The 121,896-nt window shown below is 43.3% G+C and overlaps 1 protein-coding gene and 1 long non-coding RNA gene across 2 annotated transcripts; both read right to left on the bottom strand.

Moving 5' to 3' along the window:
• Positions 1-1,601: 1,601 nt before the first annotated feature.
• On the bottom strand, positions 1,602-77,957 carry C6H14orf132 (chromosome 6 C14orf132 homolog). Its single transcript, XM_038406242.2, has 2 exons — positions 77,592-77,957; positions 1,602-3,202 (listed from the first exon to the last, which is right to left on the bottom strand). The coding sequence occupies exons 1-2, from the start codon at positions 77,616-77,618 to the stop codon at positions 2,978-2,980; spliced, it is 252 nt and encodes an 83-aa protein (XP_038262170.1). The 5' UTR covers positions 77,619-77,957; the 3' UTR covers positions 1,602-2,977.
• A 21,547-nt stretch (positions 77,958-99,504) lies between these two features.
• LOC122460649 lies at positions 99,505-107,007 on the bottom strand. The gene is made up of 4 exons (XR_006282093.1): positions 106,894-107,007; positions 103,827-103,922; positions 100,672-100,729; positions 99,505-99,577 (listed from the first exon to the last, which is right to left on the bottom strand). It is a non-coding gene; the product is annotated as an uncharacterized LOC122460649 (long non-coding RNA).
• Positions 107,008-121,896: the final 14,889 nt, after the last annotated feature.

Here is a 121,896-nt window from a genome sequence, read left to right as displayed (position 1 = left end):
AGTATTTTTTTCATGGTTGACTGTACCTTTTCAATTTGGTCCAATACTTTGGGAGATTAAAGATAAACTTTGCTAATTGCATTTAGATTAAAATTAAAAGTTTAGGCAAAGCATTCTACTGGCAGATTCACTGAGCAGCAAAAGCTTCCCATTGGGTAAATACAATATTGTCTAACTGGTTTTAATCAGGGTGAAAATGCTTTACTATCAACCATGCAAAAATAGTTTTACTGCATGAGGTAGCATCACTACAGGGCCTTATTGAGGCACCGAAAAATCCAATTAATAACTAATTGATGCAATTATGATGTTAGTGACACACCTGAAATAGCTGAGGGCATGAAATTAAACTGTTCTACCATATATTAGTGTGTTAAAACGGAAAGCCCAGGAGGCACAAACACACTTAGGACCAAATCTTTTCCCCTGCCCAAAGCCTGATTAGATGGGCCTTGCACTAAGGACTTCATTTGACAGTTGCTATTGGTGGTGGGGTGGGAGGTTGAAGTCTCCTTCACCAGGCTGCTCCAAGGAGGGCTGTGCTCTTCCACTACATACACATGTGCATGGGGGCAGGGAGAGGGGACTACAAATGCACAGCTGACATAACTCATCCTACCCCCAAATGCCTCCTCTTTGAGTCTACTTTAGAGGCCCTTCTGCACCTGCCACACTAATTTCACTGCATTCAGGGCCTTTCTTGGGCTACAGGATTTGGCACTTAATGGCTTATTCTCTTACCAGAATGTAGGGAATTTATGTATGTAACTCACATGAGCATTAATAGATGTTCCCCCTGCTAAATCCTCTGTCTATAAAGGAGAGAGTAGACATTATAGGATGCCAATCATCTAAAATACCAGCTTCACAGGTGTCTGTCACAGATATTCTGTGACCGATCATCCATATAGTCTAACCAGGAGTCAGGTTCCAGAGGTTCAGTGGTGTGGAATGGTACTGCACCTCCCTCCTGAAGTGGTAGTCATACAGAGTATGGTATGGTCCCTAGAAAAAGGCGTTGGGAATCCTTTCCTGTGATTTCATGGATCAAGGATCTTTGCAGTTGACTGACAGTGAGCCAGCTGCAAAAGAACTAGGGCAGCTTTACAGGCCAATACTTTAACTAACAATAAATAAATGCAAAAGCTGAAATGCTCATTTAGGACATATTGCTCTGGATTGAGTGACTATCCACCAAACCTGCAGGAAAAATGGTTTAGAGAGAAAAATAAAAGCAAAACCTCTCCATACGTTTACCAGCTCTTACTCCAGCCTTGAGCTGAGTGACAGAGAAGTGTCAAAAATATTCACCATGCCTGCAGACAGGCCTTCTGGAATCAGGGTAATAGCTGTAGGGGACAAGAGTAGAGGGAGAACTGTCCAATACACAGAGGTTTTATGTAAAGTATTTATCTGCTGCCATTTCTCTATGCTTACATCCATCACTTTTTTTTAAAAGAGAAGAAGAAATGGGGCAGACTTTTACAGCTCAGATGAGCTTTGGCTGAAGATTATGTATATATGTATATGTATAATCTCTAGCCTTCCTTGGCAAAGGAAGGGTGTGTGTGTATATGTATATATATTATATATATAATACATATATACACACACCCTTCCTTTGCCAAGGAAGGCCACAGATTATTTTGGATGGATACAGCCCTTAAAAATCATTGCTCACAAGATTAATACAACAAAGACATTATCCATTAATAGAACACTGAATACAAATATTTTTATAAAATTGCTAGCACAATTGATTTTACATTTCCCCCTCATTATCCAGCCATAGAAACATATTAGTGCCTAAATGTAAACATTTGTCAAGGTCTGTCAGCAACTTCCCTTAAGCTACTGCCCTCCAATGCTCCATATATCCCACCACTGTATGTAACTCATGTACCCAATTCACCATGGGAGGTTATGTATGTGCACTGTAGGGCTATCTGGTAAACCTTGTGATTCATTTATTCCCTAGATGAATCATTGGCAGTTAATTAAGCTGCAGAATTACTGCACTTTAAGTCATTTCTTTCATTCATAAATAAAGCTTATTTGACCACATGGCTTTTGTGGGAAATTTGGATTTCAGCATAATGAACCAAAAAGATCCACGGTCTTTATTTTCTAGAAGGGGTCAATCCAATGAACTATAATCATTATCATTTCTGGCTGTCAATAGTCTAATGGAAATTGGAGCTTTTGCCTCTCCCATTTAAAACTCACTTGCCAGCACTTCATCCTCTGGAGTACAGGTTCTGGAAATATCAAGCAGATTCAGTATTAACACTCAGATTATCATCTCTGCTCGCTGTCTTTAGAATGAGAGTCCTAGTTAAACCAGCCATGCATCCACCTGCATGCCCACTGCTTTAAGATTAATAATATCTACACTTTAAACATAGCCAACTGATCATGTGTATTTTAGTTCAACACACAAGAATCCTGAAAATCCGTTAATTACAATTGAGCCAATGCCCACCATCCAATGCATCTGGACATCTAGATAACTAGATTTCCATGGAGAATAAGATACAGAGCATTTTTCATATAATGTTGTGATAGAAATATCAATCCCAAAAGCAGATTAAAAACTCAACAAAAGGAACAAACAAAAAACAGAAGAGCTACTAGAAAATCCAACCAATAGGAAATAAGCATTTTTTACATAAAACCTGCTTTCATTCTGTATTTCACATATCAACATTGGCCTTTCACATCAAATTTATATATGACATGTATTGGCTGTTCTTGATTAAAGCTTTCACTGCCACAAAATTTGCCAATGCATCCAAACTTTGCAACTGAAGTTCAAGTTTAATAACTTGCACTTCATTTCTAGTACTGTCACAGCTTACAATTAACAAAATGTGTCTACCTATATATATTTATATAGCTATACATGTATATATACACAAACACACAACAAACACACTTGTAGCCGTCCACTCCTGCAGTATTCCAGTCTCCGGTCTTCTTAGAATGTGAAGGCATACACCACTCCCACAACCACAATGTTTCCAATTGTTGCTATGATCGCAATCCATAACAATATGGCATCGTTTGAGGAGCGGGATGTCTCTTCCGGCTGGTTCTGCATTGAAGCAGCTGCATGGACATTGGCCGATGAATTAAACAAGGAGTATTCTGTACCAAAGTCCTCATTGGGTGAGTCCATGAAGGCTCCTCCCATAACAGGAATCTGCGAAGAAGGATTTGCCAACATTAGATTAAAGTCCAGGGTCAACTTTTTTTTTTTGGTCTTAATATGTTATTTATCTTTTCATACAAAGCAGTAACTACCACTCATTCTGGCAAAACTGCAAAGCTCTCACATGCATGATGTTGGGATGCAATGATCATATATGGAAGAATGTCCTTTGCCAGGCACATTCCTTGCTTTAAACGTTAGACAATGGATCTGTCCATGCCTTGCATCATCTTCATGGGATCTTTGCACTTTGATAGTATAGGCAGATTTTAAATGTGCACATCATAATGTTTCCATCAGCACTATTAACTTCATTTCAGGGGACCTGTGATATTATACGTGCGTCTGAGAAAAAACATTTTCTTTCTGTACACCTGGGTACTTATATGACTCCCATCAACATAATTTCTGAGTGGAGGTGGCTGGAGTTTAAATTCAGTCTCTCACTGGGGAATCAGGCACTTTTAAAACCAAGCCTGTATTTTTACTTCTCTCAAGCAGGATAATCCTATGTTGTAAAGTAGCTGCTCAGCTCCTTTCTTTGCTAATTAACTTTGCTCCTCTCTTTGGTGAATCATCCACAATGGGAGGACTGGAAGAGGGGAGCAGCTGAAGAACCACCCTTCCCTGCACAAACAAGCCCCCTTTAAGGGCTAGAGGGCTGGGGCCAGCCAGCCCTTGTTACTGAGTAGGTACTTCTGAGCCGGGGTCGGGTGATTCCACTCTAAGAGCAGCAGGAAGCTGTAGAGCAGTGGTTCTCAAATGTCTGTACTTGTGACCCCTTTCACATAGCAAGCCTCTGAATGTGATCCCCCTTATAAATTAAAAACACTTTTTTATATTTAACATCATTATTAACGCTAGAGGCAAAGCGGGGTTTGCCTCTAGCAACTCGCGACCCCCCATGTAATAACCTCGTGACCCCCAAAGGGGGCCCAACCCCCAGTTTGAGAACCCCTGCAGTAGAAAGAGGGGGGACACCAAGGAGAGACAATGAGAAGAAGCTGTGGCAGAGGCTGCAGTCAGAAGAGCTGCAGTGGGCAGGAGGCTTTTGCCAGATACCCTAGACCGGGGGGAAGGGTTTGGTCCTGGAAGCCAGAGGTCTGAAGAAGTTTGGGGGCCAGGGAGAACAAACTCCATGGGAGTAGAAAAAGACTCCAGCCAGACAGGGCTGAGAGAGGCCTGCCAAGGCAGGGAAAAGCTGTGGAGATCAGACTCAGGGGGAGAAGAGAAGCCCTAGTAGTGAGTTTTGTATTGTGTCTTATGTCAATACATTAGACCTTGGGAGAGCGGGCACTGTTGGACAAAAAAATGCCTGTGTGGAATTTATTGAAGAAGTACCTGGAAGGGGGAAACACAGGCAGGTTGCCTGCAGAGCAACCATAGGCCATAAGCTGGCACTCAGGAGGTGGCCAGCTCATTCACACACCCCTACAGTGGGGTTGTGCAGTGAAAGGCCTTGCTAGGGTATCCCAAGCATAGGAGCTAAGGGCAATGCAAAAGGAGTGGAGAAGTCCAGAGAATCTGGTTCAGTGAGGCAGCACTAGAAACATAACTGAAGAGATCTGGCACCCACTCCCATGTTCTAAATAAAAGATAACATTTCCTTCCTATAGAGATAGAGATTATAGACAAATATGTTCACTGGCATTATTGATATAACATGTAGGTAACAGTGTATTCAACTCTTTGGACAATTCATAACACAAAAAATCTCAGTCAAGGCAAAATTGTGTGCATGAAACCCACATGATCTTGACGATCAACTATTTTAAAGACCTCTCACAGCTGAACAAACTTTATCAAAAAGCTAAAATTAAAGTTATACAGACTTTTAAAGGAAGGCAAATGACCTTTCTAGTAGGGCTGTATATGCCCTTCAGCCACCCAGATGTCAAAATGTAGGCAGGGGCTTACAGAATGGCTGTCACCTCATGACTAGAGTAAAAACTATCAACGCCGAGAAACCTAGCAGAATTGTGCTGCTTAGAGGAATTAAACAAGTAGATTGCAGAAATAATGCACAAGAAAATGATATATGGTGTTCTTCCCCCACATGATGTATAATCAGACAGTGACCAGATAAATCTCACATAATAAATGAGAACACAAAAGGCCCTACACATTCACAATTCATCTTCCTTTGCCAGGATAGCTATTAACCGAAGTTCAATATTTTGTCCTCCTGTGAAAGAAACCTACAAAAGCTTATTCAGATATGCCCCCTGGAATTGGAACATACCCTTGTGGAGAAAGAGGATTCATAAACCCCAACAAGTATGCTGAAAATTCACTGAACAAGCTGCAGAAGACTTAATTGATGATAAAGCGCCAAAGGCGTCAGGTGGTGTGAATCTGAGTAATTAATGGAGTTATTTTGACATTCTGGCCCAATATGTTCAGAAACCAAACAAGACTACAGCACTGTCTTCTGAAAATACAAAGTGGCGGATTTCATGCTCCACCTTTCCTTCCCACCATATAGACATCCCCGGTGCAAAAGACTCAGATTCCATGCATCTAAAGAAGTGACGTTTTTACCCACGAAAGCTTATGCTCAAATAAATCTGTTAGTCTTTAAGGTGCCACCAGACTCCTTGTTGTTTTTTCAGATTCCCTTGCTACACGTAATGGAGGTATCAACATTGTACATGGAACTAAACAAAAGCACTCAGTAAAAAGGCAATTATTCAATGCATGATTCAAAATCTAAGGATATGGATGTTTCAAGGCATGCCAACAGTCTGGTAGTGAAGTTTAAAAGGCGGATTCATTCACTGTCTCCTTAAGAACAATGTAAATCATGCTCCCAAGCTTGTTTTAGGTCATAGATAAAAAGAAATACAGCCAATCACCATCTCTTCCAACAAATTTCTTGACTCCTCATCCATTTAAGGATCAAGTCACTGCTGTCCTAGGGCCAAATTCTGAAGGCTTTGGGACAAAAATACCAGCAGAAAATCAAAAATGCTAGACAAAATCAAAATCTTCGTGCAGAAAATTTCTATTTTGTGGAAACCACATTTTTCATCAAAAAATATTTAAGTGAAAAATTCCAGACCAGATCTAATCTCAACTAAATGCACTTGCATTCTGAAAGATATTCATTCCTGTAATCATCGGCCACAGGAAAAGCTTAAGGCAAATTCAGTTTCCTTGTCTGTGGCTTCAGAGCACCCCCTTGGCACTCATGCAAGGGGACAGGCAGAACCTGGGGAGTTCCTTCAAGAAGCAAATGCTTTTATAGCATGGGTATGTTGCACAGGGGGACGAGATATGGATGGGACAGGGCAGAAAGCCTGCTACTTATAGGGATCCTCCCCCACAGGGGAATGGGGCACATACAGAGGCTTCTCTTGCTATTGTCTGTCTCCAACCCCTCAGACAGAGACAAACACCTACAAGATCTCTAACAAGCATTCTTACAACTACAATACCCACCTGCTGAAGTGAAGAAACAGATTGACAGAGCCAGAAGAGTACCCAGAAGTCACCTACTACAGGACAGGCCCAACAAAGAAAATAACAGAACGCCACTAGCCATCACCTTCAGCCCCCAACTAAAACCTCTCCAACACATCTTCAAGGATCTACAACCTATCCTGAAGGACGACCCATCGCTCTCACAGATCTTGGGAGACAGGCCAGTCCTTGCTTACAGACAGCCCGCCAACCAGAAGCAAATACTCACCAGCAACCTCACACCACACAACAGAACCACTAACCCTGGAACCTATCCTTGCAACAAAGCCCGTTGCCAACTCTGTCCACATATCTATTCAGGGGACACCATCATAGGGCCTAATCACATCAGCCACACCATCAGAGGCTCGTTCACCTGCACATCTAGCAATGTGATATATGCCATCATGTGCCAGCAATGCCCCTCTGCCATGTACATTGGTCAAACTGGACAGTCTCTACGTAAAAGAATAAATGGACACAAATCAGACGTCAAGAATTATAACATTCAAAAACCAGTTGGAGAACTCTTCAATCTCTCTGGTCACTCAATTACAGACCTAAAAGTGGTAATACTTCAACAAAAAAACTTCAAAAACAGATTCCAAAGAGAGATGCTGAATTGGAATTAATTTGCAAACTGGATACAATTAACTTAGGCTTAAATAGAGACTGGGAGTGGATGGGTCATTACACAAAGTAAAACTATTTCCCCATGTTTATTCCTCCCCCCCCCCACACACACTGTTTCGCAGACGTTCTTGTCAACTGCTGGAAATGGCCCACCTTGATTATCACTACAAAAGGTTTTTTTTCCCCTCCGCTCTCCTGCTGGTAATAGCTTACCTTAAGTGATCACTCTGGTTACAGTATGTATGGTAATACCCATTGTTTCATGTTCTCTGTGTATATAAATCTCCCCACTGTATTTTCCACTGAATGCATCCGATGAAGTGAGCTGTAGCTCACGAAAGCTTATGCTCAAATAAATTTGTTAGTCTCTAAGGTGCCACCAGTACTCCTTCAAATTAAACACATGCTTAAGACTGAATAGGACAGTGGCCTTAGAGAGAGTGACAATTTGGGTGGAATATTTTCCACATGATAGAATGTTTGAGTAGATTGGGTTGGCTAATGGATGGAGGAGAGCCATACCAGTGAGAGGATAAGCTTATTCTATGTTAATTAGTACCTAGCTATTAACAATGAGACCAAATGCACCCCTGGTGTAACTACAAGGACTGCAAAGTAACTATTAGACCAGCAAAAAATTTAATTTAGTTTCTCTGAACTAGGAGGTGGCATTATTGACAACTTCTCTCCTGAAGCAGCATGAACCTTATGTATGGGATAAGGCTGAAAAACACATTGAAACATATGCTTCTTCTTCCTGACTTGGAGAAGTGAGATGATCAGTTATAGCCTTTTTATATCTGAGTACTTTAAATAATATTACCATAAATGAATTAACTCTCAGGGCACCACTATGAGGAGGTCAGTGTGGTTATCTCCATTTTACATCTGTCTGGCCAAATCAAGGCAAAGACAGGTGTGATGCTGGCAGACCAGGTGCCCCTAAGCCTCACTGAACACTGACAAATGCACAACTGGAAACCAGACTGGCTGAACTGTGTGTTAGTAATATTAAAACAGATATAAGAGTTCTCAGAATGTGTTTTAGTGTTTAGACTTTATGGAATGCTTGCAGGAGGTGTTGAGCAGGGGCTTGGACTAGATGACCTCCTGAGGTCTCTTCCAATCCTAATCTTCTCTGATTTTATGATGTTGCATGTTTTAATCCTATTTATAACATCTGTATCCCATGTTACAAGGGAATGTTTAAATGTCTGCTCTGTAACTACAAAATGTTTGCTTAGGCTATGTCTACACTACAGACCTTACAGTGGCACAGCTGTAGGGTCTGCAGCTGCGCCACTGTAAGGTCTCCGATGTAACCGCTCTATGCCAATGGGAGAGCTTTCTCCCGTCAGCATAATTAAACCAGCCCCAACGAGCAGCCATAGCTATGTCAGCAGGAAAGCATCGTCTGCCGACAGAGTGCTGTCCATACCAGCACTTTTGTCGGTGAAACTTATGTCTGTCAGGGTGTGTTTTTTCACTTCCCTGACCAACAAAAGTTTTACCGACAAAAGTGCTAGTGTATACATAGCCTAAGGCCTTGTCTACACTACAGAGTTTTGTTGACAAAAGGCAGCTTTTGTTGACAAAAGAGTGAATGCGTACACACTGCGATGCGACTTTTGGTGGCAAAAGTGTTTTGGCAACAAAATAAAACTACCCTGACAAGAGACATAAGGCTTTTTGGGCAAAAAATGTGTCAACAATGTTCCAGTGTAGACACCACGCTTGATTTTATCACTTTAATTGGCCTCCAGGAAGTGTTCCACAATGCCCATCCTGACTTCTCTGGTCAGCAGTCCGAACTCCACTGCCCTGCAGCCAGGTAAACAACCATCTGCCCTCCGCCTTAAAAGCCCCGGGAATTTTTGAAATTCCATTTCCTGTTGCCTCGGTGTGGAGAGGTCTCATTGCATCTTCCCAGGTGGCTAGGGTGGCTTATCTCAGCAAACGCCCTCCCGTTTGGACCACTGTGGAGCTGCTGGGCTCTGTGAAAACACATTGCTGTTTAGGTAACTAATGTCAGGATACAATATCTTGAAATGATATATGCCTGAATATTGTGCCTTGATCCACAGATCAAGGAGGTTATTAAACGTTAACCTGCTTCATCATAGGTGGTCCTTTTCTTCCTTTATAGGAATGAAAAGGAAAGAGTAGATTTATTCTGAGAAGGAAACAAGAATGGATAGTTATCTCACTGTACTTACATCCCATCATACCATCTCCTCCATGAATTTATCAAGCTTAATCTTGAAGCCAGCTAGGTCTTTTGCCCCCCCTGCTTCCCTTGGAAGGCTGTTCGAGAACTTCACTCCTCTGATGGTTAGGAACCTTCATCTAATTTCAAGTCTAAACTTCCTGATGGCCAGTTTATATCCATTTGTTCTTGTGTCCACATTGGTTCTGAGCTTAAATAATTCCTCTCTCTCCCTGATATTTATCCCTCTGATATATTTATAGAGACCAATCATATCTCCCCTCAGCCTTCTTTTGGTTAGGCTAAACAAGCCAAGCTCTTTGACTCTCCTTTCATAAGACAGGTTTTCCATTCCTCAGAGCATCCTAGTAGCCCTTCTCTGTACCTGTTCCATTTTGAATTCATCCTTCTTAAATATGGTAGATCAGAACTGCACACAGTATTCCAGATGAGGTCTCACCAGTGCCTTGTATAACGGTACTAACACCTCCTTATCTCTCCTGGAAATACCTTGCCTAATGCATCCCAAGACCGCATTAGCTTTTTTCACGGCCATATCACATTGGCAGCTCATAGTCATCCTGTAGTCAACCAATACTACAAGGTCCTTCTCCTCCTCTGTTACTTCCAATTGATGTGTCCCCAGCTTATAACTAAAATTCTTATTAATCCCTAAATGCATGACCTTGCACTTTTCAATATTAAATTTCATCCTATTACTATTACTCCAGTTTACAAGGTCATCCAGATCTTCCTGTATGATATCCCGATCCTTCTCTGAATTGACAATACCTCCCAGCTTTGTGTCATCCACAAACTTTATTAGCACACTCCCACTTTTTGTGCTGAGGTCAGTAATAAAAAGATTAAATAAGATTGGTCCCAAAACCGATCCCTCAGGAACTCCACTGGTAATCTCCCACCAGCCTGACAGTTCACCTTTCAGTATGACCTGCTGTAGTCTCCCCTTTAACCAGTTCCTTATCCACCTTTCAATTGTCATATTGATCCCTGTCTTTTCCAATTTAACTAATAATTCCCCATGTGGCACTGTATCAAATGCCTTACTGAAATCAAGGTAAATTAGATCCACTGCGTTTCCTTTGTCTAAAAAATCTGTTACTTTCTCAAAGAAGGAGATCAGGTTGGTTTGGCTTGATCTACCTTTTGTAAAACCATGTTGTATTTTGTTTCAATTATCATTGACTTAAATGTCCTTAACTACTTTCTCCTTCAAAAAATTTTCCAAGACCTACGGATCCCCCAGGGCTCCATGTCCCCTGGGGAAGCCCATTCTTGGAACCCCTTCTCCCACAGGAACCTCTCCTGGCAACCTCTCCCCATGGTCTGTACTGCACTGAGGTCAGCCAGGTCCCTTAGCTTCCGCAAGGAGGGATCACAGGTGCGGGATAGCTCAGTGGTTTGAGCATTGGCCTGCTAAACCCAGGATTGTGAGTTCAATTCTTGAGGGGTCCATTTAGGGATCTGGGGCAAAAATTTGGGATTGGTCTTGCTTTGAGCAAGGGGCTGGACTAGATGATCTCCTTAGGTCCCTTCCAACCCTGATATTCTATGATATGATTCTATGATCCTACTTCTTTAAGGAGATTACCATTACCGTCAAACAGTCTGATCCTGCAAGGTGCTGAGCCTTTCCCACTATCCACAGCTCCTGATGGTGTCATTAGGAGTCGAGGGTGCTCAGCACGTTGTAAGACTGGCCACGCAAAATACAACTCTTTCACCAAGGGAGAATGGACTACAGCAAGGAAACTTAGTAAAAGACACTTTGCAAAAATATCTGTAATGAACTGAGTATTCCAGGGACAGAAAAAAATTTTTATTACGAAAACGGTACCTAAAACCGATCACCAGGCATCCTCTGATCCTAAAATAAATGATTCACAAAATTCCAAATCAAGAAGCAGACATTTACAAAAGGCCTTATTATATTATCACGCCACAGTCTGATTTTCTTTCAAGAATGTAGGGGTAAGATCATTACTTGCTTTCCTAAACATTTCCCGAGCATAATTCCATCACCAATTAAACTTACAAAACAGCCCAAAAAGATTCACAAAAGGAACAACACTTTAAAAACTAGGCACCTAAAGGTCACCTTGTTGTAAGGAGACTGTTTAGACAAAATAGAACTGCAAAATGTTTGTTTCACAGGGACAATTTGAAAATCAGATACACAAAGTTTTAGATTTTAGTGGGATGGAAAACTTTATCAGATGAAAAACATTTACAATCGCCTCCAGCTGAGATAATAGCCCAAGGAACTGCATCACATTTGAAGCGTATGGTGTCTCTTCTATGAAGTTTTTGGGGGAAATTATTCATATAACTGGGTGATGTGCTAGCCATAGAAAAGACACAGGAGATACTATCTTTCCATTTCAATTGCACAGAACATATTTTACATTTCCTCAGGTTTGTTAGAAATCTCAAGAAATCAGTGTTACACTCTTCACAATAATCATAGTTTCTCGGGGTTAGGGTATAATGTTTGAAAAAGCCCTTGGAAAAAAATCTTTGGTCAACAAATGAATTCTTACTTATGTGGGTGAAAATTATGTTTACCACAAACACCACACATCGTTTGCAGGGGGAACTGGTGCTTGCTGTTCAACAAGCTCTCCAGGGCCTGATCCAGTCCTCTTTAACGTCAATGGAAAACACCTATTAACATCAAAGGGAGATGGATCAAGTTTCACTAGCATGTCTGCTGCACCTTCCACCTTTTGGTTTTCAGTAGTAAATGATCATTTAAATCTGAATCAAGAACCTATTTCTCAGTTATTAGAGGGGGGATGATGGGTGCATTATCCATCTTCAAAAGATGAAATGTGGAGTGAAGCCAAAGCTTTGAACAATCTTGTTATTCTCATATTAATCTTTACTCAAGCCTGATCTTACACAGACAGATTTCTCAAAATATCCCCATGGGAGCATTAGTAAATGATGCTATAAGTATCAAATGGGCCTTGAAATGGGGAGAGTGACCAGCTGAACAACCACATTTGCAGTCTCAGGTTGGGATTATATTTTAAAAACCTATTTCATTCAAGGCACTTGAGAGTCAATTTTTCAGAAAACAAAACCATAGTGTTTTTTAATGAGAAAGGACCTGAGCATTAGAGCCTGCACTAAGAATTTGGAGCAAACACAGCTCTAAGCTCTGCACATCCCAGGGAAAGAAAAGGTTAGCAACTTCTCAAAGGATCCCACAGTTTTTGTGGGAAAACCATCTTTAAAATCAGTTCTCTTCTAAAAATGATTTAGTTTCCTTTGCTCCAAGGAATACAAGGGCATGTGTGGTTTAACAGGCTCTCTTCTGGGTGGTTGAACAGCATTGTGGGCCAGTGAAGAGTGGGAGGAGTGAAATCATGGCCCCAAATGCTTCTGGAGCAGGGCATTATTAATCGGTTGCCATGTTTCACTTGGAAGGTGGGTGCATTGTACTTGAGTAGTGCGCTAGTGATTCCTATATACCAGGGGTGGGCAAACTTTTTGGCCTGAGGGTCACATTGGGGTTCTGAAAGTGCATGGAGAGCTGGTGTAGTATATTAAATTGCTCCGTATAGGAACGTGCTACTTATGGTGTACTACTTACAGCTGCCAGTCCTGGTGCTCTGAGCGGCATGGTAAGGGGGTAGGGAGCGATGGCGTTGGATAAGGGGCAGGGGGTCCCGGGGGGCAGTCAGGGGACAGGGAGCAGTTAGATAGGTATGGGAGTCCTGGGGGGCCAGTCAGGGGGAGGGGGATGTGGATAGGGGTTGGGGCAGTCGGGACAGGGAGCAGGGGGGGTTGGATTGGGGTGGGGTCCTGGGGGGGGTGGTTAGGGGTGGGTGGTCCTGGGAGGGGGCAGTCAGGGGACAAGGAGTGGGGGGGTTGGATGGGTCGGCAGTTCTGAGGGGGGCAGTCAGGGGGTGGGAAGCGGGAAGGGGCAGATAGGGGGCAGGGGCCTGGCTGTTCGGAGAGGCACAGCCTTCCCTACCTGTGTGTAGTGTATTAAATTGCTCCCCATAGGAATGTGCTACTTACAGCTGCCAGTCCTGGTGCTCCATAAGCAGCACACTCCTATGGGGAGCAATTTAATACACTACACCTGGCAGCTCTTGCACCCGTGCTGCCTGGCAGGAGCTGGCAGCCCCGCCACCCAGAACGCTGGTGGCACGGCAAGCTGAGGCTGCAGGGGAGGGGACGGGGGCTAGCTTCCCCGGCCAGGAGCTCAAGGTCCGGGCAGGACGGTCCCATGGGCCAAATGTGGCCTGCAGGCCGTAGTTTACCCACCTCTGCTATATACGGTACCAACAGTTTATAGACTGAGGATAAGATTGTCTCCTTCCCCACACCATAAAAGACCTAGAAGGGCAGGGCAGGCTTACATGTCCTGTTGCCCGTTCAACCATATCATCGCTTGTGGGAGGTGAGACTTGCAGTATAGTTGTCTTGACATAGGGAGTGACCATCAAGAGGTGAAGAAGCTGAGATGCAGGGGAGATCTAGTGGATCTCTGGCCTTCCATGTAGCAGGGATCTGTCTCTGGGAGTCTCCTGGCCCCCATTTCTGCTCTGCAGCATTGCCATATGGTGCCCTTGCCCTTCACTATGCACATACTCCCACTACTGTTCCATAGAAGGTTATTGCTTCTAGCAGCATTAACTTGCATTGCCTCAAATATCAAGTCCCACTTAACTGCAAGGGGAACAAGATAACTCTTCCCCCTTACCTCCTATTTATGTGGATTTGAGTCCTCACCAGCACACCTACCCACACCCCTCTTAGTCATGTATAGCTGAGCTCCGGAGAAGCAGCTTAGTGTGGAGGATAACAGAGCATAGCCACTTTTCCCCATGACAGGACCTCTACTCACCTCTGCTTTGCACAATTTGGGCCATCATTTGTAAAGCATGTGGGGGACCTTCTGGTATGAAATGTGTTTGATATGGGTAAACTGTTATCAATAGCACTCAAAGCTGTAAAAGGCAGACCCTCTTTCCGTGTGGCCTACTCTACAGGCTTCAAGTGGAATGTGAAACATATTTCATTTTTAATGGAAAATAACCAGTGTAACATTTATACTACATCTCAAAATGTGGGTTGTGACCAATGTTCCCTCTAATTCTTTTCACCCATGTGCAGAATAAATTTTATTATGTGGATGTGCGCCACCAGTAGAAACAAAAAATCCTGTATATAATATATATTTTTTAAAAAGTGACCAATAGGGATAATTTTTCCAACCAGGACAAATTAGGCATTTTAGAACACACTACTCAAAAGAATTAAATTTAAGTGTAAGAGAGAAATAAAATTATGAAATGCATAGACCAGTCAAAAAAATTAAAATAACACACTTTGAAAGAATAAAATTACAGGGAATATATGTGCATTGCAGGAAGTACCAAGAAGTAACAACAACAACAACAACAGTGTTGGGAGGTGTCTGACACACAGTGTGTGTGCGTGTGTGTGTGTGTGTGTGTGTGTGAAAGAGAGACATACACCAGACTGTGTGTGAGTGTGAGACACACTGTGTGTGTGTGTGTGTGTGTGTGTGTGTGTGTGTGTGTGTGTGTGTGTGTGTGTGTGTGACACAGAGCATGTGTGATGGCTGCAAGGGAAGTTTCTTAGAGTGCCCATCTGCTGTCTCTTTAAGGCACTAACTGAAAGCTTTCCTCCTCCTTAACCTTGTCCCCCCTCCCCTGCTCTGCGGAGATGGGGTAGATGGACAGGGGAGAAAGGAAGAGACAGAGAGTTTGTGTGTGTGTGTGTGTGTGTGTGTGTGTGTGTAAGAAACCGTGCACTATCTCTTTAAGGCACTCACTCACCTGAAGGCTTGTTCAGACCTCAGAGCTGCTGCAAGTCCTGAGCCCTGTCCCCCTCTACTCTGCTCTGTGGAGATGGGGTACAGGGGCTGGGAGAGAGGAAAGGAGACACCCTGACATCAGCACCATCTTTTCCCCCTCCCCCGCCATCCTCTGCTCAGCAAGCAGGAGGGTCCCAGGAATAGCTGCAGGAGCAAGGTGGCTACAAAGCAGCAGGGCGGGGGAGGAGGGGCAGAACATATCATAGAATCATAGAATCATAGAATATCAGGGTTGGAAGGGACCCCAGAAGGTCATCTAGTCCAACCCCCTGCTCAAAGCAGGACCAAGTCCCAGTTAAATCATCCCAGCCAGGGCTTTGTCAAGCCTGACCTTAAAAACCTCTAAGGAAGGAGATTCTACCACCTCCCTAGGTAACGCATTCCAGTGTTTCACCACCCTCTTAGTGAAAAAGTTTTTCCTAATATCCAATCTAAACCTCCCCCATTGCAACTTGAGACCATTACTCCTCGTTCTGTCATCTGCTACCATTGAGAACAGTCTAGAGCCATCCTCTTTGAAACCCCCTTTCAGGTAGTTGAAAGCAGCTATCAAATCCCCCCTCATTCTTCTCTTCTGCAGACTAAACAATCCCAGCTCCCTCAGCCTCTCCTCATAAGTCATGTGCTCTAGACCCCTAATCATTTTTGTTGCCCTTCGCTGTACTCTTTCCAATTTATCCACATCCTTCTTGTAGTGTGGGGCCCAAAACTGGACACAGTACTCCAGATGAGGCCTCACCAGTGTCGAATAGAGGGGAACGATCACGTCCCTCGATCTGCTCGCTATGCCCCTACTTATACATCCCAAAATGCCATTGGCCTTCTTGGCAACAAGGGCACACTGCTGACTCATATCCAGCTTCTCGTCCACTGTCACCCCTAGGTCCTTTTCCGCAGAACTGCTGCCGAGCCATTCGGTCCCTAGTCTGTAGCGGTGCATTGGATTCTTCCATCCTAAGTGCAGGGTCCTGCACTTATCCTTATTGAACCTCATTAGATTTCTTTTGGCCCAATCTTCCAATTTGTCTAGGTCCTTCTGTATCCTATCCCTCCCCTCCAGCGTATCTACCACTCCTCCCAGTTTAGTATCATCCGCAAATTTGCTGAGAGTGCAATCCACACCATCCTCCAGATCATTTATGAAGATATTGAACAAAACGGGCCCCAGGACCGACCCCTGGGGCACTCCACTTGACACCGGCTGCCAACTAGACATGGAGCCATTGATCACTACCCGTTGAGCCCGACAATCTAGCCAGCTTTCTACCCACCTTATAGTGCATTCATCCAGCCCATACTTCCTTAACTTGCTGACAAGAATGCTGTGGGAGACCGTGTCAAAAGCTTTGCTAAAGTCAAGAAACAATACATCCACTGCTTTCCCTTCATCCACAGAACCAGTAATCTCATCATAAAAGGCGATTAGATTAGTCAGGCATGACCTTCCCTTGGTGAATCCATGCTGACTGTTCCTGATCACTTTCCTCTCCTCTAAGTGCTTCAGGATTGATTCTTTGAGGACCTGCTCCATGATTTTTCCAGGGACTGAGGTGAGGCTGACCGGCCTGTAGTTCCCAGGATCCTCCTTCTTCCCTTTTTTAAAGATGGGCACTACATTAGCCTTTTCCCAGTCATCCGGGACTTCCCCCGTTCGCCACGAGTTTTCAAAGATAATGGCCAAGGGCTCTGCAATCACAGCCGCCAATTCCTTCAGCACTCTCGGATGCAATTCGTCCGGCCCCATGAACTTGTGCACGTCCAGCTTTTCTAAATAGTCCCTAACCACCTCTATCTCTACAGAGGGCTGGCCATCTCTTCCCCATTTTGTGTTGCCCAGCACAGCAGTCTGGGAGCTGACCTTGTTAGTGAAAACAGAGGCAAAAAAAGCATTGAGTACATTAGCTTTTTCCACATCCTCTGTCACTAGCTTGCCTCCCTCATTCAGTAAGGGGCCCACACTTTCCTTGGCTTTCTTCTTGTTGCCAACATACCTGAAGAAACCCTTCTTGTTACTCTTGACATCTCTTGCTAGCTGCAGCTCCAGGTGCGATTTGGCCCTCCTGATATCTTTCCTACATGCCCGAGCAATATTTTTATACTCTTCCCTGGTCATATGTCCAACCTTCCACTTCTTGTAAGCTTCTTTTTTATGTTTAAGATCCGCTAGGATTTCACCATTAAGCCAAGCTGGTCGCCTGCCATATTTACTATTCTTTCGACTCATCGGGATGGTTTGTCCCTGTAACCTCAACAGGGATTCCTTGAAATACAGCCAGCTCTCCTGGACTCCCTTCCCTTTCATGTTAGTCCCCCAGGGGATCCTAGCCATCTGTTCCCTGAGGGAGTCAAAGTCTGCTTTCCTGAAGTCCAGGGTCCGTATCCTGCTGCTTACCTTTCTTCCCTGCGTCAGGATCCTGAACTCAACCAACTCATGGTCACTGCCTCCCAGATTCCCATCCACTTTTGCTTCCCCCACTAATTCTACCCGGTTTGTGAGCAGCAGGTCAAGAAAAGCGCTCCCCCTAGTTGGCTCCCCTAGCACTTGCACCAGGAAATTGTCCCCTACGCTTTCCAAAAACTTCCTGGATTGTCTATGCACCGCTGTATTGCTCTCCCAGCAGATATCAGGAAAATTAAAGTCACCCATGAGAATCAGGGCATGCGATCTAGTAGCTTCCGTGAGTTGCCGGAAGAAAGCCTCATCCACCTCATCCCCCTGGTCCGGTGGTCTATAGCAGACTCCCACCATGACATCACTCTTGTTGCACACACTTCTAAACTTAATCCAGATATGCTGCCATCTGGATGTGTGTGGCTCTGCTATTCAACTGCGTGGCTCTTGAATCTCTCCTGGGTGGCCGCCCAAGCGCACAGCTTACAGGGAACACAGGTCAAGACACCAAAGTGGGTTGCGACCCCCTTTAAATGGGGTCACCATGGCTGGTGTTAGATTTGCTGGGGACCGGGGCCAAAGCCCGAGCCCAAGCCTGAGCTCTGGGCAGCAGGGCTCAGGCTTGGGCTTCAGCACTGGGCTCAGGTTACAGCCCCCACCCCACCTGGGGCTGAAGCCCTTGGGATTCGACTTTGGTCCTCCTCTGGCCCAGGGCAGTGGGGCTTGAGCAGGCTCAGGCTTCGGTCTCCCCTCCTGGAGTCGTGTCGTAATTTTTATTGTCAGAAGGGGGACATGGTGAAATGAATTTTGAGAACCCCTGTACTTCATAATGTAAAGAGAGAGATGTTCTGTGAGTGTGCATTTGTAATGCTATCAGTAGAACGCTTCATTTGAAGGGCACGCCTCTTCAACAAATCATTTTACTAGACTTAGATTATTCATTATTTGAATCCAAGAAGCTATAAGAACTTTAGGACACATGGTGCTGTCACTTCTGTGTACGTACCATTCAGAGTACATGGACAGTGTGGACATGCACAGCATTGCAAGTAATGTCAAGTCGAACCCTGCAATACCACACACAATGCAAATGAATTGTTTTCAACATCTGAGAGTAGCACATGGCGAAAAAGCTCAGCCGACTTTTTGAAGGACTTGCAGGGACCCATTATGAAGTGTTAACTTTCAGCAGCTGGTACAGACATATTCTATAACATTGAGTCTCTCTATTTATAGGTTCACTCTTCATCACAGATTGGAAGACGTTTAGTCTCTAGTAGTTGCCTTCTGAATAAAATCACATCTCCCTTAGGACAAAACACTTTGCTAAAATTGCCTTTCTCTGAGTTTGGTATCTCCTTGCCATACAACAGTAAGAGAGGAAAAACAGTCCATTGGTGAGAGCTCTAGAATAGGATTTGGAAGAGCTGTGTTCAAGTCCCAATTCTGCCATAGACTTCCTGTGCACCTTTGGGCAAGTCATTTAGTCTTTCTGTGCCACAGTTCCCCATTTCTAAAATAAGGATAACAGCACAGCCCTATCTCACAGGGGTCTTATGGGGAGAACTCAAAGACTTTGAGGTACTCACATACTACAGTGATGGGGCCCTATAACCTACCTAAGATAGACAGATTCACCTAGTAGGTCTTAAGGATGGAAAGCAGGCAATACAGACAAGATGCTCAGCTGTTGTAATTTAGTGTAGCTCCATTGAAATAATTGAAGATGCATTGATTTACAGCAGCTGAGGATCTTGCCCATGTCATCCTACCATGGCAGACTGGCATCCTCGCTGTGTAAGCTCTGACTCCTTTTGCAGTCCATGGAGTGGGACCCCAAAGTGGGTTGCGTTGAGAGACTTGGGTAGCCTTCCCTCACCAGGTCTGTACTCATGCTGACATCCTCTGGTTTTCCTGAAAGCTGCTGTAAATGACATCTCCTTTATTTGGTCAAGGTGTCCTGCTGCTAGCCATATCTGTTGTGATCTGCTGGTCTTCATGAATAAAGGGTGTGGATTGAGAGGAGTAATACTACTTTGTTTCAGAACACTTTTATCTTTATATTCCCCCCCCCCCCCCCCGATGTATTTTTATGTTTACAAAAGTGATTGGGCCAAATATATTTCTAGATCTTGATCTGGGCACTGGGAAAGAGAGAGACTGTGCTCATATAAAAAAAGAGCTTAAGTAAAAGACTATAGAATACACATCACATGTCCTCATCTCCTACATCATGTCCCTCTTTGATTCTGAAATATCTAATGCAACATAATGAGGGAAAGGAAGAAAATAAATAGAGAAAGAAAATGCTGAACAAAAATGTTATAATTCTTATGAAAACCAATACATCATTAGCAGTATTCTCACTCCTCAGTTCTTGCAGCGGGTCTGAAAACATGTGGTTTTAAGGAAAATATTCATTAAGGAAAAAGCTGAGGCTGTAATACTATTTAATTTCCCTTTGAAGCATTCTCTTTGAAAGCCAGATATTTTCTTCCACTCCTGCATGTGTTTTCCCATGAGGGAACTAATATTTAGAATGATTTAATATAATGTTGTTATCAGTAGGGTTACACCATGATGAGGGCACTTCCCTGGCTCTCTCTCTGGGTATATTTGAGGATATAACCCTTATGGCTGTATCAGAGTTGTTGACAATGAAGCAGTTATTTTGTATCATTACTTACAGTAGTGCTGCTGTGATAGCAATTACTCCCCTCAGTAGGCAAATGTATCCCAGCCTGCCTTTGTACTACAACCAACACTACATAAAATGCATCAGGCAGATAGTTTGATAGATCTTCAATCTGCATGGAATAGCTATATGTTTCTTTGATGAAATAGAGCTAAGCTGTGTTAGCTTGTTAGTGTGGCATAGCTGAGGCTCTGCTGGTTAATGTTTTATGGGCAATGCAACTGAGTTTGAACTAAGCCTACAAGATATTATTATTCCTAGTACAAGCTGGTTCATACAATGGTCAACATAGGCTACATGTGGATTTAAAAAAAATTCTTCATGTTTTAGGCCCGTTAAGATTTACCCTCACATAATGGGTCCCTCTAGATTCAGCCCCTCCAACACTTGCCCTCTGAAATTCTTCCAGCTTTTGTCAGAAGCACCAAAACCACCTAAATCAGCATCAAACTGAGCCATTTGAAGTGGACAGATTTTTATTTTTTATGAACTCTCTAAGCCAAATCAGTAATGTGTTCTAGTCATTTAATAATAATTAGTTTTGAACTCAACCTGTGTTGAGATATGCACATCCACTTCCATCTCTGCTAATGATAGCCAAACACCCTCATACCCTATGCAGAGATACAGCAATAGACTAAACATCCTGTTAGGCAGATAACAATATATAGGGGAGAAAAAATACAAAGCTTTGATCCAAAGCCCATTGAAGTCAATGGTAAGAATCCCATTAAGGTCAACAAGCATTGGATCAGGCCCCAAAGGCACATAGGTGACAAATTCACTAGCTAATTGAAAAAATCATCTTCAGTGATTTGAGGAGGCAGTTGATGTAGCATCAGAAAGAGCTATGTTCTATTCCTGGCTCTGCCAGTAATTTGCTATGTGACTTTGGACAATTAACATGATATGTCTATGACTCAGTTTCCCATTCCCTAAAAAAGGCTAATTATACTTATCTCCCCTTGTCAAATACTTTGAGATCTGTTCATGAAAAACAGCCTGTAATTGCTAGTTTTATACTATTTAATTATAATCAAGAGAATGAGACAGTTGACCTCCTCTCCACAAGTGTTTTACACCAGTACCACATCCAAAGCCAAGAGAGGTAGCTATGAAACATTGGGGCTTTTACTTGGTAGAGAATTCCATTTAGCATCCTTACCTGATTTATTTTTAAGATAAGAATTTTTTTTAAAATGTAAGGTGTGGCATTATGAGCTGTGTGCATGTGGACTTTTTTCATGTGACAGATAAACCTCTTCTTAGTTTTTGCACAGCATCTATTGAAACATGCCACTAATACAATGTAGATGGTATTACTAATTGCATTTAGTACATTTCCATGTGTCTGAAATGAAATGCCCTCCCACAAGGCATTGTGCATTGGGCTGTGTTGCTTTTTTCAGAAAAAATACAACATTGGAATATAGAAAAAGAGGAATTGCCTCCCCTGGATACAACCCAAGGTCCATCTAAACTAAAATCCTATATCTGATGGTGGCTGATACCAGAAACATCATGGGATGGTGCAAAAATAAGAAATCCTGTAGTTGGCAGATGTGGGATAACATCCCCCTACTCCCTATTAAGGGCTCTTCCTAATCCCTAATAGTTAGGAGTGATTTAAACTCTGACACTTGACTAACCAAGATTGGTTATTCCTTGTGCACCATGACATTCCTTCATAAGCAGGCATGGTTCTGTCAAATGAAGTTATGGTTAGTGGGAATAGGGCTTTGATACGTACACAGAATGAGTACCTGGAAAGTGTAATGGTTGAAGGAGCTTAAGGGCACCTTTTGCATTCTGTATTGGTGGCACTGAACAACTGGGATGCCAATTCAGTGAACTGCCAGTCAGGAAGTACTCTAATGGCACAGTCAGGGCTAGCCATTGCTGTTGGGAGCTGTCATAAATATAAAGGGAAGGGTAAACACCTTTAAATCCCTCCTGGCCAGAGGAAAAACCCTTTCACCTGTAAAGGGTTAAGAAGCTAAGATAACCTCACTGGCACCTGACCAAAATGACCAATGAGGAGACAAGATACTTTCAAAAGTTGGAGGGAGGGAGAAACAAAGCCTCTCTCTCTGTCTGTGTGATGCTTTTGTTGGAATCAGCAGGAATGCAGGTCAGACTTCTGAAAAGGGTTAATAAGCAATCTAGTTAGATATGCGTTAGATTCTGTTTTGTTTAAATGGCTGATAAAATAAGTTGTGCTGAATGGAATGTATATTCTGGTTTTTGTGTCTTTTTGTAACTTAAGGTTTTGCCTAGAGGGATTCTCTATGTTTTGAATCTGATTACCCTGTAAGGTATTTACCATCCTGAGTTTACAGAGGTGATTCTTTTACTTTTTCTTCAATTAAAATTTTTTTTAAAGAACCTGATTGCTTTTTCCCTTGTTCTTAAGATCCAAGGGTTTGGGTCTGTGTTCACCTATGAAATTGGTGAGGATTTTTATCAAGCCTTCCCCAGGAAAGGGGGTGTAGGACTTGGAGGGAGTTTGGGGGGAAAGACATTTCCAAGTGGGCTCTTTCCCAGTTATATTTTGTTAGATGCTTGGTGGTGGCAGCAATAAAGTCCAGGGACAAAAGGTAAATAGTTTGTACCTTGGGGAAGTTTTAACCTAAGCTGGTAAAAATAAGCTTAGGGGGTTTTTCGTGCAGGTCCCCACATCTATACTCTATGAGTTCAGAGTAGGGAAGGAACCTTGACATGGTGGCGGAGCGGTGGGATTAACTTAAAATCATTTTGAGATTTTTTTGAACCAGAAGCACAGATTTTAAAAGGAAACTTTTTTTTTCTTTCTTTGGGCTGCTGGAAAGCAGGTTTTAAGCTGAAAGCAGTTAGAGGTTTTTTTGTCTCTGCTTGGGGGCCAGATCAGAGACAAAAGGGATTTGTCTTTTGTGAGCTGGAGTTTTCTCTACCTAAAGGCAGGGTAGTTAACCTCCTGCAGGGAAATTCACAAGTCTTCACAGACTTGAAGTTGTTTTTTAGCTAAGAGCAACTAGAGGGGTTTTCTGTCTATTTGCCTTGAGACAAAGGTGTTAGTAGTTTTTTTTTTTTTTTTAAGGATTTTTCTGTAGGCTGACAATCACTATCAGAGAACATAGGTATCCGGTTACAGCACAACCTATATATATATATATATATATATATATATATATATATATATATATATATATTTTACAAGCCAAGTTTTTTGTTTGTTTTGTTGTTTTCTTTCTAACTCTCGGGTGTAAAGTTAGTTAAAAACAGAGAGGCTAACATGACAGAAACCAAGGCACAACACGAATTGGAGTTAACCAGACTGGAGGCAGGAAAAGAGGCAGAAAAAGCCCTAGAGGCTGCCCACAGGAGAGCTATGGAGGCAAAGGACAATGAAATAGAGGAGAAGGAAAAAGAGAGGAAGCATGCACTGGAAATGCAGAAGGTAAGGGCTGAGCTGAATCTACTGGATAACCCTAACCATCCTTCCCCAACAATCCACAAATGGGAGCGACTATGTCCACAGTATGATGAATCCAGTGATATTGCTGAATATTTTCTCAGCTTTGAGAGACTGTGCACTCTCCATAAAATTCATGAAGCTCACAAAATGACCATATTGGTCGCAAAATTGACTGGAAGAGCTCTGGACATATTCAATAAGATGCCTATTGATGACTATAATAAGTTCAAGGATTTGGTTTTGAAGCAATTTCAAATTACATCAGAAACGTACAGAGTAAAATTTCAAACCCTTAAGAGAGGGCCTGGACTAAGTAATGTGGCTTATCTAAACCAGATGAAGGATCTGTTAGATAAGTGGGTCCAAGGAAGGGGTGTCACTAGCTTTGATGGAATGTGTGATTTGCCTGCTTTGAGCAGGGGGTTGGACTAGATGATCTCCTGAGGTCCCTTCCAACCCTGATATTCTATGATAGCTCAAGAGCAATTCCTGACTATGTCCAAGGAGGAAATAAAACAGTGTTTATGGGATAAGGAAATGGACTCAGCAGAAAGTCTTGCTTCTTATGCCGATTGATACAAGCAGTCCCAGACCGCCAGAGAGGCAGGGCAAGCCGGAACAAAACGGGTGGAGGGAAGAGGGAGAGAACCCTTTGTTCCGCCCCCGCCCCAGCTTTGAAAGTATCTTTTCTCCTCATTGGTCATTTTGGTCAAGTGCCAGCGAGGTTGTCTTAGCTTCTTAACCCTTTACAGGTGAAAGGGTTTTTTCCTCTGGCCAGGAGGGATTTAAAGGTGTTTACCCTTCCCTTTATATTTATGACAGGAGCTAATGTGTACTCATGTGCTTGGGCCAGGATGAGATCCTCACCAGCCATGGTTTGTGACTGGCAAGCAGGTACTACAGACTGTATAGCAGTTGGTCTGGTTGTGACAGTGAGGTGCCTATTCTGCAGTAGCCAATTGGATAGTGTCACGGAAAAAAGTGAGGGGAGGATGGGGGAAAGGAGGAGAGTGCCTAGAAGATGGTGCCTGGAACTGGGATGATGGAAAATTTTAGTTTATTTTAATTTTATTTACTCATTTTCTGAGGGGGAAATCAAACAGCAGGATCATTACTGGCCTTATGAGGGGGAAAGGTTTAAAAGAGGGAGAAATAAGGAAGAGGAAATCCTTTTTCTCATGATCAGATAGTCCCTTCTGGCCTTAAAGTCTATGAAGGAATCAGGGACACAAAAGACTGTCTGAAAAAAAAAATGTTGATTTCAACCCCACTGTCAACACAAGAAATGAAATCAGTGTTTGCTAAATGGAAAAGGGTAAGGGTGAGATTTTCAAAAAACCTATGGAAATTAGGGGCAATATTTTCAGAAGTGTCTAAGTAAGTTAGGAGCCATGCACCATTGATTTTTGATGGGATGCAGGCTTCAGGGTAACATTGGTGATTTTGAAAAATTTACCTAAGTCCAACTGAAAATCAATTAGACTTGTGCTCCTAACTCCCTTACAGTGCTTTTAAAGATTACACTTGAAGGGCAGAAGAGGAAAATTAAGAGATTTAAGTTTCACAAATAAGAAAGATACAAAATGTAATGCAGTCATATCAATGCAGGTATAAGTGGGCATAACTTAACTGAACCCAATGGTTATACTTGCTTACAGCAGGACTGAATTTGATCTATAAGGCAGAAAAAAATTCCTCTTATAAATATCAAAATAGGCTTCACTTTCAAATAATTGTACTTTGTTTCTTTCTCTCCAGCTATCTTTTTCAGTACATGGAAAGGTGCAATTCCATGGGCCCCCAAGGAAAGAACTTCTATGAATATGACATGCAATGAATTCTAAAAGTGAACAACACGGCTTCTGAACTGCTCCAAAGTCCTTTGCTATAAGGAATGTTAAGATGCCAATAGCACAGGAAGCCTGATCATTTGCTTCTCCTCGTAGCTTTCATGAGATGGAAGCAATTGTTGTAGCAAGCCAACAGGGGCCTTTACCCATACTGAGTAGTCCCTTACTCCTTGATTTAAGTAGGACAGTTTGGGATGATACAATCTGGCCCAAGGACTCGCCTTATAGTTGCACTGAATTAGGCACTTACAGGGATCAATTACAGAAGACACATAAAACCAGATCAGTGTGCCATGCTGACAAGCTTCTCAAATAAAGGGGGGTATAAATTACTTGCACATACAATTACCCATATTGCACATGGAACTGCTGTTTTATTTTCAAAAATGCATGTGTTGGCAGGTACCCTATTTCTGTGGTTGTAGCTCCTTTGGAAATATGGCCTTACACGACCAATCTTACATCCCAAACAACCTGTGCATCACAAGAATCTGTGGGAAAGCATCTCTTAAGTGATCCTAATGATGAAGTTTAAATACTGTTATTGGATATTTGAAAGCTAGGTTACAATATTAATTAGTTCTGCTGTATCAGAATCTGCCCTTCAGGGGTCTTAGTAAAATCCCAATCAAAGTTGGCTGACAGAAGTGTGGTTCACTGTGCCACAAGACAGAGCAGGGTGTGAAAGGTGCCTCTGGGTTTCCCACTTTCAGAGCCAGACAGATGCGTTGCTGAGTTCACTTGTCTAGGGCTTGGCTTGCATGTTCACAAAAAGAATAAATGCTTTCTTTGGGCTAGATTATACTACTTTACTCATGTTGAGTATTCATGAACAGTCCCACTGAAGTCAACTTAACTTGAGTAAAGGTGTCACGATCTGGCCCTTTGTGATGGTTTTAAAGTGAATGTGAGACAAAAGGGGCAAATGGCTGGTGACTGGAATAAAAAAGTAAGACGATCAAACTCTGATGGACTGGTCTTTAGTTCAGGCCGATGTGCAGTTCAGGAAAACCTAACACCTAAACGCCTGTCAGGTATCACTACAGAAAGTCTATGTGCCAAATCCCATGTCATCACTGAGTCCTGCCTCTGATGGGATGCCATATACATTTATTTAATTAGAGAGTCATAGACTGTAAAGCCAGAAGAGATCATTATGATCATCTAGTCTGACCTCCTGTATAACTTCCCCAACATAATTCCTAGAGCAAATCATTTAGAAAAACATCCCATCTTGATTTAAAAATGGTGAGTAATAGAGAATCCACCACCACACTTGGTAAATTGTTCAAATGGTTAAATACTCTCACTGTTAAAAATGTATGCTTTATTTCCAGTCTGAATTTGTCTAGCTTAAATTTCCAGCGTTGAATCGTGTAATACTTTTTTCTGCTAGATTGAAGAGCCCCATTATCAAATATTTGTTCCTCGTGTAGGTACTTATAGATGTAATCAAGTCACCCCTTAGCCTTCTCTTTGTTAAGCTAAATAGATTGAGCTCCTTGAGTCTATCATTGTAAGGCATATTTTCCAATGTTTTAATCACACTTTTGGCTCTTCTCTGAAACCTCTCACATTTCTCAACATCCTTCTTGAATTGTGGACACCAGAACTTGACATAGTGTTCCAGCAACAGTAACACCAGTGCCAAATACAGAAGTAAAACAACTCGGGATTCCACTCTTTATGCATCCCAGAATTGCGTTTGCCCTTTCGGCCACATCACACTGGGAGCTCATGCTCAGCTGATTACACCCTATGACCCCCCAAATCTTTTTAAGAGTCACTGCTTCCCAGGATGCAGTCCCCCTCATGTAAATATGGCCTACATTCTTGGTTCCTAGATGTATACATTTACATTAAGCCGTATTAAAACACGTTTGCTTGAGCCCCATTTACAAAGCGATTCAGATCACTCTGAATCAGTGACCTGTACTCTTCATTTTTTTACCATGCCCCCAATTTTTGTGTCATCCACAAACTGTATCAGTGATGATTTTATGTTTTTTCTAGGTCATTGATAAAAATATTAAATAATGTAGGGCCAAGAACCAATACCTGTGAGACCCTACTAGAAATAGACCTACTCAATGACAATTCCCCATTAAGGAGGAATTAAGGAGTCACCTTGGAGAAATGTGAAGACCAAAAGAGGTTGGTTGGTGAGCGGTCTCTAATATTTCCTAGGCACTGTGGTGATGTTGAGGATAGGTCCCTCAATGGCTGTTAGCCAAGCTGGTCAGGGATGCAACCCCATACTCGAGATGTCCCTAAGCCTCTGACTGCAGAAACTGGGACTGGACGACAGTGTATGGATCATTTCATAATCACCCTGTTCTGTTCATTCCCTCTGAAGATCTGGCACTGGCCACTGTCGGAAGACAAAGATACTGAGCTAGATGGACCATGGGTCTGACCCAGTATGGCTGTCCTTACATTCTTATATACTTTGAATTTAAGGCTTTGGCTTTCTATGGAAGAAGGTGCATTTTCACACCCCATTAATACTACATAGACAAAGGGCCTGATTCTCCTCTGAGATCACTGGACTTACACTGTGTTTAACCAGCGTAAGTCAGAGGAAATTCAAGTCCACATACAAATTAAAGCCATTTTCAAGCCTGTGTGCCCCTAGTTACATGTCAAAGGCCATAGTTAGGCATCTAAATAAGTGGCTGCAAGAGGTTCTGTGCCGCAGGTGTTTGGCAGTTTATGTAACTCAGATCACTGATGTTTCTTTTTAGCCATCAAGGTTTGAAAATGTTACAGTAAGGTCTCCATTTAAGGAGTATCCTGAGGGCACAACACGGCTCACGATGCAGCTGGTTTGGGTTTACTTTCCACTTGCTCTCCAGGCAATCTCATAAGCACATACATAAGATAACAATGAAGCATTTAGAATAAAGGAAGTCAAGCTACAGAGGTCAGGATCAGGACAGATCCTCTGGGAGGCATGCATAGCCATTTCTCACAACAAAGATTATTCCCTATGCCCATCCATTTTTAAGATACCTTTTTTTTTACTATAAGTCTAACCAGAGAGAAATACATCTAAAAATTAGGATCTGCCTGTACCTATCTCAAATGTAATTCAAAGACCACTATTCTTCAGGAAGATAAAGAGGCTAGGAAGGAATTGTTAAGTAAATAACAATTAGTCATATTATTATTTCTTTTAAGCAACTGTACATTTCTCAGATATTTGGAAAGCATCGAGCATATTATGGGCTCTGCTGAAATCTAAATGATAATATTGTCTGCATATGCTGAAATGGATATTTTAATGAGACATAAAAAGACTGAGAGGAACTGAGCCCAGATTAGCTAACACTGGGCTCAAGTTCAGTCAAAAGTGTACCCTCTACTTAGCAGGGAAGGAGAGCTAATAGCGGATGATATCAAGAAGGCTGAGGTGTTTAATGCCTATTTTGCTTCAGTCTTGACTAAAAAGGTAAATGGTTACAAGATACGCAACACAATATTAATACAGGGAAGGAACGCAAGTCAAAATAGGGAAAAGAACAGGTTAAAGACTATTTAGATAGGTTACATGTATTCAAGTCAGCAGAGCCTGATGAAATTCATTCTAGGGTACTTAAGGAACTAGCTGAAGCAATCTCTGAACTGTTGAAGTGAGGGCCTTCAAGAATTCATGAAGGATAAGTGAGGTCCTAGAGGGCTGGAGAACGGCAAACACTACCTATCTTTTAAAGGGGAACAAAAACGACTCAGGAAATTATAGGCCAATAGGTTTAACTTCAATACCTGAAAAGATAGTGGAAGAAATTATTAAACAATTTGTAAGCACCTAGAGGATAAACAGGGTTATAAGGAATAGTCATCATGGATTTATCAAAAACAAACCATGCTAAACCGAACTAATTCCTTATTTGACAGGGTTACTGGCCCAGTGGGTGCGGGGGGGAGCACTAGGCATTATATATTTTTATTTTAGTAAGATTTTTGACAGTTCCACGTGACATTCTCATAAATAGATGAAATGACTATAAAATGGGTGCACAACTGATTGAAAGACTGTACTCAAAGAATAGGAGTACTTGTGGCACCTTAGAGACTAACAAATTTATTTGAGCATAAGCTTTCGTGAGCTACAGCTCACTTCATCGGATGCATTTGGAGGAAAATACAGTGGGGAGATTTATATACACACACAGAGAGCATGAAACAATGGGTTTTATCATACACACTGTAAGGAGAGTGATCACTTAAGATGAGCCATCACCAGCAGCAGGGGGGCGAAAGGAGGAAAACCTTTCATGGTGACAAGCAAGGTAGGCCATTTCCAGCAGTTAACAAGAACATCTGAGAAACAGTGGGGGGTGGGGGAGAAATAACATGGGGAAATAGTTTTATCTTGTAGCCAGAAGAGAACCCAAAAGTCACCTACTACAGGACAGGCCCAACAAAGAAAATAACAGAACGCCACTAGCCATCACCTTCAGCCCCCAACTAAAACCTCTCCAACGCATCATCAAGGATCTACAACCTATCCTGAAAGGCGACCCATCACTCTCACAGATCATGGGAGACAGGCCAGTCCTTGCTTACAGACAGCTGCCCAACCTGAAGCAAATACTCACCAGCAATCACACACCACACAACAGAACCACTAACCCAGGAACCTATCCTTGCAACAAAGCCCGTTGCCAACTCTGTCCACATATCTATTCAGGGGACACCATCATAGGGCCTAATCACATCAGCCACACCATCAGAGGCTCGTTCACCTGCACATCTACCAATGTGATATATGCCATCATGTGCCAGCAATGCCCCTCTGCCACGTACATTGGTCAAACTGGACAGTCTCTACGTAAAAGAATAAATGGACACAAATCAGACGTCAAGAATTATAACATTCAAAAACCAGTTGGAGAACACTTCAATCTCTCCGGTCACTCGATTACAGACCTGAGAGTGGCTATCCTTCAACAAAAAAGCTTCAAAAACAGACTCCAACGAGAGACTGCTGAATTGGAATTAATTTGCAAACTGGATACAATTAACTTAGGCTTGAATAGAGACTGGGAATGGATGAGTCATTACACAAAGTAAAACTATTTCCCCATGTTATTTCTCCCCCCCACTCCACTCCCCCTCCCCCCCCACTGTTCCTCAGATGTTCTTGTTAAGTGCTGGAAATAGCCTACCTTGCTTGTCACCATGAAAGGTTTTCCTCCCCCCCCGCCTGCTGCTGGTGAAGGCTCATCTTAAGTGATCACTCTCCTTACAGTGTGTATGATAAAACCCATTGTTTCATGTTCTCTGTGTGTGTATATAAATCTCCCCACTGTATTTTCCACCAAATGCATCCGATGAAGTGAGCTGTAGCTCACGAAAGCTTATGCTCAAATAAATTTGTTAGTTTCTAACGTGCCACAAGTACTCCTTTTCTTTTTGCAAATACAGACTAACACGGCTGCTACTCTGAAACCTACTCAAAGAATAGTTATCAATGGTTCACTGTCAAATCTAGTGGGGTCCCCCAGAGATCAGTCCCAGGTCTGGAACTATTGAATATTTTCATTACTGTCTTGGATAACAGAGTAGAGCGTATGCTTATATAATTTGAGGATGACACCAAGATGAAGACATTGCAAGCACTTTAGAGGAAGGGATTATAATTCAAATTGATCTTGACACATTTGAGAATTGGTCTGAAATCAGTAAGAAATTCAGCAAAGACAAATGCAAAGAACTATGCTTAGGAAGAAAAATATCAAACGTACAACTACAAAATAGGGAATAACTGGTTAGGTAGTAATACCGCAGAAAAGGATCAGGGGATTACAGTGGATCAAACTTTGAATATGAGTCAACAATGTGATGCTATTGTGAAAAAGAATAATATCATTCTGGAGTGTAATAGCAGTAGTGTTATAAGACCTGGGAGGTAATTGTCCCGCTCTACTTGGCACTGGTGTGGACTCAGCTGGAGTATTTTGTCCAATTCTTGGTGCCACACTTTAGGAAAGATGTGGATAAATTGGAGAGAGTGAAGAGGAGTGCAACAAAAGTGATAAAAGGTTTAGAAAACCTGACCTATTAGGATAGGTTTAAAAAAACTGGGCATGTTTGTCTTGAGAAAAGAAGACAGGGGGACCTGATAATCACATTAAGAGCTGTTATAAAGAGGATGGTGATCAATTGTTCTCCATGTCCACTGAAGGTAGGAAAAAGAAGTAATGGGCTTAATCTGCAGCAAGGGAGATTTAAGTTAGATATTAGGAATATCTATAAGGGTAGCTAAATTCTGAAATAGGTTTCAAGGGAGACTGTGGAATCCCCATCAATGGAAGATTTTTAAGAACATGTTGGACAAACATGTCAGGGATGGGTCTAGATTTACTTGGTCCTGCCTCAACGCAGTGGGCTGGTCTTGATGACCTCTAAAGGTGCATTCCAGTCCTATGATTCTATGAAAAGTTTCACACACTCATAGAGGGTCCCAAAACAAGGTAACGTGTTTCATGTCTTCAGATTTCCTTGCAAACATTTTGCACATCAATGGTTTCTAGCCCATAACACAAGAGAATGCAAGAGCAAGCATTTCATGAAGGTTTCTTTGACATCTAGATATCATCTTTTCAGTCTCAGAAAGCACTGATGCTGCTCTGAATGGTTCTCTACATATGTGACTGAACTCCTTGGGGGAGAATTATATGTCTCCTGTTCTGTTTTACCCACATGTTGCCATATATTTCATGTTTCAGAGTAGCAGCCGTGTTAGTCTGTATTCGCAAAAAGAAAAGGAGTACTTGTGGCACCTTAGAGACTAACAAATTTATTTGAGCATAAGCTTTCGTGAGCTACAGCTCACTTCATCGGATGCATTTGGTGGAAAAAACAGAGGAGAGATTTATATACACACACACAGAGAACATGAAACAATGGGTTTATCATACACACTGTAAGGAGAGTGATCACTTAAGATAAGCCATCACCAGCAGTGTGTGTATATAAATCTCTCCTCTGTTTTTTCCACCAAATGCATCCGATGAAGTGAGCTGTAGCTCACGAAAGCTTATGCTCTAATAAATTTGTTAGTCTCTAAGGTGCCACAAGTAATCCTTTTCTTTTTGCATATATTTCATGTTATAGCAGTCTCATATGATGACCCAGCACATGTTGGTCATTTCAGAACATTTTCAGATTTGACAAAATGCAAAGAAGGTACCAATGTGAGATTTCTAAAGATAGCTACAGCACTTGACCCAAGGTTTAAGAATCTGAAGTGCCTTCCAAAAGCTGAGAGGGATGAGGTTTGGAGCATACATTCAGAAGTCTTAAAAGCGCAACACTCCGATGCGAACACTTCAGAACCCGAATCAGCAATGAAGAAAATCAACCTTCTGCTGGTGGCATCTGACTCAGATGATGAAAATGAACATGCATCGGTCCGCACTGCTTTGGATCATTCTCAAGCAGAACCCATCATCAGCATGGACACATGTCCTCTGGAATAGTGGTTGAAGCATGAAGGGACATATGAACCTTTTGTGCATCTAGCATACAAATATTTTGTAACACCAGCTACCACAGTGCCATGCAAATGCCTGTTCTTACTTTCAGGTGACATCGTAAACAAGAAGCAGGCAGCATTATCTCCTGCAATTGTAAACACACTTATTTTCTGAGAGATTGGCTGATAAAGAAGTAGGACTAAGTGGACTTGTAGGCTCTAAAGTTTTACATTGCTTTATTTTTGAATGCAGATGTTTTTGGTACATAATTCTACATTTGTAAGTTCAACTTTCATGATAAGGAGATTGCACTACAGTACTTGTATTAAGTGAACTGAAAAATTTATTTTGTTTTTTACAGTGCAAATATTTGTAATAAAAATAAATATAAAGTGAGCACTGTACACTTTGTATTCTGTATTGTAATTGAAATCAATATATTTGAAAATGTAGAAAACATCAAAAATATTTAAATAAATGGTATTCTGTTATTGTTTAAATGTATGATTAATCGTGAGACTAATTGCAATTTTTTAAATTGCATGATTAATGACAATGAATTTTTTAAATCGCTTGACACCTGTGGATCTTATGAATCTCATCAGTGGAAAGATACTGTCTAGCATAATGGCTTCTGTCATAAATATAAAGGGAAGGGTAAACACCTTTAAAATTCCTCCTGGCCAGAGGAAAAATCCTTTCACCTGTAAAGGTTTAAGAAGATAGGATAACCTCGCTGGCACCTGACCACAATGACCAATGAGGAGACAAGATACTTTCAAAGCTGGAGGGAGAGAGAAACAAAGGGTCTGTCTGGGTGATGCTTTTGCCGCGGACAGAACAGGAATGGAGTCTTAGAACTTAGTAAGTAATCTAGCTAGATATGCATTAGATTATGATTTCTTTAAATGGCTGAGAAATTAGACTGTGCTGAATAGAATGAATATTCTTGTCTTTGTGTCTTTCTTGTAACTTAAGGTTTTAGTCTGGCTGTGGGTGACCATTCCCATCCTTTTGGCTGACTTCACATGATTGGCCAAGTCTTCCCCCAACAGCATGGGGATGGGATAATCATCATAAACTGCAAAAGTCCACATTCCTGACCACGTTCCCTTGTACTGGACAGGCAACTTGGCTGTAGGCAAATTGAAAGAGTTGGACTTGAAAGGTTGAATCGTTATTTGGATCTCTGGGTTGATTAAATTGGGGTCCACTAAGGAAGCATAGATAGCTGACACTTGTGGTCCGGTGTCCCTCCACGCAGTGATCTTCCCACCCACACTCACAGTTTCCCTCCGCTCCAAGGGTATCTGGGAGGTATCTGGGCCTGAGGACCTTTGGGGTGATTCAGGGGCAATGAACTGTAATCTGTTGGGGTTCTTGGGGCAGGTGGCCTTTACATGCCCTGGCTCGTTACATTTAAAACATCGTCCAGCTGACGGGTCACTGGGGCGAGGTGGGTTGCTGGAGAATGGTGTGGCGGGACGATAAGGTGGCTGGAGGGTTCCTTGGGAAGTAGGTGGGGCCTTGGGCGGGCCCCAGTAGTAGGGTGTGGTCTGAGGTTGTCCCTTCTGGTATCCGCTCCAACTGCGACCAGTTTTTTTCCTCTCTGCCACCTCCACTTTTGGCTCCAATCTCCCCCGCCTCGATTACAGTTTGGGGCTTCCCATCTAGGATGTATCTTTCTATTTCCTCAGGAACACCCTCTAAAAATTGCTCCATTTGCATTAGGAAGTGCAAATCTTCCGAGATTTATCACTTGCTCCTGATATCCAGGTGTCCCAATGTTTCACAATGTGGTAGGCATGTCGGGTAAATGACACGTCTGGTTTCCACCCTAGGGTTCTGAACCGCCGACAGGAATGCTCGGGGGTTAGACCCATTCTGACTCTTGCCTTGGTTTTAACAGTTCATACTGGTTCATGCGTTCCTTAGGCATTTCAGCCGCCACCTCAGCTAAGGGTCCACTGAGCTGTGGCCTCAGCTATACCATGTATTGGTCTGTAGAGATGCTGTACCCAAGGCAGGTCCTTTTGAAGTTTTCTAAGAAGGCCTCAGTATCATTGCCTGCCTTGTAGGTGGGGAACTTTCTGGGATGGGAAGTGGTACCTGGAGAAGGATTGCTAGGGTTTATTGGTACATTCTGCTGAGCCTTTGCCTTCTCCATCTCCAGTGCATGTGTCCTCTCTTTTTCCTTCTCCTCCTCCTCCTCCACATGCTTCTTCTCTCTTTCCTTTTCCTCCAGTTCTTTGGCCCTTGCCTCCATTGCTGTTCTGTGGGCAGCCGCTTGGTGTTATTCTGCCTCTTTCGCTGCCTCCCTGTCTTTGTCCTTTGCCTCCATTTCTCTCCTGTGGGCAGCTTCTCGAGCTTTTCTGCTTCTTTCACTGCCTCCAGTTTGGCTAACTCCAATTTGTGTAGTGTCTTGGTTTCTGTCATCTTTACCTCTCTGTTTTTAACTAACTTTACACCCAAGGTTTAAAAAAAAAAAACCAAACAAAACTTGGCTTGTAAAATTTTGCTGTGCTATAATAGGATACCTATTTTCTGATAATGATTGTCAGCCTACAGAAAAATAAAAAAAACAAAAACAAAAAAAAAAACCTAACACCTTTGGCTCCAGACAAATAGGCAGAAAACCACTCTAGTTGTTCTTAGGAAAAAAACTTCAGGTCTGTGAAGACTGGTGAATTTCCCTGCAGGAGGTTAACTATCCTGCCTTTAGGTAGAGAGAACTCCAGCTCACAAATGACAATTCCCTTTTGTCTCTGCTCTGGCACCAAAGCAAAAAACAAAACTAGCTGCTTTCAGCCAAAACCCTGCTTTTCAGCAGCCCAAAGGAAAAGAAAAATCCTTTTCAAATCAGTGCTCCTTGTTCAAAAAATCAAAATCCTAAAAAACCAAAAACTAACACCTTTGTCTCCAGGCAAATAGGCAGAAAACCCCTCTAGTTGCTCTTAGGTAAAAAAAACCTTCAGGTCTGTGAAGACTTGTAAATTTCCCTGCAGGAGGTTAACTATCCTGCCTTTAGGTAGAGAAAACTCCAGCTCACAAAAGGCAATTCCCTTTTGTCTCTGTTCTGGTCCCAAAACAGAGAAAAAAAACCTCTACTTGTTTTCAGTTTAACCTGCTTTCCAGCAGCCCAAAGGAAAAAAAATATTTCTTTTTCAAATCTGTGCTTCTGGTTCAAAAAAATCTCAAAATGATTTCAAGTTGATCCCACTGCTCTGCCACCATGTCAAGGTTCGTTCCCCACTCTGAACTCTAGGGTACAGATGTGGGGACCTGCATGAAAACCTCCTAAGCTTACTTTTACCATCTTAGGTTAAAACTTCCCCAAGGTACAAACTATTTTACCCTTTGCCCTTGGACTTCCACTGCCACCACCAAACGTCCGGGTTTATTTTTTGAGAAAGAGTTGTTTGGAAATGTTTTTCCCCCCAAAATCCTCCCCAAAACCTTGCACCCCCCTGCCTGGGGAAGGCTTGATAAAAATCCTCAGCAATTTGCATAGGTGACCACAGACCCTTGGATCTTAAGAACAATGAAAAAAGCATTCAATTTCTTACAAGAAGAATTTTAATATAAGAAAAGGTAAAAAGAATCACCTCTGTAAAATCAGGATGGTAAATACATTACAGGGTAATTAGATTCAAAACATAGAGAATCCCTCTAGCAAAACCTTAAGTTACAAGAAAGACACAAAGACAAGAATATTCATTCTATTCAGCACAGCCTAATTTCTCAACCATTTAAAGAAATCATAATCTAACGCATATCTAGCTAGATTACTTACTAAGTTCTAAAACTCCATTCCTGTTCTGTCCCCAGCAAAAGCATCACCCAGACAGACCCTTTGTTTCTCCCTCCCTCCAACTTTGAAAGTATCTTGTCTCCTCATTGGTCATTGTGGTCAGGTGCCAGCGAGGTTATCCTAGCTTCTTAACCCTTTACAGGTGAAAGGATTTTTCCTCTGGCCAGGAGGGATTTTAAAGGTGTTTACCCTTCCCTTTATATTTATGACAGTTTCACTTTCAAATTACCAGAGATGATAGAAGTAGTGAAACTTTAGTTTATTGAGAATATGGGACATACAAAGATGCAGAGTTTATAATAGGCTGCTTGGGAGAAAAGTACCATCTTTTGCAGACTGGGTACTCGGGAGATTGGCAATACTCTGTACAACATCTCACTTACTGTTTGCTGATATAAATCGGAACCAAGTCAGTAGAAAATGAAAACTCTTATCATTTGAAGGCTGTTTTGTGGCCTATGACAAATGAATTTGGTGATCTCAGTCCAATTCAAAAGCCCACATCACTTAGCCCTGATCCAAACCACACTGAAGTAAACAGAAAGGCTCCTATTAAATTACATGGATTTTGGATCAAGCTTTTATTTACATTCTCTTCATAGGCACCAAGATCTGGAAAAACATGAAGATTGACCTATTCTTTCTCTCCTGGAGGTGGTCAGTTCTGGTCAGGGCTGAGGGGATGAGGGGCACTATGGTCCAATGGAGAGGGCATTGGCGTGGTTACTCATGAAACCTGGCTTCTACTTCTGGCTCTGCCACTGACCTGCTCTATGACTTGAATGAGTCACTTCACGTTCCTTTGCTTCTCTTTGCTCTCCACTTTTATATCAATTCTTTATTTATATTTTAGCTCTTCATGGCAGGGACTGTTTCTTATTATGTTTTTTATACAGCGCCTAGCACAATGAGGCCCCTATCTTGATTGAGGAGTCTAGTCACTTGTGTAATATAAATAATAACACAATTGTTTGTATTACTGTAGTTCTCAGAAACCTCAATCAAGATTGGGTCTTTATTGTCCTGTACATTGAACCAACATACATGAAAACATGATCTCTGCTCTGAAGTGGCTTAAAGAATCACTTCTGGTTCTATTAATGGTGGACATTTATATCAGATGACTATCAGAATATTTCAGAACCCTGATCCATCCCTTGTGTTTTCATTTCTGTTTTAAATGGTGATGAGTTACACTCAGAAACTTTCTACGGCATCACAGGACAACAGCCCATTTTTTAATTGTTACCCATATTAAAAGAAATAAAGAAATTACTTTACCTAAGATCATAATCAACTGCACATCACAGTTACCAGTGTTGCTTTATACCAACACCTATATTGACGCGTGGCATAGATGAGTGGGAGACACCAGTTTCTGGCAAGTATCCACTCCGGATACCTGATCTACCTATGAGATTTCAAGTCATTGGATACAGAACATCCAATTCTCCTCTAACACTGATTTTTCACTGGTATAACGACATTGACTTCAATGGCTTGACACCTGATTTACAGATGTGTAAGTGAGAGGAGATTCAGTCCCCCTCACTTTTCCCCCACTCATGCTATTATTTCAGGAAGTACATCATCTGGAAATGTTTCTAGGAATGGCAGCCATTCAGAACAAGCTGAAGCTATAGATCCAAGCAAGTGGAGTCCACTTATTCTGCAATAGCAACAACATGTGAGCTCTAAGTATCCTGGGTTATTTAGTCCCTGTTTGACCCACACATGATATGAAATGTGCTTGTAGATTGCTTGCAGATTATACATTTCATTCATGATTGCATGAAATAGTAGGCCAAACTCTCAACTACTCAGGAAGTCCACATGAAATGTGCATGTGACCCTAAAGAAAAAGGACCTATGACTTGTGAAGTAGTTGTACTGTCTAATTAGCATGGTAATTTAACTTCCAAACATAGTATGGTTAAACTTTAATAATGTTGGAATCTCTTAAAACAGATGCTCTCAGACAGATTTCTGTTTTATCCACTAATGACTGTCGTACACAATTATGTCTCTGCTTTCAAAGGGTTACGGGGTTTACTTGCTGGTAGGCAAATGCTGATAAGTCACAGCAAACAAATATACTTAAGCCAACACCCTAGTGAGTCCAACAGAGATAGTTGGGGTACTATTGTGGAGGTAAGAGAACTAGATTGTGATGCAGTTATAATAATTCAAAGAGGAGGACAGTGTAATCACCAGCATTTGCAGTGTCTGCATTAGCTTCTCTGTAGAACACTGTCCTACTATGATCCCTGAAAAGTTGTGCTCTGAAAGTTGTGATCCCTGAAAAGTAGGTCCTCCTCTAGGCTTCTTGGGTCAGCAAGGAGTGTTGTCTGAACTCCATAAACTAGTTGAGGAAAAAGGGAAATTGCCACAGCCTAGAGTGTCACAGACAGGCAGGAGGCAGCTACAGTGGAAGAGGGACATCATGCGTATATGAAGGTTAGGAATGATCCGTTGGGGCCCTGCATACTTCATGTTGGGCCTGATCCAAAATCCACTGAAGTCAGTGGAAAGACTCATTGACTTCAGTGGACTTTGGATCAGGCCCAGAGGACTGTACAAACCCTACAACAAGCCCTGGACTTTGGCAATGTGACTGGAAGGCTTGCGGCAGGAAATACATGTTTATTCCCATACCAAGGAAATACCATACGTGTATAGTTACTAACTTAGTTATGAACACATGAAAATAGGAGTGCATGCTGGAAATGCTAACAAGATGCTAACAATTACAAAGCACTGCTGTCACAAGTGGATCAGAGTGGAAAGTGGTTTTCCTGTCCCATGAGAATTCTCGAGATTTTAAAAACATTTCCTGTAAAAAATTGAAATCTTGAAAATTTTCACAAATCAAAAAGGCAAAAATAAAAAAATTGGCTAGTCACTCAGAATGTTTTGCTTTAATAATTTTGCAACATTTCAGTTGTGACTTCTTACATTCTTTAAAACTTTGTTTTACAATAAACTAACTAAAAGTCATTTTGAAATAAAAAAACAGAATTATGCATGTTGAAAATTTTTGCCAATGTGAAAACTCCTCTGCCCCGAAGACAGAAAATTTCTAGAAAGCACATAAGAGGATGATTCATTACCAAGGGAGTGTCTCTGTATCCTATCTTAGAACTGAACTGTCATGTTTCAAAACAGAAACAATGCCCCCCCCAAAAAAAATCTAATCGAGGTATTTATTGGAACCTTTACAGCACAGGATCAAATGAGATGGATTTTGAGTATGACACTACTTACAAAACATAGAAAAAACAAGACCCAAGAGCAAAAGAATTGTCACATTTTGATTTGTTTCTCTCATGCAGGAGGAACATTGTGGAAATAAGCAAACTTTGCTTCTCTGTTATATCCCTTACTTCTATCTGGGCCAGTCTTTTCTATTTAGATTAGTGGTTTTTAAACTGTGGTCTGCAGATCCCTAGGGTTCCGCACATTATGTCTAAGTGGTCCATGAAAGGTTATCATTACCATAGAACAGTGTTTTTTAACCTGTCGTCTGCAGACCAAAGGGGGTCCATAGACTATGTCTGAGATTTCCAAAGAGTTCTGCATCTCCATTTGAACATGTTTAGGGATCCTGTAAATGAAAAGTTGAAAACCACTGATATAGATTGTGAGCCCTGCAATACAGGGACAGTCTATTACTCTATGTTTGTGCATTGCCCAGTACAATGGAACCCCATTCAGGATCGGGCCCCAGGCATTACCAAGATAGAAATATATAAATATGACTGATGCATCAGGAACAAAATAACCCACCAGCCAAGGTCTTCCATTCACATATTCCTCATTTACCCACCATAATTTGCCCACTGGCAAATCAAGTGCTGACAGCAGTAAGGGAAGCCATGTTTTTATATCATTCCTCTTCCTGGTATGGGATAATTCCAGAAATGGCTGGCCAATCAGGGCCATCAATGCTATGATGGGATTATGCCATATAGATACATAGAGGCAAAATTGTTATAAGTTAACTAGTGATGTTAGGAGCCTCAGGTTTGTGGGTAGCTGATTTGAAACCCCTTAGTGCTGCTTGATTTTCAGAAAGAGCTGAGCAACCACCTCTGAAAGTGAAGCCACTTTAGCGTGTCTCAAACCAAAAGAGGTACCCGCTATCACTAGTCACTTTTGACTACCTTGGACCGCGGATCTCAGAAAATCCTCCACGTAGTAGGTTGCTGTTGTTCAGTCGAACTCTAATAAAAGATGCTGTCTCACTGTAACTATTTTTATTGTGATCGTTATTCTCATTAGTTTATAGAGCACCTTCTTGGTGAGGCAGTACCTTCATAACATTAAACAAGCTAAATATATAGCAAATATATTCCACAAATTCAGTCAAAATAATAAATAAATAAATAAATAAATAAATAAGTTCTTCTGTGTAGATTAATGAATGAAGGTTGGGTCCAATTGCTTGGGGAGGAGCATACCTGACGCTCTGTTGTATATCAGTGTTGTATATCTTCATATGGAAAGGATGGGTTTAAGATCAGCTATTAAGCAATGTAGCAATGTAAATTCACAGGGATAAATTAGGGGAAGAAATTCCAGGGAGGAGATGCCAGCCCAAAGGAATGGATACCAGCAGAAGCAGACACAGAGAGACCAGTGGACACTGATGATGTAATCAGAATCCTTTATACTGGTTTGGCTGGACACTCTCTCCCCAGTGCTCACTTACTGTTTGCTCCAACTCCCTCCCTCACATTCTCTGCACCCAAGCCTCACTCCACCAACCCTGCACACCCTTCTCCTTTCTCACCCTACTATTTCTCCCCTGCCCTGTCCCCCTACCCGCTCTCCCTTCTCTTGTCTTTCCATCTAGCTATTCCCCTCCTAACTAATATATATACTAATATAACCATATAATTTTTTTAAATTGTGATACTCAAATGGTGTTTGCAGACTCACTCTACTTCCTCTATTTGTATATTATATCCCTTCCCTTACCCTTTGTTTTGTCTATTAGATTGTAAGCTCTTTGGGACAAGTACAGTCTCTTACTCTGTGTCTGAACAATGCCTAGCCAATAGGATCCCAAACTCCGTTGATCCCTAGTTGTTACAATATTAATGTATTCATTATTATTAATTATTATTATTTATTATTAATATTAAAATCCTGGCACTGCACCAGTAAGGAGATTGGAAATCCATTATTGCTACATATACTGGATCTGTATGGACCTGGCCAACAGAGAAAGATTAACCCAATGCAATATGTTTGCATAAACACAACCTATATTCATTCTGAGATGTCAGTTTTAGACAGTCATGAGCCTATTGGTTAATGTGGCCTTGCTAACTGATCCAGAGGGGAGCTGGCTCAGTTCAGAAAAGAAGGGGGACAGAAGGGGTCTGAACACATAGCCTGTATTCAAGGTAGATGAAACTGCTGGCAGAGGATTGTGAAAATGAACTCCTTGCTCCACACCCTGAACTCACCTTTGTTTATCCTGCTTCCTCTCTTCCCCACTTGCAGCTGCAGCGTCCAGGATAGAGCCATAAAGTCAAACCAAACCAAATGGTACCTTGAGCCACAACTCCAATCCTTGACACAGCTCTGGTCTGGATCTGTCAGCTAGGAGTGCCATATTAAGGAGGCATATTCCATTCATGGTTCCACCCAGCTGTTGGTCAGCTGTGCACGTGCTCCATCCCCTCAACATATCCTCCCAATGCCTAGGTAAGACAGAATCTATGACTATCCCATGCAGAAGTTGTGCATCCTGAAAAATCTAGTCAGACACCAAGATATCCAGAATATGTTTCCCAATAGGAAGGATCATGCCTGATCTCTAATTTTTTGGTGCTCCTTGAAATGCCATGGCAATGCTTACTTACAAAGATGTTTTATTCTTTGATAGATCAGAAGAATAGATGAACATTAGAAAGCCTGATTTCCAACAGTGCTCTAGGTTCCACATCTTTTGTGCCTATTAGGAAATGGTTGCATTTAAGTTATTGAGCTCAACATAATTAAAATGTATCCAACTGCTTTAAAACTTTTGAAAATGTACCATGTTAGCAACAGAGCTGTGCAGGAACCAGAATTTCCTTTCTGCAAAAAATTTTCAATTTTCTGTAAAACATAATTATCTAAAAAAATCATTTAGGGTTGATCAGAGCATTCTGTTTTGATCAAATCTAAATGTTTTATTCTGATTTCAATATTTTAATTAAAAATAAGCAAAATTCAGGTCAAAATGCCATTTTGAAAAAAATTGAATGTTTTTTCTGATAATGAATTTTTTTAAAGTTGAAAATATTACAAAATGGAAAATCAGAACATTTGACCTTCTCAAAATCCTTTCCCCCATTTTTTAAAATAAAATTTTGTTGTAATTGACACGTTCCTTTAGACAATATAGCATTTTCCAATGGAAATATGTTTTGTCTGAAAAAATGTGACAACCTCTAGTTAGCATGTGAGATGAAAGAGTGGATCTTTTAGCACTCGCTATTAAATGACTGTTGAGATGTCTCTGTTATGCAAAAATAAACTATAGCAGAGAGATAAAAAGAACTCATTCTTCCAGAGACAGCTCTTGCTAACAAGCTTGTGCATGTAACCAAAATGGAGAACTTCCTTAATATTCTTCATGAGACCATTTCAAACTGGAGTAAATCAAAACACTGAGTTTCAAACATCCCTCAAATTTCAAGGATGTTTGAAATACATCCTGAAGCTTCCATGTTCCTTGCCCCCCAGTCCCTTGTCTGTCTTTTACGTTTTAGATTGCAAGCTCTTTAGGACAGTGACCTGTCTTAATATACAGACCCTGGCACATTTTTGGGTGCTATATAACTAGTAGTAATACTCTGAATCTGAACTTTGCAAATGTGCCACATCTAAGGTTGGCAGCTTTCTAATTGCTGAAAACCAGACACCTCTGCCCCACCCCTTCCCCCAGGCCCTGCCCCCATTCACTCCTCTCCCCACCTCCCCCCCATTGCTCACTCCCCCCTGTCCCGGGACTCACTTGCGTCCTGCAGAGCTGGGTTGACCTGCCTGCCTGCCCAATCAGGGCACAGTGGGGTCAAGGAGGGGGTTGGTCCCTGGAGGGGTCAGGGCAGGAGCACAGCAAGGTTGGGGGTAGGGGTCAGTCCCCTGAGCGAGAGGCTGGAGTGGGAGCACAGCAGGGCGGGGACAGAGAGGATCCCCCCTCACGGGTGGTGGCAGCTCTGGTACCTACCTCTCTGCTGGATTGGCTGGAGCTGGGTCCAGGAGCCAGCTTACCACTTCCCTCCCTCAGCAGCTGAGCGGAGAGCAGCTCCTCCAGGCTCCAGCAGTAGTTGCTGCTCTTCCTGACTCTCAGCAGAGAGCCTGATTGTGGTTACTCTGGTAACCGGACTTTTAGTGTGTGGTCAGCACTGCTGACCGGATGCTGTCAGGTCCCCTTTTCAACCAGACTTTCCGGTCAAAAACCAAACACCTGGCAACCCTAGTCCCATCTTTGTCATGAGCCAATCCAGAAACCCAGATCAGAACATCCTGTATTTTGGTGGTGTTTGAAATCCTATCTGAAAGCAGACTCAGATCCTTTGGCATGAAGCCATCTTTACCTTCAATACACAATCATTACAAATTTATTGTGCTTTTGCAGCATGGATAGCTAGACAAAACTGAAAAAAGGCAGGCAGTAATGCGGTAGTTGATGTGTGCTTGGTTGATATAGTGATATATGCATGTGGTGCCAGTGGATAATTCAGGACTGATAAGAGAAAAGCTAGCATTTTCTCACTGCTCCATGAAGGATGCAATGATGTGAGCATTCATAAGAGTCTGGCAGTGATTGTTCTCTGTGCTGCCAGCAAGTTGGATGAAGAATTACTGAAACTCAGACTGTTTCAGGGGAAAGAAATCTCACACAAATAAATAAAGCTACGAAAGAATTACTCTCCTAATGCAACTTTATTGACTGGATAATTCTCTGGCATTGTTGTTGAGACAAGGTGATTAAAACTAAAGAGGTAACTGGATTTGCCAGTCTGGTTAACTGCTTTGAGGGTTGTTACTTGGCTAACCTAGATTAGGAAAAAAGGGATGAGCATGAGGAAACTGGAATGACAAAAAGAGACTGAGCTCAATTAGTATAACTGATCTTTTTCTATTGCATGTTGTTTGTCTCTTTAGCTTTGCCCCAACAACTAATAGTTTGAACAAACCTCTTTTCTTGAACAAGAAGTGAGAGACATCAAAACAAATGTGCTTGGGATATATATGAAAAAACACTATGTGATCCAACTTGTCTAGTAAAATATGGTCAATCCATACAACATGTAGCAGGACTATGATAAGCAGCTACGGAGCACTGAACATTTTGAGGTCATTTTGAGAGGTTGCACAGGAGGTCAACAGCTTTTGGAAGCATTTGGATATATGCATGGGAACATACTAGTCACTAGCTTTCAGCATTTCTGCTAAAGGGATAACATTTCATGAAGATTACATTTAACAAGCTGAATCCTTTGCAGTTAGATGGGCTACAAATTGAATTTTTTTTTATTATTCACTATTATTTGTATGATCATAGCACTTAGGAGTTAGTCAAGGATCTGGAACCCCTTGTACTAAGTGCTATACACATGCAGAACAAAAAGGTAGTTCTTGCCCCCAAAGAGTTTACAATCTAAGTACAAGGCAAGAGACAACAGATGGAGAGAGAACGACAAGAGAGGAAACAAAGAGACAATATTGGTCAACATGACAGGAAGTGGTCTCGGCACACCAACAGCCAACTGTCAAGTTTTTTGTAGGCCTCATGACAGAGGAGAGTTTTAAAGAGTGATTTGAAGGAGGAAAATGAGGTAGCTTTGTGGATGTTTACAGGGAGCTCTTCCCAAGCACGAGACGCAGCATGGGAGAAAACACTAAGGTGTTTGTTTGAAGATTTAACAGTGGACAATGGAGGCTGGCATTAGTGGACAATCAGAGGAGGAAGTCGCCATGTCCATACAGAATGAAAGAGGTTAGGTCGGATGGAAATAAGCTGTGAAGGGCTTTGAAAGTGAAGAAAAGCAGTTTATGTTTGTGGTGATAGAAAAGGGGAGGCCACTGGAGGCATGTGAAGGGGGGGGCGTGATATGATCCAAGTGATGAGCTAGGAAAATGATTTCTGCAGCAGCATTCAGAGTGGATACGAGCAGGGCAAGATTGCATTTGTCAAGGCCAGAGAAAAGGTTACGCAGACAAAATCTTCATGATTTAAACATAGCCTGGATGTGAGGACCTAGAGAGAGATTCAAGTAGAAAATGATGCCCAGGTTAGGGGCCCGAGCAACAGGTAGGATGATGATGTTGTCCACAGTGACTGAGAAAGAAGGTGGAAGGGAACATTTGGGAGGAAAGATTAAGAACTCTGTTTTAGCTATGTTGAGCTTGAGCTGATGGCTAGACATCCAGGAGAAGATGTCAGAATGATAGACCGAGATTTTAGTTTGGACAGGATCCAGTCTGGAGTAGAAAGGTAGATCTGTGAGTTGTCAACATATAGAGATGGCAGTTGAATTTGTGTTTGCAGATGAGATTAACCAACAATGAGGTTCTGTGGAACCCACACAGAAAGTTGGGGGTAGAGGATGATGAGGATTCTCCAAAGGACACACCGATGGAGCAATTAGAGAAGTAGGAGGAGAACCAGAAGATGACAGTGATAGAAGCCAAAGTAAGTCTTAGCGTATGTCTTCACTGCAGAGTAGTTCAAGGTATCTCTTCTTGTGTTAGTCTAGCTTGAGTGTCAGTAGCCACACTGCAAAATAATACTGGAGCAGCACAGAGTGTTTTTATTGGCAGCATCCCCACTGCATTACTAGCTGGAGCCTCAGACTCACTCAAGCTTCAACCCACAGCCCCTGACCAGCTAGAGTTTTTAGAGCTAGAGATTGTTTTGTATGGCTAGGAACTGGGTTATGGGCAGCATTTGAGTTATTGGCAGCTTACACGCCAGTGAAATCAAGACCTTAGCGGCAAAAATTACTGAATTTCAAGAAAGTGCTGTGCAGAAATAGATTGGGCTCAAGAACTGATTATCCCTAATATTATTTTCATAACTGGATACAATTAACTTAGGCTTGAATAAAGACTGGGAGTGGATGTGTCATTACACAAAGTAAAACTATTTCCCCTTGTTTATTTCCCCTCCTACTGTTCTTGTCAACTGCTGGAAATGGCCCACCTTGATTATCACTACAAAAGGTCGTCCCCCCTCCTCCTCCCGTGCTCTCCTGCTGGTAATAGCTCACCTTTCCTGATCACTCTTGTTACAGTTTGTATGGTAACATCCATTGTTTCATGTTCTCTGTGTATATAAAGTCTCCCCACTGTATTTTCCACGGTATGCATCCGATGAAGTTAGCTATAGCTCACGAAAGCTTATGCTCAAATAAATTCGTTAGTCTCTAAGGTGCCACAAGTACTCCTTTTCTTTTTATGGAGACAAACTAACATGGCTGCTATTCTGAAACCTGTCATTATTTTCATCACGCATGTTCCCTGGTTTCTAATATATTCACACTATATTAAAAAGAAACAACCAAAATAGCCACCAACAGCATATCTCTGGATATCTGCGGACCATGTTTGCGGATTGGATGCAGATACAAATTTTGTATCTGCGCAGGGCCCTAATAATATGTTTCCCTTCCTTGTCTACAGCAAACACTTATCCACATACATTATTTATTGACCTCTGCAAATCAATGCTGGCATCACCAAAAAGTGCAAAAATAATAAAAATATTGATCTGATTTTTACTAGGTGGATTCAACTTATAGATAAGCAAATTTGCACCCCCTCCCATGCACTGTTTTTCTGCCCAAAATTGCTTGTGTGCCCAGGTGATCAAATCTGTGCAGATGGGTTCAAAAGCAGAATACGTTAAAGGACTGTGCCCTTCCAGAATTAGCTTTTTTATCAATGTAATGTGAGGAGTCAGAGAATAATTAATTAGAAGGCACACAGACTGTAAGCACAAATAATTAACTTTTTAAAGTATGAAATTCTTTGCCTGATGGTTACAATGTTCTGGAGTCCTTTGTAACTGTATTCTGCAATTACAGTGTTTTGCATATTTCTTGAGCTGTGTGAAACCACTTTATCAGTTTTCATTTTCATGCATACACTGTAATTAAACCTCAAAAACTCCATTTGAATAAGGTAGGGAAATGTTATCCTCATTTTACAGCTGCAAAAAGAAACTCAGCTCCTAGGGATCACATTCGGCCGACACATAAACCCAAAGAAATCAATGGAGTTTAACAATTAACAAGAGATTAACTTGGTTCACAGAAATTAAATAAAATTGAATGACTTGTCCAAAGTCACATAGCAAGACAGCAGCAGAAACAGGAGTATGGGAATAGAAAAACCCAGATCTTCTTACTCTTGGTCTTAACCTCTAGATTTGATAAGAAGTGAAATTTAGCCATATATATCAGCAAATACTCCCCTCCCCACCCCGAAAACATGAAGTTTCACCATGAGTTAAATCAGAAATGCTCCCACCTCTGCAAATCTTTATGTTCAAAGGGCAAGATTTTTGCCTCCAAATAAACCACTTTTTGTTTTTATCATCAGAAATCATCAAAATAATTGAGCTGCAATCACTCTTCCCTTTTTGGAAAATGCAGAACCATGATTAGTTTTGCATACAGCAGAATTTATTTCATTCAAGGCTAGTTTCTCAATTGCAAATTAAATACTATTGCAAACCACAGTTCTCGCTGAGTTAAAATTCAGAAAATTAAACAATCTAAGTCAGAGGTGGATTCAAATGAACCGTGGCCTTGATCATCTGTAAAATTTGGGGCCTTGGTTACGGAATCATGAGATAGGGTTTATGGGGGAGGGACAAGGTGTCTAGACATACATATGTATGGAGTGGGATATGTTTGCTGGAAATGTGATATTAATTCATACTTAGAAATGTGGATGCCCATTCAGAGCACTGGGCCTTGACTGGCCTTTACATTGGCTGCTATAAAGAGAATAGCGATCAGTTGTTCTCCATGTCCACTGAAGGTTAGACAGGAAGTAATCAGATTAATCTACAGCAAAGGAGATTTTGGTCAGATAATAGGAAAAAGTTTGTAACTATAGGGACAGTTAAGTATTGGAATAGGCTTCCAAGGGAGGTTGTGGAATCCCCGTCTTTGGAGGTTTTTAAGGACAGGTTAGATAAACACCTGTCAGGGATGGTCTAGGTATATTTGGTCCTGCCTCAGCATGGGGAGCTGGACTAGATGACCCCTCAAGCACTACATATCTATGGATTATACTTTAATCCTCCATAGTTTCAAACCGACAGATATGAGCTTTGCACGCATCCTTTTCAAATGTCATTTTTGGAGAAATTTGCTATACAGTCTCACTTTGCAAAGTCTCACTTTGGAAAAAATTAATAGATGTCTGCCTATAAAATTTTTAATATTTTGGCATGTAAGCTCTAAAATGCTCACTATTGTGGTCTTACAGACACAACATTGTCTGGACAAATAGAATCAAAAGAAATTTGGGATGCAAGGAGTCAGACTCTATTAAGTGGAAAGAAGAACAAAATGAAATTGAAAGATTACTGATAATGAAAAATACATTCCTAGTAAAAGATTTCAGAGTAGCAGCCGTGTTAGTCTGTATTCACAAAAAAGAAAAGGAGTACTTGTGGCACCTTAGAGACTAACAAATTTATTTGAGCATAAGCTTTCATGAGCTACAGCTCACTTCATCGGATGCAGTGAGCTGTAGCTCACAAAAGCTTATGCTCAAATAAATTTGTTAGTCTCTAAGGTGCCACAAGTACTCCTTTTCTTTTTTGCGAATCCTAGTAAAAATGAGGCCAAAGTTCAAAACAGTAATAGCAAATGCGAGAGAAACAAATCCCTAATCTTGAGACTACATACGCTGTATTGCTGTGTGAAAGTCAGAACTTCCATCTAGGGTTGCCAACTTTCTCATTGCTGAAAACTGAACACCCTTTCCCCATCCTCTGCCCTGCTTCTTCCCCAGATGCCCCGCCCTGACCTGCCTCTTACCCCCAAGCTTCCCCCCAATAACTCCTCTCCCCTCCTCTCTCTGTCGCTTACTCTCCACCCCACCCCACCCACTCCCCTCTCTCCCAGGACTCACCTGCTGCCTACAGAGCCAAACTGGGAGGAGCTGACGTGGAGCCGGCCCACCTGCCCAATCCGGGCACAGCGGTCGGGCTCTGGCTCAGAAAAGGAGCATAGTTAGCACACTCACAGCCCTTTTAACACTCCCCTTTCCATTCTTTCTCTTTCAATGTACAACTGTATTGAGCTTTCACTGATTTCAATTAATCTTCTTGCTGACTTATAATTAAATTAGAGCCTGGTAACATAGTGTGGTAAATACTTCTGACTGCACAGGTCCCCTTAAATCTGGACTTTGTGAATTAATTATATTAATTAATTAATTAATATTATGTTATATTATATATTATCCTCTATAATTTGTCATAAGCTATTTTTCTGTCTTCAGTGGAGCCATAGTTAACATAGGTATTTTGACCAGCTTGTGTAACATCTAATTCTGCAGGGACATTTCTGTATATTTGCATCAGTTCAATTATCACCACCCTGGGAACAGCACTAACTGCTGTAACTAGTACATCAAACTTGCATGCTTACAGATTCACCATTTTTCATGTTTGGTAGAGTATTATTAAGCCATGACAAAATTATGTGAAAACTATAAGATAATATAATTTACATTGGATAAGAGCTATTCTCAAGATTAACAAAACAAGGCACTAACATGTTAATATATTAAGTCAACTGTATTAAGAGAATATATTCTGAATTTGGTTTAACATTTAAGACAATAAAAAAGCCCACCCAGAAGAGAGTAGGTAGAGAATTTAGTTCATAATCCAACACCACATCCCCATCACAGAAAATGGTTATATTTACATACCAGTCATTCCTTAGAATACACAGTTCTGTATTTTCAAGTGATGGAGAGGTTGTAATTGCAAGGTGTTTCTCAGGATAATATTCATTTTTCTGTACTACATTGACTCTTACAACATGGTATCTGTTGTTAAACCTTTGCTGAGTGTTGTGTAGGAGAACTAGGGGCAACTGGGGCACAGCTGGGCGGAGGGGGGGGGGTCAGTCCCCAGAGCGAGGGGCCAGGGCCAGGGCAATCAGGGTACAGCAGGGGTCGGTCCTCAGAGCAAGGGGCTGGAGTGGGGAGGGGTTGGTCCCTGTAGCAAGGGACCAGGGCATGGCGAGACAGAAGTGGGGGGGGGCCTGCCCCACAGTTCCCGGCCAATGGGAGCTGTGGAGTTGGCACTTGGGGCAGGGGCAGCATGCGGAGACCGCCTGTCCCATCCCCAGGGGCTGCAGGGATGTGCCAGCGACTTTTGGAAGCAGCACGGAGCCAGGGCAGGCAGGGAGCCTGCCTTAGCCCCACTGCGCCGCCAGACTTTTAACGGCCTAAAATCTCCCATTTTGGCTTCAGTAGCCTCCGGGAGATAGAGCCTGATTCTGGGAGACTCCTGATGAAACCAGGAGGGTTGGCAACCTTAGCAGCAGCACCTACCTCTTGGAGCCTGGTCCAAAAGCCAGCCACTGCTCTCTGTCAGGTGTCAGCAGCTAAGCAGAGAGCAGCTCCTCCATGTGGCTCCAGCCGCAGCTCCTGCTCTTCCTGCCCCCCAGGTTGTGGAGGCCGTTTACTGCAGCCACCTGGACTTTTAACGTCTGGTGAGCTGACCAGAAGCTGCCAGGTTCCGTTTTTGACCAGGCGAAAACCAGATACCTGGCAATCCTATTTCCATCCAGGGAAATTCTAATATTTCAATATTTATTTTCATCTTGAATCAGGACAAAAGGTTGAAATATTAACATTTTTAGCAGAACAAAAAGTTCTGGAAAATTTCAAACCTGAAATGGCAAAACATTTTGTTTTGACATTTTCTATCAAAATGAAATGAAATATTTAATATTCCTAAATTAAAACATTTCATTTCAAGTCTGTTCAACATTAAACTGCATCTCCCTATGGTGCCACAGTGCCACATGGAAGTTATGCAGGTGCCTGATGCCCCCATCCTCTCCTGAGGGCTGGGCTCCCTGGTAGGACTACACCTCTCATGATGCACAAAGTGGTTCAGTCAGAAGAGAGACCATGTTGCATCACAGGAAGTGTAGTCCAGACAAGAGGTCTGGTTCATAGGAAAAAAAGGGGGCATCAGACATCTGCATTAACAACACCCATAAGGCAATCAGCATTATAGGGAGATGTAGTTTAGTGTTGAACTGACGGGAAAAGAAGCATTTCAGATCAGTTCCACAAACTGAAATATTTGATTCAAATCAAACCGACCCCAACTGAAATATTTCATTTAGTTTTCCCAACAGAAAATTGATAAAAATTGACAAAAACCAAAAAAATTTCTACAGAAAATTTCACTATTGTCAAAATTCTTTTTTCCATTGAAAAATCATTCAGATGGAAAATTCCCAACAAGTTCTAATAGCAGTTTCTAAAATGATCCATCATTTAATGAGGAGAGAATTTTTAAGGAGAAATATGTAGTGCTGTAGCCTTTCTTTTCATGCCTGCAAAAAGGCACACACACAGGTGGCTGTCCCCAGAAGGTGTCATGTGTCATTGCAAACAGATGTTTGCATGAAATGTTCAGAATTCAAAGTTTGGTGTGTTGCAGTCTGACATTTGGGTCTATTACATCCATGAGGAAAAAATAAAAAGGATGATCATTAGTTCTTCTGTTTAATAATTTCAATTTTCCAATTCATCATATATCATCCAGCATTCATGACTGGGTATGCTACCAGCTGAGTGCTGATTACTTTCTTTATTAAACTTCTAGTTTTAAAACATCTGTGTACAAATGATTCATCATATTTACTGATTATTCAGGTGCAGAGCTGTGAGAGGACACTACATTCAGCTGAAAAACAGTAATGCCAAAGAAAATAAAATAATTGAGTGCTGAAGGCAAAGTGTGTGTGACCGAAGCTGGTGATTAGCAGCAATGTGAATGTTCAGAATACCTCCTCATGATCTCTGAATATTTTACAAACCCTGATGTATGTTTTATGCATGTGACAATTATAACATGTCTCACTGGACTCTTTTTTCTTTGGAACGGGTAACTAGCTCTGTGCATGTACTATCTGTTCCTGCTCCCACTAAAAGCCTAAGGCTAATTTGTTTTAAAGCACTTAGCTTGCAGTTAGGGGTGGCATGGAGCTGGGAAAGTCCAGGGGCAGCCTGAGGAGCCTGGTGCATCAGTGAGACACAATTCCTCTGGTACTCCCCTATTGCTCTTGGAAAGAGGGGGCACTTATTTCACTGCAGCTTTGTTGGCTGCTATGTGGGGGGGAGAAGGGTGGGGAGGCAGCGCTAAAGCTCCACCAACCATCCATCCCTGACTGCCTGCTTGCTCCTTAAGGTAAGTCTACACTGCACACCAGTGGTGGCAGCATGTAGGGCATGTGTAGCTATATGCTGCAGCAAAAAGCAGGCTGCGCCCACACTGTGGTGTGTAGCAAGAGATGGCAGTGAAAGGCTTTTGCAGAGGGGAGGCAACAAGAAAAATTCTGGCAGGTCAGCAGCTGCTGGAGCCTCCACCTATCAGAGCCTGTCCCTGTTGCAGGGATCTGACGGACCTTTCCTCACTGCCGGAGTCTATCCCTAGAGCAGGAAAAGGCTCTGGCAGCTCCCTGTGGTGGGGAAGGGCTCTGGCAGTGGGACACTACACTGCTAAAACAGCTGTACCCGGTCGGGGAGGCATTGCTTGGGTGTGTAGAGAACTATGTAGGGTACACACTTTAAGCCTATGTCTCCACTGCAGACCTCTTGTGGCGATCATGTGCAGGGCATGTGTAGCTACATGCCACAGTGAAAAGCAGGCTGAATCCACATTGTAGTATGTAGCTTTGTTTGTCAGGGAAAAGCTCTGGCAGTGGGGAGCAAGCAGGGAAAGGCCTGGCAGTGGGGATCTGCCAGACCCTTTTCCTGCTGCTGGAGCCCTTCACTGCTCCTGAAGGTCATAGAATCATAGAATCATAGAATATCAGGGTTGGAAGGGACCCCAGAAGGTCATCTAGTCCAACCCCCTGCTCAAAGCAGGACCAAGTCCCAGTTAAATCATCCCAGCTAGGGCTTTGTCAAGCCTGACCTTAAAAACCTCTAAGGAAGGAGATTCTACCACCTCCCTAGGTAACGCATTCCAGTGTTTCACCACCCTCTTAGTGAAAAAGTTTTTCCTAATATCCAATCTAAACCTCCCCCATTGCAACTTGAGACCATTACTCCTCGTTCTGTCATCTGCTACCATTGAGAACAGTCTAGAGCCATCCTCTTTGAAACCCCCTTTCAGGTAGTTGAAAGCAGCTATCAAATCCCCCCTCATTCTTCTCTTCTGCAGACTAAACAATCCCAGCTCCCTCAGCCTCTCCTCATAAGTCATGTGCTCTAGACCCCTAATCATTTTCGTTGCCCTTCGTTGTACTCTTTCCAATTTATCCACATCCTTCCTGTAGTGTGGGGCCCAAAACTGGACACAGTACTCCAGATGAGGCCTCACCAGTGTCGAATAGAGGGGAACGATCACGTCCCTCGATCTGCTCGCTATGCCCCTACTTATACAACCCAAAATGCCATTGGCCTTCTTGGCAACAAGGGCACACTGCTGACTCATATCCAGCTTCTCGTCCACTGTCACCCCTAGGTCCTTTTCCGCAGAACTGCTGCCGAGCCATTCGGTCCCTAGTCTGTAGCGGTGCATTGGATTCTTCCATCCTAAGTGCAGGACCCTGCATTTATCCTTATTGAACCTCATTAGATTTCTTTTGGCCCAATCCTCCAATTTGTCTAGGTCCTTCTGTATCCTATCCCTCCCCTCCAGCGTATCTACCACTCCTCCCAGTTTAGTATCATCCGCAAATTTGCTGAGAGTGCAATCCACACCATCCTCCAGATCATTTATGAAGATATTGAACAAAACGGGCCCCAGGACCGACCCCTGGGGCACTCCACTTGACACCGGCTGCCAACTAGACATGGAGCCATTGATCACTACCCGTTGAGCCCGACAATCTAGCCAGCTTTCTACCCACCTTATAGTGCATTCATCCAGCCCATACTTCCTTAACTTGCTGACAAGAATGCTGTGGGAGACCGTGTCAAAAGCTTTGCTAAAGTCAAGAAACAATACATCCACTGCTTTCCCTTCATCCACAGAACCAGTAATCTCATCATAAAAGGCGATTAGATTAGTCAGGCATGACCTTCCCTTGGTGAATCCATGCTGACTGTTCCTGATCACTTTCCTCTCCTCTAAGTGCTTCAGGATTGATTCTTTGAGGACCTGCTCCATGATTTTTCCAGGGACTGAGGTGAGGCTGACCGGCCTGTAGTTCCCAGGATCCTCCTTCTTCCCTTTTTTAAAGATGGGCACTACATTAGCCTTTTTCCAGTCATCCGGGACTTCCCCCGTTCGCCACGAGTTTTCAAAGATAATGGCCAAGGGCTCTGCAATCACAGCCGCCAATTCCTTCAGCACTCTCGGATGCAATTCGTCCGGCCCCATGAACTTGTGCACGTCCAGCTTTTCTAAATAGTCCCTAACCACCTCTATCTCTACAGAGGGCTGGCCATCTCTTCCCCATTTTGTGTTGCCCAGCACAGCAGTCTGGGAGCTGACCTTGTTAGTGAAAACAGAGGCAAAAAAAGCATTGAGTACATTAGCTTTTTCCACATCCTCTGTCACTAGCTTGCCTCCCTCATTCAGTAAGGGGCCCACACTTTCCTTGGCTTTCTTCTTGTTGCCAACATACCTGAAGAAACCCTTCTTGTTACTCTTGACATCTCTTGCTAGCTGCAGCTCCAGGTGCGATTTGGCCCTCCTGATATCTTTCCTACATGCCCTGTGAGGGGAAAGACTCTGGCAGCTGGGAGACAGCTGCAGGATACTACACTGCTAAAAACAGCAGTGTGGAGACGGGCACTTCTTTGGTGTGTAGAAAGCCACACAGAGTATGTACTTGAGTACATACCCTAAGGGTCTGGCATGGCTTTTTGCACCTAATCAGAGCCTCACTGTCTACACTGCTATTAATACCCATACTAGGGGGAGAAGGGTGTTGTGTCTATACTCTACACATTACTGTATGCAGCATGCAGTGTAGATGTACCTTTAGTGTAGCATCAGGTAAACAGCTTCCGTGTTTGATCCCTAACATGGTGGCTTATAGGGGCAGTGAAAGGTTTGAGGAGACTTATTCCCCTGCACAATGACATTAGGGCTGGTACAGCCTAGCCCCTAAATGGCAACAATATGAGGTGACTTCCTATCACCTCTGAGGTTTTCTGATAATAAGAACAGACACACTGCATCACATTGGGATTGGTAGACAGGTTTGCGATATAGAAATACACATATGCCATTACTAATGCTTTGGCCCATCTCTTTGCACAGCAGTTGTGCCCATCAACCTGGCTGTCTGGAGAGTTTGGAAAATTAACAAAAGGTTACCATGGTGTAAATCTGGAGTCATTCTAATAGGTTTTATGGAGTTACACTGTATTTGTGCATTGTAACAGAGTAAAATTTGTTCCTAAGGGAATAATTTAAGATGTGTTTTTAAGTAAATGCTCCCAGGCAATATCAAATTTAAGAAAGGATGGGGAACTGTATTACTAGGAGGGTTGATTACAGTGATATGAGCCTTGTACAAAAAGTCTGGTTTACTGTCATTTAGAAAACTGCAAGAGAAATTTAAATTGAAAAATATTCAAGAACCTTGATTTTGTCAGTTGAAGGATTGTTCCACTTAGTCACTCCTGATGCCTTCTGGGAGGTGCCCTATTTGCAAGAGTAGAGGTAGAATTCAAAATGTTATTAAAGGGAAGGCTCAGGAACAGGCAAACAGAATCCTACACAGGATTATGCTTTTAACATCTGTAATGGGGAATGCATTTAACAACCCTAAAAGATATGGGCTGAATTAATTTGACACTAGCTGGAGTTATGGATGGGAAAGGAATAGTTAATTGTGTCACATATCTCCTAATTCACACTAATAACTGGGTGACCTATTGTGGCTTACTGAGTACACAAACAAACAATTATAAAGGCAAATATATTGTATCCCATGTATTCTCTTAATTTATTTTTAATGATTTATGATAATACTTTAAGGCACTAGCCACTATACTATAGCATCGAGCCAGCAGACAAGGGAGAATGGACAATCACCTTCACTGGAAATAGTCAGATGCCCATCTATCAGGAATAGGTCAGGGATAATTAACTCAATCTAATGTAGCGGGGTGGACTAGGTGGCCCTTTTAACCTGATCTTTGGCAGGAGTAATTAGTCGGCATCTATTCATTTCATGAATCTGTCCATTCTATCGGAGGTGGTGTGAGTGAAGTCCTGCAAACTGGGTGGGATTTTCATGTAACACAAACCTCCTAGGCTGATGACCCTGTGGCAAGGAACTTGTTCAGGTGAGCTCAGAAAGATCTTATTCTAAATGAAGTTTGTCAATGTGTAGAAAACAAATATTGTAGACAATGGTCCTGATCTTGAGGTGCTGGGTATACTCAAGTCCCATTGACTTTAATGGGAGTTGCAGGTGCTCACCACCTCCTAGGATCAGACCCTTTGGTTGCTTCCTGAGGAGGTGAAGTTTTACGATCTCTGCTATATTCTTTTATTTTGTTTAACTGTGACCCCCCTATACCAGGCATCGATTCAACAAAGTATATAAACACATGTTTAACTTTAAGCTTCGCTGAATTGGGACTTACTGCGTTATTTAGAAAAGAATGTGAACTATCAACAATTTTGTTTGAATTTAAAAAATATCTAGTGACTAAATGAGCTGTTATAAAATTGGTCTTGTGACCATGTTTTTGGGGAGGCTGAGTTGGAAGGTGTGAGGCTAAGTATTTGTTTTTTGGTTACAAGGGAGAAAGCATTAATTGTTTCAAATGTTTTTTCCCCCACCACTGTTTTCAAAAAACAAACAAAGGAAATCTTTAATTTGATTTTATAGTCACACAACTATGAATCCTCTCAGCCTTTTTACAGTAAATATTTTTTGGCCTTGTGCTGAATATTTTTTCATTTTAGTAGATTTGGTAAGCCTGAGATAACATGCCCACTGAATCTAAGAATAAAATCTTTACTTTAAGGGCCAGATCCTCAGCTGGTATAAATTTAATCAATAGAGCTTTGCCAACTTAAATCAGCTAAGGATCAGGCATTAAATGCTTGGATCTCCTACTAAATTAGTATAGGAAGTAGAAGAAATTCAATTATTCAGCATGTTGTCAATATTGTCTTAGCAACTAGCAGGGATATTACATTTTTACTTGTGATTTAGTTTTTTAATGGTCTACTTTAAAAATAATTAGAAAATATTTTCATTCTACTGAGTGAATACTAAATCCATTTACTCCTGTATTTTTAGAACTTTCTGTGCCAAAGATAGGTGCATGCTGGCTGATATGGAACAACAAGGTCTAAATATGACAGACCGCTGGAGTATTATCTCTTTTGTCACCATCTTGTAACTTCTTTGAGAGAAGGTAAGGAACTTGCAGCTACCATAACTGAGCTGAACACAGGATAACCCTCAATAAGTACCCTACATAAACTAAAAGAGGGTTCTCCTCCCCCAACCCTGCATTTGTTGCCTCTGAGCAAATCAACAATCACTGAGATTTCACCTAGTTCCTGGGATGTGTAAATGTAGAGCCTGATCCTGCCAGCCTGCCCTGGCTTTACTGAAAGATTTGCCCTCAGAGAGGTTGCAAGATTGGGCCTGAAAAGATTGCTTTTGCTTTCACAGTACAGCGATGATACTTACTGAGGTCACATCGAATGAAAGGGGGCCTAATAATTGATTGTGTATGAGTTTGATTGTGGTGAGTGCAGTGTGGAAGGGCAAGACTTGCTTAAGATGGGGAAGGAGATTAGACTTCATCAAGTTCAAAGAGAATCAGACAGACAGAAGTTGACTTTGAAATACTGGTTATGCTGGATGGGGCCGGGGCGGGCATATGCAGTAGTATAAATTCCTCATGCATGGGGAGAGAGGTGAACAGTGGAATAGGACACATGTGCACATCACCACGCCAGTCCAGCTGTGCATGACATAAGAAGTAGGAGAAACCTTCCTGCCCCAATGTAGGACTAATCTCAACTTGACCTACAGGAGAGGCAGTGTGTTCTACTGGGCAGAGCACCAAACTGGGAGTCAGGCAGGCCTGATTATGTTACTAATTTACTCCTTGACATTTTAAGTGAGTCACATCACCTTTCTGCCTCAGGTGCCCTGTCTGTAAATGATACTTACCTTCCTCTGGAAAGTGGCTTGAAGTCAATGGGACTTAAGCACATAACTGAAGTTAAATCAGGGCCTAAAAATGGCAAGCATCTGTAGTGTATAGGAATTGTGTAATATCCTTTTAAATAGTGTGTGAGTTTCCCACTGGCCCCAACCATCTTCTGTTTTAGAAGCCACCAGACCTCTGAGAGAGCAGCAGTGTATATATGTAGCTAGGCCTCGCATGCTATATATGTTTAGTAAATATGGTTACTTAGGCTTTAAGTGTGGTTCCTTCATGTGACATTTGTTGTGCAAGAGCAATATGCAGAACGGTATCACTATTAAAATGGAAATTAGAGAGGGAAGAAATATTTAATTAAATCAATTTGTCTGGCCGGACAAAGCAGGATTGCTATTTATTCACTAAATATAGTTTCTTAATATATTAATAATACTTTATTTATATAATTTTGCATTGTTTTTATTTTATTACGTTTCTTAAATAACACAGGTTAAGCAGTATGACAGGACTGATTTCATTTCACAGGAGACCTCGATAAATCCATAGCCTCTCCTCTAGCATTGAATTCAAATTTCATAACCTAGATGCAGTTTCCTAATCCAACACTGCTGGAAATAATGAGCTGGCATTCAGAAATGGCAAATGTATTCCAAATCAATTCAAACCATTCTATATTGTATACCCAATAAGGCAGACAGTAATCAGTGCCATTTTATCATGAAAGGCACATCCAGTTCTTATCATTCCAGAGAGCATGCACTGATGTATTATTACACTGAGTATATAACATAATAGAGAGAAAGAGAGGGACAGATCTCTCCCTCTCCACACACACAAACACACACATGCGTGTGCACACGCACACACACACTTGCGCACACACATATACACACGGCTGAAAGTTCCAACTTTCAAATGGCAGAATTTGGCCACTGCCTTTCTTCCATTTCCCATGTTCTCCTCACCCCCATTCCTTTTGGTTTGCTGAACAGAAATGGTTTGTTGACTTGGGGCCCTCAAAGGCAGCTTCTTTAGCATATTACCTTTTGCTGGCAGATCACTAAATTCTCTTTTTATGGCTGATCCATATTCCAGGGAACAGATATCACTGGGCAAATCTTATGGAAATGGGACTAAATATGTATTCACAACATTTGAAAAATACTTGCATTTCAAATTTTGTTAAGAATATATCATACCTCGTCATGCTGAGTAAAGAAGATAATATCAAAACAAAGTGTATTCTATTCTAAATCCTCTCTGCACGTTCAGGGATGCTTGCGTAAAGATGAGGGCCACGTGGAAAGCCTAAAGCACAATTGTAAAAGAAGTTTTCAAAGAGGGCCCAGTTCTGTTCATTCTCCATGACATTACATGGATAATGATTTGCAAAGCTACACAGGAATGCAAGGCATCTGGAAGAAAAAAACTTTTAATTTTCTGCTCTTTCTATCCCATCTACGTGTTGAGCGCCAAAGAACACACCAGGAGAATAAACCGACTGTCGCACTTTGACAATGAATCTATTCAGGATTTCACTGACGTAGCCATCTGTGCATTTTCACAGCACTCCTGGTCAAGTGGTGTGAGGTCTAGAATTGTGAAAAGGTAGCACATTTGGCAAAGACTAGCACAGAAGGGTCTGCCAGTAATACCAAACGATGCTCATTAAAGTTAGGACATGACAAATAAGCATTTTTATGTTGATAACGTCCACCCACAATGTTGGTAAGGAAGGGAGAAAATTTGAGGACAGGTGAACAGGAAAAAAGGAGGCATCTGAACTCACTCCCTTTCCCTCAATTGTTTTATTTTTATGTTTTAAACATTTTTCTCCAAGTGACTGGGTGGCACCATGTACTGAAAATGGGATTTAGAGCCATTCAGATCTGAGTTGCTGGATCAATCAGCCCAGATTGAGAGTGACCACAAGATTTTACCATCCGATATTTTGATGACCTCTAAGAAATCAGTGTGGTTGTTTTCATGCCAGATGCATTAGATTCTATATCACAATTGACACTAAGTGGCACTCTGGTTCTAAGACTTGGCAGAGAAGAATGAACATAAAGACAGAAATACCTTTTCTCCTGTAAAAGTCAAAGGCACACTAGTACGGAGCAGCATGGGAAAGCTTATGCTGCTGCTGCCTGTATTCTATGTATTCAGTGAACACAGGAGTTCAGTCTGCAGGGCTGCTAATCCAGCACATTTCACAAGCACTACGTTCGTATGGGAAAACTATGTAAAAATATTATAAAAATCCTCCACTTAAATAATAAAATATAGCACATTTAATCCAAAGTGCTTTGCAAGGTAGTGTTTATTACCCCTATTTTACAGATGGGGAAATTGAGGCACAGGAGATGAAGTTATTTGCCCAAGTTCACACGATGAACCAGTGTCACTATCACGATAAGAATTCATGTCTGTTGGCTCTGAGTCCCATAGGCCAATAATGATGCCCTCCTAATCTGTGCTACTAGTCACGTTGGCCAACCTGAACTTTGCAGCTCTGCCACAAAGCGATAGCTCTTTTTAGTCCTTCCAAAAGGGCTGTGAGAGAACTGGTTACAGACGATTGTAGTAGTGGCAATAGTGCAGACATTTGCAAGTTTTGGGGTCCCTTTTAGCAGAGGGCCAGCACACCCACTTAATCCCTGTTTTATAGTGCCCTCTCCACAAGAACGAATTTCACCTTTTGGACCAAATCTTATAAAGACCCAAGCAACGGTATGAATGTAAGACTTTGAAGATCGGGGCTTTAGTTTGTTGCATGCAGTAGACCAGTGGTTCCCAACTTGTTCCGCTGCTTGTGCAGGGAAAGCCCCTGGCAGGCCAGACCAGTTTACCTGCTGCTTCCGCAGGTTCAGCTGATCGCGGCTCCCAGTGGCCGCGGTTCGCTACTCCAGGCCAATGGGAGCTGCTGGAAGCAGCACGGGCTGAGGGATGTGCTGGCCGCCACTTCCAGCAGCTCCCACTGGCCTGGAGCAGCGAACCGCGGCCACTGGGAGCTGCAATCAGCCGAACCTGCGGACGCGGCAGATAAACAAACTGGCCCGGCCTGCCAGGGGCTTTCTCTGCACAAGCGGCGGAACAAGTTTGGGAACCATGGCACTAGACCAGTGGTTCTCAATCAGGAGTCTGGGGTTCCCTAGGGGGCCGCGAGCAGGTTTAAGAGGGGCTGCCAAGCAGGGCCAGCATTAGATTTGCTGGTACCCAGAGCAGAAAGCCGAAGCCCCACCACACAGGGCTGAAGCCCAGGGCCCTGAGCCCCGGCATCCTGGCTGAAGCTGAAGCCTGAGCAATGTAGTTTCACAGGGACCCCTGTGGCATAGGACCCCAAGAAATTGTCTTGCTTGCTACCCCCTAACACCAGCCCTGGCCTTCATATGTAGAAAACCAGTTATTTTGGCACAGGTGGGCCGTGGAGCTATTATAGCATGTTGGTGGGGGGAGGGAAAGGGGCCTCAGAAAGAAAAAGGTTGAGAATCCCTGTACTAGAGCACAAAAGCTGAGTTAGGAAATGAGAGTGGAAAGTCCAAGAAGCACCAGGCAGATCTGTAGGACTCCATTCTCAAAGAAAATTTTCACACAAAGTCTGAAGACACAGGGGTAGAAAGGAAGGTCATGGACAGGTTTAGCAAATGCTAACAGTGTGATAATGGAGGCCTGGCTCTGGAAAATGACCTTTCTCCCTCTGGTCCGAGTGTCCAGATATCCTACATCCCCTTGAAGAACAGCAATGACATGTAGCCCCAAAGTTGTGAGCCAGGGACCCCAAATCAGCAAGGCACTTAAGCACGTGCCTCACTTTAATCACAAGAGAAGTCCATGGGATTGCTCAGAAGCTCAAAGTCAGGCACATGCTTAAGTATCTCACTCAAATGGAGCCACAAATCAGCTGCAGAGAATCAGCCCCTCTGAGTCTTCAGCATCAGATGCTCTGTCTTGGAAACCCTTTTATTTGGGGAGACTTTTTGATCTGCCTCATTCTCCTGTTACTCTTCTCTGCTCCAAGTACGCGCATGCTGCAGCGCCCTCCAGAGGAGGTGGCTTTAGTTTTCTCTTATGTTCTTCCTTCTCCCGAGGGACTGAATATGCTGCTTCTACAGTGCCCAAACCCTGATGCCCAGCAGGGGAGCATGTGCCTTACTGATGCTTGACTGGTGGGTTTGGCAGAGGATAAATAATGTTGCACGTATTATTGTTTAAAAAGCTAAACATCATTTCGGAGGTGTTTCCCCTTTTTATAACATTATAACCACTTCTCAGAAATAAGCAGAACAACAGCAGTAGCAGCAAAAAAGCCAGTTTTGGTGTCAAAAATGTACTATTTGATCATTCAACAGAGAGGACTCAGCTTGTCATATAACAAAAGAACTGGCACTTGGTCTGCCTCTGCCTCCCAACGTCTGTTTCTAACAGGCTTCCAGCTCATCTGAAGTGACTGGAATACTAATTTTTTCCAGTTAGTTGGTTCTTGGCAGATTCTGGACCTGACAGCTAATATGAGTGCAGAATTCAACACTGAATGGGAGCGATGAGAGGTTCAGCCGAGGAACAGGAATAATTGTGGTTTCAAACTTGCTTTGCTGGGAGACATACATAAAAGGAGCTGCACATGGGTGTGAGCCTGTATGTGTGGGCGTACAGAAGCTGCAAGTAATACACCAAATTCTGGCTGCCATGCACCCAGAGACTCATGTCAGAACATTTGCAGGCAGAGAGGTATCACAATGGGGAATCAGAGTAGCAGCCGTGTTAGTCTGTATTCGCAAAAAGAAAAGGAGTACTTGTGGCACCTTAGAGACTAACAAATTTATTAGAGCATAAGCTTTCGTGAGCTACAGCTCACTTCATCGGATGCATTTGGTGGAAAATGCATTTTTTTTCCACCAAATGCATCCGATGAAGTGAGCTGTAGCTCACGAAAGCTTATGCTCTAATAAATTTGTTAGTCTCTAAGGTGCCACAAGTACTCCTTTTCTTTTTACAATGGGGAATGTTTTCCTCTGCTCCTGGTTTTCCCCCAGAGCTGTGGAGAGGACATTCACCAAGCATTCAGCACTAGACATCTTCAAACCATGTACTGGGATTGGAGGGAAAGGGCATTAACCATTTGTAGGTTAAATTTGCTCTTCCGCAGGTGAGGGCCGTGCAAGGTTTGTGCATCACTTAACTTTTCAAAATGCACCCCTGAGTGCATCTGGCCCCTGGCCCTACAATGGGAATTACAGACACCCCAGATAATCAAGCTATTTGTGCTTCTGGCATGAACAATATGCAGGCCAGATTCTCCTTTCACTTCTATTGGTTTCACACTGGTGTTACTCCATTGATGCCGATGGAATTAGTCCTGATTTAGCCCTGAGAGGAGAATCAGGCCCTTCGTGGATGGCACAAATGTTTCCGATCCACTGCTGCTCTGGGTGGACCTCCAGTGAGATGACAGTGCTCGTCTGTTGAAAGCACTTTTTTATTAAGAGCAACACTGATTTACCATTTCTATTTTAAGGCACCCATTTTACATGATGGCCTTTGTAATCCATTTAGGGCAGTGGTCCCCAAACACTTTATCTCGTGTTCACCCCTTACCCTGTCTGTTCCCCCACCCCCGCCACAGGAGCCAGGGCCAGCTCTGGGAGAGGGGGACACAGACCAGGGTAAGGGGGTCGAGGTTGGGACCGCAGCTAGGGGCAGAGCCTCAGCCCGAGGCCAGCAGCTGGGGCACCAGGCTAGCAGCCAGGCTGACAGCCAGGACCCTAGAAGAGGGGCCAGGAACAGAGCCCTGGACATGGGGCTGGCAGCCGGGCTCCGGGCGTGGGCAGGGAGCAGAGTTCAAGGCACAGAACTGGCAGCCATGGCTGGGACCAGGAGCAGAGCTGTGTGGTGTTCCCTCCCCATGCCCCATGGGTGCTGGCCCAGCCACGCCCTCCCCAAACGTTCCTCTGTGCCATCTAGGGGGCACGCCCCACAATTTGGGGACCTCTGATTTAGCGGATTCTTTTTATAACACTCACCTAGGCAAGGGATTGTGAAATCATAGCAGTGCCGGCACTAGCCCATTTAGAGTCCTAAGTAGGAATATTTTGCCCCCCAAAACAGATCATAATTAATAGGGGGCCCCTTGAGCTGCTTGAGGCACTAACTGTTGAGGCTCTCAACCGTTCCAGACTATTCTACCCCTTTCAGGAGTCTGATTTGTCTTGCATACCCCCAACTTTCACCCCACTTTGTAAGCATACTTGCTTACAAAAATCAGACATAAAAACACAAAAGTGGCACAGCACATTACTAAGCAATTTTTCAGTATTTCTCATTTTTACCATACAATTATAAAATAAATCAATTGGAATATAGGTATTGTACTTACATTTCAGTGTATAGTATATAGATCAGTATAAACAAGTCACTGTCTATATGACATTTTAGTTTGTACTGACTTTGCTAGGGTTTTTTATGTAGCCTATTGTAAAATTAGGTAACTATCTAGATGGGTTGATGTACCCCTGGAAGGTCTCTGCGTACCCCTAGTGGTACGTTACCCCTGGTTGAGAACCACTGCCCTAAGCAATTGCTTAGTCTGCTTGTGCCTAGTCCTAGTGTAATGTTGACAGACCCCCAGTTGTCAGTGGGCAGGACTGAACCTGGGGCCTCTGGAGTTTAGTGTATGAGCCTCTACCGCATGAGCTAAAAGCCAACTGTCTGAGACTCATTAATCTCTCTAAGTGGTCTCAGTGCCACTAGAGGAGACAGAACACCACACCCAGAAGGTGTGTGGGTTACATACTTCTCCTAGCTGGGGAAGCACGTCCAGAGACTTCCCAGTTGAAATCCCAGACGAGCCCCTACTTGTAATGCTGACAGACCCCGGTCGTTAGCAGGCGGGATCAAACCAGGGACCTCTGGAGTTTAGTGCATGAGCCTCCAGTCTACCGTATGAGCTTAAAGCCAACTGGCTGCTAGCTAAGGCTGAAGAGCAGACTCATTTTATCTCTCTCTAAGTGGTCTTGGTGCCACAAGATGGGACAGAATACCACACCCAGCTCTGAAGGATAGATGGAGGATTCTTAGAACATTCACTGAAGGGATTTTCTGCCATGAAAGTCCTTGCAGGTACACTGAGCATGCTAACAAAGTTGGTCAATGCTGAATTTACTTCTGCTACCATTCTAATTTTCCACTTTCTACATTACTGTGCCTTTCATCTGAAGGATCCAAATTGGGTTTTTAAGTGACACTATGATTTGATAATGTTCAAACAAGCAGTAGAATGGATTCTCATTTTGTAGCTCTAAGTCTCATTCAAAGTTTTGGTTTGTTTTTGGGTTTTCTGAGTGGGGCAGGGAAATAGTTTGCTTTAAAAAAAATAAAATGGTCTCATTGGGTTAAACTCTTCTATGCTGAGTGTTGTCTGGCACAGGAATTAGAACAGGTGCATCAAGAGCCAGAACTGACTCCCTAATTCTCAACCGCATCTCCAACACAACTGAAAGCTTCTGCCAGGCAGTTTCTCCCACTCGCAGAGAGGCCTTAGGAGGAATGCTGTGGTGGAGAAGTGATGCAAAGCGACCATACACTGGCCACAGAATCTTGTCCAATATCTATAGCAGCCATACAAAATTCTCAAGAAAGTGTATCAGCCTGCGACAGAGTACTGAGCAACAGCAGCTAAGCCAGCACTCTGGTCACTGCAGTTCTAACTGCTGTACTTTCTCCAGAGCAGACCTCATTAAGAAGAGCTGGGCCTAATTGATGGGCTGAGGAGAACTAAAAGGCTAATTAAGCTGGGGGCTTCCTAGGTGTAAGGCTGTATAGTATACAAGAGTAATGGGAACCAGCATTGTAAATAAACTGCGCTGGGTGTTTTACCAGCATAAAGGTCTCTGAGCTGTTTGTGGAATTGAGCAGGGACAGGAGCGAGCCAGCCCTGCCACATGGTCCATAACCCCCCCCGTAACAACAGTAATGATTATTATAATTAAAACAACTAATGATAACTTTCTAACCCACAATGAATGTTACTTGCCAGTAAAGTCGGTCAATTTATTCATTCTTCATAAAGTGTCTGTCTAATTTAGCATGCTTTGCTCTTTGCACTTTATTCCTGCATTGTGAGATTCAGTCTATGTCCATTAAAAAGGGATTTGTATAAAACTCAGGGCTAAATTTTCTAAAGAATTCACATTGCAACTCTGCTTATATACGCTTAGAACCCAGTAATATAAGAATGGAGGGAGTACTCCAAGAATTCACTTCACGTTGATTTTAAAGGAGTTGACAGTGCTCAGCCCTATTAAGAGTGCCCAGAACACTGCCGTACTGGGGTCTTACGGCAGGGGAAAATATGCACATAAGAACAAACAGTATATTCAACCAGCATGTGGTGCTTCTTCAATCTTGGTTCCTCTCCACACTTTCACCTCTTGCAATTTCCTCTTTACAATGGGCCCCAGCAGAACTCCTGCCATAAGAAAGCTGGGAAATAATCCTTAAAAAAAAACCCCAAAAAAACAAAAAGGAGTGTTGATGGATAATACCAATGTCTGTTTCCAAATATTTTTATCTATTTTATTTTTGCACTAGCAGGAAATTTAAAAAAAGACTCAGATACTAATTGTCAAAGATTCAGAATGTAGTGACTGGGGATGTGGTGGTTCATAACAGACAGAAATAAAATCTGTCTTTATAAAATAAAACAAAAATAATTCTAATGCTTCATAAAATTCAGTTATTAGCTGATTGCCACATAAAACTGACAGCAAAGAGGGGCACTGTTCTCTGCAAACTGTGTATCCATGCACATGTACAAAACCCCACAAAAAACACAAACTAATGAATGTGAAACCCAGGTGTTCACAAAAAGGTGCACGCACACACAGACACACCCTCCTACCCACCTACCTTTCTTTCCCTAAAAGTTTTAGTAATTTCCAATGAGACAAGGTGGGTGAGGCTATATCTTTTACTGGACCAACTTCTATTAGTGAGAGAAATAAAAGAGCTCTTCTTCAGATCTATGTAAGCTTGAAAGCTTGTCTCTCTCACCAACAGAAGTTGGTCCAGTAAAAGATATAGCCTCACCCACTTTGTCTCTCTAATACCCTGCGACCAACATGGCTACAACTCCACTGCATATAGTAATTTCCAATGGAATATTTATCACTGATTTTTTTTTTTTTACAGGCGGGAGAAATAGACAATTGCTGACATTAATCACTTTATAATTATTCTTTCCAAAACACCAGCTTTATTTGGGATACTCCTGGAGCATGAGATAAAGTACTTCTATAATTGTATTCTTCCTCCCACTCTGATAGGTCTTGATTCCCTAAAGTGCTGAGCAAAGTTCTTTAGCATGTGCTTCACTTTAAGCAGATGAATGCCCCCATTGGTGTTAGTGGGACCACTCATGTTCTTAAAGGACAGCACACGTTGCTGGAAAGGAGTCAAGAGTTCTCAGCATCGCCCAGGATCCAGCCCATAATGCTAGGTCAAAGCAGCCTCTTCCAATGCGCAGTGTAAGAATTTCACAAACCAAACCAAGTCTCTGCAGAATGAAGTGCAAAAACTTTTCTTGCACAATGATTCTGTACCTGAGAAGCAACATGAGATTTGGGGATGCTGTCTTAGTCTCTACCGTTTCTGCAGCTAGAGATATTTCCTTTAAGATTCTGCCAATCACATATGGCATCGAATCCCAGACAGGCCACACCAAAGACTACTCACACCAGAGCCCCCGAAGCAGATAGCCTTTTGTATAGTAATGGGCCCCAACAAATGTCCTGGATCTGAACATGACCCACTTATGTGTTGAGGGGGCATGGGGTGGAATTTGATCTGTATCTAAGTTTCACAAGTGGCCCATATCTCTATAATGGGCCATATCAAAACCCCTGATCTTAAAAGATGCCCTGAACTTTGAGAAATTGAAACCTGGATCTGGACCTGAATTTTGCAGCTTGGGCCTATCTCTGATCTTTTAGTTTCCAAATAGGTTGATTCAATTTATTATGGGTCAAGACATTCTGGATCTGTATTGATTAAAGGATGCCAAAGAAAATTACTTTAACTTTTGGAAAACAGCAAAGCTGGTAGAGGAATTTATGGTGCCTTACTATATTGTAAGTGTTTATGCCAGTTTGTATTGAAATGATTATATTTTCATATAAGGGGAGGTCTGCATCCACTTAGGTAGGATTATTAATGTTGGATGCTAAGGATCAAAGAGGATTTGGCTTTTAAGTCTAAAAAGCTGACTTGTGATACATCCGATGCATCCAATGAAGTGAGCTGTAGCTCACGAAATCTTATGCTCAAATAAATTTGTTAGTCTCTAAGGTGCCACAAGTACTCCTTTTCTTTTTATTTTAAATGTGTTTCTTTAACCTCCACAGTGCACTGCTGAGGTGCACTTTAATGTCTATGGAGAACAAGGTATAAGATGTACCTAGCCCTAGCATAAATTCAAGGTTAGAAAACTCACTCTAGCAACATCAAGAATTTGTACTTAATCTGAGCAAACCCAAATTCCAGGCCTAAGAGTTAACTTTAACTTGATCTTGGATTCTCAGTTGTACAAAAAAATCTTTTGAACCAGGCAGAACACAAAGATAATTTAATTTGTAAGTTACACTTGTGCCGATGAACTCATTTAGAATCTTGACCACATTCTCTAGAGTCTTAAATGGCTTAGTCTTTTCCTTACCAGGTACTCTTTTTTTGGTACAATGCAAAGGACATTGATGGAGTTCAGAAAATAGTAGTGGTTTATATAGCACATAGTGCAATAAAAATACAAAAAAAGGAAAGGAGGATTCTTCAATTTTCTCTTTAACTATGGAGCAAAAATTACTCCTATCTTTTCTAATCCTTTAAACATTGTGGGGGTAGGGGAATATTGCAAATGTAAATCCTAAAAAATAACTAACTGAAACTACTTATACAATTGGCATGTACGATAGCAATGATATGTGTCACACTGAAGACCATATAACCTTTTTTTTTTTCAATTTTTTTTAAACATCATTTAAAGTTGTTGTCTAATTACAGACTTTTTAAAAACAAAAAAACAAAACAAAACCAAAAAAAAACATCTTTGCCCAGTACTGGGTTGTGGTCACTGACAAAATAATTGATAGATTCCAAGGCCAGAAGGGACCATTGTAATCTAGTCGGATTTTCTATACAACACAGGCCATAGAACTTCCCTAAAATAATTCCAAAAAAATACCTTTTAGAAAAATATCTAACCTTGATTTTGAAATTGTCAGTGATGGAGAATCCATCACAACTGTTGGGATTAATTCCCTCACAATCAAAAATTGATACCTTTTTTGCAGTCCGAATTTGTCTAGCTTTAGCTTCCAGCAATTGGATTGTATTACATTTATTTTCTATAAACCCATGTTGATTTCCATTAACAATGTTATCCTTCTTTAATTTTGTATTAATCAAGTCCCAGAACAGCCACTTCAATATCTTAGGTTGACAGGCCTACCCATGTCATCTCATTTACCCCAAATTGGCACAACAGTCACCTTCTTTCAGTCTTTGATTTTGTCCAGTGCTCCAAAACTTTTTGAAAAAATCAACATTAAACTGTCTTGTGAGCTCCTCAGCCAGCTCTTTTAAAAACGTTTAGATCCAAGCTATCTGGACCTGCTGATTTTAAAATGTTTAACTTCAGTAGTTTCTGTTTAATATCCTCCAGAGATACTAGACTAGGAAAGAGTGTTATCAACACTATATGATGAGACTATATAATCTGTTTTCCCCCCAAATACAGAACAGAAATATTTATTGAATGCTTCTGCCTTTTCTGCATTATTATTGATAATTTTACCATTTCCATTTAGTAATGGACCAATATCACTGTCATGGTTGTTTTTGTTCCTAATATATTTTAAAAACTCCTTATCATTTTTAACTCTGCTGGCCATAGAGTTCTCCTTGTGTTCTTTTGCTTCCCTTATCAATTTTCTACAGTTTCTAATTTATTATTTATATTCATTATTATCAATTTCCTCTTTCTTCTATTTGTTTTTTATTTGTATAGCTGCTTTCACTTCCCCTCTAAACTAGATCAGTTTTTTAACCAGCACAGCTTTCTGATATTCAGTCAGAATTCAGGGCTCAGTCCTGCATGCCCTCTGCTCCCACTGCACACTAAGGGTGTTCAGCACCTCACAGAATTGGGCCGTTATTTTGAAAGACTGAATCTCTATGTAAAATAAAGAGAAGCCAATTTTATTTCTAAGATTATTTACAGTACAAATGTTCTTGCAGGTGAACACACAGCATGCAAAGGTAAAATATACATACTACAATATAGCTCAACACTTGCATGCCAACATCTCTTGTATACTGGAAGCAGAGAGGAGGCAGACTGAGAGCAAAAAAGACAAAAACATCTTTCATAGTTATTTTTTGTTATTTTCATTTACTAAGGGGCTCTCCATAAATTATATAACACCTTTTCTAGTGATTTTTTTTAAGACCTTCCTCTCACTCTTGTAACACTGAAACAAACATGAAAATTAAGGATCTACCCTTAATGTGTTACATAATTAATGGACAACCCCAATCCCCTGCTCTTCTGCACACTGAAAAAAAAAGGTTCATAAAAGATTTGTTTAAACTCTTTTTTATGTATTTAAAAGTTGAGCTATAAGGGGCTTTTATATTTAAAAACACTTCAGTTTTACACTCTTAGTACATAGTTATTTTTATAGTCAACAGGCTATTTGTAGCAAACATTTCTGAGTTATGCAATATGTAGCCTAAAAACAAAGGGTTTTAGTGGTCCTCTGCTACCTTAAAGTTGCCTATCCCTGATGTATTGTTAGAATGCTTTACTTAAAGATCAATGTACAAAGCCTCTCTCACAGGAATATTAATGGCCTGATGAACTCACAAGAGCAAGGAAATTCAGTTAAGATTTGATCCTTGCCTTTGTGGCTAGCTATGCTCTTCGCTCATAAGCACCGTCTACCTTGTCATAAAAATCAGGTATAATATTTATGCATCTGGCATTTATGCTGTAAAATGGCAAACACAATCTTATTGGATCTCCTCCTGCCCCCATCTCATCTCCTGTCCTCATACATCCTCTCCTTTAACCACCAACTCCTCACTTGCCTTGTCAAGCAGGGCCAACTCAGTGCACCATGTCACCACAGACGCTATGGACACAGATGGCTCCAGCCACACCGAGCAGATTGAAAGCCAAGGGGTAGTTTGAAAGATGAAGAACTGCATAAATACAGTAGGCAACATGACCACAACACTGAGCATTGGAACCCTTAGGATAATGCCGTTATGTCAAACAGACCATACGTCTTGGCTTTGAATTACAAAAACAGTAGGAAAAGGAGGCGGAAAAAGAAGGGCAACAAAAATGAGAGATGTGTGTCTGTCTGTATGAAATTCTACTTGGGAAAGGATTGTTTCATTCAGAACGAAGACAGAGTAAGAGGTGCTGTGGTAAAAGTCTAGTGAAGGCTAGTTGGGCATCTCTACTAAACATAGCAACTCTTAACATGGATTTACATAATATACACATAATACCCCAAATCATCCCCTCCTATGCAACAGGGTTTTATGGAGGGAAATCTACACAAGGATCTCCTCATGGAGTTCCCCCATTTCCCCCAATGGGCAGATCCCTTGGAATTCATTTGGCTCCTGGGAAAATCACAGAAGGCCCATAGGGGCACTCTGCCTCTACACTGGCTCTGGCCCCTGGCAGCATGGCTTTGGAGTTGCACTCCCAGGGACTCCTGTGGCCATGGCAATTCCCGGGACCACAGGGTGGGGGCGGCGCCGTGTGGAAAAGATAATACAGCTCCAGGTTGTTTAACCTTTTCCTCCTACAGTCCAATCATTTGTCCCTGCCTCAGTCCACTCAATCCCCCTTTAGTTTGCCCAGTCTCCACCCTATCCCCGAATGGACCCTACACCAGCAACTCTCCCTTCAGAGGGTCCAGGCAGAGATGTAGGGAAATAGCATTCTGGAGGCAGCAGACCTTCCACCTCTCCTCACCACAGGAGAGGGAGATCTGTATATACACAGATCCATGGAGGGATGATCTCATTCTCTCTCTAGCACTCACTGCAGCAGGATATTAACACCACAAATAACTGACTTTAAAAACACTCAGGTTTCAGAGTAGCAGCCGTGTTAGTCTGTATTCGCAAAAAGAAAAGGAATACTTGTGGCACCTTAGAGACTAACAAATTTATTAGAGCATAAGCTTTCGTGAGCTACAGCTCACTTCATCGGATGCATTTGGTGGAAAAAACAGAGGGGAGATTGATATAAACACACAGAGAACATGAAACAATGGGTTTATCATACACACTGTAAGGGAGGAGAGTGATCACTTAAGATGAGCCATCACCAGCAGCGGGGGTGGGGGGGGGGAGGAGGAGGAAAATCTTTCATGGTGACAAGCAAGGTAGGCTATTTCCAGCAGTTAACAAGAATATCTGAGGAACAGTGGGGGGTGGGGGGGGGAGAAATAACATGGGGAAATAGTTTTACTTTGTGTAATGACTCATCCATTCCCAGTCTCTATTCAAGCCTAAATTAATTGTATCCAGTTTGCAAATTAATGCCAATTCAGCAGTCTCTCGTTGGAGTCTGTTTTTGAAGCTTTTTTGTTGAAGGATAGCCACTCTTAGGTCTGTAATTGAGTGACAAGAGAGATTGAAGTGTTCTCCAACTGGTTTTTGAATGTTATAATTCTTGACGTCTGATTTGTGTCCATTCATTCTTTTACGTAGAGACTGTCCAATTTGACCAATGTTCATGGCAGAAGGGCATTGCTGGCACATGATGGCATATATCACATTGGTAGATGCGCAGGTGAACGAGCCTCTGATAGTGTGGCTGATGTGATTAGGCCCTATGATCACTCTCCTTACAGTGTGTATGATAAACCCATTGTTTCATGTTCTCTGTATGTGTATATCAATCTCCCCTCTGTTTTTTCCACCAAATGCATCCGATGAAGTGAGCTGTAGCTCACGAAAGCTTATGCTCTAATAAATTTGTTAGTCTCTAAGGTGCCACAAGTACTCCTTTTTAAAAAAAAAAAAAAACACGCAGACATACATATAAAGAATAGATTCTGAAACTTTACCAGGTAGGACCTTAAAGAGACTATTCATGTTCATATTTCAAGGAAAAAGTTGGAGGGTCAGGAAGAAACACACCCACACATTCCTATTGCATAATTTAGTACATTAAGAAGATTTTACATCTTATACCTATTAAAATTATTAATAGGGGACTTTTGTGGAGAAAATAAGGGCCCACCTCTTCATCTTTTTGAATACACTGAAGACGGGGAAAGCAGGATTTTTAGAATGAGAACAGTAAACAGCAGATATAGTGCTAAAAAAGGAATGCAGATGGTCTTAAGGCACAGCTTCTGGGCTCAGGAGACGTTGGTTCTATTTCAGATTATGCCACAGACATTCTTTGTGGCTTTCAGTCAATCACTTAATCTTCCTCTACCTTGGTTCCCCAACTGTAAAATAGGGATGATAATATTTCTCTTCCTCACAGTGGTGCCATGCAGATAAAGGCATCAGTGATTTTGAGGCACCCATGGACTATGGTAATGGAGACCATAGAAAACTCTGTAACTAAAGAAGTATATTCCCTCTTAAACAGGGATACTTGGCATATATGATAGTTTCCTTTGAAAAATCCAGAACGGGCCTCTGTTGAAGGAACGTGAGCAGGTTAGATGAGCCACTGATTTTTTTCCGCAGTATGGCATTGCTTATAGAATATTCTTCTTATGGACACTCCCACTAAATATAAGAGACTACTTCACTTTTGGGCAACGGGGTCAGTCCTCCTTCAGGAAGACATAGCTCGATACCTACACCAAGAAAAAGTAGACTGTGGAGAGGGAGAGCACTGCATACAAGAGAACACTACCATCCCATTAATGAAATACAGCACACTTGGGACCAAATTTTGCTCTCTGTTACACTCATAAAATGCAATTGTAGGCAGTGTCCAGGCCATTACACTGATGTAAAGTGAGACCAGAATTTGGCCCTTAGTATATTTCTACAGAGAGATGGGCTGAATCTTTGGAAAAGTTCCAAATTTTGCAGATCATACCCATTTCTCTATAAAAAACAAACCAAACAAACAAAAAACAAACCAACTAAAAATGACCTTAAAGTATCCTAAAAGTCTATTGAAGATGCCCTATTGGCCTAAAACCCTGTATTTTCATAGCATATCTTAGATACAGCTTCTCTCTTCAAAACAAAATACAAAAAAAACATGATAGTACCACCCAGTTCACAGACATTTCTTGGCCTTGAGGATATCTGGAACCATTGACAGGTTTCAGAGTAGCAGCCATGTTAGTCTGTATTCGCAAAAAGAAAAGGAGTTCTTGTGGCACCTTAGAGATTAACAAATTTATTTGAGCATAAGCTCTCATGAGCTACAGATGAAGTGAGCTGCAGCTCACAAAAGCTTATGCTCAAATAAATTGGTTAGTCTCTAAGGTGCCACAAGTACTCCTTTTCTTTTGGAACCATTGAGTTGCTCTCCCCATAGTGAATGTTTATTTCCTTGTATATTTATAGGACTACCCCACAGAACTTATTTGGTAGCATGTCATCATTTGCGCATACACATGACATATACAGAAACAGTTTTCAGAACCAGAAAATAATATATATAAACATACAGACACGCACAAACACACGCTTAAAGAGAGAAAAACAAATTGTGCACTGTACTCCCATTAATATTTCAGGGGATAAAATAATCTCTGGCTCTGGTGGGAAAAATATTGTTCTCACTCAAATTTGAAAACAAAAATAAATATAATAGAAAGCAGGGCTGCATAAGGAGATGACCATTGATTTTATACAACCATATTTCAGTCTTGGAGGCACCCAGCAGACATTAGCACTGGAAAAATTTCATGCTTGCTGCTCCCTTCATACAACATAATCCAATTTAACATGAAATCACCTGGCATAAACTTGAAGCGAAACATGATATAAACAAATGGTCTGGCAGCCAGCTGAGTACCAATAGGCAACTAAAAAATACGATTTTGCTTCTAATGCTGCTGCTCTTGTGCCCCTGCAAGAATATAAACCTCGCAGTAGAGGGGCAACTGTGAAACTATTTATGGAGAACAGCAGCTCCATTTTCAGAAGTGCAGCTCTGTTCAGTGTAAACAGCTGTTGTGCTGTATGCTGATTTGTGCATAGGAGTTCTTATTAATATGGTGCCTACTGATTTCCTGGAAGGTCTTTGAGAAAATAAAGCGACTGTTCTGGGTATTATTAATGATTGTTATGAAAGTGATGGTGATTAATAGTTTATGCGATCAAGTCAATACAATTTTTTATGACAGGTTTCAGAGTAGCAGCCGTGTTAGTCTGTATTCGCAAAAAGAAAAGGAGTACTTGTGGCACCTTAGAGACTAACAAATTTATTAGAGCATAAGCTTTTGTGAGCTACAGCTCACTTCATCTGATGCATGTATGTGAAAGGGTGCTGGCTGGCTTTGAAATCTTGCTGGTTTTCTTTCCCCTTCTCCCCTTTGCCCAATAATGACAATGTACAATTTAAATGATCATTAAGTGCCCTTTAAAAAACACTCACAAACCAGCAGGATTGACTGTATACAAAACGCTCCCTCTGCTGCCAGCTGTTTGGGTCAGTGCTGGTCTCTCGCTCTGTTCTAAACAGAGCGTCAGAGTCACTCGGAAAAGGACCCTCCCTGCTGGGCAGGGAGTAGGGGAAGATCGGTTATCACAATGCATCCGCTCTGATCCACACGCCCCGCTCCCTCTCGCAGCCTCTGGCGGGGCGAGCTGTGGCAATGCAGCAGCCCCTGCCGGGCCCGGGCCACCCCGAGCCTCAGGCCGAGGCAGAGGGGAGAAAGCAGCATCTCCCTGTCTCAGTCACCCCGCGCACCTGCCAAGCTCTCCGGACTGGAGGCTAAGGCCGGGCAGCCCCCGGGGGAGGTGGAGTTTCTGGGGAGGAAGGGGGACTCAGATCCTGTGGGGAAGGGAGCGGTGGGGGTTAGCAGGCCCTGTAATCTGGTGCCTCTGGCGGGACTGGCCACTCACCTGTGCAGCCATGAAGGAAAGGTCCATGGTGCTGCTGCGGGTGGCGGTGCTGCTGCTGCTGCTGCTGCTGCTGCTGGAGAGGCTGCCGCGGCTGCCCGGGGTCGGCGGGTCCCTGCGGCGCTGCGGAGGAGGAGGAGGAGGGGGGGGGAGCTGGTCCTCCCCCCGCAGCAGCCGCGGGCGCGTTAGCAGTTCCAGCTCAGTGCGATCGCGGCGCCCCGGCAGCCGCCCGGCTCCCCGCAGCCGCCGAGCCAGCCCGCGCGGTCACGTGATTCCCCGCTCCCCGCCTCCGGCTCGGGCAAAGCCCCGCAGCCCTGCCCGGGCTCTCCCCCGCCCGCCCAGGGGACAAGCCCGGTCGGCTGCCAGCCGCAGCGGGGGCCGTGCAAGCCCGGCTGAGCCTGTCCCAGCGATGAGCTGCGTGCGGCGCCTGCTCTCCCGGCCTTCCCCGCTCCAAGCCAGGGCCGCCCTTGGGCGGACATTGCGCCTTCCCTGGCCCCCCCAAGTAAGTGGCTTCACCCCACTTACTCCTACCAGGGCAGCGGGAACCAGGTTCACGGGCCACCCTTCAAACCTGGGGCCGTACTGCCCTCTAAGGGGATCCCCCCTCCAAAAATGATTCCACTCCCAGAAGACTACTAGCGCACGCAAAGCCCAACTCCCTTAGGCCTGAAGGGAAGGGGAAGCCCCCTGGCTTGGGGGAGACCAAGACCTCAACTTTGCTTGAAGTGGCATTCCTCTCTTTCCCTATCCAGGAACAATAAACCTCTGAAAGCGACATTGATTAAAAACTACCCATCACTCCCTGTGTTGTACTGTAGAGTAGCGATTACTATGAGGGGGCAAGCTTAGAATAGCATAGAATCATAGACTATCAGGGCTGGAAGGGACCTCAGGAGGTCATCTAGTCCAACCCCCTGCTCAAAGCAGGACCGATCCCCAACTAAATCATGCCAGCCAGGGCTTTGTCAAGACTGAATTTAAAAACCTCAAAGGAAGGAGATTCCACCGCCTCCCTTGGTAACCTATTCCAGTGCTTCACCACCCTTCTAGTGAAAAAGTTTTTCCTAATATCCAGCCTAAACCTCCCCCACTGCAACTTGAGACCATTACTCCTTGTTCTGTCATCTGCTACCACTGAGAACAGTCTAGATCCATCCTCTTTGGAACCCCCTTTCAGGTAGTTGAAAGCAGCTATCAAATCCCCCCTCATTCTTCTCTTCTGCAGACTAAATAATCCCAGTTCCTTCAGCTTCTCCTCATAAATCATGTGCTCCAGCCCCCTAATCATTTTTGTTGCCCTCCACTGGACTCTTTCCAATTTTTCCACATCCTTCTTGTTGTGTGGGGCCCAAAACTGGACACAGTACTCTAGATGAAGCCTCACCAATGCTGAATAGAGGGGAACAATCACGTCCCTTGATCTGCTGCCAATGCCCCTATTTTTACAGCCCAAAATGCCGATAGCCTTCTTGGCAACAAGGGCACACTGTTGACTCATATCCAGCTTCTCATCCACTGTAACCCCTAAGTCCTTTTCTGCAGAACTGCTGCCTAGCCACTCGGTCCCTAGTCTGTAGCAGTGCATGGGATTCTTCTGTCCTAAGTGCAGAACTCTGCACTTGTCCTTGTTGAACCTCATCAGATTTCTTTTGGCCCAATCCTCTGATTTCTCTAGGTCCCTCTGTATCCTATCCCTACCCTCCAGCGTATCTACCACTCCTCCCAGTTTAGTGTCATCTGCAAACTTGCTGAGGGTGCATCCTCCAGATCATCAATGAAAATATTGAACAAAACCAGTCCCGGGACCAACCATTGGGGCACTCTGCTTGATACCAGCTGCCAACTAGACATGGAGCCATTACTACCTGTTGAGCCCGACGATCTAGCCAGCTTTCTATCCACCTTATCGTCCATTCATCCAGCCCATACTTCTTGAGCTTGCTGGCAAGAATACTGTGGGAGACTGTATCAAAAGCTTTGCTAAAGTCAAGTCAAGCTTCCTCTTCTTTGAAAGTGTTTGAGATGCTAATACAATTAGTTATGATATTAGAGGCAGGTTTGGTAGACCATAGGTTGCCTGACATTTCCCATCGTAAGACGCTGTTTTCAATTGCTTATAACTTTGACACACTTATTTGGACTAAAAATGCCCATGCTGGGTTCTGCCTTGGGCTGAAATATTAGTGGAAAATTTCAGCCCAAATGGTCCAGCTGTTTCTAAGAAGGAGGCTAGGGAAAAAATATGTTGTGCCCATATTAAAAAATTGAGATCTTGCCTCTGAAATGCTCTAATACCCTGTTTGCTTTGGAGTGGGGACTTGAAATTGGGCAAATGGATACTTTAGTGTCAGGGATGATTTTCATCTCCATGAAAATGCACCCAAATTCAGCTGAAATATAAGCCTTTGAAAAAAAAATTACAATTTGCACATGCTTGGTAGAGACGTCCTGGAGCTTAACAACTAAAATCTCAGCAGATTCCATCCTCACTGCTCATGCTGTATGGGACTGGACTGCACCTGCCTTATCCCCGTAGAGTGATTAAGCATATTTCAGCCCAGGAATACAGGCTGTCAGAAGAACTATCCCTGTTAGTGTCTGCACCTAGACAGATTGGGCTGGGCACTAGGACTAGGCCATTCACACGTTCCTGGCTGTGGTATCAGAAATTCCAATACTTATGGGAATGGCATGAACCCCCACCATACATTCAAGGTCATGCTGGTGTGTATGAAGTCACGCTGCAACAGGGTGCCATTTTTAAGAACATGCTATCCCACCCCCACTGGTGTGACCTCATAAAAAAAATCACAGACTCCTGTCCGATACCAGACAATATCACCTTTGGGGAGACTGGCAATTGTGGAAGAGAGGCTGAAACTGGTTGGGTGGAGAGACTGGAACTTGGAGCTTGGTGGGAATGGAGGCAAGGGCTAATTAGACAAGGAGACTGGGAGTGGGAACCGGCAAGGAAATTGGGGGTGACTGGGTGCCAGCCAATTGAAGGTGGACACAGATCAGGATGAGGAGCTGGGAGGAGGAAGGAGACTAGGACTGGCTGGAGACAAGTCAGAGGACAAGGAAAGACAGAACTAACGAGCTGGGATGCAGGGAGAGAAGTGGGACTGGCTATTGAAAAAACTGGAGTAATTAAGCAGGTAGGGGAAAGAGAGGAGACAGATTGGAAGAGGAGTGTGAAGGGAGAATGAGTGGGAACTAGTAGGGTTGGGAGAGACATTTCAGATGGAAGCCAGGACTGGGAACTGGGTCTGGCTGGGCACGAAGATTGAGATTGGGGTGTGTGGTGGGGGAATGATTTGGAAGCAAGGGCAGGGGAGGACTGGAGCTTAGACAGTGAGCCCAGATGGGTAAGGTCTGACTAGGTAAGAAAACAGGGATGAGAAACCCGAGGAGTAGAGTTTGTAACTGGGTAGGCAAAGGGAATGGGACTGGGACAAGAAGCCAGGAGTGGGGAAGAGAAGGGACAGGGACAGAATGGAGGGAATGGGATAGGAGGTGTCAAACATTGGGGAAACAGGCTGGAGGTTGTGTCCGCTAAAGCCCACTCCCCTCCAGAGCCTTGGATGAAATTCAAGATTCCTGAATCGCATCATTCCTCTGCTGTCAGCAGACATCTGTGAATCCCACCTGAAAAGTGGGAGCCTCATCCCCTCTTCTAGTGTTGGTCTACATAGAGGATGACAATCTATTATTGCTATCCGTTACTCTATCAATTCAAGTGGCAATAGTCTGCATGGTGAATTTAAAGATTCAAACTATGGTGCCCATGTAGGGGTCAATATGATGTCACCTGATGGAATTTGTTTGCTTTTATAAAAACCTAGGGAGTTACACACACACACACACACACACACACACACACACACACAGAGCTATTACAAGAACATTAAAGTTACAAAGTCATGCACTCAAAAGTTAGGAAATGCCAAAAATTAAACCTGCCTGTGCTACCTTAATTCAACTTCCTTGTGTGAACGCAGTATGATGATGTTGAGTGAGGGGGTGAGTGCTGGGTTCTGTAGCACTCCCAGTAAGACAAGGGCTGGACCAATTAACAGAATGAGGAATAGGTGTTTCCAGTTTGCCTTCATTTCATTCACAGAGCCTTATATTACATTGTACCAATCCATCCCAGTTCACAGAGGTACTTGAATGCTGTAAATTTCTATGTAAACCCCCTCAAGTCCATTCAAAATGCTGCTGCAGTCATCTTCCTGGCTCCTCACTCTGGCCACAAAACCCCTCCCTTTGCATCACTGCATTGGTTCCTCTGCTCCACCACATCACATCTTTAAGCCCCTCCACGACTTAGCCCCACCTTACCTACCACTCTAATTCATCATGACATCTACTGGTGCCCTCACTCCCCCAGCATTACCAGCCTTTACCACTCAATAGGCAACTTCATCCTCAAACATCTTCAAACCTTTTCTCATGCTGTCCCTTACACATTGGAAATATCGCCCACAAAAGATATGTTCAGCTGCTATTTTATCCACTTTCAGATCCCTCCTGGAGTCTCACCTCTGTTGAGATCCTTTAAAAACCTTGCCCCTTGGCCATCGTTAGGTGGGTAGAAAGCAGAGATGCCAAACCCGTGAAAAAAATGCAGAAATTGGGCTTGTTTTTGGCTTAATTGGCTTGTGAGTTGCTTGTTGGCTAGTTTTTGGCTTGTTGCTTCTTTCTTTTTATTTTTATTTTTTTAAATCAGCTCCCGGCAAGGAGGGACAAGGAGTGGGGGAAGAGAGTCATGGGTGCACAGCGGGCCTACTATGATCCCAGATTGTATGCCGGGGGGATCTAGTCACATAGAGTGTTGGGATTCTTAGGGATTGGCTTTTTTTTGGCCTTGTTTTGAAATGGGATTAGCTTGATTTTTGGTTTATTGTGAAAGTCAGGGTGCTTATTTACCACGTGAAAGTTGGCAACTGTGGTAGAAAACTGCAACTACTGCTCACTATGCTAGACTTATTTGTATTACTGTTACCTCATCCTGCCCCTGCCACACATCTGTTTGTTTCATCCATGTTGCAACGTCTTCAAGATTTTAAGCTCTTTGGGGCTGGAGTTGGGTTTTTACTGCTTCAGCTTTGTATAGAGAATAACACAATGGGGCCCTAATCATGGCTTCTAGATGCTACTATGATACAAATAAGAATGTAAGAGCATAGTAATGGCAGCTTTTCTCTGATTCTATGCACTGGGATTTTAAACTATGTTTTCCCCACTCCCAATCAGTAGACACATCTTGTACTATTTTTTTCAATATAATTATGTACAGTTTTGCAGAGGGTGACTGTGGAAAGAAGATGATGTATTAAAAAAATCAATTCTCAGTTACTTGAATGACTTTGTTCGTGTCCCTGCCAAACATTCTCCTACGTGTCAAGAGTCCCATTAACTGAAGGGGGAAAAAAAAACCCCAAGAGAATCTAAATGAGGCTCTCTCATTTTAAGATTTTAAATTAGATTCTCTAAATAATGGAATTGTCTCACTTTGGGAAGTCCTCCAAAGTCTTAAAAGGTTTAAAAGGTTATTGACACATGCCTCACAAGCCATAAGGTAATTTTAAAGCAAAGCAGTGGCAATAATTAATAGTCTAGAGATGAACTTTGCATGCGTTTATAGCCATCCCTGTGAGTGTAATAGGGCCATTTGGCTGCCTCCACAATAAAAGCTATAGCAGTATCACTTCAGTAGGAAAATAAAGTAGCAAAGGCCCTGATTCTGCAATTACTTACACGCTTGCTTACCTTTATGCACTTTCAGCAATCTCATTGAAATCAATGGGCTACTCACAGTGCATAAGGTTAGCAATGTGCTTAAGTCTCTTCAGCATTGGGGCCTAAAGGAGGATATTATTTGATCTGTGTATTAAGAGCTTTGCAGGGGCATGGCTCTGGCACTGACAGTCAGCCGATCTCTGAATTAATCCTCTGAAAGATGGGCAGAAATGTGCAGGAAGGAAGGAATATAGCTTAAGCTGTAGTTTTCTCTCCGGTTTTGACTTTGGAATGGTGCAGTGAATTTCCTGCAGGTTTATTGGACGATCAAATGATGCTTAGGTGCTTAACGGGCAGTCATTCAATCTGCTCATTAAGGTCTGAGGGGTTGTTGATTTTTTTGTTGTCCCCCGCCCCAGGGGTGTAGGACTAGCTTATTAGAGCCAAGTTCATGATTTGGCTTTAGCATCAGACTGTTGATATTCTCTTATTCATTGTAGTCTTGATTCACACGAAATGTGTCCAACTCCAGTATACTGCTGCAGACGTATGTAACTAAGGTCAGGGAGAATACAGCTGGTTGAAAAGTTTCAAGTTTCAAAATTTTCACTTCTGTGGTGCATATGCCTTGTGGAATGACTTCTGATTTAGACCCTTGTAGGTGAGAGCCGAGTTTGGATTTAGCAGAAAAATGATTTAATATAAACAATTTTTAACATTGCTGTGCTTAGCACAGAAGACAGCAACTCAGCCCCAGTCTGTTCCTACTCTGAATCCCAAATGCTTAGCTTCATTTTTTCCTTTTTCACTTCCATAGTTTGGGTTATGCAGAACTTTGCTTACATTTGATTTCTTACATGCTCTTCTACTATCTGAGAAGGAGGAGGGTCTCATTACATCTGGTGCCATTGGAATGTGGTGCCAGTATTATTCTTCACAGCTGTTATCCATTCATTGGATATACAGCAGGTAAATGATATCTTGTATTTGCTAAGCATTCTAGAAGTTTGACTGAAGTGGCAGATGGTAGAGGAATAATAAAGTAATGGATTATTGCAGGTGCAAGACGTACTCCAGTATGGGATCTAACTATATGCAGCAGTAAAGTCCAATGGTTACCATTGAGAATTACTTCCTAAATGGCTTGACCAGAACTAGAACTTTATCTACTGGGGCCCTTTCCCTGTCAACACAGTTTAGGCAGTCTGTTTTATGGGAATAATACCTGGGCAGAATTTGCCAGTTTTGCCTGGGAAAAAGCTGCCTAAGAGAACTTTGTAACTTCCAGCTTCCTTCTTCACCACAAGGGAGGTTACTGTTGCAGATGTCATGCTTTTTTGAAAGAGGTAAATTTACTGTTTTTGTTTATAATAGGTATGATATTTGGTTATGTTTTATTCTAAAAGGAAGTAATCTCCACATTTTAAAAACAAAATGTCCTCTCATTAACAAGGCCTTAGATGATTTAAGTAAATGAATTTGACAGATAATCTCTTTTATACGATTTATGTTTACTTTTCGCATTTCATTCTGCTTGCCTGATGGAAATAGACTAGTCAATTTTCGCTTCTGTTCATTAACAACTTCTCTTCCTGGCTCCTGCAACAGCACAATGTGGAAATATTTGAATTGCAAACACTATGCCATGAAAAATGAACTACTTTCATTCCAACAATTTATTAGAAGATAATTTATAAACACTTTATTTTTTTTCCTTACGCAAAACTAAATTTTGCATCTAAACTACTCTGTAGTATCTTTCAAATTCTTTAAATTCTACTGTAAAATAAATCTGTGGGCTGCTTCTGTCTTCTATTAATGATGGAAGGTGTGAATAGAGGTCCAGTAGCTAGCATGCCAACCATGGGTTTCATGAAGTAGATTGAGAACATTTAAATAGAGTTATGATTTATTAGTGCCTTTGACAAATACAGCATAAAAGCACCTAGCTTAACATGCAAATTCAGTTGTGTTACATTATTGCATTCCAAAAACAAGCTACAATTGCCTAACGTGCTTCTTAATTTGCTTTAGAGCTGTTTATTAAAAAGGCCACATTTTTCAGTTCAGTGGAACATAAGTCAATTAGAGAATAGTTTGGTTTGTTAGATTTCCTGGGGCATAGTAGGAAATCCTTTGTTGCACTGAATGCATGCATAAGCTATGTTTTTGCTTCACAAAGCAGACTTTACAAAACTTGACAATTGAGTCTTGCTACTGAAAAGGATTTTAAGTATGCTTGTATCTGTACAGTCATATTTATTGTATGTTGTATTTTACTACCAAAGCAGTGCTGTAGCATTCCCAGTTAGGGTGACCAGACAGCAAATGTGAAAAATTGGGATGGGGGGGGAAATAGGAGCCTATATAAGAAAAAGACCCAAAAATTGGGACTATCGCTATAAAATTGGACCATCTGGTCACCCTATTCCCAATTCTGCCTCCATTTGATCTCAGATTTTATGTTTACATAGATAATATTTCTCCATATTGGAGAGAAGGTGAATCCGAGGTTTTGGTGAACTTGTGATATAATTAAACAAATGCTATTCTCTTCTGAATGTCAGTTTTAATCTACACTCTTCACTGTACCACACCTGGTTCATTCACAGCTGCAGCTGAGTGTTAGTTCTCTTCAGGAAGAATAATTCAAAGTGATGTGTGAAACCCTACCAGGAGAGGGCGTGCATTGTCTCTGATAGACTCCTGTTGTTACAATACATCATAATTTAAGCAGAGGGATTCTGAATTTTTAATACAGAGCCTGATTGGACTGAATTACCAAAGGATAATTCACTTAGAAATGTTTTCCCTTTATCATTCTTTTTGGTGCCATTCAGGGAACTGAATGCTTAATCAGTAAGGAGAATAATGTTGTTTGGTAACACTTTGCATGTATAGATTAATGCATTATAAGGCCAGTAGGTACCATTATGATAATCTATACTGACTTCCTTCATAACACAGGCCATAGAATTTCACCCAATACTTCCTGAATCAAGCCAGTAATGTGTGCTTGAGCTAGAGTATGTATCTTTTAGAAAGACATTCAATCTTGATTTAAAGACTTCAAGTGATAGAAAATCTGCCATATCCTTTGGAAGTTGTTCTAATGGATAATTACCCTCACTGTTAAAAATGTATGCCTTATTTCCACTCTGAATTTGTCTAGCTTCACTTCCCAGCTATTAGATCTTGTTATGGCTTTGTCTGCTAGATTAAAGAATGCTCTACTATCAGAAATCTTCTCCCTGTGGAGGGACTTTTTAAATTGTAAGTCACCTCTTAGCCTTCACTACTATAGTACCTTTCATAGGAGGGTCTCAAAGTTTTTACAGACATTTACTAGCCTTCATCTTGACTTCACTCATTCCAGTTGCAAAGCCTGGGCACTCCTCTGTAAGCTGGGAGCTGCTGACTCAGTATAATGCAGTCAGCTGAAAATGTCAGCCAAGGCTATCGCCTCACACCTTTTCCCTAATTCTAAGACCAAAAGTGACAAGCTGGTTAGATAGAAGGCGCAGAAGGAGCTTGTTATAAACATCTGACAGAGCCCTGCTACTCCACTGCTATCATCTCCATATGCTACAGAAGAAATAAACAAGGCCCTTATGGCCAATAGTAGTGGAAAAAGCTGCTGGCAAGGCTGGCATTTATTCCAAATCCCTTAAGAATTTGAGCCAAAAGGACAAGCATGGTTGGCAGACCTATATAGTGGTGCCAATAATCCACTATAATGAAGCTGACTTATTTGGTCAGTCGGCTGTCTTCCTCCATCTTGCCGTCACAATCCACCCAGAAGCATTATCCTCTTCCCTGGCATTATCTTGAAAACACAAGGCCAGATCCCCTGCAGAGCTCCATTGAAGTAATGGAAGTCAACTGAGTTATTCCAGTTATACCAGCTGAAAATCTAGCCCATATTTTTTAATGTTTCCAGAGTCCAGGCCCTTGATATTAGTTAAATCCAGGAGCCTAAAGATACCACCTCTTCTTACAGAAACTCAGTGTTATCCAATGAAACTCACCCTACGAGAACGGAAGTCCTCCGCAACAGAGCTATGTTATGGTTTGAAGTCTGTAGGTCTGTTTCACCATCACAAGGCAAAATGGCCAATATTTTCAAGCATAGGTGCCTACATTTATTCCATATTCAGGCAACTAGGTAAGTGGTCTGCATCTATATGTTCACAGATGGAACATTTAATAGACTGAGAGATTTAAAGGCCAGAAAACATCACAATCATCTAGGCTGACATCATAACATGACCCATAGAACCTCACCCAGTAATTCCTGCATCAAGTCCCTAACTTCCGTTTGAGCCATAACATGCAGTCTTGATTGAAAGAAGTTAAATTATGGAGAATCTGCAATGTCCCTAGGTAAATTGTTCAAAAGGTTAATTGCCCTCATTCTTAAAAAAATTGTGCCTTATTTCTAGTTGGAATTTTTCTTGCTTCAGCTTCCAACCATTGGATCTCATCATGCCTTTTTCTGCAAGATCTAAGAGCCATCTCTTCTCATGTTTCAGAGTAGCAGCCGTGTTAGTCTGTATTCGCAAAAAGAAAAGGAGTACTTGTGGCACCTTAGAGAACAACAAATTTATTAGAGCATAAGCTTTCGTGAACTACAGCTCACTTCATCGGATGCATCCGATGAAGTGAGCTGTAGCTCACGAAAGCTTATGCTCTAATAAATTTGTTGTTCTCTAAGGTGCCACAAGTACTCCTTTTCTCTTCTCGCGAATCTCTTCCTCATGTACGTATTTGTAGGCCACAAACACTGCTTTCTCTTAACCTTTCTAAAAGATATGCTATAGCTCAAAACAGAAGTTTGGGGCTTGTCTATATGAACACATTGTTAGTAACAAGTTGAGGTGTAAGTCTACCTTGCACTGGCCTGCTATGCACTAAGCATCCATGTGGACCCTATGGCCACTCACTAAACATTCCCTAGTGCACTTTTATCTACTCCTGTTTCAAAGCAGAGTAGATCTAAGTGCACTAGGGAACTTCTAGTGCACGACAGCAGGGTTCTCATGGAAAATTAGTGTGCAGCAGGCTAGTGGGGGGAGGGGAAGATTTACACCCCAACTTGCCATGAATTAAGTGTTCCTGGAGACAAGCCCTTCAATGCTTAACTTTAGTCAAACAAATTTGAAGATTTTGGCTTAAAATATAAGTATTTTGCACTATATTCCCTAATTAATACATCAAAAGTGCTATAGAAATGCAAAGCAAGGATTTTAGAATGCTTTAAAAATATTAAGAAATTTAGCCTCATGACACTGAGGGACTGCTATATCCATGTTACAGGAAACAGGGGGATAGACATATGACTTGCTCAATGACATGCCAACTCTATGTGGTAGTGGCAATAGAACAGAACCCAGGTCCCCTCTCTCATTTCTTGGCATAAAAATTTGCTCTTCCTTGTAAATACAACCCAGGGATCAGAGCTGGATTCATTATTGCTTCTTTGGAGCTTTTATAGATGGACATCAATACACGTAAGGCTTTTTGTATGAGTCACTTCCTTTACTCTTGCTTATGATACATTACAATTACTGTACTGAACTATTGTTTTTTTGCCATTTCCAAATATCTCTCGCAAACCTACCACTTCTGTTTAGCTATGTGTGTTTTGCAAAAGCTTCCAGGGAATGAATCTTTTAGCCTATTTAAGCTTAACAGAAAGCAACTAAGATAAAGTGAACATCGAAATATCCAGCTGGAAATAAGAGATACTTGTATATATCTGGTTGGACTGTCCCTACCTCGAGCAATATTCATGAAGGACTTTGAGCCCATTAAAATTTGGCCCAGGCTTCCTCGCACTAACATACACCCTTTTGACATCAGTAAGCTTACCTGTGGCATAAATCAGTATGCTATCACGTCATCCTGAATTTTCACATTCCAATCTTTGAAAAGGCAACACATACCTATATTTTGAAATTTAAAAAACTTCCACACCACAACTGTTATTTGGTTTGTTTCCGGTATACAACCATATTCCTTGCTGAGTCAGGGGGGATCAAACCCATGAACTCTAAATCCAATCCATGAGCCTGTACTTCCTGAACTAAAAAAACAAAAAACAAACACACCTTTCTGTTAGCCAAAGCTGTAGCTAGTTTGTCAACTTGTGTGTATCCTAACCACCATTAGAGGGGAAACAACATCACATTGAGTTGATGTAGGTTTCATCAGCATCCATAACTTGCTTCAAATTTACAGTATCAACCATACTTAATGGACACAAGTCTATCAAGGTACATCTACACTGGAATAAAGACCCAGGGCAGCCACAGCCCGGCCATGGTCAGCTGGCTCAGGCTTGCAGGGGTTGTGCTGCAGGGCTAAAAAATTCTGTGTAGAAATTCGGGCTCAGGCTGGAGCCTGGGACCACACATCTACACAGCATTTTTGCAGCCCATGCCAGCTGACCTGGGCCCCCTGTGGGTGTTTAATTGCTGTATAGATGTACCCTCATATTCACATCATACGTACCTAGCTGGTAAAATAAATTAATTGCAACTAGTTGAAAAAAAAGTTTGCAATATTTTACAAGACACCTACATTTCCACAAGTTCAGCCAGTTACTCATTTAAGAATTGTTTCAGAGTAGCAGCCATGTTAGCCTGTATTTGCAAAAAGAAAAGGAGTACTTGTGGCACCTTAGAGACTAACAAATGTATTAGTCTCTAAGGTGCCACAAGTACTCCTTTTCTTTTTTCATTTAAGAATTATAATACTAGGCTATCTTCAAATAGATTCATAGATACTAAGGTCAGAAGGGACCATTCTGATCTCGTCAGACCTCCTGCACAGCGCAGGCCACAGAATGTCACCCACCCACGCCTATGAAAAACCTCACCCATGTCTGAGCTATTGAAGTCCTTAAATCATGGTTCAAAACTTAAAGGAGCAGAGAAGCCTCCCTCCAGTCAACCATGCCCCATGCTACAGAGGAAGGCAAAAAAACCTCCAGGGCCTCTCCAATCTGCCCTGGAGGAAAATTCCTTCCCGACCCCAAATATAGCAATCAACTAAACCCTGAGCACATGGGCAAGATTCACCAGCCAGATACCCAGGAAAGAATTTTCTATAGTAACTCAGATCCCATCCATCTAATATCCCATCTCAGGGGATTTGGCCTATTTACCCTGAATATTTAAAGATCAATTACTTACCAAAATCCCATTATCCCATCATACCATCTCCTCCATAAATTTATCGAGTAGAATCTTAAAACCAGATAGATCTTTTGCCCCCACTGCTTCCCTTGGAAGGCTATTCCAAAACTTCACTCCTCTGATGGTTAAAAACCTTCGTCTGATTTCGAGTCTAAACTTCCTGGTGGCCAGTTTATACCCATTTGTTCTTGTGTCCACATTGGTGCTGAGCTTAAATAATTCCTCTCCCTCTCCTATATTTATCCCTCTGATATATTTATAGAGAGCAATCATATCTCCCCTCAACCTTCTTTTAGTTAGGCTAAACAAGCCCAGCTCCTTAAGTCTCCTTTCATAAGACAAGTTGTCCATTCCTCGGATCATCCTAGTAGCCCTTCTCTGTACCTGCTCCAGTTTGAATTCATCCTTTTTAAACATGGGAGACCAGAACTGCACACAGTATTCTAGGTGAGGTCTCACCAGTGCCTTGTATAACGGTACTAAAACCTCCTTATCCCTACTGGAAATGCCTCTCCTGATGCATCCCAAAACTGCATTAGCTTTTTTCACAGCCATATCACATTGGCAGCTCATAGTCATCCTATGATCAACCAATACTCCAAGGTCCTTCTCCTCTTCCGTTACTTCTAATTGATGCGTCCCCAACTTATAACTAAAATTCTTGTTATTAATCCCTAAATGCATAACCTTACACTTCTCACTACTAAATTTCATCTTATTACTATTACTCCAGTTTACAAGGTCATCCAGATCCTCCTGTATAATATCCCGATCCTTCTCCGAATTGGCAATATCTCCCAGCTTTGTATCATCTGCAAACTTTATTAGCACACTCCCACTTTTTGTGCCAAGGTGAGTAATAAAAAGATTAAATAAGATTGGTCCCAAAACCGAACCCTGAGGAACTCCACTGGTAACCTCCCTCCAACCTGACAGTTCGCCTTTCAGTAGGACTCGTTGCAGTCTCCCCTTTAACCAATTCCTTATCCACCTTTTGATGTTCATATTGATCCCCATCTTCTCCAATTTAACTAATAATTCCCCATGTGGCACGGTATCAAATGCCTTACTGAAATCTAGGTAAATTAGATCCACTGCATTTCCTTTATCTAAAAAATCTGTTCTTTTTTGAAAAAGGAGATCAGGTTGGTTTGGCACGATCTACCTTTTGTAAAACCATGTTGTATTTTGTCCCATTTACCATTGACTTCAGTGTCCTTAACTAATTTCTCCTTCAAAATTTTTTCCAGGACCTTGCATACTACAGATGTCAAACTAACTGGCCTGTAGTTACCTGGATCACTTTTTTTTCCTTTCTTAAAAATAGGAACTATATTAGCAATTCTCCAATCATTCGGTACTATTCCTGAGTTTACAGATTCATTAAAAATTCTTGCTAATGGGCTTGCAATTTCAGGTGCCAATTCCTTTAATATTCTTGGATGAAGATTATCTGGGCCCCCTGATTTAGTCCCATTAAGCTGTTTCAGTTTTGCTTCTACCTCTGATATGGTAATATCTACCTCTATATCCTCCTTCCCATTTGTCATGCTACCATTATCCCCAAGATCCTCTTTAGCCTTATTAAAGACTGAGGCAAAGTATTTGTTTAGATATTGGGCCATGCCTAGATTATCTTTAACTTCCGCTCCATCCTCAGTGTTACGCGGCCCCACTTTTTCCTTCTTAGTTTTCTTCTTATTTATATGGCTATAGAACCTTTTACTATTGGTTTTAATTCCCTTTGCAAGGTCCAACTGTACTCGACTTTTAGCCTCTCTGACTTTATCCCTACATCTTCTGACCTCAATTAGGTAGCTTTCCTTGCTGATCCCTCCCATCTTCCACTCCCTGTATGCTTTCTGCTTCTTCTTAATCGCCTCTCTAAGATGCTTGCTCATCCAGCTTGGTCTACAACTCCTTCCTATGAATTTTTTCCCCTTTCTTGGGATACAGGCTTCCGATAGCTTCTGCAGCTTTGATTTAAAGTAATCCCAGGCCTCCTCTACCTTTAGATCCATAAATTCTTCAGTCCAATCCACTACCCTAACTAATTTCCTTAATTTTTGAAAGTCAGCCCTTTTGAAATCAAAAACCCTAGTTGCAGATTTATTTTTGTTCATCCTTCCATTTAGTTTGAACTGAATTAGCTCATGATCACTTGAGCCAAGATTGTCCCCTACAACCATTTCTTCTATGAGGTCCTCGCTACTCACCAAAATTAAATCTAAAATGGCAACCCCTCTAGTCGGTTCAGCAACTACTTGATGAAGGAATCCATCAGCTATCGCATCTAGGAAAATCTGAGCCCTATTATTATTACTAGCACTGGTCCTCCAGTCTATATCTGGGAAGTTAAAGTCTCCCATGATCACGCAGTTTCCATTAGTATTTACTTTATTAAAAATATTAAAAAGGGCTCTATCCATATCCAAATTAGATCCCGGAGGTCTATAGCACACCCCAAGCACTATCGTAGGAGAGGCTTTACTAGTTTTCTTCCGCAATGTAATTTTTGCCCAGACGGACTCTGTCTTATCCACTGCATCGCTTCTTATTTCTTTACATTCTACCTCATCATTGAAATACAATGCTACTCCACCCCCTTTACCTTTGTTTCTGTCTTTCCTAAAGAGCACATACCCTTCAATACCTGTAGTCCAGTCATGACTACTATTCCAAAATGTTTCTGTTATCCCTATAATATCTGGTTTCACTTCCTGCACCAGTAGCTCTAGTTCCTCCATTTTGTTACCTAGACTCCTCGCATTGGTGTACAAACATCTTAATTTTTGCTGTTTGGACTCGCTCACATTTTGTACCCTATTAGGCACAGTCATTCTACAGCCAGTATAACCTATTATACTAGTATCCACACCGCCCTCGCTCCTTATATACATTCTCCTACCCACGGCTGTATCCTTTCTTACTTCATCTTCTTCCCTCTCAATGCTGAAATCTGGCATGGAGATTTTCTGGACATCTCCCATCCATCTCCCCCAAATTCCTAGTTTAAAGCTCTCTTTATCAGTTGTGCCAGCCTCGATTCTAGAAGTCTATTTCCTTCCCTACTCAGATGAAGTCCATCCCGAGAGAACTGACCTCTGTCCGTGAATGCCTCCCAGTGGCCATACATCCCAAAGCCCTCCTTATAGCACCACTGCCTAAGCCATCTGTTGACAGTCATAATCTTGTCACACCTTTGTTGCCCTTCTCTAGGAAGAGGAAGGATCCCGCTAAAGATCACCTGAGCCTCAATTTCCTTAAGCATCTTCCCCAGCCTAGCATAGTCTCCCTTGATACTTTCCAGCGAGAATCTGGCTGTATCATTTGTTCCCACATGAAGGATAATTAGGGGATTCTTTCCAGCTCCCTTTAGGATCCTTTTCAACCTCAGGTCTACATCCCGTATCTTAGCACCTGGAAGACAGCACACCCTTCTATTCTCAGGATCAGCTCTAGTTACAGGCCTGTCTATTCTTCTCAATAGAGAGTCCCCGATCACATAGACCGGCCTTTTCCTGGTGACAGTGCTATTCTCCAGTCTCTCCCCTGTTCCCTCTGGCTGCAAGTTCTTTCCATTCCTATTTTCCCTTACAATTCTCTTCAACCCATCCTGTATCCTCCTGGGGCTCATATTTGGTGTAGTCTCCCTTGACTCTGCCCCTTTTTCTATAGGGCTAGCCTCTCTTCTCTTCTTCCTTACCCTTCCACCTTCAACAAGTACCTGCTGAGCCCCTTCTTCATTTTCCAACTTTGCAAACCTGTTCCTAAGCTCTATTTCTCCTTCACTAGCCCATCTTTTTCTCTGCCTGGTTCTTTGAGTCACATGTTTCCACTGACCCCTTTCCTCATCCAGTCTCTCCTCAAAATTCCCCAGCCCTGCTTCCATCTGTGAGTCTGAGCTTTTCCCTTCAGATACCTCATATCTTTGCTCCATCATCTGCTCAAACCCCTTCCTAAACTCAACCAGACTTTCCACCTGCATCTCCAAACCTCGGATCTTTTCCTCCATCAGCTCTATCAGACAACATTTCATGCAGAAAAAACTCTTACCGGTTCCCCACTCCAGGATCATGTACATACCACAGCTTCCACATCCAGTCATCCTCAATGTGTCTTTCACTACAGGAGTCACTCCCACAGCTGCCTCTGTATCTGTCATCTCCTTCCCACCTAAATCCTGTTAATCTGGGAAACACAAGCCACACCAAAAAGACCACACCCCCCCCCCCAGCAAAAGCAAACCCCAAACAAGCACCACAAGCCAAAACTCCCCTGTTTAGAGCTCTGTTTGTAGCTCCTGTGCTGCTGCAGCTGTCTGTGCTGCTGCCTGACTGGCTGGCTACCTTTATAGGGCCCCTAGTCAGAAGCCCCACCCCCTAAGCAGGGCTCAGCTGCTCTCTCAGCACAAAGCCCCACCCCCTAATCAGGCTCAGCTGCTCTCCCAGCACAAAACCCCTACACACACACACACACAAATACTAAAAATACAAAACCAAGTACAACTACCTTCTCCTCCAACAGAACTCCCACTCAAACTCCCCTGTTTAGAGCTCTGTTTGCTAGCTCCTGTGCCGCTGCAGCTGTCTGATCACAGTTGGCAAAATGTTTCTTCCAGAAGAGGGATGGATTCAAGTCCCTCTTGAAAACAATAATATCATAAATGTCAGCAGTGACAGCATGAGAATTCTTTTAACAGTGCAGGGCTGCTGAACATCCTGAAGAACTTAGTACTACAGGCAATAATACCCATGAAACCCAAACATGTATCACAAATATTTCCTTGAGTTAGCCATGTCATGCTGTCTGGATAGGGTTGCCAGCTTTCTATTTGCAGAAAACTTAATACCCTTGCCCCTGCCCCACCCCTTCCCCTAGGCCATGCCTTGCCCAGTCCCTTCTCCTAGGCCCTACCCTCCTGCTCACTTCATCCCCCCTCCCTCCGTCAATTGCTCTCCCCACCCTCGTTCATTCATTTTCACTCACTGGGCTGGGGCAGGGTGTAGGGGTGGCAGGTGTTGAGAGCTCTGGCTGGGGGTGCGGGCTCTGGGGTGGGGCTGGAGATGAGGGGTTAAGAGTGCAGGAGGGGGTTCCAGGCTGGGCATTGGGGCCGAGGGGTTTGGAGTGGGTAGGGCTCCAGGCTGGGCAAGGGATTAGGCTGTGGGAGGGGGTATGGGCTCTGGGCTGGGGGTGCAGGCTCCAGAGTGGGGCGAGAAATAAGGGGTTCAGGGTGCAGGAGAGGGCTCAGGGCTGGGGCAGGGGGTTGGGGCATGGGAGGAGGGGGGTGTGGGCTCCAAGTTGTGCTTACCTCAGGCAGCTCCCGAAAGCAGCAACATCTCCTTCTGGCTCCTAGGCGGTGGTGCAGCCAGGTGGCTCCACGCACTGCCCCTGCCTGCAGGCGCCAACCCCACAGCTCCCATTGGCCGCAGTTCCTGGACAGTGGGAGCTGCAGAGCCAGCACTTGGGGCAGGGGCAGCGCGTGGACCTCTGATGGCCATCCCTATGCCTAGGAACCAGAGGGAGATGCTGGCAGCTTCCCAGGAGCCGTGTGGAACCAAGCAGGCACCCTGCCTGTCCCGCTGCAGATGGCCAACTGGACTTTTAATGGCCCAGTTAGCAGCAGTGACTGGAGTCGAGAGGGGCCCTTTTCAACCGAGTTTTCTGCTCGAAAAACCAGACACCTGGCAACCTTATGTCTGGAGTGCTGCATAATGGCGAATGCCTACCTCAGGGCAGGCTCTAGGGGGCTTCCACATGCTCTCAAAAAGCAGGGGAGCATACTGTCCCTTTTTACTTTTATTTCCTCTCTTCCACACCGCACAGAGAGGTGGAGAGCACAGAAGGCTGTGTGTCTGGTCAGATAACCCTAACTGGATATTAAAGGAATATTTAGGGCTGGTTTACGTGCTGTGGGAACATGAACTGGAGGGGTGTGAATTCTAAAGTGCACCAACATCTTGCATACTAACTGGCTCATGCAGACCCTGCCGTTGTGCAGGAAACCTTTCCTAGTGCATGTTAACAAAAGTACTTTTTTTTTAACAGTATTATGTCAATGTGCCCTCGGCAACTTTTAGTGCACGCCAGTGCTCTAAAACTGTTTCATTTGCAAAGAGAGATGCTTGCAGGTTAAGTTGAACAAATGCAAGTTTAAACCCTTTAGACTGCTCTAACTCCCTGGCATTCCCTAGTGTCACCTCGATAATAGTCGCTTCAGGGAACATGAGCCCTTTGACTCCAGTTCCACGGATCATGAAGTGAGCATGCGACATGTTGGAGTGCTTTACAATTCATACCCCTCAGAGTTTATAAAATGATTCATATAATTAAACTACTGTACCAACATTAGCGATTCAGTCCTTAAAGGTAGGTCAGAGTTATTAGCCCAGTTTTCACAGCCAAGGAAATTGAAACAGAGGTTATGGAACTTACCAAAGCCTTATCACAAGTCTGTGGCAGAACTCGCTCAGCAGGATTAGAACACAGGAATTTCTGGTTTAGTGTTGGACTCAAACCACTAGGCCACACATTCATATAAAAATAGTGGAGAATGGAATTGTTTAGCTTGACAAGGTTTGTTGTGGGCAGGAGCAAACTCCATGGTGATTCCATATGGGATAATTCCTGTCTCCCTTCTCCCCCAAGGGAACTATCTCTTGAAAGTCAAAGGGAACCTCACAGAGTTTCCTATTACCTGCATGTTAATTTTCCAACATGGGAGATGATCTAGCCTTTGGAGTTCAGACGCTAATTGAATTTGGTCATCACCAAACCTTCCATTTTCTTTACCAATGAACAAAACTTATGCAGACCTCTTTCCATACAACGAACATCCCGTTTCATATGTCAGCGCTCTATTGGAATAGAGTTTCCATCCTTAAAAGAAACCTAATGGATATTGTAAAGGAGGGAATCACAATAAAAGAGAAGAGAATTGGACACAAAGCTATATTGTGTTTTGCAAAAGCCCATTAAAAACTTTAAAATCATAGAAGCATGATATTCTGCAATCAAAGAATGCCTCCTTAATATGCAACTTGTCTGGGATCTATAATTGGATACTATTAATAGAAAAGTGACATGGAAACTTCAAAGGAGTGTACATTGGGTGAATCTGAGGCTTCTACATTAAAAAAATACAAATAGAAGGAAAATAATGAGATTTCATTTTCTCCTAACACTGAAAGATAAAAAAGCTGTATCAAAGAAACAGCTTCCTCTATCTTTAGATTACATGATATAAACAAAAGTAAAGAGAGATGGGAAAACACGCATGGGCACCAGGTTTATATAATTTTTAGTGGTGCCACTTCAGCTGGACCGGGGCAACCACCCCATGCCCCGTACTTTGGGGGCCACACATTTCAGGGGGATATGGGACCCAGGGGGGCCTGGCACTGGCAGCAGCAAGCAACCCAATCCCAGCCTTCCCTGCTCCACCCTGTCCCGCCGGCTCACGGCATCGCTTGGGGGAGGAGGTGGAAACCAGAAAGAGGCAGGGCAGGGGTGTGGGAGAAGGGATGGAATGTAGGCAGGAGTGGGGACAGAGCAGGGGTGGGAAGAGGCAGAGTAGGGCAGGCTGGGGCTGGGTTGCTCGCTGCTGCCAGTGCCAGGTCCCCCGCTCGCCCCCCAGGCTGCCCTGGACCCCGCTCCCCTGAAGCGCCAGGCTCCCAAAGTGCGGTGCCCGGGGCAATTGCCCTAGTCTGTCCTATGGACGGGACAGCTCTGAAAATATTAGCCCATACATTGGTGGAGCTGGGCCCACATTCCTGAATATTGGTGGAGCATGGGCACCCCGGGTCCATATTACTCGCTGCCTATGAAAACACCTACAGGGCCAAATTCATCCCTGCTGTATTCCACTGGCTACATCTAAACCAATTGCCAGTGTAATAATGATAGTTCCTAGCCCATATATTATTATTTGTGTTACTGTAGTGCCTATGTAGCGCTGCCCATGTGTAAGTCTTAGAACACTTTATGAAGGTCAGTATCATCATCCCCATTTCAAAGATGGGGAAACAAGGGTCACGGAGCATTGAAGTGATTTGCTGAAGGTCACATGGCAGGCCAATACCAGAGCTGGGAATATAAATTCCTAGGTTCTACAGCCAGAAGGGACCACTGTAGTCTTTCAGTCTGCCCTCCTCCCATAATCCAGGCCATAGAACTTTCCTGAAATAATTCCTGCTTCTACTAGAGCAGATCTTTTAGAAAGACATGCAATCTTGATTTAAAAATTTCTTGCGATGAAGAATCCACCACAACCCTTGGTAAATTGTTCCAGTGGTTACTCACTGTTAAAAATGTATGCCTTATTTCCAGACTCAATTAATCCAGCTTCAGCTTCCAGTCACGGGATCTTGTTATACCTTTGTTTAGAACTCAGCTCTTCTGAGATAGAGAGAGCATAGGATTGTTCCTTGTTGTACATTCTCTAGGGCTTTGTCCAGACTGGTATTACATATACCAGAGCTCTTCCCTTGGAAACAATTCTACAGGCTAGTACTTCTCAAGAAGTTTTTCCTGACATTGAACCTAAGTTTTCCTTTTCTCGGTTTCATCCCATTCCTCTGCTGTGTACACCATTTTATTCCTATCTCAGTGATGGTTGCAACCTTCAAATAATTGTACGCGGCTACACATATTTTAAATAAATGGCAACATTCTGAGCTGCACCTCTTTATGTGAGAGGAGTCTGAGGGTCTCAATCCACCCAACCTCACCCCCCGAAGAGGCCCTCATGTCACAAAATCCACCACCAGTTGGCAATCTCAGTAGAGAGCCCAAGCTCTAAATAAAGAATGAATACTATAGCATCTCCTCACCCCTGTAAAGTTGTTATAGAAGTGATCCAATGGTGTTATTACAGACGGTCTTACACAATATGTTCTTTTTATTTGATGTATCAACAGAGTTAACAGCTACTGGTGCTGCAAGAGCTGTCTGGCAGTTCCTTTTAGAAGTTATGCCTATCAACAGTAAGATTTGTCCTCTCTTCCTGAATCTGATTGGATCATCTCTTGGGTGCAGAGCTACTGCCTAAAGGACACAAAGAAAAATCATTATATGGTGTCAAAACGCTTGACCCTCTGTGCTAGAGGTGATCTCTCCTAGTCATGGATGAGCTACAATGGAAGAGCAGCATGGGGAAATCTTGTACTGCCTCTGCTCGTGTTGTCACAGGGTAGAGGATATCCTGCTCCAAACCATTAGTGAATTTTAAAAAGCACAGAAAGTGTTTGTAATTAAAAAAAATGTCTAGCTGAAACATAAATGTAAATGCAACACACACTTTGGTTTACTGAAGAACCAGTTAAGTCACGTCAGTACTTCCCACTGTTTTTTACCATCAAGAAACTTCAGTTCTATTTAGTCCAAAAAGTATCAAAAGGCCTCCATTTACCAAAGGAGCCAATTTTCTTCCTCTCAGTTAACAGTGTTTTGCATGGCCAAATTCATTCACTTTTTTAATTAAAACACTTTAATGCAATCAAAGAGAAATTATAGGACTGCAGGGCTGTCTATCCTGAGGGGATATACAACATTGACTCTATAATTTGTTCCACTTTAAGCAAACTGCAACATGTCTACCTCCTCGGAACCCAAAGTCACTCATCCAATGAACAGGCATTAAGCTTTGTTTGCTGTCCCTAGTATTTTACATCCCTAAGCACCCCTCTTCAGCCTGAATTGCAGTGTCAGCCCTGGGGATGTGTGGCAACTAAAAAATGAACTGAAGAAAGGAGATTGTTTGAGAACTCTCTCCCCTCCAGCCTCTCTGACAGTAGGTAATTAATCCTGAAAAGCAAGAGAACAAATGAATGTATTTTCACAGCACATCTTCCAGAATTCTTATTAAAGCAGAGAACAGAGAGTAGGCAGGAGAGAATCTGGAAAGGAGTTTCTGGTTTAATGAGCACCTTTCACATCATTTCCAGTTGCAGGCTTCAGAAGAAGAAAGACAGTTTTGCTCCCTGCTAATGATCTTCCCATCTCTGCTACAGAGGAAAAGGCTTCTGCTTACTTTTCCTCTTCACAAAAGGGCACTTTTCTGTCTTTTGAGTTGACTTTGCAGGGCTTAACAGAAGCTTCAACCCTAAGAGGATGTGAGATTGGCATTTTAGAGAGCTTACCAGACACTGTGCCTGTCTTATCCTTGCTGCCACTCCATTGCTATTGTATTCATTCTGGCTGAAGAGGAAGCAAAAGTGGTCAAAGAATCCTGGTATAGATCCTGTACATTGATGTGCAACTTCTTAAGGGACAGGGAGCAGCCCAAGCACAAGAAAAAAGAAAACTGTTCCCCTTTTGCCTGGTACCCCAGGAACAGCTCTGCTACTTTATGGTCAATTAGAGAATTGTCCACAATTCACTCTGCCACCTTCCCCCAGCCAATAATCAGTTAGTGCACATTCATCAGATGGTGGTACAAGAGGAGATGTATCATCTAGCCAGAATTAATAGACTGTGATTCCCCCCCACCACCCCTTCCTATACTAGCCTGTATTGATGAATGAATACAAGAGATAACAACACACTGAAAGGCATACTCAAAATATCTCCAAGGACATGTGTGTTCTCTACAGGAAAAAATTATACCTAGTCCTCAAGGAACCTTGGCCAAGATTTTCAAAAAAGTGACTAGTGAATTTGGGTGCCCAACCTGAGGCATCTTAAAAGGGCTTGATTTTCAGGAAGTGCTCAGCACCTGTCCTCTGAAATCAGGCCCCTTTAAGATAACTCTTTTTGGGCACCCAAAATTCAGTCACCTGAAATAACTAGCCATTTTTGACAATTGTTGCTATGCTGCACTAGCTCATTAGAATAGTGACTCTCTGATGCCATGAAATATAACCATTTAGATTTTGTAATATAGTGCAAGGTGTCCTGTGAGTCCTTACTGAAGCATAAATTCTTTTGAGATGCAGAAGCATATGTAGAACCTTTCATTTCCCATTCAGCAGCCTCTTTTTGCAAAAGGACTGAAGGTGTAAACAATGGCTGTAATTCTCATGAACTGTGACCATTGGAGATATTTGTAGTACTGGACTAAGATTTTAGAAAAAATTGACAGTTTCTTAGAGCTTGTCAGGAATTTTTCAACAGAATTGCTCGTTGGAAAATGGTGATTCATTGAAACCAAAATTTTGGATGAAACTTGCTGGGAAGGTTTCTCTAGTCCAGGATGGAATTTCTAATTAAACCAGAGAGACACACACACAGACCCACCACCCGCATGAGAATAGCTAATAGCCTAGTGGCTAGGGCAATTTTTCATCATGGTGTCCCGTAAGCCACACCAAAAACCTATATGACTAAAATAGAGGGAGTAATATCCTCAAATTTGCATTAAAAGAAATAATGATAAGATTTGGCAGACCATTAGTTGTTTCTCTAAACTATAATTTTTTAAAGAGACAAGGTCAAGGTGGGTGAGGTTGGTCTTTTATTGCACCAACTTTTGTTGGTCATCGTCTTAGCATATGTGCAACGTGCCCCAAGTGGCACGTGACCAGGATTCATCACCAAATTTGGTCTGTTGGTTGGATCATTAGCTTCCCCAGCCTGGGCTGGGTACTGACTGTGAGTGAGATGTGAATGCTGATCCATGCCACCCATTTTGGTTGGTGAGAGAGACAAGCTTGCAAGAGCTCTGTACTGTTTGCAGAGGGTGGGCTGGGAATGTTTGCTTTCCTTCAGAACCCATGATGACATATCCATTGTGATCAATTTCTGGTGATTGCAGGACGAGGGCAGAAGTTGGGCACTGATGGACATTGGGGTTCCCTATTCTCTTCTGTTATTACATGTAGGTGTATGGTCATGTCCTCATTACATTTCGGACTACAGCAGCATTATAGCATGTAATGAGACTGTAAGTAGCTGATACATAAGACCCATCGCTCAGCCCTAGACCTGGATTTGCACAGTTACTGCCCTCCATAGCACTTGCACAGTATGCTAGGGTCATAGGATAACATAGATCCTTGGCCACCACCATTGCCACCCTCTGCAACAGTAAATACAGGGTTGAATTTCAGCTGTGAAGGACAAAAAAAGACGGCATTAAGGTTTCCAAAACATGAAGTATTTCTTACAGTGTGGTTATACCCTGAAGAGAGTATTATCATGGGTTTCCATCTTTACTGTGTCTCAATTTCCATATATAATTTCCTCAGTTAACAAGTAAAAAAGAGGGTTTTTTTCTAAGTACTAGTCCTGCAATCTCAAAATGGGCTCATTTATCATCACTAATAAAGATTCTGCATAAGAAGTCCTACGATGATTTGAGAGTCGGAACAGAATCCAGCTCAGTCTTCCAGGACTCTATTGGCTCTCTAGTTCTAAGAGAAGTGAAAGCAGTCAAATATGTTTGCAGTGCAATTCTAGCCATGTTGGTCCCAGGGTAGCAGAGAGACAAGGTGGGTAACGTAAGAACTTTTATTGGACCAGCTTCTGTTGCTGAGTGAGACAAGCTTTTGAGTGTGCACAGATCTCTCCAGACCTGAAGGAGAGCTTGGTAAAAGCTCAAAGGCTCGTCTCTCTCACCAATAGAAACTGGACCAATAAAAGATCTAACCTCACTCACCTTCTCTCACTAATATTATGTTAGTCAGAAAAATAAGCAGACAGGACTTGAAATGTACACAGGAAGCAAATCTGCTGAGCAAAGAGATGGCATTTTTACACTGATCCAGTGTCTGTGAAAGTAAATGGAGAGAATCCCATGGACTTCAACAAGCGTTGGCTGAAGCCCATAGTCACTCTGACTGTAACCTCACTTAAAAGGTCTGTACACTGCCACTTTAAACTGTGTTTTGAAGTCAGAGGGTGAAATCCTGGCCTATTAAAGTTAATGGTAGTTTTCCCATTGAGTTCAGTGGCGTCAGGATTTCACCCATATTCTTCTGTTTTCTAAGCAGAGGAGCAGTTTAGAACGACACAGCTCAAACCCAGATTGCTGTTTGAAATGCTGAGTAGAAAACCAAAATCTAACAGTGTTAGCCTTTAGGATGTATCACTATGGCAAGCAGCTTAGCAGTTTCCTATCATGTTTCTGAAAATCTGTGGTGGGTATGTTAATCTGTATTTCACCTATCAGTTATATAATTTGAGAGGATTTCAAGGGGGGAGGAGACAAACTTTGTCCTTAAAATCTTTTATTTCTTTAAAAATAATACATGTACAGATGATATCCACTATGTCTTACACTGGAGGACTCAGCTTTTCTTATTTTTATATGGCTGCCGTTTTCTTTCAATAAAAGTCACAATATAACAAGCCCTACCTTGCAGATAAAAGGCCAACATTAATTGGTTTTCACTCAAGTGCTAGACAATATTCTAATGACTCCTCCAGAATGTCTTCAGTACAAGATTACATGCTAAAATAAAACATATGAAACTCTGTATTGGATTCACATTTAGTTTTTAGTTATTTATTTTTATTAAAAAAGAAACACAGGCTTCCACTTAGGTTTTTATGCCATGTCCTTCACTGTGGTATCTGAAAAGCTGTAGTGCACCGTGAGCCCCAGAAACAATTATTGTTAGGTAAAGAAACCAATTCTAAGGAGCTTCTGGCCTTTAAATAACCTAGTCTTTACTTTCAAAATCAGTTCAGTGATTTCTGCATAAAAATCAGGCAATATCCAAGATGATTATGATGATTTAACATTTATATTTCAGTAAGCAAACGGATTGGAACTAGATGCTATCAACTAACATATAGTGAAAGACAGTTCCTGCCCCAAACAGATTACAATTACTGTATGTAACATTTCAGCACTGACTAGAAGCTACTTTAGGAAAGTTTGTAGCAGTCATTAATAGTCATTAACAATAGGTTCATATTATTTAGTTATATTTTAGATAAATAAAATACTTCCTTGCATAAAGCTCAGAGTACACATACAACACATAATAAAGACACTGTCATTACACACAACTCCACTACTTTCAGAGATGGATGTAAAGGACCAGACTCCTACAGTGAGTCAAACCTTATTCCCCAATCCCTGTCAGGCAAATCCCTTTGACAAGAAAAGTTTGTGATGCCATAAAGATTCACTATGGAAAAAATGTGGATAGATTACATATTGTAATTAATTACTAAAACATACACCAAAAGGGTAACCTATATTGCCTTGTACATCATTAACTTGATGCGCAGAACGCATCTCATAGTAAAACCTATGCTGATCATGCTGCCAAAGACCATTACCATCTGACAAAATAAATCCATTGTTCCCTGACAAATATATAGCACCTGCCAAGTCAAACCACCATGAACTAATCAAATCAGATACATTGCCTATATAATGAAACAAATCACCTATCAAAGCAGACATTGAAGGGATGTAAGGTATCTAACTACGGAGTTAAAACTCTGATGTAACTTGTGTTCTTCATCACAGTTCAGGGCAACTACACCTATATTCCCGCTCTAAAGTCCAGCAATGGCATCCACCCTAGGTTCCAGGCTCCTCATCCATCACTTCTCTTGGTGAGAGACCTGCATTTCTCTCCCTCCCGACTGGGGTATTTCCAGACTGCATAGCTCTCTTCCAATACAGTGAACTCCTTAGCAAAGTCAGACTGCCTAAGCAGGCCTGTTTTGCTTCGGAGAGATAGTAAACAGTGTAATTGCCTGCAGTCTAACTACCACACAAAACTCTAAGCAAGCACAAAGAAAAGGAGGACTTATAGTACCTTAGAGAATAAGGTGCTACAAGTCCTCCTTTTCTTTTTGCAGATACAGACTAACACAGCTGCTACTCTGAAACCTGTCATTAAGCAAGCACATTTATTCTTAAGGTAAAAGCATTACAGAGAAAACATTAAAAACAATAAAAGAACCACATTCCTGCTAATAAGGCTACCACAGATGACCACTCACTCTGCCAAGGGCTCTGGCTGGTGATTAATCCTTCAAACTCCTCACAGGAGATTTTCTTGTGGTTAAAAGTTTATCATAGGTTCAGCTCAGAACATGCATGCTCAGTCTTATGGGTCCTCAGTAAGGATGCTTCTGTAAGGATTGAGCCCCACTTGGACCAAAGGAACTGTCCATTTACAGGATCAGAAAGAAGGCCCTGAGTTGGTTTTAACTCAAGCTATTTAACCAAAAGCATTTATCTGTTGGACCCTGGAGAATTCAGTTTAAACTAGTATATACAAGCCACTCTCCAGGTGATGGTAGCTCTTTAGAGGTGTTACAACCTGAATGCATTTGCCTGATCCCCACAGTTCTTAACTCCTGGAGGGCTGTGGTCCCCCTCCCCCATGGAATTACACACAATCCTTGGCCCACAATGATATATAAACTTAATTCAATATGGTTTGTCTGGGATAGTGCAAGAATTCCCATATTTGTCACATGCTTCTCTGAGGTTTAGCCTTTCTTTGTAATCTTAAGCAAAGCTTGAAGCTGTCCTGAAAAATTTGCTGTGATTTGTATTTGACTCAGAAAAAAAATTTCTTTGTAATTTAGCATATTTAGATCATGCAATAATTTAAGTGGTGCTGGGCCATGCAGCATCTCCATCCTAATTTGAAAATGCAGTGCGCGTCCCCTCAGTATATATCGGAAATCTATAACAGAAGTGGGATTTGTATTAGATGCAAAGTTTTCATTCTTCAGACATCTCCAGCAGGGCATTGTGTGTCTCTGCCTTGTTCCCCTGAACAACTCCTTCCCTCTTCAGAGAATGTTCTGTTTTCAACCTGCCACAGTTATTTTGATCTCCCATGTGCTTCCTGTCCTGGTATTGTCTCTTAATGATCCTCAAGTGCTGAGAAGTGGCTTATCCTGAGCCATTCTTTCCCTTTCTCATTTGTTTTTCCTAGCAGTCTTCAGACCACAGCACAGCTCCAATTCCCTCAAACCAGGCTGCTGTGTCCATCCATAGGCTAATGGAGAACTCTTGTGTCTCTACAATAAAGTCTCTTGGAGGATAGAATTGATACCCCTGTTGACAGACCAAAGTCCATCTCCTTCAAGAGGTCCATTCTCAAGAGGCATCCAGCATTGTGATACCACCAGCTAATGGCGGTAGTTCATCATGAACTATTAAAGGGAGGCCAGCTTTTCCAAAACCTGATTTCAAAGATTTTTTTTTAAATGATTAAACTGCAGCCTATAAAGATTCATTCCATTTTCATCCCTTAGGTCTAGAACTGTCTGAGGCATTCACAGGCTGCTGGATTCTGTTCTAAGTCTTTTACTTTATGACAGTATCTCTCTCTCTCTTTTCCTCCCCTGTCCCTAGATTAAAATAAAAAAGCTTCAGTCCTTAGTGCTTACTGACTCTTTCTGTATCAACAGCAGTTCAGTCACCAGAAAGATAAACTTACCTTCCCTTTGCATCATTCAGCTTCTCATTGCATAGCAACAGCAGTCAATGCCTACTTGTGCTCTCGTGTTCAAGTGGGATTCAGTAGCACAGGAAGCAGAGATATCAAAGTCCTGAGGAACAGAAGGATGTAGGAGCTGAAGCAGCAATCTCTGATGCCACCATAATGAGAGCACAGCATGACGGCTGGTTGCTGTGTGCTGCTCATTTGTGGGCTGCACATATATGATTTGCATGTTTGTTCGGCATTGTCATTTTGCATAGAGTACTGTTAATAAGTCAAAGGTTCTGACACAGACATTTTGTTCTTCCCTTTCAATCTGAGATGGGCCAAGAAACATAGCCGCAGATTTCAATCATCCTAACATTCCAGGATGTTTTGGATCTGGGCTTATAGTTCAGCCTACTCTAAAGTTAGGGGCCATTTGAAATTCAGACAATTATCTTAATTTCACAAAGCCCTTGGCCTTCGGGTATGTTTATTCATATCCAAGGTTTTGATTTGGGCTACATGCTTAAACACTGCTCACAAACTGTTGGATAATTTTGAACAAACAATTCTGTGAAAATCTAAGTCTGTCTGCTGATTGTTTATGACAAATGAAAGAGGCTAAATTGATTGAATAAGTTGTTCACTGCAAAGTTTGTCCAGCTCAGCTACAGCTTTCCAGTCCTGGCCCTGACTGTTACTCATTATGTCACCTTGGGAAAGTCACTTAGGCCCAGATCCTCAAATATATTGTGGCACCTAACTCCCATTGAGACTGTAGGCCTTGCTGGAGCCCTGTGTATAACTAGCAGTGTGAACCAAAGGCTGTGAACCAAAAAGGCCTAGCCTTGACAGAACAAAAACACAGTAGGTATTAGCTAAGAGCAAGTAAGCACATTGCTAAGAAATGGTACAAGAACACACCAACCCCTCGTAAAGACAAGGAGGTGATGACAGGATAATGGATATAGATGTTTTGTTTGAACTAGCAGGTACAAGGATAAGGATGGTAACTAACAAAACGTCTGGAATGTAATACACTCATGCTCCCTGTACAATGAATGGAGGGAGATGGGCACCTAAGAATGGGATTCACAAAAGCCAGCATGCTAGCCAGTGGGAAATGCCAAGGGGAGGGATGTGTCCTAAGCCCCACTCCTCTCAGGGAGTTTAGCATGTAAATTCTGGCTGCAGGGAAGGTGCCTTCCTCTAGTGGGGATTCTCAGATCAAAATCTTCAGCCCAATGGCTAGGGAACTTTGCTGGGATATGGGAGACCCCTGCCCCATTCAAGTCCCTTTTCTACTGGGAGTCGGGGGAAAGGATTTGAACGTGGATCTGCTACTGCTCAGGTGAGCACTACAACTACTGAGTTTGGGGCATTGGTGTGGGTTACTCTGTCTTTCCTGTTGAAGCTAGTCCACAGTGACTAAATAACTAAGGAGTTATTGGACCAGAGAGAGAGAGCGAGCATGAGTGCAAGCATGACAATGATGCTGTAGGCCTGTGGGTAGTGCACTCACCAAAGATGTGGGAGGCCCAAGATCCACTCCCCTGCTCTACTGACTCTAGTTATCCACAATGATGGAATAGCTTAAACAGGAAAGATGGAGGGACTCCCACATCAGAATATCCCATACACAAGTGACTAGTGCACTCACCTAAGAAATGGCAGACCCACATTCAAATCCCTTCTCCCCATGTGGTGGAGGGGGTATTTAGCAGGGGGTCTCCCACATCCTAAGTGAGTACTCTAACTTCTGGCCTAAAAGTTGTGAGGGAGGTCCTCCTCCCTTTGCCATTTTGTGAGAGCTCACCTGCAGGGCTCCAGCCAGTAGGTGAGAGCTGAGTATACTCTCTGGATCGGGCCCCACTGGCGAGCTAGGCATAGGAACACCTTTCTTCCCCAGTTTGTGCATCGCTCTGGGACTTAGGCATTCAAATGCCTGGGATCAGCAATGCATATGGACAGAAGCAGAAACACAAGAGTCAGGAGAACTTTTACCAGAAACATTTAGGTGCCAAATGAGTTTAGGCCTCTGCAGAGTTTGGCCACAGCTGCGCAAGAGTTGTGTGCATACCAGTTGTGCCTGATTCTGGGATTTAAACACCCAAAGTGGCAGTTAGGTGTCTAAGGGTCTTTGTGACTCTAGCCCTAAATGTTACTAAAATAAGTGAAGTGTTAGATTGTTGACTATTAAGAGGACAGAGCTATTTATTCTAATTGATATAATGTGTCTAACAGTCCTCTACACACATTTACAGTAAAACACACACACACACACAAAACACAACTACACTGACAAAGTGAAAACAATACTAAAAGAACGCCCCACACAGCCTCCAAAAGACAAGAATCACCCACGCCCTGGAGGAAAAGCCAAGATTTTCAAAAGCGACGAGTCATTTGGGGTCCCTAACTTCCAGCTGACTTTTGGCAACGTCTTTAAGGGCCTGGTTTTCAGAAAGTGCTGAGCATCCACCTTTTGAAAATCAGGCCCCTTTACAAGGTCTCAGAGTGGATACCCAGAATTACGAATACTTTTTAAAGTCTTAGCCACAGTAAATAGATTTGATTTTCAACCTGCCCTGGATGTCAGACTATGAACCTGTGAAACTCTGGCTCTGCTGGGGAAGGAAGCCCCAAAGTTGCAGCTCCTCCAACTAAAAACATCCTGGATGTACAAATTTAGGTGCGGTCAGCTTGAGCAACCCAGCCATCATCAGTTGTCAAAAATTGCTTTAAGGGAGCCAATGTAGAAATATAATGTGCTTCTGCAGCATATGTGGGGAATGTGGATATATACACTGTATGCTAAAGCCTGTTTCACTGTCTCTTGCTCTATGAAGTTGATCATTAACTGAGTGCTATTACAATCTTCTCATGATAATAGAGCCCTCAGCCTTAAATATCTTTAATGTAAATAAAATATTGTATGTTTTGTCAGATAAATTATCTTGTTCATTGCCTCATGTTGTAATTTGAAATAGGAATTATTGGGCCTTAATTATTGGACCATAAGTGGAATTATTGGAACTTGAAGGGTCTTAGTTTCCAGGGTACTAAGCAGTGTTGTGCAATTGTGCAGCTGTTTTAGAACTTATTTGCCTAACAAGATCATGTAGCATAAAATTGAAATGAATTACATGCTGAACCAGCTCAAGTTACATTTCTTGAGAACATAGAATCAGATGACTTTCAGCTGCATTGCTACCGTCTACACTGCAATGAAGTTCAGTGTTACTGAAGCACACGTTCCTGCATTTGATATGGTGTTTGGAGATTGTTTAGAGTTTTCTTCATGAGCAATTTGAGTAATAACCTGGCAATACACAATCTTTGGCTGTTCTAGCCAAGTGATGTTTTTAATTCATTTGGAAACAAGACTCTGAATAACCTATCAACGTATTGATAGCAAGATTTCTAAGCCATCTGATTCACATTCCCCTATCCAATTTTATTGTGCAGTTACAAATGGGCCACAGTTTTGTTACAGGATCTATTCCATTGTGTGGGGTTCTATTTATATGAGTTAATGTTAGAGACAATCTGCTAAACAAGCCATGACTGTCTTGTAGTACTGTAGGCAGAGAGCTTGGAGAGCTGCATTTGGGCTCTGGACCAATAGCAAAAAGTCACAAAGTCCAACTGACAGAGGTATCTGGCCTTCCAAAATAATCAAACATTTCCAGTGTCAGGGTTTAAACTCTTCCTTCAGCCTGGCCTCAGACCCTGCTCAAGCAAAGAGCTTTCATGACTATGGTCTATCAGGTTGAGTGCAGCCAAATAATGAGCCTAATAAAGAGACTCAGATTTCCTCCTTTCTCCCTCATCAAGGAGGTTCTAACTCCTAATGCCAAACAAACAACCTAGTTCTCCAGATCTCTACCATCCCCAGATGGCAGAGCAGTCTCCAGTTGACCCCCCCAATACTCTAGCACTCCGAGAAGAGTAAGGGAAATCAATCAGAGAGCGTCTTCCATCAACTCAGCGCAGTGAGGGTAAGTCGACCTGAGCTACGTTGACTCCAGATACATTATTCACGTAGCTGGAGTAGCATAACTTAGGTTGGCTTACCCTGGTAGTGAAGACAAGTCCTTAGAGTAAGTAAAAAAGCGTAAATGAATAAAATCTAAACAATCAAAAACAAACCCCCTACCCCATGCAGAGTTTTCAACCTGAAAATGGAGAAGGGCCAGAGACTTCATGAAGTCCAATAGGGACTTTCCTATCGTTTTTATGTGAAAGGCACTCAGTTACTACTGAGGTGAGCAGCAATGTAAAACTGTAAGGTAGATAGTCTAAAGAAATCAATAAATATAAAAAATGGAATAGTGCAAATGCAGAAGGTGGGCAGTACACTCACAGCAGCTTTATTTAAATGAATGTGGGGAGAAGAAAAATTTAACTAGGAAAGTATAGCAAAAAGGCTGAACAAATACAAATTCACTTTATGTAGGAACCAATTCCTCACACCCATTAAGGGTCAACTTGTGGAACACTGTCAGTAATAGGTTAGGAGATGGAACTAGGTTCAGATTCTGACACCTGCAGAGAATTCTGATTTAGTTTTGGGCCAATCTCTAAGCAAGAATAAAACTCAGAATTAGATAACTACACCTATTTGTCTTTTTGATTAATACAGTATGAAGCAACTCACTTTGTATTTATCTCCAATTCTTTGGTGTCTATGCATTTACATAGGAGTTCAATCTGATAGGAAAGGAGAATGTTGCCCTAAATTTTGCCTTCTTTACTTCGCAGCCTTTATTTTTCAGGTTGCTATTCCAAGAATTTTTTCAGATAAGTGAAGGAAAAAGGTGTTTTTACCACACCAAGAGTTGCTACATCAGGCACCGGTATTGCAAGATTTTGCAAGATTTGTTCCAGGAAATGTTTGCCATTTTTAATGTTTGTGATTATTTTTGAGATGCATTTTTATCACATGAAGTAGATTAAATTCTCTCCAGATACATATTGATAAAAGGCTTGATGCAATGTATGATGTATTCCATTTGGTAGGTGAATAATCCAATTCTTTGAGTGGTCTGTCTTTTTCATGAAGTGATGGACAATTTTGTTTCTAAAAATATTATATTATCCTGTTAGCTGCATTGATTTTATCATGCAGTGCAGCTCTCACCAGCTTTGTCCATAATGTACATTTATAGATTCATAGATACTAAGGTCAGAAGGGACCATTCTGATCATCTAGTCTGACCTCCTGCACAACGCAGGCCACAGAATTTCACCCACCCACTCCTATGAAAAGCCTCACTTATGTCTGAGCTATTGAAGTCCTCAAATCGTGGTTTAAAGACTTCAAGGACTTCTGGCAATGGACAAAGACCATGTGTCCATGTTGATCCTTTCAGATTTGTCACATTGACCATGAAGTGTAGTTGACATATGTTTGGACCTTTGAAAGCATAGGTAGAGTTGCTCATGAGGAATTCCATTCCTTTTTTTCCCTAAGAGATTCATAGATACTAAGGTCAGAAGGGACCATTCTGATCATCTAGTCCGACCTCCGGCACAGCGCAGGCCACAGAATCTCACCCACCCACTCCTATGAAAAACCTTACCCATGTCTCAGCTATTGAAGTCCTTAAATCATGGTTTAAAGACTTCAAGGAGCAGAGAATCCTCCCTCAAGTGACCCGTGCCCCATGCTACAGAGGAAGGCGAAAAACCTCCAGGGCCTCTCCAATCTGCCCTGGAGGAATATTCCTTCCTGACCCCAAATATGGCGATCAGCTAAACCCTGAGCATATGGGCAAGATTCACCAGCCAGATACTACAGAAAATTCTTTCCTGGGTAACTCAGATCCCATCCATCTAATATCCCATCTCAGGGGATTAGGCCTATTTACCCTGAATATTTAAAGATCAATTAATTACCAAATCCCATTATCCCATCATACCATCTCCTCCATAAACTTATTGAGTAGAATCTTAAAGCCAGATAGATCTTTTGCCCCCACTGCTTCCCTTGGAAGGCTATTCCAAAACTTCACTCCTCTGATGGTTAGAAACCTTCGTCTAATTTCAAGTCTAAACTTCCTGGTGGCCAGTTTATACCCATTTGTTCTTGTATCCACATTGGTGCTGAACTTAAATAATTCCTCTCCCTCTCCTGTATTTATCCGTCTGATATATTTATAGAGAGCAATCATATCTCCCCTCAACCTTCTTTTAGTTAGGCTAAACAAGCCAAGCTCCTTAAGTCTCCTTTCATAAGACAAGTTTTCCATTCCTCGGATCATCCTAGTAGCCCTTCTCTGTACCTGCTCCAGTCTGAATTCATCCTTTTTAAACATGGGAGACCAGAACTGCACACCGTATTCTAGGTGAGGTCTCACCAGTGCCTTGTATAATGGTACTAAAACCTTATCCCTACTGGAAATGCCTCTCCTGATGCATCCCAAAACCGCATTAGCTTTTTTCACAGCCATATCACATTGGCTACATCTCAGTAGCTAAGTTATTAATTTATATGCAAAACAGTCAGACTATTCAGAATTTTAAGTTGAAGGATTAGTCTTTAATATTTAATATTAGCATTTAATATTTATGTCATAGTTCCAGCCAGAGGCCCATTTAAGAACCACAGACCAATTCTACTAGGTGGTGTACAAATTTAGGACCAGATCCTGCAAGCTGCTCCATGCAGGTAGATGTGTTTGTGCGGAATAGTTACTATTGTTGGATTTGGCTGGTGAGTTCAAATCAATTCAGGATTCTGAATGCTGATCAGAACAGAGGGCTGCCTGCTGCAGTTAGGATCCGGCTCTATTTTGGATGCCATTACGTGGCTGTAAAATTAAAAATGAAAGAGCATTTTTAACACAAGCACTCCCAAAATCAGTTGGGGTCTCCATGGGTGTGAAAGCTCTGAGAGCCTGGGGCAGCTTGCAGGGCCTAGTCCATAATGGTAGCTACAATCTCTGCATAAAAAAATCTTTGCAGTGCAAGGCCTTAAGCCTGCAAATCCTTACACACCATGAATAGTTCTACTGGAGTCAGTGTTCAAAGCTAAGCATGTGCAAAAATCTTTGCAAGATCTGGGCCTAAAAGAATGAGCATACAACAATGGATAGAGGGAGAAAGTCACATACATACGAAGTGTGTGTATAGACCTCAGATATTTGTTATTGAATTGGTTAGTTTTGTAATTACTTTTTCTAGGTGTAAAACCAGGCTTTCTGTTGAAGTTTAAAAGAAAGTGTTTTCAAGAACTTCAACCAACCAGTCAACCAAATGCCCACTCCATAGCCCACACTCCCAGGAAGCCTGATCTTTAGGCCTTAACTTTTAGGGGTTGCTAATCAACAATCTTTGCAAACATTTTTCAACATGGCAATAATGATGACCCAATTGGGATATATCTGGTGTACATTTTACGAAATCCTATACTCAAATTTTTGCTCTGGTGGGATTTTATCAGAACCTAAAACCAGAAACTATTGTAAGAGAACTTACTACATATACTGTGATGGGGCAAAACCAGATGGCTATAGAAAAGCACGGCTCGCCTGCACAAAAGAGGGAGGACCCTGCTCTGCAAAGACTCGGTCCAGACGGTGACTAGGTCTGGGCCGAGGACGTCCCAGAACATGCGGTAGAACTCCACGGTCAGCCCATCCATGCCCGGAGATTTATTGGTGGGCTTGCGACGGAGGGCTTCCGAGTACTCGGCCAGAGTGAGAGGCAGCTCTAGCCGGTCTGGGTCGCCCACGCTGACCGTAGGGAGCTTCTCCCACAGCACTCTGCAAGCATTAGGATCTGTGGGATCCGGGGAGAAAAGGCTTGCATAGAAGGCTCTCGCCCTCCCACACATCTCCACCGGATCCGTGAGGGGGGTGCCTCCTGGTGCCTGCCCCCTACTGCCAGGCCCTTCTCCACTGCCTCCTGGGCGGCGGCCTCCAATGCTAAGAAGAAGACAACCTTGCCGTACATTTTGGAGGCCGCCACAATGGCTGTGGGCCCCACCACCCTCGCCAATGCCCGCACATAGGTCTCCACGTGGGGCGAGGCGGGCACCAGGAGGCAACGGATGCCGTGCTTCCTGGTCATGGTGGGAAAGGGGTCCCGGCTGCTGTAGATGGTAGCAGAGGTGGTGGGCGGGAGAGATGACGTAGCGGCAGGTGGGGAAGCTGCCACCACCTGTGTGTACGCCCTGGGGGCTGGGGGAGGGACACCCGCAGAGCTGGTGGAGGGAACAGTGGGGAGGGATGCCCCAGCTGGTGGTGGGGCCGGGGCATTGGGGGCAGCCCCTGCCATGGAGGGCCTGGTCTTTTTAGCGGGGCCCTTCCCCTTCTTCTTCCTCTGGCCCTTCCTGCTGGCTGGGGGGGCTCCCCCAGAATCTGAGTGGGGGAAGGACGTGGCAGCAGTGGAGGTCACCCCGGTGCCCATCACTGCTGGTGCCCCAGCAGGGGCGGTGGCAAATGGTTCGGCAGCGGAGGTAGAGGCTCGGGGGGGGGTGACGGAGGGGCAGACGGGGGAGGGGTAGCTGGGGCTGCTGTGGGGGCCCCACCCCTCTCGTCCTCCAGCATCATGAACAGGGAGGGAAGGGGAGATACCAGAAGAAGGAGGGGAAAGGGGAAGTAGGTCGACCACTCCTCCCCACTAGGCTGCAGGCAGAGGAGGAGGGCGCCAAAAGGGGTGGGCTGGACAGGGGGCAATCAGGGGTTAGGGGTCAGTCACCGACACAGGGTGGAATTCCGGCTCCTCTTGGTGCACTAGGGGAGGGGGAGATACAACAACATTGTGGGTGCAGTGAAGAGGGTTGAAACTAAAATGGGGCGTGGCACAAGCGCATGGGAGGGGGCATAGGAGCACGAAGCAAGGGCTAAGCGGGCTGGAGGTAGGACAGGGAAACCAAGGGGCTAGCTTTAGAGGCTGGGGCAGGGCAAACAAACAAAGGCTGCAGAAGGAAATGAGTGGGGCAGGCAAACAAACTGAAGCTAGTAATGGGGGCTGGGGCAAAAGGGGCAGCAAAGCTACAAGTGGCAAATGGGGCAGGTAGTAAAGGGCAAAGCTGTGGGGTGGGCAGTCCAGGGGGGCGGGCATGTGCACCCACGTGCATTTGCACAAGTCTTTTTAGGCTGGCTGCTGCTTCTGGCCCAAAGGGTGGAAATAGGGCGTGGTAAGCCAAGCAAGCAGCTTGAGTCCAGAGGCAGGAGCTGAGGCAGATGGTATACAACCAATGGGGGTGGTGGAGGGGGCAGCGGTGGTGGTAGTAGTGGTGGGGGTTAGGGGGGACACACAGATGGATTGGGGGGGCAGCTCCACACCACACCCCCTGTGTCCCTGGAAACACAGTCGAGACCCCCACCACAAGAGCACAGTTTGAAAGTTACTCAGTCTTAAGGCCCCCTCCATGGTGGCCTGCAAAGTCTCTAGGCGCTCCCCCACTGGTAGATGGTCCACTTCTTCTCCTCCTCGGGGCTTCAGCAGCTCCAGGCAGCAGACTCCACAGCAGCAGCTCCAGGAACTCCAGGTGGTGGTCCAGGCAGGCAGAAAGGACCCCTCTCAGGTGGTGGTGGTGGTGGTGGTGTCCACAACAGCAGTGGCTGGGGTCCCTCACTCCTCCTCTCTGGGGAGTAGGCTAGCAGCTCCCCCCTTCCCCGTGCTGAAGTTGGAGCAGTAGCACCACCCGAGAGTGGGGGGTCCAGCAACCAGGTAGCAGGGAACGGGGGGGCGGTGTGTGTCTGGCCCAGCCAGGGGAGCAGCTGGAACAGCAGGGAGAGCTTAGGGCCTAGCAGCAGGAGTAGCAGCTTCCCACCTCCCTCCAAGCTAGAAGGCTATGGAAGAGTAGTCCTTTTGGGATCCAGGAGGTGGGCAAGTGAAGCCCGTCCACTGCTAAAGGATCCCCCCCAGCCTAGAAGGGGGATCCACAGGACCTAGATTCCAAATAATTCCGGGGGACAACTAATGAAATAACAGGGACGGGAGTGTGGTCAAAGGGTCAAACGAAGGGAACCGGACGGGGACACCGAGCAGAGAACCCCGGACACTGCCCACTGCTCCTCAAAGACATCAAAGGAGTCAGAGGACGCCGCCCGGAGGAACTCTGCCCGGATATGTGAACGGACCGAGGATCGGAAATAGGCCCCACATCACAGGAGACTCCATCGGCCAACCTCCTCACTCTGGTTTTATAGATGGCGATTTTAGCTAGGGCCAGGAGGAGGTTGACTAGGACTTTGTGGGGCCACGGATAGGGAGTGCATAAATAAGAAGGTGAGGGGAAAAGTGCAACCAAAAGCATAATAAAATATTGGTGAGGAGCCGGAATAGGGGCTGCAGCCTGGCACACTCCAGGTATATATGTGCCAGGGTTGCCCTCATGCCGCAAAAGGGGCAGGTGTCTGGGATTGAGGTGAACCACGCCAAGTACACACCCGTGCTCACGGCTCCGTGAAGGAGCCGCCAACTGACATCCCTGGTGGGGACTAAGGTGGAATATAGGCTGGCCCACCGGGGCTCCTCACCCTCCACAGGTGGCAGGAGTTCCCGCCATTTTGTATCGGGGTGGGACAGGAGGGTGAGGGCGTGAAGGGTGTGGAGCATGAGCGTGTATAGATGTTTTCTTGGCGCGGTCTGAAAGCAGACCAGCTGCATTTCGTCCAGCCGGCTTACAGTGAAGGGGTGAGGGGGTTGGTTGGGTCCATGGGGCAGGGGTCCAATTAAAAGGTCTGGCGGGCCTGGGGTTGGGGGTGGGCAGGGCGTGCCCTCGTGCAGGACCCGGTCGAGATAAACCCGAGCAGCGGGCGGCAAAGCGGCCTTCACCTCCTGAAGTATGCGCCAGGAAGTAAAAGGTCTGGAGAGCCCCATGCGCTGAGCGAGCGTCAGGGGATCCAGCCAGTCTCCTCGGTCATAGTCCAGGAGGTCTCTGACTCCTGTGACCTCTACCAGGACCAACCTCTGGCGTACCGAGCGGGACTCCGCCACCTGCACACGGAGCTGGAGGTTGTGTAGCAGGGGTTACGCAAGGAGATCTGCCCCCTCGGTGGCCGCCACGGACCTGGTCGTTGAAAAGAGTTTCCAGGTCCGGAGGAGGTCCTGGTAGAAGACCGGCAGCCCAGAGAGGTCTCGCGGAAGTCCTCTCGGATGGAGATAAAGGAGCTGCCGGTTGTATCGGAGCCCTCGGAAGCGGCTCAGGAAGGCGTGCGCCAGTATGCTCCACGCCGGACTACCTGCACCATAAAGGAGCCTCTGCAGGGCCTGGAGGCGGAAGACATGGACCTGAGTAAGCAGACATTTCAGGCCCTGCCCTCCCACCTCCAGGGGTAGATGGAGAACCCCTGCAGGGACCCAGTGCAGTCTTGCCCAAAGGAACTCCAGAATCGATGTCCGGAGGTTGGCCAGGAAGCCTGGGGCCGGGACCAGGATGTTGAGCCAGTACCAGAGCATGGACAGGACTAGTTGATTAAGTACCAGCGCTCTCCCTCGAAGGGAGAGGCACCGGAGTAGTCCTGTCCATTTCTGGAGCTGCTCTGTCACCCCGCCCTCTAAATTCTGCCAGTTGTCCGGTGGAGAGGGATGCGTGGCAGAAAGGTAAACGCCGAGATAGAGCAGCGGACCTGTGCTCCACCGGATGGCCTGAAGCGCGAGTGGGAGGGAGCTCGCCTGCCGTCAGTCCCCTACCACCAGTCCAGAGCTCTTGACCCAGTTGACCTGCACGGAGGAGGCTGCCGAATAGATGGCCTGGCAAGCCTCCACCCATGCCAAGTCGCCCGGGTCCTGGACCACGAGGAGCACGTCATCAGCGTACGCTGACAGGACCAGCCGCAGCTCCAGCTCCCGCAGCACCAACCCTGTCAACCTCCTTTGGAGGAGACAGAGGAAGGGCTCAATCGCCAGAGTGTACAGTTGGCCCGAGAGGGGGCACCCCTGCCGTACTCCTCACCCGAAGCTGACCGGTTCGGTCAGGGTCCAGTTGAGCCTGACCAAACACTCTACTGAGGCATACAGCGCCCGGAGAAAACCCACAAACGGGTCCGAAGCCAAACGCCTGCAGAGTGCTCAGGAGATACCCGTGATCCACCCTGTTGAACGCCTTCTCCTGATCTAAGGAAAGGAGGGCGAACAACAGACCATCCCTACACCCGAGTTCCAAAAGGTCCCGGACCAGATATAGGTTGTCGAAGGTGCTGCGGCCCGGGACGGTGTAGGTCTGGTCTGGGTGGACCACATTCACCAGCGTGGACTCTAGCCGCAGCGAGATTGCTTTTGCCACGACTTTGTAGTCCGTGCTGAGGAGCGAGATGGGATGCCAATTTCGTAAATCGCGGAGGTCCCCCTTCTTTGGCAATAAGGCGAGCATGGCTCGCCTGCACGAAAGAGGGAGGACCCCGCTCTGCAAAGACTCGGCCCAGACGGTGACTAGGTCTGGGCCGATGATGTCCCAGAACACGCAGTAGAACTCCACGGTCAGCCCGTTCATGCCCGGAGATTTATTGATGGGCATGTGACGGACGGCTTCCGAGAACTCGGCCAGAGTGAGAGGCAACTCTAGCCAGTCTGGGTCGCCCACGCTGACCGTCGGGAGCTCCTCTCAGAGCTCTCTGCAAGCGTTAGGATCGGTTGGATTTGGGGAGAAAAGGCTTCCGTAGAAGGTTCTCGCCCTCCTGCACATCTCCACCAGATCCGTGAGGGGGGGTGCCATCTTCTGCCAAAAGGCAGATGACATGTTTCTTGGCCTCCCTCTTTTTCTCCAGGGTGTAGAAGATGCGTGAGCCGCGATCCATCTCCCGAAGGAGACGGATGCGGGATCGAACAAAGGCACCCCAGGCCCGATGGTCCTCGAGGGCCCGGAGCTCTTCCCGCTTCTCCCGGCACGCTCCGCAGAGGGGCGGATCCTCGGGGCTGGCGGCCAGACGCCTCTCCAGCTCTAAGACCTCCCATTCCAACTGCTCTATCGCCACATCCCTCCATCGGCTGGCGTCCCGGGTGTAGTCACGGCAGAAGAGCCGGGCGTGCACCTTCCCTCGGTCCCACCACCGCTGCGCTGAGGGAAAAGCACGCCGCTGCCCTCGCCAGGCCAGCCAGAACTCCCGGAAGGAAGCCATGAAGCCCGCATCCTCCAGCAAGCTATTGTTGAAATGCCAATAGGCCGGCCCCGGCCTCTCCGCGCAGAGGGAGCCTGTCACGGTGGCTAAATAATGGTCAGAAAATGGGGCCGGCCGGATGCTGGAGGAGTGGGCTCGTGAAAGGTGGAAGTGTGATAAATAAATGCAGTCCAACCGGGAGTGGCGCGACCGATGGGCCTCCACCCGGACAAAGGTGAACGTGGAAGTGTCATCCAGGTGGTGGTCGCGCCAGAAGTTCACCAGGGAGTGGTGTTCGACTATCTCCTGGAGGACGGCGACGGCGGCTGGGCTCTGCTCGGTCCCCGAGCGGTCCCACTCCTCGAGGGTGATGTTAAAGTCCCCTCCCAGAACCAGGCACTCATGAGGATCCTAAGGTGCCGAGGAAGGCGGACGCCTGCTGATAGAATTGCAGGGGAAGGACGTGGCAGCAGTTGAGTTCACCCCGATGCCCATCACTGCTGGTGCCCCAGTGGGGGCGGTGGCAGATGGTTCGGCAGCGGAGGTAGAGGCTTGGGGGGGTGACGACCACTCCTCCCCGCTAGGCTGCAGGCAGGGGCGGAGGGCGCCAAAAGGGGTGGGCTGGACAGAGGACAATCAGGGGGTCAGTCGCCGACACAGGGTGGAATTCCGGCTCCTCTAGCTGCCTGGGCAGAGAGGGATACAACAATATTGGGGGTGCAGTGAAGAGGGTTGAAACTAAAATGGGGAGTGGCACAAGCGCATGGGAGGGGGCATAGGCGCACGGAGCGAGGGGCTAAGTGGGCTAGAGGTAGGACAGGGAAACCAAGGGGCTAGTTTCAGAGGCTGGGGTGGGGCAAACAAACAAAGGCTGCAGACGGAAATGGATGGGGCAGGCAAACAAACTGAAGCTAGTAAGGGGGTCTGGGGCAAAAGGGGCAGCATAGCTCCAAGTGGCAAATGGGGCAGGTAGTAAAGGGCAAAGCTGTGGGGTGGGCAGCCCGGGGGGGGCACGTGCATCCACTCCTCACTGTACCCACGGTTAGTGACACACTCACTATTTATCCTGAGCTGCTTCTGCCCCCTTGTGACTATTATGACTTTCTTTTTTAAGGTTTTTCTGACAGTAAACAGATAAAATTGTGTGTCACCAGCTGTCCCCTGCTATGGTCAAATTAGCAGGATGGGATCTCAGAGAGAATAAGTTCTGGTGATGATTGCACTGTGGAGAGCCATTGTACCCACAGTGTGAACTTTGTCTTCTCACAGAAAAAGCCCCAAAAGGATCTGTGTGGATCCTGGGAATGTCTGGGAGGCCAATGTTATTCTGCACCATGGTACCTATTCTGGCTGCCACGACAGATTCCTGACAGAACAGCTCAATTGAAACTGTAGGCCAACCTCTAACTATAACTGCTTCTGCCATCCTGATGGGGTAGAAGTCCATGGATGGGACAAAACAGCTGCCCCAGGCTGCATAACGTTTTAAAAACAATTTCCATAGTGTTCGAGTGGGGATTATGTTCTATCCTCAGCCTGTTCCCCAGCACAGAGCCCAGAATGCAGAGACAGAGGATTGGTGCCCCACAGGCAGCTAAGCCCCCTACTGCATCATAAGTAGGGCCCTTCGTTTTCAGGATTTTGTCTTCAATTTTTCCCAGAAATTTATCAGTGTTTATTACCACAACAACAAAAACTGGTGACAATCAGTGTAAAAAGCTATTAATAATTTTTATGGGTAAATATCAGGGTTTATTTTGGTGGAGGGAAAGACAAGGGGAAAAGTATTCAGTAGATTAATGCTTTGAATTCTGTTCATCAATGTGGGTGGCTACAGAACTCAAAACACAATGCCACCCCCTGCATTTAAGAAAACTATCTATCTCTAATCCCCAAATAAAAACTTTTCATTTGAATAAACAGTTTACTGTAGTAGACTTAGAACTATTAACCTATAAAT

This window comes from Dermochelys coriacea, chromosome 6 (assembly GCF_009764565.3).
Source record: "Dermochelys coriacea isolate rDerCor1 chromosome 6, rDerCor1.pri.v4, whole genome shotgun sequence".
NCBI classification, from domain to species: domain Eukaryota; kingdom Metazoa; phylum Chordata; order Testudines; family Dermochelyidae; genus Dermochelys; species Dermochelys coriacea.
This window is presented reverse-complemented; position numbering and strand designations above follow the sequence as displayed.

Excerpts from the sequence above, each read along its gene's own strand:
- C6H14orf132 (XM_038406242.2), bottom strand. The coding sequence starts at position 77,618 with ATGGACCTTTCCTTCATGGCTGCACAG. Across the intron at positions 3,203-77,591 it reads TTTCCTTCATGGCTGCACAG|ATTCCTGTTATGGGAGGAGC; the intron begins GTGAGTGGCCAG and ends CCTTCTTCGCAG.